The 144,179-nt window shown below is 36.2% G+C and overlaps 1 protein-coding gene and 2 non-coding genes across 6 annotated transcripts; all 3 read left to right on the top strand.

The window, feature by feature from the left end:
* The first annotated feature begins 1,386 nt into the window (after positions 1 to 1,386).
* On the top strand, positions 1,387 to 1,493 carry LOC131181112 (small nucleolar RNA R71). Its single transcript, XR_009149740.1, has one exon. It is a non-coding gene; the product is annotated as a small nucleolar RNA R71 (small nucleolar RNA).
* Positions 1,494 to 13,807: 12,314 nt separating this feature from the next.
* LOC131181020 (U6 spliceosomal RNA) lies at positions 13,808 to 13,915 on the top strand. Its single transcript, XR_009149650.1, has one exon. It is a non-coding gene; the product is annotated as a U6 spliceosomal RNA (small nuclear RNA).
* Positions 13,916 to 48,467: 34,552 nt separating this feature from the next.
* Positions 48,468 to 124,580, top strand: LOC110671169 (uncharacterized). 4 transcript variants are annotated; one of them, XR_009149499.1, is made up of 8 exons: positions 48,468 to 49,001; positions 49,282 to 49,391; positions 49,516 to 49,581; positions 50,314 to 50,556; positions 75,748 to 75,909; positions 76,242 to 76,331; positions 106,992 to 107,145; positions 123,050 to 123,191. XR_009149499.1 is itself a non-coding variant. In XM_021833556.2 (7 exons), the coding sequence occupies exons 1-7, from the start codon at positions 48,715 to 48,717 to the stop codon at positions 124,362 to 124,364; spliced, it is 984 nt and encodes a 327-aa protein (XP_021689248.2). In that variant the 5' UTR covers positions 48,468 to 48,714; the 3' UTR covers positions 124,365 to 124,580. The 4 variants fall into 4 exon arrangements, 3 of the variants coding, with proteins under 3 accessions (XP_021689248.2, XP_058004544.1, XP_021689239.2); XM_021833556.2 differs by lacking the exons at positions 106,992 to 107,145; positions 123,050 to 123,191 and adding an exon at positions 124,339 to 124,580; XM_058148561.1 differs by lacking the exon at positions 106,992 to 107,145 and having other exon boundaries at positions 48,469 to 49,001; positions 123,050 to 123,443.
* Positions 124,581 to 144,179: the final 19,599 nt, after the last annotated feature.

The following is a 144,179-nucleotide window of genomic DNA, read 5'->3' as shown; positions in this document are numbered from 1 at the left end:
TCGATCAGGTAATTGCAATGAGATTGTCGTGGGCCTCAGTTCTCCGATCTCCAGCTTTTTGCATATTGATAGAGGCATTAAACTCCCGCTTACCCCAAGATCGCATAAGGCCTTGTCTATTTTCTTGTTGCCAATGAGGCAGGGTATGGAGAAGCTTCCTAGATCTTTCAACTTTGGAGGCAGTTTATTTTGTAGTATGGCACTGCATTCCTCTGTTAAAGCTACTGTCCCATAGTCTTCTAGCTTTTTTTTCTTTGACAAAATTTCCTTAACAAATTTGGCATAAGATGGCATCTGAGAGAGTGCTTCAGTGAAGGAGATGTTGATATAAAGTTTCTGTAAAACTTCTAAAAACTTCCCAAACTGTTTGTCCAATTTGGCTTTTGAAATCTCTAAGGAAAAGGTATGGGAGGCTGGTATAGTTCTGGTAACTTCTTTTTCTTCCCTACTTCCTCTTCCTGATCTTTCTTGGCTTCTCCCTCCTTTTTCTCTGCTTGGCTTTCAAATTTTTCTAAGGTCTCATCTGTTGGTTCTTTCTCTGATTGTACTAGAGTTCTCCCACTCCTCAATGTAACTACCTTACAATGCTTCCTTGGGTTCATCTCCGGTTGACTAGGCAGTTTACTAGCAGCCTTACTTGAAGAACTTGCTTGCTAAGCAATTTGATTCTCTAGCATCTTGTTATGGGTAACAAGTTGGTCCATTCTAGAAATCAACTGTTTAATCAATTCATTCTGTTGTTGTTAAGCTGCTAGGAACCCTTCCATCATGGATTTCATGGTCATCTTTAGTTCAGGTTACTGAGGTTGAGGAGGCAGTGGTGGCTGTGCAAAGTTTTGGCCTATGTTCTGAAATCCAGGGGTGCTGGCGTTTTGCACCCCTATTGCTTGTTTATTGACTGGTTCTGTTGATTGGACCATGAGAAATTTGGGTGGTTCCTCCATCCAGGATTATAAGTATTTGAATATGGATTGTTGGGCTACCTTTGGTTGAAGTTTCCTCCATTATTCACAAAGTTCATCTGTTCTATGGAGGGTTCATTGAAGCTATTATATTCTGAATTCATGTACCCCTCCTCCATAACTGTCCTTATATTGACTGTTTGTATCAACTGCGTTAGGTTGCATTCTGTCGAGTCTCTTCGTGAGCTGATCAAATTGAGCATTTATCATGCTTAGGGCGTCCATTTCCAGGACCCCTGCTATTCTTCTTGCATTTTCTCTTTCATTTGACTACTCATAATTATGTTATGCAACCCTCTCTAAAAGTTCAAGTGCTTATGTCACTGTTTTCTCCATTAGGTCACCTTCTGCAACTGAATCAACTGTACTCCTTCTAGAGGGTAGCAACCCATTATAGAAATTTTGCACTAGTAGCCAATCCTCTATGCCATGGTGTGGACATTCCCTCTACAGGTCTTTATATCTTTCTCATGCTTCATAGAGTGATTCACCTTCCTTTTGCCTGAAGGTGTTGAGCTCAAGTCTCAGTCTTGTAGTCTTTGCAAGAAGAAAATACCTTGCTAGAAAAGCTTGTGAGAGGTTTTCCCAAGTGGTGAACGTTCCAGCTGGTTAAGAAAGTAACCACTTCCTTGCTCTGTCTCCAAAGGAGAATGGGAATACTCTAAGTCTTATGGCTTGATCAGACACTCTATTCATCTTAAATGTGTCACAAAGGGCAAGAAAGCACTGGAGGTGATAATGTGGATCTTCTGTTGGTGAACCCGCAAACTGAGTTTATTGAATCATTTGAAGCCATGTTGGTTTTAATTCAAAGTTGTTGGCTTCCACTGTGGAAGCTCCGTAGTATCTCAAGAGTCTTAGTCTGTCATTATTATTAGCCATGGTTGAAATTTCAGGATCTTCTTGATCGTACTCTTGATGTTTCCTTTCCCTCTTAATGGCTCTCAGAGTTCTATCTATCTACGGATCACAGTCCAAAATTTCTTCTTCTAGCCTTGTTCTGGTCATATACCAGATCGGGCACCTGAGAGAAAAGAAAAGAAATAAAACAAATCAAATAAAATTAGATAATAAACATTATTGCCTAAATCAGTTAAATTACCTATCGCTCGATATTACTAAAGCCAAAATCCCTGGCAACGGCGCAAAAAAACTTATTTGCTGGTTTTTCAACTACCGCAAGTGCACGGATCACTAACAAGTAATAAAGTGATGAGTAGAGTATCGTTTCCACGAGGAATTTGAATAGTAAGTACCAATCTACACAGTAATTTTGACTATCTAGGCTATCGAATACTTAGATAATGAAGTTTGTTAACCTTAAACACTATAATGGTAAACTTAAAACGAAATAATGTATTTAACACAATTCCGGAATTAAGATTTCACACTTGAATCATACTAGAGATGTTACCTCGTTTATTTGCTGGATTGAGGATCATTTGCCTTGATGGAAATCAGTCCTACGTTATTCTAAGTCCTCTATGAAGGCACCTAGGATGTATTCTAATTAACTTAAATGCGACTTTCGTGGCGATCAAATTAATTAAAATCCTTTAAGGTCTTTGACTAATTTTAAAATTCCACAAAGGTATCAGCCTATGTCTAGGTAAGAATTCCTAGGTTCAAAATCTTGATTTTCTAATATTAATCTTCACCTTTCAGTCCTTCAATTAATATCTACAATCAATACTAAGTAGGTACCAGCACATAGCATGCGTTAAGATCATAAGAAATTAAATCAAGGAACAAATCTCAAATCCAATAAATAAAACTTAGTGTTCATCCATAATAATGATTACAAGAATTACTCTCCCAATTCCAGAATAAGAAAACTACTCACTCATGAGTTTAGCAAACATCATGATAAAAAGGCAAAGACAGTAAAAAGAAATCATATAGAAGAAATAAAACAATAAAAATCTATTTAAGGAGAAGGAATGAAGGAACCGAAGAGAGTTTGCAGCTTTGATCTTGTGGAACTTTAGCTGAAAAACTCCTCTTGATACTGATATTCTTCTCCTCAAGACGGCTGGAGAGTGCAGAGTTGCTAGTCTCTTTAAAACTCCTAAAAAAGGTGCTGTCAAAGGATCCTCCCCCTTCTTTGGATATTTTCTCTTTCTATTTATAATAGTTGTTTTAGCGTTAGGTCATTTTGAGTCCCAAAAGCCTTAGGAGTCTGATTTGAATGTGTAAACAAGAGCGAGAATTCGGGTTTGAAAACTAGCTGTAGCATGGTACACACCCCGTGTGTGTGACACCCCTTACCCGTGTACAGTATACCCGAGTAAGTAATGCCACACGGTGTACTGGCACACTCTAATATACCTTACTTAATTTGTGTCATGCTTTTGAAGTTAATTTATGAAATTTGATTTATTTTAACTATTTATCAAAAGTATTATTCATTTGAGGTTCCGAAGATTTTAAAGAAAATCCGGTGGAGTACCGGCTAAAAATGAAGAAAACAGTTCTTCGGAACCTGTTAAAAACACTTCCAATATACAATTTCATTCATTCTCAACTCCAATATCATCAATAAAACTTAATATCAATATCTCAATAATTTGTCAATTTCAGGTCTCAACAACCTTTTCATTTCTCAAAACATCCCTTTCTCAGGGTTCTCATATATAAACAACCATTAAATACTCAAATTAATACCATACATGACCATAAATCTTTATTATTTACATGAACCTCAAAATACATTACATAAATCCCAAATACATATGAGAAAATAAAAAGTTAATTACAAAATGACAAAATGACATCTAGTGTCCTACCAATGCAATCGCAGTGACGAGGTGACACGGACATCGAGCAGAATCGCGGATGGACTCACCCACCTGTGGTCTATCGGGCTCGCGATCGGGATCTCCGGTATCACGCTGCGTGGCAAAGCAACGCGCTAAGCAATAATGCTTAGTGGTGCAATAATATAATAAAAGAAAATAGCAAGAAAATAAATGTGTATAGAATGTGTATGCTTTCTTTGTTTGGTATTGATATATTCATTGTTTCATTAACGTTGTTCACTTTTATTCATTTGGTTGCCCCAAGTAACCTACACTAGACGCATCGGATGGATAACGGGTAACCGCACCGGGTACCTAGTACCTCGGCCGCCACACCATCGGTCACATATGCATCTCCGGTGCAAATGCATCGCCTAACAAGTCAGAATAATATCAGGCACAAGGCCAAGTCTCAATGCAAAGTCAGAATGGCTAAAAGCCATGAAATCACAGAATGGCATTTTTGCCATGTGCAGTACTGCTAACTGAACCCTATTGGCATGCCAAACTATCCAAACCAATCTTGTTAGGTATACTAGGGCATTTGAAACTTTTAAATTCTTCAATTTGTGAATTTCAACTTTTTTTTTGTGTCACTATTCATCATTGGTCAACAAAAATGTTGACTTTTAGAATAAAAATGTGTACATTGACTTTGGCACTCCCAACATACCACATTTGGTGTTTAAAACTTGTTGGCATTAAGTGTTAATACCATTCCAAAGTATAACTCAACACAAGCAGAATTTTCAGTTTTGGTGAGTCAACTTCACTGTTCCATTGGACACTGTTACTGTTGGAATTTGAAGAAATGTAAAACATAAAAGTTGTTCCTTATTTTATCTATTTGAATTTCCTTTTTTGAATCACTCCAATTGGAGTTTTGTAGCTCCAGATATGGCCCAAAAACCCAAGCTGTCTGGATGTGCATTCTGCAAAAAATTACCATATCTACAGTGCATGAACAGTGACTGGAACCACTTGTTTGGATGGGTTCTGGCCATAATTTGGGGTAGGTTCCTTCATGAAAGTTGTTTTTCTATGTCTTAACTTGTTGCTGTAAAAATTTCAGGCCAATTGACCAAATCTAAAGTGAGTTATGGCCAAATGAACAGTTACTGTTCATTTGGTCAATTCTGCAGAATTCAGTGCAGGGTATCCGGATTGGGGCCAAGTTTTGGTCCTCTTGCTTTGGTCTTTTGGGCATGGTTTCTTCAGCAAAAATGTGCCATTATAAATCTAGTTTCATGTCCAATTGGCCAAACACCAATTGGACTAACACAGCCCAAGTTATGGCAGTGCAAAGGGACTGAATATTCAGTCCCTCTGCTGCTGTCCTAGGGCAGTTTACACCTTGAGTTTACCATACCATTTTTCAGTCCAAATTGTGTTCAACATACCTCAAATGGTCACTTATTGACCATTAGATTGTTCTTTAACAGTTTAATAAGCCAAGTCACATTTTCATGCCTTAAAACCCTAATGTCCAATGCAATTTACCCATAAACCCTCAATTAGCACCCTAGTTCAACATCTATGTAAATATATAACTTAAATACAATCTCCAACTCATACTAAGTCCATTAAAAACATTCAAAACCCCTCCTCTATTAGGGCTGCCGAATTCTTTGGTGGAGATACACATTGAATTTGTTTCATTATTTCACAATTTCTAGTTCATTACAAGCCTAAATCATGGAATTAATGTATTTTAACTACATATATGCACTAACCTTGTTGTATGCCAATCCAAGCTTGAGAAAGCTTCACTTTCTTTCTTCTTCTTGGCTGCCAAAAGACTATGCAAGGTATTAGAACAAATTTTAGTGAAAGGAAACTAGGGTTTTAGAGTGAAATGAAGGAGGGAATTAAGCTTTGATCAAGTTGTCAATGGTGGCTTGGTTACCCAAGGATTTCGGCTGGTTTGGGATAAGGAAGAAGGCAGCTGCATTTTTGTTTCTTTTGGTCTTCATTTGTCTTTTTATTTGTTAGTCAAAGGATAGCTCAATTGTGATTGGTTGGTGAGTAAGTGAGTGACATCATGTGATGTCATTTTTACATTATTTTGCATTTTCTTTTCTTTTCTTTCACTACTCATTTCAAATTTCATTTCTAGTGATGTTTATTCATATTTTATGTTATATTAATTATTTACTCAACTGGACAAGTCGGCCAAAAATCACCTCGGAAGGCGAAATGACCAAAATGCCCTCCGTTTGGCTTAACGGGTCAAAATCGTCTATACCGATTGAAAAATTTTTCTAGGTATTTTCTTGGCATTCTAATGCCATGGGAACCTCAATTACCCTTCTCTGGAGTCCCAAAAATTATTTTATAATTTTTCCCCCGGGTCTAGGGCTCCTCGTTGCGAGAACCGCAACTTCCCTCCGGTTACCCATCGCTTGGGCACCGGCTCGTTTTGCTTGGTTGTATTTTATTTCTAAAATTTTTACTAAGTGTTTCTTATTAATATTTGAGTTAATTATGGTTCCTGACTTTAGTTTAAATATTTTTCCGACGTCTAGTCAGCTGTCCGGACCGACACCGGTCACCGGAACAGTAGGATGTACGGAATGGTTACCGGGAGGGTGTTACAACTCTTCCCCTCTAATTTATATTTCGTCCTCGAAATTTACCTGATGCAAACAGTTGAGGGAACTATTGCCTCATCATTTCTTCACTTTCCCAAGTTGCCTCCTCGGTGTTGTGGTGCCTCCAAAGCACTTTCACCAATGGAATCTGTTTGTTCCTCAACTCTTTCACTTCCCGAGCTAGGATCCGTAGAGGTTCTTCTTCATATGTCAAATCCGGCTGTATTTCAATTTCTTCTCTGGAGATGACATGCGAAGGATCTGAGCGGTATCTTCTGAGCATGGATACATGGAACACATTGTGGATCTTGTCCAGCTCTGGTGGTAAAGCTAGCCTATAGGCCACTGGACCCACACGTTCAATGACTTCATATGGGCCAATGAACCTAGGGCTCAACTTACCTTTTCTTCCAAACCTCAACACCTTCTTCCATGGTGACACCTTGAGGAACACTTTGTCGCCAACCCCATATTCTATTTCTTTTCTCTTGGTCGGCATAGGATTTACATGCATGCTGAGGCAACCTTCAAGTTGGCTTTGATTGATTTCACCTTCTCCTCACTGTTTCACTGTGTCCGCCCTACCGCTTGTCTTCGCCCAATTCACCCAAAGACACCGAGTTCTACATTTTCTCCCATACAGCTTCATACGGGGCCATTTGGATACTAGCTTGGTAGCTATTGTTGTATGCAAATTCCGCTGGGAGGTATTTATCCCAACTTCCTCAAACTCAATGACACAACTCCTCAAAGATATCCTCAAGGACACGACAAGTATTTCACGTTATTGTTATCATTTCAATTCAATATTTGTATCAATTTCATTGGTTTCAATTATTTACTCGATTACTCTTTCGCATTGCCCATCCGTCTCGAGGATGGAAAGTCAGGCTTTGAAATGGAGTTGTGTACCCAAGGATTCATGCAACTTCTTCCAAAATCTCGATGTAAACCTTGGGTCTCGATCAGATATGATGGAAAGTGGAATTCCATGCAGTCTAACTATCTCACTGATATACAATTCTGCTAACCTCTCTAGTGAGTAGTCAGTCCTAACTGGCAGAAAGTGTGCTGACTTTGTCAATCTATCAACTATCACCCATGCTGCATCATGTTTCTTCCGGGTGAGAGGTAGACCACTTACAAAATCCATGGTGACCCGATCCCATTTCCATTCAGGTATGCGTATCGGCTGTAGCAAACCCGATGGAACTTGATGTTCTGCCTTGACTTGCTGACATGTCAAACATTTAGTCACATAGTCAGCTATGTCTTTCTTCATACCAGGCCACCAATACTGAAGCTTCAGATCATGATACATCTTTGTACTTCCTGGGTGCATAGCATATACACTAGTGTGTGCCTCTTTTAGAATATTGGCTTTCAATTCCCCATCATCTGGTACACAGTCTTTCTTTGTAGTATAGACACCCATCGACTTTCACCCCATAGTCGATTGCTTTTCCTCCGAGATCTTGTTCATAATAGCCATTAACTTTTCATCCGCTTTTGCCCATCTAGTATCTCTGTAGGTGTTTGGCCTTACTTGCAACTCAACCAAAATAGCTCCATCTCGAATCAAGGTTAGACGGCATTCAATGATCTCAAAGTCGTGATGGACTTTACGCTCAAAGCATCAAGAACTACATTTGCCTTCCTGTGATGGTAGTCAATTACAGTCATAATCCTTTAGGAACTCAATCCATCGCCTGCCTAAGGTTGAGCTCCTTCCGGGTTGGCAAATATTTCGTGCTTTTGTGGTCTGTGTAAATGTAGCACTTTTCACCATACAAGTAATGCCTCCATATCTTCAGTGCGAAGATAATTGCTGCAAGTTCTAGATCATGGGTAGGGTAGTTCTGTTCATGTGGTCTTAGCTGTCTGGAAGCATAAGCGACCACCTTCCCCTCTTGCATCAGTACACACCCTAACCCATTATGAGAGGCACGAAGTCCTTTCCTGACACTGGCTATGTTAACACGGGTGCCTCTGTCAACATAGCCTTCAACTTCTCAAAACTGGTCTGACACTTGTCATTCCAGTCAAATCTGACATTCTTGTGTAACAACTTGGTCATTGGAGCAGCTATTAGGGAAAATCCCTTCACAAATCTTACAGTAATACCCACTAGCCCCAAGAAGCTTCGACCTCGGTTGTGTTCCCGGGAGGCTTCCATTCCATCATCGCTTCTATTTTCTTGGGATCCACCTAATCCCATCACCGACACTATGTGTCCAAGGAATGCAATCTCATTCACCAAAAGTCACACTTGGACAACTTAGCATACGCCTTCTTTTCATGCAGGTTTGCGAACAATCCTCAAATGTTCATCATGTTCTTCCTCGGTCTTGGAGTACACCGTAATGTCATCAATAAAACCACTACGAATCGATCTAGGTATGGATGGAAGATACGGTTCATAAGGTCCATGAACGCCGCTGGTGCATTTGTTAGGCCAAAGGGCATCACCAGAAACTCATAATGCCCATACCGGGTCCTGAACGCAGTCTTGGGCACATCTACATCTTTCACTCTCAACTGATGATACCCTGATCTGAGATCAATCTTAGAAAATACTCCTGCTCCCTTCAACTCATCAAACAGATCATCAATTCTAGGCAACGGATATTTGTTCTTCACAGTCACTTTATTCAACTGCCGGTAGTCAATACAAAGTCTCAAAGTCCCATCCTTCTTTTTCACGAACAGAACTGGAGCTCCCCATGGTGACACACCTGGGCGTATTAACCCCTTTATCTAACAACTCTTGCAACCGAGTTTTCAACTCTCTCAATTCGATGGGTGCCATCCTATAAGGAGCAATGGAAATGGGTGTGCATCTGCAGTGTCTCAATAGCAAATTCGACTTCCCTTTCTGGTGGCAAACCAGGCAACTCTTCAGGAAATACTTCTGGGAAGTCTCTCACTGTGGGTATGTCACTCAAGTTTGGCTTAGCCTGCCTAGTATCCACCACATGTGCTAGGTAGGCTTCACAGCCTTTTCTCATCATTCTTCTCGCAATGGTCGAGATGACATTGACAGAAATCTGTCCTTTCCCCACAATCGTGATCTCATTACCCTCGTGGGTTTTCAAAGAAATTCTCTTCAATTTGCAATCAACCATTGCCTGATGACGTGACAACCAGTCCATTCCCAAAATCACGTCAAACTCATGGAAGGGTAACTCAATTAGGTCTGCCAAGAATTCATACCCCTGAATCCTTAACGGGCAACCCTTGTATACCTTGTTCACCACTACACTGTGGCCCAATGGATTAGTGACCAGAATGTCTTGGTCACTCTCCCCTACCAATATCCCCCTTTCTACGGGTAGGTTGATGCAAATGTAAGAATGAGTGGATCTGGATCCACCAATGCATGCACAGTGTAGAGTAGAGGAGAACGCACTCGATGACGTCCGGGGCATCTTGCTCCTCCTGAGCTCTCAGGGCATAATTTCTGGCAGGTGGTCTATTATCTGGCCTCTCTGCGAACTCAGATGCAGGCCTCTGAGATGGTCCCACAGCTTCAGATTTACCAGACCTTCTACCCCTTGGTGGTGCAGGAGCAGGTTTGTCTGCTTGTGTTGGAGCAGCAGTAGTAGTTCTGCGTGGACAGTTTCTCAACTGATGCTCTGCTGACCCACACCTCAAGCAGGCACCAGTTACTATCCAACACTCCCCCTTGTGCCACTTCCGGCGGTGGACATGCGTAAGATGCCGGGCTGGTCCTCAACCCCATCCTCGGAGAGCGCCACCGATGGTGTGGACCGATCTCTCCTAGGGGTGAATCGTGGCTGGGCCCCGAGACCACTCGGCCCTGTGGCTGACCCGAACTCTATGTAGGAGGACCCTTAAACTTCTTCCCTGATGCAGGAGCTGAACTTGACTGACCCGTTCCCCTCTTCTGCTGTCTCTCTCTTCTAGTCCACTCACTAATTCTTACTTTTTCAACCTTTATTGCCGCTTCCACTAACTTGGTAAATTATGTGATTCCCAAGGCAGTGAGCTGGATCTTGATGTTATCATTTAGTCCCTCTTCAAATCTCTTGCACCTTTCAGCTTCATTAGGGACTATCTCCCTTCCATAACGGCTTAATCTTACGAATTCCTTCTCATATTCAGCCACTGACAACTGTCTCTGCCTCAAGTTAATGAATTCCCTTCTTCTCTCTTCCAAATATACAGTACCCACATACTTCTTCTTGAATTCAGAGAGAAAGAAATCCCAAGTTGCAGTTTCTGGCTACACTTCACTGGACACAGTGTCCCACCACTCATAAGCATTGTCTTGCAGTAAAGAGATGGCAGCTTCCAGGTTTTGCTCTGGAGTGCAGTGGAGTTGTTTTAGGACTGTAACACCCTCCCGATAACCATTACGTACATCCTGCTGTTCCGGTGACCGGTGTCGGTCCGGACAGCTAGAACGTCCGGAAAAATATTTAAACTAAAGTCTGGAACCATAATTAACTCAAATATTAATAAGAAACACTTAGAAAAAATTTTAGAAATAAAATACAACCAAGTTAAACGAGCCGGTGCCCTAGCGATGGGTAACCAGAGGAAAGTTACGGTTTTCGCAACGAGGAGTCCTAGACCCGGGGGAAAAATTATAAAATAATTTTTGGGACTCCAGAGAAGGGTAATTGAGGTTCCCATGGCATTAGAATGCCAAGAAAATACCTAGAAAAATTTTTCAATCGGTACAGACGATTTTGACCCGTTAAGCCAAACAGAGGGCATTTTGGTCATTTCGCCTTCCGAGGTGATTTTTGGCCAACTTGTCCAGTTGAGTAAATAATTAATATAACGTAAAATATGAAGAAATATTACTAGAAATTAAATTGAAATTGAGTAGTGATGAAAAGAAAAAGAAAATACACTAAAATGCCAAATATGACATCATTATGATGTTATGTGAAAGTCTCCACCAATTATAATTTAACAACCATTTAAATAAACAATAAAAGAGGCTAAATGAAGACTAAATTCACCAAAAATTTGCAGCAGCCACCACTCCCACAAAAACATACCCGTAGCTCTCAAAATTCCATAGCCAAACCTCCATTTTCTTCATTTTCAAGCTCTCAAACCTCACCCCAAAACCCTAAGTTATCTTCACTAAAATTAATCTACACACCCTAAGGAAGTTTTTGGCAGCCAACAAGAGGGAAGAAAGTGAAGTTTAGGGCTTTGGAAATTCTGCCCAATCAAGGTTAGTGCTACACTTTCATTCTCCTTCTTTTAATTCTTAGTTAGAACATCATTTTGAGCTAAGCAATTTTAAGAAATTGAAGTAAATTATATGTGTCATGGTAACTTCAATTTTCAGCAGCCCTATGAAAGTATGAGGTTGATTGTTTTAATAAATTTAGAGTGGCTAGAAATAATGGTTAAGGTATTAATATACATGGACATTAAACTAAGTATGCTAATTAAGGTTATGAGTAAATTGATTTGGATATTAGGGTTTGGAAAGGTGAAAATGTGACTTGGTTTATTAAACTGTTAAAGAACAATCTAATGGTCAATAAGTGACCATTTGAGGTATGTTGAACACAATTTGGACTGAAAAATGGTATGGCAAAGTCAAGGTATAAATCGCCTAGGACAGAAAGATAGGGACAAAATTCAGTCCCTTTGCACTGCCATAACTTGGGCTGTGTTAGTCCAATTGAAGTTTGGCCAATTGGACATGAAACTAGGCTTATAATGGCACATTTTTGCTGAAGAAACCATGCCCAAAAGACCAAAGCAAGAGGACCAAAACTTGGTCCCAATCCGGAACCCTGAAACTGATTCTGCAGAATTGGCCAAATGAACAGTATGAACAGTAACTGTTCATTTGGCCATAACTCACTGTATATTTGGTCAATGGACCTGAAATTTTTACAGCAACAAGTTAATACATAGACAAACAACTTTCATGAAGGAACCTACCCCAAATTATGGCCAGAACCCATCCAACCAAGTGACTCTAGTTACTGTTCATGCACTGTAGATATGGTAAATTTCTGCAGAATGCACATACGGCCAGCTTGGGTCTTTGGACCATATCTAGAGCTACAAAACTCCAAATGGAGTGATTCAAAAAAGGAAATTCAACTAGACAAAATAAGGAACAACTTTTATGTTTTACATTTCTTCAAATTCCCACAGTAACAGTGTCCAATAGAACAGTGAAGTTGACTCACCAAAACTGAAAATTCTGCTTGTGTTGAGTTACACTTTGAAATGGTATTAACACTTAATGCCAACAAGTTTTAAACACCAAATGGGGTATGTTGGGAGTGTCAAAGTCAATGTACATATTTTTATTCTAAAAGTCAACATTTTTGTTGACCAATGATGAATAGTGACACCAAAAATTTGAAATTCACAAATTGAAGAATTTAAAAGTTTCAAATGCCCTAGTATACCTAACAAGATTGGTTTGGATAGTTTGGCATGCCAATAGGGTTCAGTTAGCAGTACTGCACATGGCAAAAATGCCATTCTGTGATTTCATGGCTTTTAGCCATTCTGACTTTGTATTGAGACTTGGCCTTGTGCCTGAGATTATTTACAGCTTGGTAGCTGTTCTGTTGCACACCGGGTGATGCATATGCGACCGATGGTGTGACGGCCCGAGGTATTAGATACCTAGTGCCAGTTTACCCGTTATCCAGTCCAGTCGTCTAGTGTAGGTTACTTGGGGCAACCAAATGAATAAAAATGGACAAAGTAAATAATATACAAATACCAAGCAAATGAAACATATACATTCACTACACATTTAAATTCTTGCTATTTTCTTTTATTATATTATTGCACCACTAAGCATTATTGCTTAGCGCGTTACTTTTGCCACGCGTAGGTACTGGAGATACCGACCGTGAGCCCAGTAGACCACAGACTGGGTGAGCCCATCCGGCAGTTCTGCTCAGTATCCGTGTCACCTCAACTTCTGCTGTGCATTGGTAGGACACTAGGTGTCATTTTGACATTTTGTAACTTAATTTTGTTTTCTCATATGTAATTAAACTTGTGTAATGTATATTGACGTTTATGTAAATTATGAAAATTGTGCTTGTGAATGGAAATGTAAATGTTTACTTGTGATTTATATGTGATCATCACATGTGATGGATGATTGAGTACTGGAATTGAAATGTTGTTGAGATCCTAATATTGAGATTTTGTTGATAAATTGAAGTTGGGATTGTTTGGAAATTATTGGAAGTGTTTTTAACAGGTTCCGAAGAACTGTTTTCTCAATTTTTAGCCGTTACTCCGCCGGATTTTCTATAAATTTTCGGAACCTCAAATAAATAATAATTTTGATAAATGGCTTAAATAAATCATATTTCATAAATTAGCTTCAAAAGCATGATACAAATTAAGTAAGGTATATTAGAGTGTGCCAGTACACTGTGTGGCATTACTTACTCGGGTATACTGTACACGGGTAAGGGGTGTCACATTTAGTGGGGGACATCTGATAAAATTGGAACGATACATAGAAGATTAGCATGGCCCCTGCGCAAGGATGACACGCACAAATCGAGAAATGGTCCAAATTTTTTTTTTATTGTCACACCCCGGCTTAGTGGGCCCCAGCTCAAGCCCCTCTATGGGTGGCCATCTTGCCACAGGCATTCTAGAGGTCGAATACAACTATCATGTATCGCTTTGGTGGAGTTCAATCCCTTCGCCCTGCAGAGCTAGGATTCGAACCCATATCACCTCACGGATTTGCTTCGCCTCATACCAATTGAGCTGAGCTGCAGCTCAATTGGTAAGAGGCGAAGCAAATCCGTGAGGTGATATGGGTTCGAATCCTAGCTCTGCAGGTCGAAGGGATTGAACTCCACCAAAGCGGACAGTACCGATTTGAGTTGCATCGCCGGCATTGGTAAGAGGCGAAGCAAATCCGTGAGGTGATATAGGTTCGAATCCTAGCTCTGCAGGGCGAAGGGATTGAACTCCACCAAAGCGGACAGTACCGATTTGAGTTGCATCGCCGGCCTCTAGAGGGGTACGCCGGCAAGATGGCCACCCATAGAGGGGCTTGAGCTGGGGCCCACTAAGCCGGGGTGTGACAAGGACTCTGCCTGTTCTGTTCAACCAATTCTCGGCTGCAACAGAGTCATCTTCTCTCTTACCATAGAAGTCCACAGCTCCAAACTTTCTTAGCCTCTCCAAGTGTGATTTCTGCTGTGGAGCTGGTGGTGGTGGTGGTGGTACTGGCATTACCCCGGCCATTTGTCTAAAGAAGTCGGCCATTTGTTGGAACATGGCCTGTAGAGGCCGAAAGGTGCTCGCTTGAGTCGGCGGAGCAGATTCTCTCATGCCCCCGGGCCTGCCCATCGCAGTGGAGCATGACTCTCCACTTCCTCCTCAACGGCTCTCTGAGATGAAGGATCCATATCCTATTCAAAATAAGAAAGATAAACAGATCTGCGTTAGTGTCACCTCGACTCTTACAAAATGCAATGCATGGTATGGACTCAATCTAGGCCCAGAAACGCCTAAACCGTGCTCTGATACCACTAAATGTGACACCCTTACCCGTACAAGATACCCAGTAAGTAATGCCACACGGTGTACTGGCACACTCTAATATACCTTACTTAATTTGTATCATGCTTTTGAAGTTAATTTATGAAATTTGATTTATTTTAACCATTTATCAAAAGTATTATTCATTTGAGGTTCCGAAGATTTTAAAGAAAATCCGGCGGAGTACCAGCTAAAAATGGAGAAAACAGTTCTTCGGAACCTGTTAAAAACACTTCCAATATACAATTTCATTCATTCTCAACTCCAATATCATCAATAAAACTCAATATCAATATCTCAATAATTTGTCAATTTCAGGTCTCAACAACCTTTTCATTTCTCAAAACATCCCTTTCTCAGGGTTCTCATATATAAACAACCATTAAATACTCAAATTAATACCATACATGACCATAAATCTTTATTATTTACATGAACCTCAAAATACATTACATAAATCCCAAATACATATGAGAAAATAAAAAGTTAATTACAAAATGACAAAATGACATCTAGTGTCCTACCAATGCACTGCAGGTGATGAGGTGACATGGACACTGAGCAGAACTGCCGGATGGACTCACCCAGTCTGTGGTCTACTGGGCTCGCGATCGGGATCTCCAGTACCTACGCGTGGCAAAAGCAACGCGCTAAGCAATAATGCTTAGTGGTACAACAATATAATAAAAGAAAATAGCAAGAAAATAAATGTGTATAGAATGTGTATGCTTTCTTTGTTTGGTATTGATATATTCATTGTTTCATTAACGTTGTTCACTTTTATTCATTTGGTTGCCCCAAGTAACCTACACTAGACGACTGGACTGGATAACGGGTAAACTGGCACTGGGTACCTAGTACCTTGGGCCGTCACACCATCGGTCACATATGCATCTCCCGGTGTGCAACAGAACAGCTAACAAGCTGTAAATAATATCAGGCACAAGGCCAAGTCTCAATGCAAAGTCAGAATGGCTAAAAGCCATGAAATCACAGAATGGCATTTTTGTCATGTGCAGTACTGCTAACTGAACCCTATTGGCATGCCAAACTATCCAAACCAATCTTGTTAGGTATACTAGGGCATTTGAAACTTTTAAATTCTTCAATTTGTGAATTTCAACTCTTTTTTTTTGTGTCACTATTCATCATTGGTCAACAAAAATGTTGACTTTTAGAATAAAAATGTGTACATTGACTTTGCCACTCCCAACATACCACATTTGGTATTTAAAACTTGTTGGCATTAAGTGTTAATACCATTCCAAAGTATAACTCAACACAAGCAGAATTTTCAGTTTTGGTGAGTCAAATTCACTGCTCCATTAGACACTGTTACTGTTGGAATTTGAAGAAATGTAAAACAAGAAAGTTGTTCCTTATTTTGTCTAGTTGAATTTCCTTTTTTGAATCACTCCAATTGGAGTTTTGTAGCTCCAGATATGGCCCAAAAACCCAAGCTGTCCGGATGTGCATTCTGCAGAAAATTACCATATCTACGGTGCATGAACAGTGACTAGAACCACTTGTTTGGATGGGTTCTGGCCATAATTTGGGGTAGGTTCCTTCATGAAAGTTGTTTGTCTATGTCTTAACTTGTTGCTGTAAAAATTTCAGGCCAATTGACCAAATCTACAGTGAGTTATGGCCAAATGAACAGTTACTGTTTATTTGGTCAATTCTGCAAAATTCAGTGCAGGGTATCCGGATTGGGGCCAAGTTTTGGTCCTCTTGCTTTGGTCTTTTGGGCATGGTTTCTTCAGCAAAAATGTGCCATTATAAGCCTAGTTTCATGTCCAATTGGCCAAACACCAATTGGACTAACACAGCCCAAGTTATGGCAGTGCAAAGGGACTGAATTTTCAGTCCCTCTGCTGCTGTCCTAGGGCAGTTTACACCTTGAGTTTACCATACCATTTTTCAGTCCAAATTGTGTTCAACATACCTCAAATGGTCACTTATTGACCATTAGATTGTTCTTTAACAGTTTAATAAGCCAAGTCACATTTTCATGCCTCAAAACCCTAATGTCCAATGCAATTTACCCATAAACCCTCAATTAGCACCCTAGTTCAACATCTATGTAAATATATAACTTAAATACAATCTCCAACTCATGCTAAGTCTATTAAAAACATTCAAAACGCCTCCTCTATTAGGGCTGCCGAATTCTTTGGTGGAGATACACATTGAATTTGTTTCATTATTTCACAATTTCTAGTTCATTACAAGCCTAAATCATGGAATTAATGTATTTTAACTACATATATGCACTAACCTTGTTGTATGCCAATCCAAGCTTGAGAAAGCTTCACTTTCTTTCTTCTTCTTGGCTGCCAAAAGACTATGCAAGGTATTAGAACAAATTTTAGTGAAAGGAAACTAGGGTTTTAGGGTGAAATGAAGGAGGGAATTAAGCTTTGATCAAGTTGTCAATGGTGGCTTGGTTACCCAAGGGTTTCGGCTGGTTTGGGATAAGGAAGAAGGAAGCTGCATTTTTGTTTCTTTTGGTCTTCATTTGTCTTTTTATTTGTTAGTCAAAGGATAGCTCAATTGTGATTGGTTGGTGAGCAAGTGAGTGACATCATGTGATGTCATTTTTGCATTATTTTGCATTTTCTTTTCTTTTCTTTCACTACTCATTTCAAATTTCATTTCTAGTAATGTTTATTCATATTTTATGTTATATTAATTATTTACTCAACTGGACAAGTCGGCCAAAAATCACCTCGGAAGGTGAAATGACCAAAATACCCTCCGTTTGGCTTAACGGGTCAAAATCGTCTGTACCGATTGAAAAATTTTTCTAGGTATTTTCTTGGCATTCTAATGCCATGGGAACCTCAATTACCCTTCTCTGGAGTCCCAAAAATTATTTTATAATTTTTCCCCCGGGTCTAGGGCTCCTCGTTATAGTATCAAGAACTTCCCTCCGGTTACCCATCGCTTGGGCACCGGCTCGTTTTGCTTGGTTGTATTTTATTTCTAAAATTTTTACTAAGTGTTTCTTATTAATATTTGAGTTAATTATGGTTGCTGACTTTAGTTTAAATATTTTTCCGGACGTTCTAGCTGTCCAGACCGACACCGGTCACCGGAACAGTAGGATGTACGGAATGGTTACCGGGAGGGTGTTACAGTGTGTCACTACACGGCCTAGGGCCGTGTAACTTACTGGAGTGGAATTGTGGAGTCTTGCATTGGCATAGAGACTTACACGGGTCTGCGCTGGCTATATAGTCCTAGTTACACGAGCCGTGTACTTTTGTTCTCAAAAAGTTCTTCAAGCTTATGCCTGGCAGAGACTTACACGTGTCCTTGCAGATTACACGGGTCCAATTACACGACCCGTGTACTTTTGTTTCTCCACTTGCTCTTTGGCTTTCGTCTAGTAGAAGGTTACACTGGTCTGTGGCTTTGCTTACACGGCCCGTGTACTTTGTATCAGCAGAAGTTCTGAGTCTTTTGACCTCTCTAAGCTTTGCTTTTACACTCCTATACTCTGGGGCTTTGCCCAAACACCTAAAATGATGCAGAAAACATGGAATTAAGGGCTTGATAATAGAAATTACAAAAACTAATGAAATTAACTACTATGCATGAGATTACTTACCTAAATGCTATGAGATAGTATACAATTATGCTTAAAAACATCTATACGATTCAAGTGTATCAGTTTATAAATTTTTACAATAGTCAAAATAAAATTCTCAAAATTTAATATACAACTGCTGAAGTTCATTATGTATATACACACAGTTCATATACATTAAAATAAAAATTTACAAAGGGGTGTAATCTATATACCCAACAAAATCCAAAATGCAATCACTTCTAGTCATAAGCAGCCTACTCAGCTATTTTATTTATCTCTCTACCTGTGACAATAATGAAAAGTCATCGCTGAGCTAATGTCTCAGTAGTGCACAACGTTAAGAGAATGATAATTTTAAACCATAAATAAATCACAAGTAAATCACTTGATGTGTGGATACATAAAATCATGCTTAATTTTGAAAGATAGAAAATTTCTTAAAGAAATTAAATTTCATTTCATAATTCACCAAGTAATAATTCTAACAAGTCACACACAACTTAATCATGATACCCATGTCCAATTCGTCCCAATAGTCAACGGCTAATGAGGAATAACATAGCTAGCTAGCAAAATATATGAGTACTCATTCAATTTGTCCTCAACTGGCACACACCTTAACACTTCCGCTAGAGAGGGAACTCAAAACCAATTCATCTCACTAGGCAAGCTAGTGAGAATTTCAATCACATAATCATGATCGTTGTGGTTTCAAACTATTTTACAATTTCCAAGCATCAAAACATTCATCAAATTACATTCAAATAAATTTCTCAACCTTTAGGCCAACATCAAACAATTGGTGTTATTTAAAACTTTCGATAGCAATTAAAGTCATAAATTAATTTTGTCACACCTTACCCCTCTGTAAGGCATAACATAATCCCGTAGAATACCTAATGAACTATCGAACTTCACCTACCAATAACTCATTAAGTACCCTACAAGGGATTTTAAAATAATTTTCTTATTTTTAACAAGTGGTGAGCATTTTCTAATTGGTATTTAAAACATTTAATTAAAATTAAAAACTAGTTAAAACTGTTGGCCCATTTTATTTTTCCGCAAATTTTATAAAAATTTTGACAAAATTCTGTCTGTATTTTGAGAAACCAGTTCTTCAAATACCTGTAAAAAGCACTTCTAAAAATGTTTTCTCAACAACTAATTAAATTTCACAATTTTCAACAACTCCACAATCATTTCAATCAATTTCTCAAGTTCAAAATTCAATAATCCTCAAAATACTAGCAATACATTTCATTTAAATTAAATAAAATAGTTTCACTCATATTTTATTAGAGACAAAATAATTTGTATACATCTTTACAAAATTTACATCAATAGAAATGCAAACTAAACTTTATTACAAACTTCATACAAATTTTGTACAAGCTGCTCAAGACCCATTTACATGTCCATACATTTATATACAATACATATATCAAAAGAAATATTTACAATTAGGGTATAAATTTTACCCGATAACTTCAAGCTGAATGATCTTTAATCCTTAGCGGCTACCATCGCTTCCTCTAGTCTCTCAGATCTGCGACAAAGAATAAAGCTATCGCTGAGTACTAGGACTCAGTGGTGCACAACATACTAAAATAATCTTTATGCAGAAATAAAATCAAATTTATTCAAAATTAGAACAGAGCATGCGAGTTAAACACAAAACATAATTTATGAGATTTTAATCCCAAACAATTTCATTTTGAAGTATCAAATCACATTTCATAAAACCCACAGTTAGATCATGCCATTCGAAACAAATAGAATCTCAATAGCCAGAGGCTAAAGAGAAATCACATCACAAGGCTAGCTAGCTCAAATATATGGATATCCATTCACATCCTCTTCTACTGGCACACCTCAACACTTCTTCAGAGAAGGAATCAAAATTCGAAACTAATTACCCCCACTAGTCGTGCTAGTGAGGTGTTCAAATATATGGTCATGACACTGTGGTTTCAAAACTTATCTTAACAATTTGCTAAACATTATTATTTCAAATATACATAATAACTTTCAACAATTTAGATCAAACATCATAAGAATGCCATAATCCAATATTTCACATTATTCAAAACAGTATGCAAAAGATTATTATAAAAAGTATACGTTGTGCACAAACCTTAAACGAGTCGCCTGTTGGCCTTGACTCAACTCCTCGGGTTCTGTCCCGGTATTCCTTTCCACTGAAACACACAATTTCACAGTGTTTTAGTATCATAACTTGGCATAAATCCAAAAATAAATTTAACTTCACTTTTACGTAGCTCTAACGTGCTAAACTTGACGTTCTTGAAATTTTGTGTTTCGGGGTTACTATTCACTATACTATTCAAGTCAAATTGTTGACTTTCTAAGGCTTAATAGGTATGAGAATTCCAACTTCACCCACATACCACATTTTGGTCACTAAATTTGTTGGTTTTGGTTGTTTATTCAAATTCTAGGTCTTTTAAGCAAAATTGAAAATTTTCAGTTTTGGTGCCTTAGGTTGCACTGTTCCATTGGTCATTTTACTGTTGGAATTTGATAAAACTTTCTCAATATAAAATGTTTCCTATTGTCTTAAGTTTATTCTCCATTTTGAATCACTCCAATTGGAGTTTTGTAGCTCAAGTTATAGCCAAAATACAGTTACTGTTCATGCCGCAGAATTTAGTTCTACATATTTATTGCTCCAAATTTGTTCAGCAATTTGATCAAGTTAAGTCCATAATTTGGTCTAATTTTCTTCATATGAAATGTTCTACTATGTCTTAGGTTTCCATTGGTTCAAGAATCACCTAAATCGGAGTTTTCTAGAGAGAGTTATAGCCATTGAAACTTTACTATTTATATGGAAAATCTGCAGTCCTACAGATTAGTGATCTAACTTTGCTCAGTAATTTGATTGGGTTAATGGCATAATTTGTAACACCCCAAAGTTCGGTAGTGCGTTCTGCTGCTCCGATGACCAGTGTTGTCCGGACAGCTAGGATGCCTAGAACCGTACTTCGATATGAGTGAGGAGACATAAAATAATGAAATACAAGAAAAGAAAACACAAGAAAAACAAAGGAAAAATCATAGCAAAGAAATGTGACCAAGTTAAGCGAGCCGGAAACCCTAGCGATGGGTGACCGCACCGGGAAGTCACGGCGTGGACCGTTGATTAGCCCTGGACTGCGGGGAACCCTGGAAAACATTTTTAGGACTTAAATAGAACCTTATTGAAGAATAAATATCATTAGAAAGATCAAAGAAAAATTAAATAATTAGTACAAAGAAAAGTGAGAAATCGAAAAACAGACAAAATACGGTGTTACCAAAAAATCGGGAATGCCACCCGAACAGGGGCATTATGGTCATTTGACATCCCGAATTGTCTTTTGACATAAATTTCCATTAAAAATAAATAGTATTACACTTAGAAAATGAAATGAAAAATTAATTTGGTGGTACCTAAAGTAAATAGCTAAAATCAAGGGTTTAATGTGGGATTAAGTGAAAGTTTAGCTTAAAAAAATGATTTAATTTTTTAGTGGACCACTAAGAACATTAAAAGGATTAAATATACTTATTAGTGGGCAGATTCTTCCCACTCAAAAGGGTCATCTTCTTCATTCCATAACCCATGCCGAATTGAAGAGGAAAAGAAATCCTCCATAGCCATTTTTCATGCAAGCTTTCTTATCTCCCCATTTTCAACTCCAATCCCTTAAGTAGCTTTATGAAAAATGGTCAACACATCACAAGGAAGAGATTGATACCAATTTTGAGAAGTTTGGTGAAGGTTTAGCAAGTTACAATTAAAGGTAAGTTTGTATTTTTGAGAATTTCCTTGTTAAACTTTATGTTTATGTTATGGGTGTTAGTTTTGTGAAGGAAATTTTAGAGTTTAACTAGTTATTGAAATAGCCATTTTGGACAGCCATGGGGTCATGCATTTGATGAATTATTATGCATATAATTGATGAGGAATAATGTTGATCATGGTGGTTTAATATCCTAATGAATTATTTCAAATATATATGGTGATTTATGCACTTGGATGGGAATTGGTAAATTGTAGGGCACTTTGATGTTGAAGGACAAATTTCGGCAGCCTTGGGGACACTTGAATAAATGTGTATATTCATGGGAGTGTTGGCAGAATTGTGGCATTAAGGAATGAAGGATATGTGTATGAAATTATTGTGTAAAGTGTATGTGAGAATTAGTGGTGTTTAGGTGTGTATGTAATGGTATTGAGATATTGTAAATGTGAATTATATTTGGTGTGTTGAGGGTAATGGTAATCTGCCCAAAATAATGTTAATGTAAAGTAGATTATACTGTGGTTAATGTACCAAAACAGATTGGTAGGGAAGTGAACCAAATTGCAAGGTATATGTGTGTTTGAAGTGGGGTGTGAAATGCATATTGAGGGCAGTGTACATTTTAGCCCATAACCTGAAATGTGTAACCTCAATTGGTATGAGACCAATTTGAGGTGAAACTAGGCACAAAATTTGCCAACTTTCATTGAGAAACCATACCAAAATTCTGCTTGCAAGGTGATGTGAAAAATGACCAATTCGGATTAGGTACACTTGAGACCTAAAAACTGACCATTTGGGCAGCAGTGAGTATTTAGGCCATAACTCACTCAAAACAGGTCCAATTGACCTGAAATTTTAACCATGAATAGTTAAGACCCATACCTACAAGTCTTATGAAGACACCAAAACCCAGAAATGACCAGAAGCAAGTCAAAAAGCTTGCATAAGTTCGGGTCCAAAAACTGGCCGAACCAAAGTTGACCAAATTGACCAAAAAAATGACCTAATTGATGCCATTTGACCAGCAATAGTATAATGACCATAACTTGGTCTACTTAACTCGGATTGACCTGAAATTTTGCCCTGTGTGCAATAAGACCTAGATCTACAAGTTTGTAGTTTCGACCGAGACCCGAAAACCGAGGGAACTAGATCGTCCAGTTAGGTCAAACCAGTGTCCCGGAATCCAGCAATTTGCATTAAAATGCACTAAACAAGGAAATGACTTTGGTAAAACATACCAAACCTAAAACCCTATCGAATATGACATATTAATGACACTAAGACCTAATTTACCTAAAACGCAATGAGGGTCGGTATATTAGGTGATTAAGTGAATAATTGAGTTCAGTGCATTATTTACCAAACACCATCGATAGAGACAGTTTAATTTAGCACTGAAACACTTCAAATTGTGTTTCTCAGTTAACAAGGACTCAGCAAAAGGGAAAGAAATACTGAGTCAAGTCCAGGAGACAAATATCAGAGGTTTGTGCACAACTAGTTTTAACTGATTTTGTTCTGAATATTTTATATGATTAAATGACATATTTTCTTATGAACTATGTTTAACAGGCATTGGATTTAATTCAATGATTATTGAAATTGCTATAGTATTTATGAATTTATCTTTGTGAAATGGTATTTCCACAAGTATTAAGCATTGTTATGGATTGAATAAATTATGTTTCGGAAAATTGTGATATAACATGTTTTGAATTGTGATGGTAATTTTCATGGAAAAATGTAAATTTATGATTTGAATTGTGATGAGCATAAAAAATTATTGGATATTGGAATTGACTTTGAATCAAATTATATTGTGATTTATGCTCACTAAAAGGATTGTGATATTGTTTTATATCTCACTATAGATGCTTGACTAGGTTATTACCCGTCTCTCTCATTTGTTGAGAAGACAATGGAGTGAGTTGTGTTTTGATTACCATGGTACGTGCACAGGCTTAGATTTTCCTCTGATTTGAGGTTAGATCTAAGTTTATTTTATCGTTATGGCCCTTGCGGAAGATTCATTATTGTGATGGTACTGTGCACGATGATTCGACCTCCCCGACCATAGGGAGTTAGAATCTGATTCGACCTCCTCGACCATAGGGAGTTAGAATCACATCGAATATGGCCCTTTCGGATTAGTCTTGCATATTAGTGAGATAAAGATTGATTTTTGAGATACAGTATGATTTTTGAGATACAGTATGATTTTTGAGATCTGATATGATTTTGAGATCTGATATGATTTTGAGATCTGAGAATGGCTTTTGAATGGTAAGAAATTGTGATTTCAATTATGGTTTATGTATAATTGATTTTGTTGGAATTACTTAAAGGGATAGTTATGATTTGATAAATTGAATTTTGTGATCAAAGTCATTTATACAATTGATTTACATTATTGGCAATGAATATTTTGAGTTGTGAAATTTGATCAGTATTCAGATTCTCAAATTATTTACTGTAAAATTTGTCAATGTATATTGTACTATGTTTTAAATTATAGTTGTGCACCACTGAGTTCACCACTCAGCGATAGCTTTGCATGCTGTCGCAGGTAAGAAGAGCATAGAGCAGTGATTAAGTTGCTTTGAGGACACTTTCAGATAAGCTCCAGGTATATCATAGGTATACCCATGTACATAGGTTTTGATGTATGCATGTAATAATATGTATGTAAATTATTTGAGCAGTTGTATAAAAACTCTTGTAAAACATTTTGGTATGTAATTAAATGTAAATTATTGTAAATGTAAATTTGAGATTTCATTTACTTGAATAGTTTTGTATTATATTTCCTTTATCTCAGTCTTTGAAAAATCACTATGGATTTGAGTTGAGAAATATGTTGTGTTGAAAAATATGTTGGAGTTGAGATTTGCAAATACATATTGAAGTGCTTTTTACAGGTTTTTTGAAGAACTGTTTTGTCCAAAATATAGATGGCACTCTGCCAAAATTTTACAGAAATTCCAAATAAACCAAATGAGTTAGTTGTTTCACTTCAGTTCACCAAAGTTTTTAACACCTGTAAATAGTGCTCACCACTGTAAAAGAAGTATGAAAAGTTTTGAAAATCCCTTGTAGTGTATCTAATGGGTTATCGGTAGGCGAAGTACGGTAATTCATTAGGTGTACTACGGGATCATGTTGCATCTTACAGGGGAGTAGGGTGTGACATAATTTGGATTGGTGTTCTTCATGAAAGTTTTAGGTCTATATCCCATCTAACCACTGGTAAAATTTCAGGTCATGTTGACCTGCCTAGCTCGAGTTATGACCAAATGAACAAACACTATTCATTTGGCTAGTTTGTACAGAGGCAGACTGTGATTTTTTAACTTTAGTCAATTTGTTCACTAGGTTTAGTCACTTTTTGGGCATACTTCCTAAATGAAAATTGTGTCATTTAGTGTCTATTTTTATTCCCAATTGGCCCCATACCAATTGGAATTGTAAAATTTCATTTTTGGTCCCTCAAAAGTAACTTTTGGTCATGGTGCATACCCAATCCAAATTTGGCTTTGATTCAAACACTTCTAACACACTTAATTAGGTCACAAATGATCATTTCTCACTTCACATTAGGTCAAAGACACCATTTACAAGTTTCTCACATTTTTGGTCTCTAAACTCTAATGTCCAAAACCCTAAGTTTATCCAATCTTCATAATTCATGTAATCTAATTATACAATTCACATATCTAACATTTATTCACCAAGATTTCATGTTTAACCTAACTAAATACCATCAAAACCTTAGGGTTCCATGGCTGCCACATTCTCTCTTCCTTTATTTAAGCATGATTTCCTTTATTTCTAATGCAATTTCACCACACAAAAACTTAAATTCATGAATTCAATAAGAATTTAAACTTGAAATTGCACTTACCTCAACTTGAATTTGAATTCTCTAATTTCCCTCTTATTTTCTTCTTTCTTTGATGACCAAGCTTCTTCTTAAGTGACTAAATCAAGTTTTTGTGAAGCAAGTATGGAAGGATTTGAGGTTTAATGGTGGTTTCAAAGCTTGAAGCAAGCTTTAATGGAGGTTTGCAATGGTGAGAGAGAGAGAAGGATGGGAGGCGGCAACTTTACTTAGGAAGAAGACTTTTTACTTTTTTTTTTCTTTCCCTTTGTTTTGTTTTTATCCTTATGGAAGACCCAAAAATCCCAATTAAATAAATATGTTAAGTATTGTTTTTATGGTATCATGCATGAAGTCATGCATGATGTCATCACCTTTTAACTTTTCCATTTTCCTTTTTTTTCTATTTATTTTTCTAGTAGTTCTTTTATTTAATTTTCAATTCCGAAATTTTCTTTTCTCCGATTTTATTTGACAGTTAGGTCAGGAGTCAACTCTCGGGGTCAATTGACCAAATTATCCCTCGCCGGTTCAACCCAGTTTGCAAATAATTCAGTATTTCTTCCAGCTCTCTGACCTAATTATTTGACTGGCTTAACAGTTCTTTTTCGTGATTTTCTCTTTTCCACTGTGTTTATAAGGGTCCTAAGGACCGCGGCGTCACATTTTACGGTTCGAAATTTGAGTTTAAAATAACTTCGATGTCGTTCCCTAGAAGGTCACCCATCGCTGTGACTCTGGGCTCGTTTAACTTCTTATGTTCTGTTTTTCTTGTTTATACTTAACTAATTGGACATTACTAATTATTTGTGTTTATTGTTCATCTTGTTATCTTAAGTATGGTTCTAATCCCCTTAATTGTCCGGACCGACACCGATCACCGGAACAGTGAAATATACCAGGCTATGCAAACGGGGGTGTTACAATTCTCCCCCCCTTAAATAAATTTCGTCTCGAAATTTTACCTGGTATCAATCTCTAAACAGCTGTGGGTGCTGTCTCCTCATATCCTCCTCTCGTTCCCATGTAGCCTCCTGGCCCGAATGATGGTTCCACAGCACTTTTACCAACGGTATCTGCTTATTCCGTAGCTGCTTCACCTTATAAGCCAGAATCACTATGGGTTCTTCCTCATATGTGAGGTCTGGATTCACTTCAATTTCTTCCACTGGTAGTACATGAGATGGGTCTGATCGATACCTCCTCAACATAGACACATGGAAGACATTATGTATCTTCTCTAACTCTGGAGGTAGTGCCAATCGATATGCCAAAGGACCCACTCTTTCCAGAACCTCATATGGTCCAATGAAACGAGAACTCAGTTTCCCCTTTCTACCGACTCTCATAATCCTCTTCCAAGGAGAAACTTTGAAGAAAACTTTCTCACCCACTACATACTCAATATCCCTTCTCTTCAAATTAATGTAGGACTTCTGACAGTCTGATGCAGTCTTAAGTCGATCTCGGATCACCCTGATTTTCTCTTCAGTTTGCTGAACAATTTCGGGTCCAATCATCTTTCTTTCACCCATGTCATCCCAACACAACGGGGTTCTACATTTTCTGTCATGCAAAGCTTCATATGGAGGCATCCCAATACTGGATTGGTAGCTGCTATTGTAAGCAAACTCAATCAAAGGCAAGTGTGTATCCCAACTGCCCTCAAACTCAATCACACAAGTCCGTAGCATGTCCTCCAAGATCTGAATTACCCTCTCATACTGGACATCTGTCTGTGGGTGGAATGCAGTACTGAAGTTCAATCTAGTTCCTAAGGCTCTCTGAAGACTACCCAAGAATCTAGAAGTAAACCTAGGATCTCTGTCTGATACGATGGATACTGGCACTCCATGTAATCTCATAATCTCATCAATGTACAACTTGGCCAATCTTTCTAAACTGTAGTCCATCCGGACTGGCAGAAAATGAGCAAACTTAGTTAGTCTGTCGATAATGACCCATATTGCATCATGACTCTTCTGTGTCCTCGGAAGTCCCATCATAAAATCCATCGTTATTCTTTCCCATTTCCATTGTGGTACTGGTAGTGGATGTAACAACCCAGTCGGTACTTAATGTTCTGCCTTCACTTGCTGACAAGTTAGGCATTTGGATACAAACTCTGCCACATTCCTTTTCATACCCATCCACCAGTAATGCTCCTTTAGCCCTCTATACATTTTTGTGCCACCAGGATGCATGGCAAAAGGAGACTCATGTGCTTCCTTCAAAATGATTTGCCTCAAATCGACATCATTAGGAAAACATATTCTGCCCTGGTGTAGCAGTAGACCGTCGTCTTTGATTGATAATTCTGGTTTCTTGCCCTGCCTGACTTTTTCCAATAGCTTTTGATATTTCTGATCATTCTGAGTAGCCATTCTAATCTGATCAATCAACACTGGCTATACATGCCATGCAACTGCTGTCTGCCCATCATCATTAATCTCTAAGCTAGCATGCAATGATCTTAACTCATGTACCAAACACAAATGAGTAACGCGTAGACTCACCATAGTCTTGCGACTTAAGGCATCAGCCACAACATTAGCTTTTCCTGGCTGATAGTCTATCAGACAATCATAGTAATTTATCAACACTAACCACCTCCTCTGTCTTAAATTCAGCTCTTTCTGGATGCCCAAATACTTCAAACTCTTATGATCTGTGTAAATGTAACACTTCTCTCCATACAAATAATGTCTCCAGATTTTAAGAGCAAATACAATAGCTGCAAGCTCCAAATCATGTGTTGGATAATTCCTCTCATGCGGTTTTAGCTGGCGTGATGCATAGGCAATGACATTTCGATCTTGCATCAATACACAGCCTAACCCATTATGAGAAGCATCACTATATACTGTATATTCTGTACCCGGAGTAGGTAAAGTCAGGACTGGAGCTTCAGTCAAACATCTCTTCAATTCATCAAAACTCTGCTGGCATTTGTCCATCCACTGAAATTTCACATCTTTTCTAAGCAGCTTGATCAATGGAGATGCCAACATGGAGAATCCCTTCACAAATCTACGGTAGTATCCAGCTAAACTTAGAAAACTGCGAATTTCTGTGATATTTCTGGGTGGCCTCCAATTAAGGACAGCTTCAGTCTTACTTAGATCTACCTTAATGCCCTCTTTTGTTACTACATGCCCCAAGAAAGATATTTTCTTCAGCCAAAATTCACACTTCGACAATTTGGCATATAGTTGTTTCTCTCTCAAAGTCTACAGTACAATCCGCAGATGTCTATCATGCTCTTCTGCATTCCTCGAATAGACTAATATATCATCTATGAATACCACAACAAACTGGTCGAGGTATGGTCTGAAGATAGTGTTCATCAGATCCATAAAAGCAGCCGGAGCATTAGTTAACCCGAATGGCATAACCAGAAACTCATAATGGCCATAGCAGGTTCTGAAGGCAGTTTTAGGAATACTTTGCTCTTGTACCTTCAGCTGATAATAACCTGATCTCAGGTCAATTTTGGAGAACACAGCTGCACCCCTCAACTGATCAAACAAGTCATCAATGCGGGGCAATGGATATCTATTCTTTATTGTCACCTTATTCAACTGCCGATAATCAATACACAAGCGGAGAGTGCCATCTTTCTTCTTTACAAACAACACTGGCGCTCCCCAAGGTGACACACTAGGGCGGATAAAGCCCTTGTCAAGCAATTCTTGCAACTGCACTTTCAACTCTTTCAATTCTGCAGGTGCCATTCTATATGGCATTATAGAGATTGGGTCCACACCAGGTATAACATTAATCTCAAATTGCACCTATCTTTTTGGAGGTAATCCTGGTAATTCATCAGGAAATACATCCGGAAAATCACATACAGTAGGGATGTCTCTTAGTGCTGGACTCCCCACTTGAGTGTCTATCACATGTGCTAAGTATGCTTCACACCCCTTTCTGATCATCCTTCTGGCTAATGCAGCCGAAATGATGTTTGATGGCAGTAAATGCCTCTCCCCATGTATTACCACATCACTTTACAAAGGAAGACCAAAAGTGACTATCTTCAGTCTACAATCAATCATGGCGTAATGCCTGGCTAACCAATCCATGCCCAAGATGATATCATACTCTCTGAAGGGCATTTTAATCAAATCTGACAGAAAAACATGTCCTTGGATCACCAAAGGACAGTCCCTATAAATTCTGTTGACCCAGACCTCTTGTCCTAACGGACTAGTTACTAGTACTTCAAAACTCATTTGCACACATGGAACAGCAAGTGAACTGACTATGTTAGCACTAACATATGAATGGGTTGAACCCAGATCAAACAACACAAATACTTCTTGATCAGAGATAGAGAATGTACCAGCTACCACATTAGAAGTCTCAGCCTCTTCTCGCTGTCTCATTGTGTAGATTCTGGTTGAAGCACTTCCTTGTCCCGACTGACCAATCGTGCTCTCGATCGCTCAAGCAGTGCCTCTACCTCTGCCTCTTCCTCTGCCAACTGACTGTGAACCTCTGGGAGCAGGACTCTGAATAGATCCCTCGGCAATAGTAGGAGCTGGACCAAATCTCGAAGACGAAGCACTAGTGCAGTCTCTTGCTAAATGACCCTTGCCTCTGCAGTTAAAGTAGGCTCCAGTGGCCTAATAATAATCCCCCCTATGAATCTTGCCACAAGTCTCACAGGGGCGGGCAGAATGTGAACCCTCGCCGATCACGACTGCACCTAGGGGTCTCTCGCCCGAAAAATCTGCCTCTACCAAATCTTCCACCTCGACCCCTGCTGGGTCCACTAAATTTCTTTCTCTTTCAAGAGGTAGCACCAGAACTCTGTTCAATTGATTTTTCCCCCTTATCTTTTTCTGATTTCTCAGCTTTTTCTGATTTTTCTTTCTCTGGGGTTGCTTCTGATTCAATTCTCTCCAGTTCAAGTGCTTGAGACATAAGCTCTGAGAAGTTGCTGTGTCGAAATCCCACAACTTGCATACTTATGCTGGGCTTCAAATCCGTCTCAAATCTCTTGCACCTTGCCTTGCTAGTGGAAAGGAGACTCCCAGCATAATGACTTAAGCGGGAGAACTCCCTCTCATACTCTGCCACTGATCTATTCCCTTGTTTCAAACTCAAAAATTCTTGCAGTTTCTGATCAACATATGCATCTGGGATGTATTTACATCAATTCTTTGATGAAGTCATCCTGTGTCAAGATCGGGGTTCACCAAGCCGTGGGGATGGTCTTCCACCAATCATACGCATCCCCTACAAGAACGCATACGTAATATTCAAACTTTAGTTCATCTTAGCGGTCTGACTTCTTAAATACTGGCCCATTCTTTCAAGCCATTGCTCTGCCTCTAAAGGGTCCACGGTACCCTTAAATTCTGCAGCCCCATACTTCAATAATTTATCATACTGTCTGGCTGGAGGCAGTGGTTGTGCCATAGGTGTCTGGGGTGGAGCTTGAGTAGGCATACCCCCAGCCATTTGTTGAAACATTGTCGACATCTGCTGTGCAAACTGTGCAGGAAACTGCTGCATTTGTGGGGCTGGTGCTCTCGACCCATCGACATTCGTAAAGCGGGCTTCCTTATGCCTCGGCTTCAGCATCGCTCAACTGAGCGATCTCCTTCTTCCATTTAAATCTGAAGTTAGGGTATCTCCTGAATAAGTAACACAGAAGATTTCCCTCCATTAGTTCATATTTATGATATAATGCACTGTATGTAATAAATATGGACATTGAGTAGTTGTACTTAACAAGGAAAGACACAAATTCTCAAGTCAAAACATACTTCAAAAAAAACTTGGCTCTGATACCACTAAAACATGTCACACCTTACCCATCTGTAAGGCATAACATGATCCTGTAGAATACCTAATGAATTATCGAACTTCACCTATAAATAACTCATTAAGTACCCTACAAGGAATTTTAAAACAATTTTCTTATTTTTAACAAGTGGTGAGCATTTTCTAATTGGTATTTAAAACATTTAATTAAAATTAAAAACTAGTTAAAACTGTTGGCCCATTTTATTTTTCCACAAATTTTATAAAAATTTTGATAGAATTCTGTCTGTATTTTGAGAAACCAGTTCTTCAAATACCTGTAAAAAGCACTTCTAAAAATGTTTTCTCAACAACTAATTAAATTTCACAATCAAACTCAATCCATTTCAACAACTCCACAATCATTTCAATCAATTTCTCAAGTTCAAAATTCAATAATCCTCAAAATACTAGCAATACATTTCATTCAAATTAAATAAAATAGTTTCACTCATATTTCATTAGAGACAAAATAATTTGTATACATCCTTACAAAATTTACATCAATAGAAATGCAAACTAAACTTTATTACAAACTTCATACAAATTTTGTACAAGCTACTCAAGACCCATTTACATGTCCATACATTTATATGCAATACATACATCAAAAGAAATATTTACAATTAGGGTATAAATTATACCCGATAACTTCAAGCTGAATGATCTTTAATCCTTAGCAACTCACCATCGCTCCTCTAGTCTCTCAGATTCATGACAAAGAATAAAGCTATCGCTGAGTACTAGGACTCAGTGATGCACAACATACTAAAATAATCTTTATGCAGAAATAAAATCACATTTATTCAAAATTAGAACAGAGCATTCGAGTTAAACACAAAACATAATTTATGAGATTTTAATCCCAAACAATTTCATTTTGAAGTATCAAATCACATTTCATAAAACCCACAGTTAGATCATGCCATTCGAAACAAATAGAATCTCAATAGCCAGAGGCTAAAGAGAAATCACATCACAAGGCTAACTAGCTCAAATATATGGATATCCATTCACATCCTCTTCTACTGGCACACCTCAACACTTTTCCAGAGAAGGAATCAAAATTCGAAACTAATTACCTCCACTAGTCGTGCTAGTGAGGTGTTCAAATATATGGTCATGACACTATCGTTTCAAAATTTATCTTAACAATTTGCTAAACATTGTCATTTCAAATATACATAATAACTTTCAACAATTTAGATCAAACATCATAAGAATGCCATAATCCAATATTTCACATTATTCAAAACAGTATGCAAAAGATGATTATAAAAAGTATACGTTATGCACAAGCCTCAAACGAGTCACCTGTTGGCCTTGACTCGACTCCTCGAGTTCTTTCCCGGTATTCCTTTCCACTGAAACACACAATTTCACAGTGTTTTAGTATCATAACTTGGCATAAATTCAAAAATAAATTTAACTTCACTTTTACCTAGCTCTAACGTGCTAAACTCGGCGTTCTTGAAATTTTGTGTTTCGGGGTTACTATTCACTACACTATTCAAGTCAAATTGTTGACTTTCTAAGGCTTAATAGGTATGGGAATTCCAACTTCACCCACATACCACATTTTGGTTACTAAATTTGTTGGTTTTGGTTGTTTATTCAAATTCTAGGTCTTTTAAGCAAAATTGAAAATTTTCAGTTTTGGTGCCTTAGGTTGCACTGTTCTATTAATCATTTTACTGTTAGAATTTGACAAAACTTTCTTAATATAAAATGTTTCCTATTGTCTTAAGTTTATTCTTCTTTTTGAATCACTCCAATTGGAGTTTTGTAGCTCAAGTTAGAGCCAAAATACAGTTACTGTTCATGCTGCAGAATTTAGTTCTGCAGATTTATTGCTTCAACTTTGTTTAGCAATTTGATCAAGTTAAGCCCATAATTTGGTCTAATTTTCTTCATATGAAATGTTCTACTATGTCTTAGGTTTCCATCGGTTCAAGAATCACCTAAATCGGAGTTTTCTAGAGAGAGTTATAGCCATTGAAACTTTACTATTTATATGGTAAATCTGCAGTCCTACAGATTCAGTGATCCAACTTTGCTCAGTAATTTGATTGGGTTAATGGCATAATTTGGATTGGTGTTCTTCATGAAAGTTTTAGGTCTATATCCCATCTAACCACTGATAAAAGTTTAGGTCATGTTGACCTGCCTAGCTCGAGTTATGACAAAATGAACAAACACTGTTCATTTGGTCAGTTTGTACAGAGGCAGACTGTGATTTTTTAACTTTGGTCAATTTGTTCACTAGGTTTTGGTCACTTTTTGGGCATACTTCCTAAATGAAAATTGTGTTATTTAGTGTCTATTGTCATTCCCAATTGGTCCCATACCAATTGGACTTGTAAAATTTCATTTTTGGTCCCTCAAAGGTAACTTTTGGTCACGGTGCATACCCAATCCGAACTTGGCTTTGATTCAAACACTTCTAACACACTTAATTAGGTCACAAATGATCATTTCTCACTTCACATTACGTCAAAGACACCATTTATAAGTTTCTCACATTTTTTGTCTCTAAACCCTAATGTCCAAAACCCTAAGTTTATCCAATCTTCACAATTCATGTAATCTAATTATACAATTCACATATCAAACATCTATTCACCATGATTTCATGTTAACCTAACTAAATACCATCAAAACCTTAGGGTTCCATGGCTGCCACATTCTCTCTTCCTTTATTTAAGCATGATTTCCTTTATTTCTAATGCAATTTCACCACACAAAAACTTAAATTCATGAATTCAATAAGAATTTAAACTTGAAATTGCACTTACCTCAACTTGAATTTGAATTCTCTAATTTCCCTCTTATTTTCTTCTTTCTTTGATGACCAAGCTTCTTCTTAAGTGACTAAATCAAGTTTTTGTGAAGCAAGTATGGAAGGATTTGAGGTTTAATGGTGGTTTCAAAGCTTGAAACAAGCTTTAATAGAGGTTTACAATGGTGAGAGAGAGAGAAGGATGGGAGGCTGCAACTTTACTTAGGAAGAAGACTTTTTACTTTTTTTTTTCTTTCCTTTTGTTTTGTTTTTATCCTTATGAAAGACCCAAAAATCCCAATTAAATAAATATGTTAAGTATTGTTTTTATGGCATCATGCATGAATTCATGCATGATGTCATCACCTTTTAACTTTTCCATTTTCCTTTTTTTTTCTATTTATTTTTCTATTAGATCTTTTATTTAATTCTCGATTCCGAAATTTTCTTTTCTCCGATTTTATTTGACAGTTAGATCAGGAGTCAACTCTCGGGGTCAATTGACCAAATTACCCCTCACCGGTTCAACCCAGTTTGCAAATAATTCAGTATTTCGTCCGGCTCCCTGACCTAATTATTTGACTAGCTTAACAGTTCTTTGTCGTGATTTTCTCTTTTCCACTGTGTTTATAAGGGTCCTAAGGACCGCGGCGTCACATTTTACGGTTCGAAATTTGAGTTTAAAATGACTTCGCAGTCGTTCCCGAGAAGGTCACCCATCGCTGTGACTCTCGGCTCGTTTAACTTCTTATGTTCTGTTTTTCTTGTTTATACTTAACTAATTGGACATTACTAATTATTTGTGTTTATAGTTCATCTAGTTGTCTTAAGTATGGTTCTAATCCCCTTAATTGTCTGGACCGACACCGATCACCGGAACAGTGAAATATACCAGGCTATGCAAACGGGGGTGTTACAAATTTTACCATTAAATAAATTCAAAAAGTCAATGGAAAATCAACAAGAACTAGTCGTTGTGCACAAACTTTTTATGAGTCACCTCTTGGCCTTGACTCACTTTCTTTTTGTCCTTCACGGTGTCTTTCTCTACTGAAACACATAATTTAAAGTGTTTCAGTACTCATTTAAATCATTTCTAATAACAAATTTCAATAATTAAATTTTTGCAGACTTATTCTACCCACTACGGCTTATAAATTCGGGTCCTTTACATTTTTGTTTATGGAAGTACTATTCATTATACTATTCAAGTCAAAATGTTGACTTTTTCATCTTTAATAGGTATGTTAGTCCTAAATGCACTCACATACCATATTTTGAGTATCAAATTTATTGGCATTGATTGCCACTTTAAATTAAAAGTTTCCTAGGAGAATTTGTAAATTTTCAATTTTGGGTCACTCATTTCTACTATTCCATTAGACTTCTTATAGTGAGACTTTGGCTAAATGTCCTTCATCAAAGTTGTTCATTATTGTGTCTAGTTTAATTTTCTTTTTGAATCACTCCATTTGGAGTTTTGTAGCTCAAGTTATGACCATTTAACTATAACTGGTCGGATTGGTTACAACCGAGAAATTCTGGGCAATTTAGGGTTCTGGCAAATTTAAAGACCTAACTTTAGTTGGCAATTTGACTAGGTTATGGTTAGAATTTGAGTTTAGTTTCTGCATAAAAGTTGTTCTACTATGTCATAGCTTTTCAATTCCATAAAAATTAGGTCATTTGGACCTTTCTACACCAAGTTATGACCATTTAAACAAGTACTATTCATATGGTCAATTCTGTATAGGGGCAGGGTGCCTAATCCGGATTCAACTCAATTTTACACTAGCTTATGGTCATTTTCAGGGCAAGGTTTCTATATGAAAATTGTAGCTTTAGGTCTTAGTTTTCATCTCCAATTAGCCTCACACCAATTAGAGTAACAGAATTTCAATTATGGTCCTTTAAATGGACTATGGTCAGGCTGTCCAGATTGGACATTACACATTCACCATTTAATTTCAACTTCATGCATTCACTCACACTCCAAATGACCCTAATTGACCAATTTAACCCTCAATTAGGTCAATTGGTAAAAATTCTCAAAATCCCTAATTTTTCCACCAAATTCCTAATTGCCATAAACCCTAATTTCACTAATTAACAAAATACATGAAATTAAAGTATAGCACTAACACCTACCCACTTAGATTGGCTTGCTTGTATGATTTATTGAAGTAAAACACATCATTTTCTCCCAACACTCATGGCTACTGAAATTTCATTATTTCTCCTAACATCTCATTTTTGTTTTATTTTACACAATTTCTAATTTAATTGAAGTGCCTAAGCTTGAATTTAAAGAGAGATTTAAAGAACTATTACTAACCTCTTTGTTGGACTTTCCTAATTCTTTAATTCTCTAATTATCTTCTTCCTTTTCTCCCTAAATTGTCTAGCAAGGCCCAAAAGCAAGATTTAATGAAAGAATTTAGGGGATTTATGGCTCAATTTAGGGTTTAGAAAAGCTTCACATGAGTTTTAATGGAGGAAAAATGAAAGAGAGGGAGAGGAGAGAGAGAAAGTAATTCGGCCAAAAAGAAGAAGGGTCTCTTTTTTTTTTTCATTTATTCACCTTTTATAATTATCTCTACTTATTTTAATTAAATGAAAATATTTATGATGTCATGTTGGCCTCACTAGGGTGATGTCATAAAGTTTTATTTCAAATTTCTTTTCTTTTCTTTTCATACACCCTTCTCCTTTCAATCTACATTTCAAAATATTAATTTCCTATATTTTATTAGACATGTAGGCCATAAGTCACCTCTAAGGGTGAATTGACCAATTTGCCCCTTACCGGGCTGATCCGATTTTCCAATAACACTGTATTACTTCCTGAACCCTGATCGAATTATTTGACCTAGTTCTCAATTCCTTTCTGTGGTTCTCTCTTTTCCCCTAACTTTGCAATTATCCCTAGGCCTGCAGTGTCGCAATGTCCCATACAAATTTAGGGATGTTGTAAATATGTAAATGGTTTGGTGGCCAATAATGGATGTGCCTAAGGACATTAAAATTATTTGCATATTTACTGGCTCAATGGGATCAACTTAACTAATGGAAGATAAGTCAATAATGGATGTGCCTGAGATTTTGAGCATTAGAGGCTAGGTAAATGATTGAACCTCACATGAGATGTGATGAGCAAGGAGTTGCTCACTTACAGTTTATTGTAATTCCAATAATGGATGTGCTTGAGGATGATCAATAAAACTATAAGAATTTAATCACCCGCTAGAAATCCATCCAACTAGGATTTCTGTTTCCTACTTTGGAAGTGTAGGATTCGCTAAGTTAGTGGGATGACCAATTTGATTAAAAGACCATAATCATTTTGGTTAAATACATGATACATTTACTAATTAATCTGGTTATTTTCTATAGTTAATTTTCTGATAATAATGAACACACCACAACCCCCACCATCCAATATCCTTATGAGATACTTGATCACAATAGGTTGACAGGACCTAATCTTTCTGATTGGCTAAGAAATTTGAAACTTGTCCTGAACCTTGAACATATAGGATATGTTCTAGACTTGTTCCTGGTCCCTTACTTCCAGAGGCCACTCAAGAGGAACATGATACTTTGGACAAGTGGAAGGAGCATGATATGAGAGCCAAGTGTTACATGCTTGCTTCTATGAGTAATGAGTTACAGAAGCAGCATGAAAATATGCAATATGCAAGTGAGATCCTCCTTCACCTACAAGAGTTACATGGTGAGCACAGCAGGAATGCTAGGTATGAGATATCTAGATAGCTATTCTACATGAGGATGTTTGAGGGACAGAATATTGGGGATCATGTCCACAAGATGATTCGGCTGATTGAGCAGCTGGAACATCTTGACTTTAACATGGATTTCCAACTGCAGACAGATTTGATCCTTCAGTCCCTACCTGAGTCATTTGGGAATTTTGTGACAAATTTCCATATGACTAAGCAGGAATATACCTTGGCTGGTTTACTTAACATGCTGGTTATTATCCAAAAGAATATGTCGGGCAATAAAGGAAAAGAGGTAGCTTTGATTGCATCTTCTTTTGCTGGAAAGTCCAACAAGAAGAAGGGCAATAAGAAAAGAAACCTCAAATTCCTGGTCCTTCCAAGAAGATAGCTAAACAGAAAGGGAAGACCAAAGCTAATAGAGGCAAAGGAAAGTGTTTCCACTGCCAGTAGGATGGGCACTGGAAAAGGAACTGCCTAAGATATCTTGCTTCTCTGAAGGACAAGAAGGATATACCTTCGGAAGGTATGTCCATATCTTGTTATTTAGATTCTGATGATACTCATAGTTCATCTACAGCTTGGGTTTTAGATACTGGTGCCGGTTCTCACATTTCTTATGATATGCAGGAACTAACAAATAGTAGCAGCTTACGTTCTCGAGATGTTAGACTCCGAATTGGCGATGGCTCAACTGCTAAAGCTTTAGCCATAGGATCTAAATCTTTTTACATGTTTGGATATGTTTTGTGTTTGAATAATATTTTATATGTACCTGATGCTTTTAAGAACATCATTTCTATATCTAGTTTGACTATAAATAGCTATGAATTTTTAGTTCACAGATGATGTTTGCAATATTTATTCTAGAAATAAATATGTTGGCTCAGGTTATATGCATGATGGTCTTTATTATTTGGATAATAATGATAAACACAAATTGAATGCAAGTGATCTAAATAAATGCAATGCCATGATGAAAATCAACTCAAGTTCAAAATATATTTGACACTTAAGGTTAGGTCATGTTGCAGAAGATAGGATTGCAAAACTGGAAAAAATAGAGATTTTATCCTCATTGGGTTCTAAGCTTACTCCAACTTGTGAATCTTGTCTTTAGGGTAAAATGACTAGATCACCTTTTGTAGGACAAGAACTAAGAGCTGAAAATATTTTGGAGCTAATACATAATAATGTATGTGGTCCATTTAAAGAAATGGCTAGAGGCGGTTTTCATTACTTTATTACCTTTACTGATGATAAATCAAGGTTTGGGTATTTATATTTGATGAAATACAAACATGAATCCTTTGAAAAGTTCAAAGAATTTAAATCTGAAGTAGAAAATCAAATAGGAAAAAGTATTAAAGCTCTTCGATTAGATCGTGGAGGTGAATACTTGAGTACTGAATTTGATGAATACTTGAAAAGAGCATGGCATTGTTTCCCAGCTGACTCTTCCAGGAACACCACAGCTGAATGGTGTATTTGAAGGGAGAAATCGTACCCTATTAGATATGGTACGTAGTATGATGAGCTACACTGATATGCCAATCTCCTTTTGGGCATTTACATTAGAATCAGCTTTGTATATTCTGAATAGGATTCCATCAAAATCAGTATCTTCCTCACCTTATGAGATATGGCATGGAAGAAAATCAAGTCTTAAGCATGTTAAGATTTGGGGTTGTCCAGCTTATATCAAAAAGTGCTACATCTACAAGATCGAAATGTTATTGCTTATGCATCACGCCAGCTAAAATCGCATGAGAGGAACTATCCGATACATGACTTGGAGCTTGCTGCTATAGTATTTGCTTTTAAGATCTGGAGACACTATTTGTATGGGGAGAAGTGCTACATCTACACAGATTATAAGAGTTTGAAGTATTTGGGCACTCAGAAGGAGTTGAATTTGAGACAGAGGAGATGGTTAGAGTTGATAAAAGACTATAATTGTCTGATAGACTATCAGCCAGAGAAAGCTAATATTGTGGCTGACGCCTTAAGTCACAGGACTATGGAAAAGTCTACAGGTTACTCATTTTTCTATGGTACATGAGTTGAGATCATTACATGCCAGCTTAGAGATTAATGATGAGGGACAGACAGCAGTTGCATGGCATGTACAGCCAGTGTTGATTGATCAGATCAGAATGGCTGCTCAGAATGATTAGAAGTATCAGAGGCTATTGGAAGAAGTCCAACAGGGCAAGAAACCAGAATTCTCAATAAGAGATGATGGTCTATTGCTACACCAGGGCAGAATGTGTGTTCCTAATGATGTTGATTTGAGGCAGATCATTTTGAAGGAAGCACATGAGTCTCCTTTTGCCATGCACCCTAGTGGTACAAAAATGTATAGAGGGCTAAAGGAGCATTACTGGTGGATGGGTATGAAAAGAGATGTGGCCGAATTTGTTTCCAAATGCCTAACTTGTCAGCAAGTGAAGACAGAGCACCAAGTACCAACTGGGTTATTACATCCACTACCAGTGCCAGAATGGAAATGGGAGAGAATAACTATGGATTTTGTGATGGGACTTCCAAGGACACAGAGAAGTCATGATGCAGTTTGGGTCATTGTTGACAGACTGACCAAGTCTGCTCATTTTCTGCCAGTCCAGATGGACTACAGTTTAGAAAGATTGGCCAAGTTGTATATTGATGAGATTGTGAGACTGCATGGAGTGCCAGTATCCATCGTATCTGACAGAGATCCTAGGTTCACTTTTAGATTCTGGGGTAGTCTTCAGAGAGTCCTAGGAACTAGATTGAACTTCAGTACTGCATTCTACCCACAGACAAATGGCCAATCTGAGAGGGTAATTCAGATCTTGGAGGACATGCTACGGGCTTGTGTGATTGAATTTGAGGGCAGTTGGGATACACACTTGCCTTTGATTTAGTTTGCTTACAACAATAGCTACCAATCAAGCATTGAGATGCCTCCATATGAAGCTTTGTATGGCAGAAAATGTAGAATCCCGTTGTGTTGGGATGACGTCGGTGAAAGAAAGATGATTGGACCAGAAATTATTTAGCAGACTGAGGAGAAGATCAGGATGATTAGAGATCGACTCAAGGCTGCATCAGACCTTCAGAAGTCCTATGTTGATCTGAAGAGAAGGGATATTGAATATGCAGTGGGTGACAAAGTATTCCTCAAGGTTTCCCCATAGAAGAGGATTATGAGATTCGGCAGAAAGGGAAAAATGAGTTCTCGCTTCATTGGGCCATATGAGGTTCTAGAAAGAGTGGGTCCTTTGGCATATCGGTTGGCACTACCTCCAGAGTTAGAAAAGATACATAATGTCTTCCATGTGTCTATGTTGAGGAGGTATCGATCAGACCCATCTCATGTACTACCAGTAAAAGAAATTGAAGTGAATCCATACCTCACATATGAAGAAGAACCCATAAAGATTCTGGCTTATGAGGTGAAGCAGTTACGGAACAAGCAGATTCCATTAGTGAAAGTGTTGTGGAACCATCATTCGGGCCAAGAAGCTACTTGGGAACGAGAGGAAGATATGAGGAGACAACACCCACAGCTGTTCAAAGATTGATACCAGGTAAAATTTCAAAACGAAATTTATTTTAAAGGGGGGGAGAATTGTAATACCCCTATTTGTATAGCCTGGTATATTTCACTGTTTCGGTGACCGGTATCGGTCCGAATAATTAAGAGGATTAGAACCACACTTAAGAGAACTAGATAAGCCCTAAACACAAATAATTAGTAATTGCTAATTAGTTAAGTATAAATAAGAAAAAACAAAACATAAGAAGTTAAATAAGCCGAGAGTCACAGCGATGGGTGACCTTCTCGGGAAGGATTGTGAAGTCAATTTAAACTCAAATTTCGAATAGTAAAATGTGACGCTGCGGTCCTTAGGACTATTGCGAACACAGTGGAAAAAAAGAAAATCACAAAAAAGAATTGTTAAGCCAGTCAAATAATTAGGTCAGAGAGCCGGAAGAAATATTGAATTATTTGCAAACCGGGTCGAACCGGCGAGGGGCAATTTGGTCAATTGACCAGGAGAGCTGACTTCTGACCTAACTGTCAAATAAAATCGGAGAAATAAAAATTTCTGAATCGAGGATTAGATTAAAGAACTAATGAAAAATGAAAGAAAATTGAAAAAGAAAAGAAAAAAGGTTTATTGCATCATATGGATGACATCATTGTGACGTCAAAAATCAAGTTTAATTTCCCAACTTTTTTTGACTAAGTCAAATAAATAAAATTACACTTAAAATTCCTAACAAATTAAAAGGAAAAATCATTTCTTCTTCCTTACAAATTTCAGCCAGCTCCCATTCTTTTCTCTCTCTTTTTCTTTTCAATTTCCTCTATTAATGGTTTTTAAGCTTCTTAAACCCTATTATTTCTTCATAAATTTCATACTCACCAAAGTAAGGTCTTGCTCTTTGGCTTTGATAGAGAGATTAGAAATAAGAAAGATAAAAAAGAAGTGAAGATTTAGAATTACAAATTCTGCTCAACAAGTAAGTCCCTCTTTCTAACTTAATTTGAGTAAAATGCATAGAAATGAGCTTGAATAAGTAGGAAATTACATAGAAACTCAAGAAATCACTCATGTATGAACCTTTATGAAATTCAGTCAGCATGAAATTAATTAGGGTTTGATAGAAATTATTGGAATTAAAGAGGTACTCATGCTTGATTGAGTAAGTAAGTGAGACTTGTACACTTAGAATTCATGAATTGAGGAAATTGAGAAATTAGGGTTCTTGACCCTTAGGGTTTTGGGAGGAAATTTAAGAAATTGGTAAATTCATGTACTTTGACCTAAATGAGACTCAAAATGGTCAGTTGAGACAAATTAGGATGTGTTTGAATGGTTAGAAGAAAAATCAAATTCGGATAGGTGGGGGTCCAATTCTAAACAGCCTGACCTAGTTCCCTTTCAGAGATCAAAACTATAATTCTGCCACTTCAATTGGTGTGAGGCCAATTGAGAATGAAAATAGACACAAAATGAAACATTTTTCATTTAGGAATCATGCCCAAAAAGTGACCATAGCATAGTGAACAAATTGGCCAAATCTGGGTGTGAGTATTCTGACTTGTATAAAAATGACCAAATGAACAGTGTTTGTTCATTTAGCCATAACTTGGGCTAGGCAGGTCTAAATAATCTAAAATTTTACCAGTGGAAAGTTGAAATATAGACCTAAAACTTTCATGAAGAACACAAACCCAAATTATGTCCTTAACCAAGTTATTTGGCTACCCAAATTTGGTGACCTAAAACTGCCAGAACTAGTTTGGTATCCAAAAATCTGGGTTAAGTCCAATCCGGCAGCCATGATTCAAATAGCTATAACTTGAGTTACAAAACTCCAAATGGAGTGATTCAAAAAGGAGAATAAAGTTAAGACAATAAGGAACAATTTCTATGAAGAAAACTTAGCCCAATTCTAACAGCAAAATGACCAATCGAACAGTGCAACCTAAGACACCAAAACTGAAAATTTGCAATTTTGCCTAAAAGACCTAAGTTTTGAGAAAACAACCAAAACCAACAAAATTGGTGACCAAAATATGGTATGTAGGTAAAGTTGGAATTTCCATACCTATTAAGCCTTAGAAAGTTAACAAATTAACTTGAATAGCACCATAAATAGTAACCTCAACATGAAATTTGCAAGAATGTATGTTTAAACATTAGAATTAGTTATTAGAATTGTTATGAAATAAAGATACTGAGACACTATAAATTTTGTGTTTCAGCTGAAAAATACTTGGAAGGTCTGAGAGACTGAGTCAAGGTCTAGAGATGGCTCACATCAGGTTTGTTCACAATAAACCCTATTTCAGCATTTTATCCTTGAAAAATTGATTTAGTACGCATTATGAGTTTAAGAACTTTTGTGTTGCCACTTTGTGATGAAATTGTAACTTTAGAAATTGATTTGATTTTTGTATGCAATATTTGAATAAAATGTTTGAAATAGATTTTTGATTCACACTTAGCATGACAGTGCCTTATTATTCCTCCTCCATTTATAGGGTTGAGATTAATTATTTTCCTCTCTCTCTAGTTTACCAGTTGAGGTTGTAGATCGGATGAGTACTTATTAGCTAGCTAGCCACCTCTCTCATTAATTTCGATTAGTGGGGTTGTAGATTACTTTATCGGGGTGTACAACACGGCATTGATTGGAAATTTTGTGTCATGGCTTAAGTTGTGTATGAATTGGCAATACTGTGTTTATTAAATTATTTGACCAAAATTGTGCTATAATGAGTTTTGATAAATTGTTAATTGTGGTTATGAAATATTCAAATTGTGAATTTATCAAGGAATGTTTTATGTACTGCATTTCAATTTTTATAGTGCACCACTGAGTATAAAAATACTCAGTGATAGCTTATTTTGCTGTCGCAGATAAGGGTAAGGAGAAAACAGCAGAGTGAGCTGCTACTGAGATAGTGGACTTCACTGATCCTTTTTGTACGATCTTGTAATTATTTGATGTCAATATTATAATGTTTTATGTATCAATGTAAAGTTGAGCAGTTGTATAATAAATTGTAATAATATTATTTTTGTATTTTATATCTGTAAATTAAACTTGTAAATATAAATTAGCCTTATTGAATGAAATGATAAAATATTTTGAGATGACAAACTTGGATTAAATTGTGGAATTATTTTAAAGTGGTTTGATTTGAGAATTTTGAGTTGAATTGAGATTATTTGAAGGTTGGGAGTTGCGAAAAATTTATTGAAAGTGTTTTTTTCAGGTATTTGAAGAACCATTTTTTCAAAATACAAATGGCACTCTGCCGAAATTTTTATAAAATTTGGGAAAAAAATTAAAATGGGCAAAAGTTTTAACTAGTTTTGAAACTTCAATTAAATTATTTTAATTCCTACCCAAATGCTCACCACTTCCAGAAAGTAAGAAAATGGTTTTAAAATCCCTTGTAGAGTACTTAATGAATTATCGATAGGTGAAGTTCAGTAGTTCATTTGGTATTCTATGAGATCATGTTATGCCTTACAGAGATATAAGGTGTGACAAAGAAGGAGGCAAAGGAAGGCAAATAGAGTTAGAATTGGAGAATTCTGACCAACCAATAGATCAGATGGATATCGATCCATCTAGTCAACCTACACCTGTTGATGAAACATCTACTGTAATTCCTCGCAGATCAACCAGGATATCTCACCCACCAGTGAGATATGGTTTTCTTCATAAAGAAGAACAAGAGTTGTTTACTCAGGAAGAAGTAGATCATGGAGATGATCCACTAACCTATGAAGAAGCTATATCAGCTATAGACTCTTCAAAATGGATTAATGCTATGAAATCTGAAATTAATTCCATGTATAAGAATCAAGTTTGGGATCTTGTTGACCCACCTGAAGGTATTATACCTATAGAGAACAAATGGGTTTTCAAGAAGAAAATTGGTTCTGATAGAAAGGTAGAAACCTATAAAGCAAGGCTAGTAGTGAAATGGTTTCGCCAAAGGCAAGGAATCAACTATTAGGAGACTTTCTTGCCTGTTGCCATGCTTAAATCAATTAGGATTCTATTAGTAATAGCTGCATACTATGATTATACTATGATTATGAGATTTGACAGATGGATGTCAAAACAGCTTTTCTCAATGGATACATTAAAGAAAACATTTTCATGGAACAGCCTAAGGGTTTTCAATCCTAAGATGGTTCCAAAGTATGCAAGCTAAAGCGATCCATTTATGAGTTGAAACAAGCTTCGAAGAGTTGGAACATCCATTTTGATGAAGCCATTAAGTCATTTGGCTTTATAAAAAATGAGGATGAGTTGTATATAAGAAGGTTAGTGATAGTGCTGTCACTTTCCTTGTCTTATATGTGGATGACATTTTGTTGATGGGTAATGACACAGGTATGTTGACAACTGTAAAGGTATGGTTGTCAAATACATTCTCCATGAAAAGACTTAGGGGAGGTAACCTATATTCTTGGGATTTGCATCTATAGAGATAGAGCGAAAAGAATAATTAGTTTATCCCAAAGTCTATAATTAGAAAGGGTGTTAAAGAGGTTTAACATGCTTGATTCCAAAAGAGGATTGTTACCAGTGAAACATGGTATCCACCATTCTAAAGAGATGTCTCCAAAGACACCTGAAGAAAGAGATAAAATGGCCAGGATGCCAAATGCTTCGGTTATTAGAAGTTTAATGAATGCAATGTTGTGTACTAGGCCGGATATCGCATATGCTGTTAGTTTGACTAGCAGGTTTCAATCCAATCCAGGTTTGGAACACTGGATAGCTGTCAAGATTATTCTCAAGTACTTGAAAAGAACTAAGGATTTATTCTTAATATATAGAGGTAGTGACTTGCAATTGGATGGTTATACTGATTATGATTTCCAATCAGATATCGATGATAGAAAGTTTACCTCTGGGTTTGTGTTTATTTATAATGGAGGTGCAGTCAGTTGGAAGAGTTCCAAACAGAGTATGACTGCTGATTCCACTGCAGAGGCTGAGTATATTGCTGCATCAGATGCTGCAAAAGAGGCCGTTTGGATATAAGGAACCCCGATCTCACTAGAAATCTAAACACAGAGAAAGGCGCTACCACATTATCAGAGAGATAGTTAGGCGAGGCGATATAGCCAAGTAGAAAATAGCATCAGCTTAAAATCCAGCTGATCCATTCACTAAGTTTATGTCACAAGCTTAGTTAAACCGACATCTTGAGAAGATGGGTCTAAGGTATTGTAATGAATGGCTCTAGTGCTAGTGGGAGATTATTAGTAGTATGCCCTAGAGCATATCAATTAGTATATATCTTGTACATGTTTTATTAATAAAAAGGTAATTTTACTTTTCCGTTTGCATAATATATTTATGTGTAATAGAAAAGGTCCATTGATATTTTGTTAGAAATTCTATTCTTAAGTTGTTAAGAATATGAGTGATAGTGTTTTAAGCACAAAGTATCATAAATTGGTTCATAATCGAAGATACTTCACAATAAGGACATGACTTTATCCAGAAAGATTGTAATTATATTTGTCCCAAGTTATTTATATTAGATATAAATAAGATGGAATAGTGAGTCTCGTGCTATATAAAAAACATGATAGGCACTTATACATGATAAGTAGGCCGACCTAGTGACACTTATGACAATCACGTGGAGTTTACTCTTATCAATGCATTGTCATAAATCATATCAGTGCATATAATCTTTAGATCTGAGATAGCACAGTTATTTTGTATATAGGTGGTTTGATACTACTTATTTATTTGTTTAATTCTTAGAACTTTGTAATGACACTAGCTTTTAAATAAATTGTATTAATTAATCAAAATTAATGGTTTTAAGTGGAATATGCATTTTGAGTACTAAGATTAAGCTAAGTTTTCTTAATTATGAATTGCTTATGGTTATTGAGTTGTGTCAGCCCTAATTAATTTATAATATTTTATTTGTTAAGCCTTGAAATTGGGTTTGATCTAAGTTTAAGAATCATTACAAGTTTTAAGAGTTTTATGCAAACTTAAGTCCCGATATGAGTTCAACCCACGTGTTTGGATCATGATAATAGGTTCCTTTAGAAAAAAATTTTTCTTTAAATAAGTATACACTTGCATATATACAATTAGAATAGAATATAATAAATTGTCTTTTGGTGTTTTTATAGTTTTATTTTAAAATCTTATTTTAGTTTTATTAATTTTATTATATTATTATGCTCATCTCGTAGAAAAATTTTATTAGTTTTAAGATTTATCAATTAATTAATATAAATATTTTTTCAGAGATTTAGAATAAATATTTTTAAATTATGTATGAAAAAAATTAAATTATAAATACATATAACAACGTGTAATGTACGTATAAAAATGTTAATTTTATAAAAATTTAAATTATAATGAACTGATATTATACATTAAACTTTGGAGGAAATGGCAAAGTTGAAGCACTATAAATGAAATTTAACCTAAAAATACCCGGGCAAATGAACGGAAATTTTGGAGTCTCGTTGAGACTGGGAGTGATCTGAAATCAAGTCGCATCTATAGGTTTTTGCTTGTTCTGTTCTCCTGTCGGAAGAATCCCAAAAGTGGTTTTGTGCTTGGAATTCAATTGCTGCCTGTCGCTCTTACATACTCCATTTGAAGTCGCAAATTTAACTGAATTTGCCTAAATGGAACAAGGCGAAGCTATTGAACAACAACCCAGTCTAAACTGGAGCGAGTCAGTTGAAGATCTTGTGACAGCCGGGGACACAGACGGCGCAATCTCTCTCCTTGAAACGGTGGTTTCAAAACTTGAAACCCTGAGCCGATCTGAAACGCTTGATCTCCAATTGGCTTCTGCCTTTACTGAATTGTCCAAGCTCTATTCCACCAAGCACTTCTCTCTCAAATCGGACGAGCTTCTCTCTCGCGCTTCGGTCCTCAAACAACTCGCCCTTCAGTCTCGCCCTTCTAGGTACTTTCTCTTGTTACTATTTTTCTGTTCTGTTGCCTGGTAAACGAGAGAAAAGGTAAAAATTCTGTATTTTTGAGTTCTGTTTGGTTGCTGCTTACTGGGAGAAGTATATGTGGGAAAAGTAGGGGAATTTCTTTCTCAAACTTTCTCTTGGTAAAAGTAGGATAGATCTTTTTTTTCCTTTCTGCTAGAAACCAAACTAAATACTGTTCTTTTAACCCTTATACATTTTCTTGTTAATTTATTACATGGGTTTTACTGGTTTATGATCTCGCTTTAGCAGTGCGGAAGATGTGACGAAGCACTTGATCGAAGATGTGGTGTCAAATTCAAAGTCCAATGCCGCTTTATCTTCTAGTGATTCAGTTATTGATGGGCCTTGTATAAAAGGTGCGTTACTTTTTTCCATAGTTTCTATCTCTTTAGACCAACATTTATATTATTGGGATGCATTATAATGAGCCTAAAAAGTGTGATTGTACTCTGAAAAGTAATTGGGTATGCTTTTGTGAAGGGCATCTTGAGGAATCGTTTAGACTGCCTGATGATGCTTCTCCTTGCAAAGGATCTTCAGATGATGGTATGTTTTTATTAGCTGACTCTTGCATTTGTTTAAAGGACCTCGTTTTATCTGTTTTGTTTTGTTGATTTGTTTGTCTAAGCATACTTTTAACATACTAAAATGTTCTTTTTATAGTTGTTTTTGCTCTTATAAGCTACCCAGGCAGAAGATTAGTCTAAGGTTCATGAATTTTAAAAGCATGTTCTTGAAAGCGCTAATTTTTCCAGCTAGTGTCTTATATTTTAAGCAGAGTATATGATAAAGATATCAGAATAACTTAAAGATTGCAAAATGCCAAAAAATGGTTTGAATTTATTGCTTTTCAACGTGCTTGAATGATAGGATAAAGCCTGAGGACTTATTGCGTAGTGGTTACTGAGAGATGCTAAAGTCCTTTGCTAAAAGGCATGTGTTGGCTGTGCTTATTAGTGAGCACAGTCCACTAACTGCTTTTGTAATGTAACCTCGTGGGGTGATAGACTGTTGGTAGTCATAGCTAGTTGCAAATGGATACATTATATTTAGTGCCCAAATTGTCATATACATCCATTTTAAGCGCATATTTTTCCTGTGGTTTTGTTAATATTTATTTTCGTAGAGGGGTTAATTTTCTAAATTTCACTAAAATGCTAACCTTGTTTTTTTCTCTTATGTTACATGATTTGAATGTATTACTGTCCTGCTAAAGCTATTTTTGAACTCAAAATAATTACTAATTATGTTTTAAATCATGTTGTGTTGAACCATTAGATTGGGAAGCTATCGCAGATCGTGCTCCCAATGAATTACTCTCCCCACAAGGCTTACCTAGTGTATCAAACCTTTCATTGAAGGAAAATAAAGTTAAAGGCCCCAAGCGACGTGGAAGGGGAACATTCTCATACAAAGAAGACAAACTTTATAGTGATCGGCAGTCTTATACGTCTTTTTCTAGTGACAAAGAGGAGGATGATTCATGCAAAAGTAAACAACAGAATCTAGAATCAATACATTGTAAGCCTTGAATCTTCCATCTATTTGAAATCAGCTTTCATTTATAAGGTTAGCATATGTTTGATTTGCTTGGTCATATACACATTTTCAAATAGAAATGTTTAGATTTTGACACTATATAGATGTGGGTAGGTAGTTTGTTAGGCAATCAAGGAATTAGATGCATCTTCATATGCAATCAAATAGAAACAAAATGGAATTTATGCTTTTTCATATGCAATCAAGGCGCATTGTAACAACATATGGCCCTACTACTAATCAATGATGCATGGTGGTATGAACCTGCCTAACTCCACCTCAAAAGCTAGCTCACAAGGAGAGATTTGCAAACTCATATATATAACATCCAAGACCTCCCTATAGAACTGATGTGGGACGCATCATTCCTGATCTTTTTAGATTGAATGTCCTCATGAAGTAACTGGGGTCATGGCTTGTTCACCCCGACCTCTCCGAAGAACGTCAAGGAACCTTTGTACATGGCCCATGCAGAGTAAGGCTCTAATACCAAATGATATGAACCTATTTAACTCCACCTTAAAAGCTAGCTTGCAAGGGGAGGTTTGCAAACCCATATATATAACACTCAAGACCTCTCTGCAGAACCAATGTGGGACGCATCACATGAAAATGCCCATCACTGGCTTTTCTGAGTGTCGAAAACGTTTTCGTCCTTAAAATGGTGAGACATGGTCTTGACACGTTTCGGGGCCATGTCCGGAAAATCCAGAAGATGGAAACGCGTTTCCCACGTTGAAAACGCGTTTCTTAAAAAAAAGGAAATTGTAGCAAGAGAAGAATAGGACCCAAAATCTCTTTTACTTTCTTCTAGTTTCATTTCTCATCAGCAAGCAACCAGGCCAACAAGATTACCAAATCTACAAGCCAAATCTCTTTTTTTTAATTACACAATAATATAAAAAGAAATCAAAAAGATCAAGACAAAGCAAAAGGATAGGAATTGAAGGATGAATTAGAAGAGAGAAAACCCTAGATTGACTCAGCAAGAGTTGAAACAAAGTCTCACCTGAAAGAGAAGAGATTAGATTGAAAAGACAAATTAGAAATGGAGGTTGTGAGATCTGAAAAAGCTAAAAGGCAATTAAGGAGAAATATAGAGGGTGATTAGCATTTGGATAGGAAGGAACCAAACAAGATGATAAAAGCTGACTATTGGTGGAGAAGAAGAGTATTAGAGAGAGAGAGAGAGAGAGAGAGCGAGAGAGAGGAACAGGAGGCTGGCTTTTAAAGTTGCGTCGTAGGGGCCAGAAAACGAATGCTAGCTTTTAAAGAGAGAGAGAGAGAGAGAGAGAGAGAGAGAGAGAGAGAGAGAGAGAGATGAGAGGTTGGCTTTTAAAGTGAAAATTTTTTATTGTAATTTTTATCTTATTATTTTTACTCTTTACTTTTATTTCTTGAATTGATTTTAATTGTAATGTAAACTCTAATTGTGATATCATTAAATTAAAGTTGATTAATACTTTTTATTTTTTAATAGTTATAGAGGAGTGAGAGTTTAAATTAAATAATTATTTTTATAATGTTTCATAAATTATTGATTTTATATATATATATATATATATATATATATATATATATATATATATATATATATCCCTATATTTTTATATTTATGCATTTCTCCACGTTTCTATTTTCTATATTTTTGAAAATACCATTTCCCCGTGTCTATTTCCGCGTTCCCATGTCTGCGTTTTCATTTCCATGCTACATAGCTACTAGTACATTGTATCCCATGTTGTCTGATAGAGTAAGGAGTCAAAATAAAAGAAAAGGAGATCAAATGCAGCAAAGATGGAAAATAGTAGCAGGGAGAATGTTTTTATTCAATAACTCGATTTACAGGTGGAATTACAAGAAATTCTAGAAATACAATCTAAAGAATTCTCTCACTCACACCCCAGCAACCATACTAGTTGGCCCTAAGCTTAATAAAGCTGGAAAATACAAATAACTCAATTCATGCCCCCAACTCTGCCTTTTCTCTTCCTATATATAACTCTTCTAGCAGCTGCCTCACATGCATCCGGGAATCACTCTAACAAAATGGAGCTGAGCTGTCCACATCTTCCAGAGCTTTCTTGAATCTCCAGAGTACACCATCCATATCCCTATCATTGTCCCACTTTGAAATCTCAATCATATTGGTCCATATTGGCTAGTTGTTAAGTTCTCAGTATATGGATCGCGTAATAGGACGATACACAAAGAAATCTTCTCCTTCTGCTGTCACCTTTCCCTTGTTTCGATTTTTTTCTTGTCGTGATGAGCCTATTTTGACTTTGAATAAGAGCTTGTCAAAGGGAGCCCTTGATCCGCAAGACTCTTTCAAAGAGAAAGCCTTTAATCTCGTGAATTTTAGATAATTGCTACTCGTTTTATTAGTTGACTTTGGGAGTGTTTGGTTCAATTGTTGGGTGCACCTGATAGCTAATAAACAACCAAACGAGTGAACTAGAGTGTTTGGTAAATTTAAAAAAAGTAAAGCTGATAGATGATGGGTAATTGATATTATGCCCATCAGCTGCAGTTTGTATCAGCTCTAAAAATAGAGCTGTTTCTCATCAGCTGATAACTTATTTGATTTTATTTTTTATTTAGATCATATTATCCTTTTTCATTTAACTCAAAAATTAATATTATTAATACTTTTATCTTTTTCATTTATAATTTTAACATTTTAATTAGCGCATTATAACTTTGTTAAAATATTTTTTTATTAATAATATAAAATATAAAATATTTATTTATTATAAAAAAATACGTTTTTTATATTTAAGAACTTAAAATTAATTATAAGTTTTTTCTTTATCAACAATAATAATTACTTTGTTATTTTATAATCATATTTTTAAAGTTATTTAATTATTTTTTAAAGCATTTAATTATTTTTTATTTCAATAATAAAATAAATGATATAATATAATAAATCAATAATTATATATTTATTTTAATAATATAATAAATAATATTAAATATTAAATTAATAATTATATATTTAATTTAATAATAAAATAAATAATATAATATAATAAATTTGTAATATTATATTTATTTTAATAATAAAAGAAATTATATGATATATATCCTTATTAGTCATTTTATATATCAATAGTAACAACTAAATATAGTTTTATCGAACACTTAACAATATAAATCAGATATTATCAATGACATTCGACTATTTATTACTATGATAACAACTACCAAGAATTGTTGCCCATTATGATTATCAATTTGTATTTAATAGTTAAACCAAATAGACATTTTATATAGGATAGGTTTACAATAATTATTGGAAGTTTTGTAATAATAGGAATCCTAAGCCAAACTGAATAAAAGTTTTAAAGAGAAAAGGAATAATAATAAAATAGGAAAATAAAGGTTGTCAGCCAGTGTTATTAAGGCGAAAAGCGACTAAGTACCTTATGATCTTAGGCGAGAGGCAAGGCGAGGGCCTTTTTGAAGTAAGGCACCATAGCCATATACACACACACACACACACACACACACACACACACACACTCACTTACACACACACACACACTTTTAAAATAAAAATTCATACTTTTAAAATAAAAATTCATACTTTTAACTAGTTTAATGAGTAAAAAAAAGCATATCAAAAAGAAAAAAAAACATTATTTGCACTATGTGATGCGAACCTCAAGAACGATGCCTTGAAACCCACGAACAGGTTTGGTTTATAATCCTAAGAAGGCCAAAATCAAGTTTAAACAATAAGGAATACCTTGACCTATCAATTATAGAAAATTGAAAACCAAGATAATTCAAAGGTAGAAATTAAGGATTTTTGACCCAAAGTTTATAATCAAACAAGAACAAAGAATATCAATATTGTTAAATACTATAAGGTTAATCACTCTTGAAGAATTTAATTTAGTTCAAGAAAGAACTTAGGAAAAATCCCTCTTTTGTATTAATTTAATCAAAAGTAATGTTCCCCTCAAAAAGTATTAAGTTAGCCTTATATAAATGATTCTCTAAGTTAAAAAAATAAGATAAAACTCTAAAAACTAATAAAAAAGCTGGAGTGGGCTGCACTCCTACCTAAGGCTCCAAAACACATAAATAAGGTCCAAAATAAATATTTGACTAAAAATAATTACATAAAATCATTCAGACTTGTCCTAAATTAAAAAACACACACTAAATTTGCATGAAAATCCATCAATTTTGTCGAAATATTTATTGATCATCTCCCACGCAAATTTGGATCAAATTAAGCCACTTTTTATCTTTTTGGAACCCCAATTTATTGGTTGTATCTCCATATTTAGCTTTTTGTGCAACCTCTTCTTCAATCAATTCTTGCATCTTTTTAACTCTAGCCCTTGTGATTGGAGCTTCTTGTGCAATTGCATCTTGAATCCTCTCATGAACATTGCTCGGATCTTGTTGTTCTTGTTGATTTCCATCATCCCCTCCCTCTTCAAAAGGATTCATCATCGAATCTTCACCTACATCAACAGGGGAAAGATCAACAACATTAAAAGTAGCACTCACATTGTATTCACCGGGGAGATCCAACTTATAAGCATTGTCATTAATCTTGGCCACCACTTGAAATGGACTATCTCCTCTAGGATGAAGATTAGACTTCCTTTGAATTGGAAATCTTTCCGTCCTCGTATGCACCCAAACCCAGTCTCCTGGTTGGAAAGTAACTCGCTTTCTTCCTTTATTAGCTTGAATTGCATATCTCTTATTCTTCTTCTCAATGTGCTGTTTAGCTTGTTCATGGATCCTTTAAACCAATCCAGCTTTCTTCTTTTCGTCTAAACTTGAAATCTCATGCACTGGCAAAGGAATCAAATCTAATGGAGTTAAAGGATTAAACTCATAAACAATCTCAAAAGGTGAATAACTAGTAGAAGAATGCACACTTTGGTTATATGCAAATTCAACAAATGGTATACATCCTTCTCATGATTTCAAATTCTTTTTAACAACAGCACGCAAAAGAGTTGTTGAAGTTCTATTAACTAATTCGGTTTGTCCATCAGTCTGTGGGTGACATGTAGTAGAAAATAACGGTTTAGTACCCAACTTACCCCACAATACTTTCCAAAAGTAACTTAGGAACTTAACATCTTTATCATTATCAATGCTCTTAGGGATGCTATGCAACCTCACAACTTCCCTAAAGAATAAATCAGCAATATTTGTGGCATCATTAGTTCTATGGCAAGGAATATAATGTGCCATCTTGGAAAATCTGTCCACTACTACAAATATAGAATCTTTACCTTCCCTAGACCTAGGCAACCCTAAAATAAAGTCCATAGACAAATCAATCCATGGTTCACAAGGTACAGGCAAAGGTGTATATAAGCCTTGAGGTAAGATCTTGGACTTCGCTTTCTTACATGTGATGCACTTAAAACAGACTCTCTCTATATTTCTCTTCATATGAGGCCAAAAGAAGTGTTCCCTTAATGTATCCAAAGTCTTACTAACCCCAAAATGTCCTATGAGAGCACCACCATGTGACTTGCGCACAAGTAACTCTGTCATAGAGCAATTAGGCACACATAATTTATTCTTACGAAATAAAAATCCATCATGCCTATAGAACTTTTGAAAGGCAATTTTCTTACATGCATCATAAACAATATCAAAATCAGAATCCTTAGCATACAACTCCTTCACATACTCAAAACCTAGCAATTTGGCATTAAGAGTAGAGACGAGCATACTTGCGTGACAATGCATTAGCAACTACATTTTTCTTACCTTGCTTATACTGGATAACATAAGGAAAAGTCTCAATAAATTCTATCCACTTGGCATGCCTACGGTTGAGTTTGTTTTGCCCCTTCAAGTGTTTCAATGACTCATGGTCAGAATGCAGGAAAATAAGTAAGAGAAGAAAAAATGGCGTGACTGAATGCGCCGGTGAGAGGGGAGAAGAAGTATTGCAGAAGAGTAGAGGAGAGAGAGGAAAGAAGGTGAAGAGGAGAGAAAGGAAAAAATACGTTGTATGCTCCAAGTCTGCTGGTGGCGTGAGTTGAAGCTTTAGTTTAGGGTTTTTTTTTTAATTTTTTTTTTTACTTTTTAATTTTATTTCTATGCTGTTTAAAAAAAAAAAAATTAAAGAAAGGGAAAATTGACATTATTTCACTCAAGCGTCATCTTGGTCGCCCCATGCCTCTCGCCTATGCACTCTTAGGCGCTCGCCTCTTTCAAGTTGACTCACCTCAGCCGGACGAGGCGCCAAGGGCTTGCCTTGCCTCACCTGGCGCCTCGCCTAGCACCTTTTGTCACCTTTAACAACACTGCTGTCAGCTAACAGTCTAATAGAGAAGGGACCAGAAATAATAATAAAGGTAATAGAGAAGAAAATATTGAGTAAAATAATTGTATTGATTCAGCAATAAAAGTTCAATTACAATAATCTTTAATTCTTTCACAAAAGCAATAGCAAATAAAGAAAAGATAAATTGATGTCTGTTTCCACCCCTAGGAAATGCTTCCTGTGTAGAGAATAGGAGAGCTTTGCCCAAATACTAGAAATTTTACTATTTCAAAAGATGCTAAACTCTGGCCCGCTTGTCTCTCAAATAGCTGCAGGTTCATTCTTGCATATAACCAACTCTGGCTACTGTTAGGATCTAAACCCTAACTGTCAGTTGCAGATAGAAATAAATTGGAAATAGGGAAGAGAGTTAAGGAATAGACTTGAAAATGGAAGAAAGAAGATAGATTGAGAGAGAAAAGAAACTGAGAGATTGAGAAGTAGAAACTTAATCTTTTTATTACTCTTATGATGATCTTTATCTCTTATGCAACAGTGTTTGTACTACTCTGCTACTTTCTAATAAACATTCCCGCCTACAATTTGATATTTCCCTCCAAAATCAACTAACTCAGCTCCAACACTTCCCTATACCTGCATTACATTTAATAATTCCTCTACTCAATTTTTCCTAAACCTCTTTCTCTAGTATGTAACAATACCCCCTCCCTGAGCACCTAGTTGTCCTAAGGAGGTGTAAAAGGCTGGAAATTGAGATGTGAGAAAGGAATCATCCTCCCAAGTAGAGCATCCTCTTGTGGTAGCCCATTCCAATTGTGGCACCTGCATATTCTGCCTGACAATTACTCTATTCTGTAACACCTGAATTGGCTTAACTTCCACCTGATCTTCTACCAATTGAGGAAGCTCCAAAATAGGTGTCTTGTTATCCCCAATCTTCTTCTTAAGTAACAAAACATGGAAAACTGGATAGAAGGTGGAAGATTCTGGCAACTTCAACTTATAAGCAACTGCTCCCTCTTTTTCCACAACCTGAAAAGGACCATAATACTTGGCAGATAACTTGAGATGCTTCCTCATAGCAATAGTGGTCTGCCTATATCGTTGCAATTTCAAATACACCCAATCCCCAACTTGAAAGTCCCCTTTAATCCTCTTTTTATCCGCTTGCTGCGTCATTCTACTCATAGTCAGCTGTAAATTCTCTGAGTAAGGAAGTCATAGTTGTCCTGTCCTTGAGGAATTCTTCCACTGCAGCAACTGTTGTCATTTCAGTAGGCAAAGTTGGTAGCATTGGAGGATAGTAACCATAAAGAGCTTCAAATGGAGTCATCCTAATAGCACTATGATCGGTAGAACTATACCATCATTCTGCTAAGGAAATCCACCTACCCCAAGTGGTAGGTTTCAAATGAGCCATGCTCCGACCCTTCTAAACACTGATTTGCCCTCTCAGTTTGGCCATCAGATTGAGGGTGATAAGAGGTGCTAAAACAAAGATAAGTACCCAGCTTCTTGGACAATTCTCACCAAAAAAGGCTTGTAAAAACCTTATCCCTATCTGAAATGATAGTTTGAGGGGCACCATGCTACTTATAAATGTGGTCCAAAAATAGTTGAGCAACTGAAGAAGCAGAATAGGGATGAGAGAGAGGCAAAAAGTGGGCATACTTGGTGAATCTACAAACAACAACCAAGATGATATCTTTGCCGGCTGACTTGGGCAATTGTTCCACAAAATCCATAGAGATATGCTGCCAAGCCTGGTTAGGAAGTGGTAGAGGTTGCGGCAAACTAGGAGTAGCACAAGTTTCCCCCTTGCTCCTTGCATAGTCATCACACTTCTTTACCCAAACTATCACATCCTCTTTCAATCCAGGCCAATGCAAATGTTTGTTCAACCTATGACAAGTTCTCAATACCCTTGAATGCCCTCCCAAGGGTGAATTGTGATACAAAGTAATGAGGTGACTTCTCAAAGAATTATTACAGCCAACATATAATTTGCCCTTATAACACAACAATTCAGATTTGAGAGTAAATTCTGGAACACTACCTGCTGCCACTGAAAGCTGTTGAATCAATTCCTCAGCCCTCACATCTCTTTCATAAGTAGCTGCAGCATTAGACATCTAGGCAGGAACTACAGCGGATTGCAAAGCAAAACAATTAACCTCAGGCTGCTCCTCAAAGCTTCTTCTAGACAAGGCATCAGCCACCTTATTTTCAATACCCTTTCTATTCAAAATCTTATAATCCAGCCCCAACAACTTAGAAATTCCCCTTTGCTACAAGTTAGTGTGAAGTCGTTGTTCTAACAATTATTTAATGCTTTCATGGTCTGTCCTAATGAAAAACTGCCCTTGCTCAAAATAATGTCTCCGTTTAGAAACAGCAAAAGTAGTTGCCATCAATTCCTTCTCATAAACTGAAAGCCCCATACTTACTTACTCCAAATGCCTTGGAAATAAAGGCAATAGGGTGCCCTTGTTGCTGCAATATAGCTCCCATACCTTGACTACTAGTATCAGCTTCAACAATGAATGGTTGAGTAAAATCTGGCATAGCCAACACAGGGGTAGAAGACATATCATTCCTCAACCTCTCAAAGGCATGTTGTGCTATTGAATGCTACTGGAATGCATCTTTTTGTAGTAAATCAGTCAAGGGTTTACTAATAAGGGCATAATTCCTAATGAATTTTCTGTAATATCCAGTCAGTCCCAAAAAGCTCCTCAATTCTTTGACTGACTTAGGCGCAAGCCACTCAACCATAGCCCTTATCTTTTCAGGATCTGTAGCTACCCCTTTTTCAGATATTATATGCCCCAAATACTCCACTTGACTTTGAGCAAAAGAACACTTTGAAAGCTTAGCATAAAGCTGCTGTTATACTAAAACCTTAAAAACATCTTACAAATGAGAAATATGAGACTCCAAATAAGGACTGTAAATGAGAATATCATCAAAGAAAACCAGCACATTTTTCCTAAGGAATGGCTGGAATATATCATTCATAAGGGCTTGAAATGTTGCTGGTGCATTTGTAAGGCAAAAAGGCATGACTGTAAACTCAAAGTGCCCATTATGTGTTCTAAATGCAGCCTTTGGAACATCTGGAGTGTCTATTTGAATCTGATGGTATCCTGCTCTAAGGTATATCTTAGAAAAAATTGTTGCACCATGCAATTCATCCAATAAATCCTCAATAACAGGAATCGGAAATTTATTCTTAACAGTAGCATCATTTAACTTCCTATAATCCACACAAAACCTTCAAGAACCATCCTTCTTCTTAACTAATAAAACAAGGGAGGCATAAGGGCTAGTGCTATGCTGAATTACTCCACCATCAAGCATCTCAGACACTAACTTCTCAATTTCAGTTTTCTGGAAATGAGAATATCTATTGGGCTTGATATTTATAGGTTGTACAGCAGGTAATAGAGGGATGGAATGATTATGAGACCGAAATAGTGGGAGTGACTTTGGCTCCGCAAATAAGGAATAATTATCCAATAGAGATTGAATTCCAGGTGCGTAAGTAGATGAAGAAAAACATCTAGAAGATCCAGAATTGACCTCTTGCTATTCAGAAAACTGAATACTGAATAAAGGAGTTTGGAAGTTTGACCCCTGCTTTTGCAATTGCTTGTGGTAACTACTACAAGGTAACAACTTCATAGGAGTTGTTGCATCACTAACCCCTTGCAATTCTACAGTTTTCCCATCCTTCTGAAATCTCACCAATCTAGCTTCACAGTCAAACACAAGAGGGTTGAAACTTCTCATCCTATCAACCTCAAGTGTCATGTCAAAACTACCCAATTCAAGAGTTCTAACAGTAAAAGAAAACTTGTAATTGTGCATCTTCCAAGTGAAATTATTACAAATAGAAGCACTCATAATTTTTATCCCATCCGCTACTGTAATTGCAGTTGTTGTAATTGGCACACATGGCAGCTTGAGTTCCCTTGCTACTGCATCAATAAAACTACTAGTACTTCCACTATCAGTAAGAATGACTAATTGTCTATTCCCACAATACCCCAATACGTTAATTGTATCCACCCCCTGAGAATCCTCTGTTGCATTCATAGACAGTGCAAATTCCTCTCGAATTCCATGATCCAACCCATCATAACCTTCACAAGCCTCATGCCAGACTTCCTCCCCTTGATCTCTCTCCCTCATTATGCAAAGCCAGCAAAGTCTCCTGCTTAGATTGATGACTTGGAAAATATTTTTCTCTGCATCTGAAATTGGCTATTAGGTTTTGTGGTGGTTTGGTTAACAGAAGAAGCACTAACAGACTGAGTAGGTTTAACTCCCACAGAATTAGATTTGTGGCTGCTACTGGAATCAATTATTGGTGGCTTAGGAGCACATGGATAACTTGAATTGTATTGAGATGGTTTGGTGGTAGCAGTAGCAGAAGAATAAGAACTGAACTGAGAAGGTCTTTGGGTACTGTTATAGGTTCTGAATGATGATTTAGTGTTTCTTTGAGCTTCTAACAATTGTTCTTGCAACTTAGCTGCTTCAAAAGCATTAGCTAATGTCGCTAGTTTAAGCATCCTCACCATCAACCTTATATCATCGCTTAATCCCCCAATAAATCCAGAAAGAAAATAAGATTCCCCCAAATCAGGCATTACCCGCTCCATTCTCATCCTTGAGTCTTCAAATTTACCTTGGTACTCATCCACACTTCCTTCTTGCCTTATTTTCATAAATTCCTTCACTATATCCTCCAATCCTTGCTCTCCAAACCTCTTAAAACAAATTCTGCTCAAACTCCTCCCAAGAACTCTTTTTCCCATCCTTCCTCCAGTTGTGAAACCAAGCGTCAGCTCTTTCTATCAAAAACAAACTTGCCATCTCTACCATCTGCTCTCTAGGAACCCTATACACCTCAAAAAATTTCACACATTTTCTTATCCAAGATCTAGGATCTTGGCCATCAAAAGTAACTAACTCCACCTTAGGTAATAGTTTGGATCTGGCTTCCCAGTCCATTACAACTGTGGTAGAAGAACTTCCTGCTTCTTTTGATTGAGTGTTCAAGTTCTCCTTAGGGTTTGACAAAGTGCCCTTCCCTTCAAGATTGATTGTAGGTGGTTGATCATTTCCAACCCCCCTTCCTTCACCACAAATTCCCTATCATTGACAAGAGTAGCCACAAAAATCTTCAGGTCACCCAAAATTGACTTAGCAGGTTGCTTGATCTCTCCCCTGAGATCTTCGATAGCCTTCTTGGATTCCAACTGGTAATTGTTAAGCTTTTCCTCCAACTCTGAAAGCCTCACAGCTTCGGCACTAATTACCACAGATCTAGTCATAATTGCAACCCCAAAGAAAGGAAAACCCAACAGATTCCAAGAATCTTTGAGCTCTGATACCAATTTGTTAGGATCTAAAGCCTAACTATCAGTTACAGAAAGAAATAAATTGGAAATAGGGAAGAGAGTTAAGGAATAGACTCGAAAATAGAAGAAAGAAGATAAATTGAGAGAAAGATAAGAAACTGAGAGATTAAGAAATAGAAACTGAATCTGTTTATTACTCTTATGATGATCTTTATCTCTTATGCAACAGTATTTATACTAATCTGCTACTTTCTAATAACTGTTCTCGCCCTTGCCTGCAATTTGATATTTCCCTCCAAAATCAACTTACTCAGCTGTTAGAATCCCTTAATTAGTGCATTAGCTGTAAATTAGAATGTAAATTAGTGATATTAGGGATATTTGTATTTATTAGCTTTTATTTTTTTTCCTATGAAGGCTCTAGCCTTTGTGTATAAATTTGAATCATTGTAACACATTGAAATACATCAAGAAATTCTTCAATTCTCTCTAATCTCAACATGGTGTCAGAGCTTTAGCCATTTTATCTGGCAATTTTTTTTTTTTTTTTTTTGCAGAGAAAACAGTGAGAAATAGTTAGGGTTTGTGTGAGTAAGCCTTGAAAGCGGGTCTGTCGAGGGAGGTAGTTGTCACCGCCCCTCTAAGAAGGAAGAAAACCTTGTCGCTGGTTCTTGCCTCGAGTCTCGCCGCCATTCGGTGAGGCGCGTGATTCCACGCGCTGACAGAAGGTTTTCGCCTCCTGTATACGCACCGGCTCGTGAGCCTGTTCCTGGTCAGTTTTTCCGATCGCACTTTTTTCCGACGACATCCCTAGTATACCGCGCCTCTGCCTATCCCATTCCTATCTCTTGGTTTGCAATTTTGTTTTTGCGTTTTTTTTTTCCTACTGTTTCTTTTAATCAGTTCTCTGAATCATTTCTGATGCAAAAAATTCAGTAGTTGAAGGGAAAATGACTACTATGACTGAAAATTCCTCATTAATTATTAGCCCTGTAAAGCTTGATGGGACAAATTACCTTGCATGGTCTAGATCGTGTTTCATTTTTATTCAAGCTAGAGTGTTGCTGGAGATAAGTAAAAACCAGAAAAGTGTGCTTCTACCTACAGTCAGTGGGAATCAGAAAATTCTTTTATCATGTCATGGCTTATCAATTCCATGCAACCACACATAGCTCGAGGATATTTAATGTTGAATAGTGCAGCTGCCATTTGGAGTGCAGTTTCTTAGACCTATTTTCAAGTTGGGAACGATGCACAAGTGTATGAGCTTCGAAATAAGGTTCATGGTATGAAATAGGGTGAGCAAACTATTGCTCAATATTATGCAGAATTGAGTGGTCTATGGTAGGAGCTGGATTTTTACCAAGACTTTCAGGCCTCATGTCCTGATGATGCAGTTAAATTTCATAAGTTGGTTGAGAAAGAGTGGATCTATGATTTCCTTGTTGGGTTGAATGTGGAATATGATCAAATTAGGATCCAAGTGCTTGGGAAGGATACTTTACCTACCGTAAGACAGATATACTCTTATGTTCAGCAGGAGGAGTGCAATGATTCATTCTATGTCTGTTGATAAGGCAGGGCTAGTTGCTAATTTCTCACGTGAACAGTCACATGGTTCATCAGATAAGGATCAACTACATTGTGGCTATTGTGGAAAAAATCGGCATACTAAGGAATATTGTTGGAAACTGCATGGATGGCCCACTAAAGGGCATGGAAGAAAAAGGATGGGCTCTACTAGGCCACAAACTAATGTATCCGAGGCTGTGAATCTGTCTGAAGATACTACAATCACTGGGAGGTTTTCCAATGAAGAGGTACGGACACAACTTGAATCGCAATCCACCATAGTTGCCTTTTCTAACTTCGTCAACTTAGGTAATGCTTTTCTTGCCGATCTTAATAATTCTTTTCGGGTTATAGATTCTGGAGCAAACAAGCATATGACAGGCTCTTCGAATAAATTCATATCCTACTCTCTATGTTCAAGAAAAGAAAAAGTCCGCACTGCAGATGGATTCTTATCTAGTATTTTTGGAACAGGTTTTGTTAAATGCACTCCTAATATAAATTTTAGTTCTGATTTACATGTGTCTAGCTTTCCTATTAACCTCTTGTCTAGCAGTTCAATCACAAAAGCTTTAAACTGCAAAATTGAATTTTTTCCAACTCACTGTGTATTTCAGGAATTGACGAGAGGGAGAACGATTGGCAGTGGTAGACTGCAAGATGGGCTATATCTCTTGAATGAATATGTTGGCCATGCCATGTTGAGGCAATCTATGGGTGCTGAGGAACAAATTATCATGTGGCATAGGAGACTAGGACATCCTTCATTTACCGTGTTAGAAAAACTTTATCCTTTTCTGTTTAAACAATGCAAAACTGAATTGTTCATATGTGATGCTTGTGAGTTTGCTAAACATACTAGACAATCTTATTCTGCAATAAATAATATGGCTTTAGTTCCTTTTATGACTGTCCATTCTGATGTATGGGGGCCTACTCAAATTGTGTCTTTATCGGGTTACAGATGGTTTGTGGCCTTTATTGATTGTTGCGGTAGGTTAACTTGGGTATATTTGATGAAAGGGAAAAATGAAGTTCTCTTGTTTTCAGCAGTTCCATAAAATGATTGATACACAGTTTTGATACTCATGTTAAAATATTGAGAACTGATAATGGTACAGAATATATGAATGGAGTCTTTCAAGAGTATTTGAAGACATGAGATTTTACATCAGACTTGTTGTGTTAATACTAGTTCACAAAATGGGGTATCTGAGAGAAAAAATAGACACTTACTTGAGGTTGCTAGGTCTTTTATGTTTACCATGAATGTTCCTAAACCTTACTGGGAGGATGCTATTCTTTCTGCTGCATATCTTATTAACAGGATGCCTCTTCGAACATTGGAGTTTAAGAGTCCTTTAGAGGTTTTGCAGGTTAAAAATTCATATACCGTTCCTCGAAATGTATTTGGTTGTGTTTGCTTTGTCCATAAGCATAATAGTGGGAAATTAGAACCTCGAGCCCTGAAATGTGTTTTTTTTTTGTTATTCTAGTACTCAAAAGGGATATAGGTGTTATCATCCTCCTTCACAGAAATGTTTTGTGAGTATGGACGTTACCTTCAGGGAATCTAAATCTTATTTCCATCTACCTCTTCAGGGAGAGCATAGGAGGGAAGATGTGTATTTTCCTTCATTCTCATCCTCTCTCAACCTTCAATTTTAGAGGGAGAATCTGGGTTTAAAGCCTATACCTAACAATGATACTCAACGAGAGTCGCTTAAATCTTGAAAAAGACTAAAAAGGCCAGATTTGAAAATATATACTCAGCGAAACAAGACAGAAATAGCCATTGAGCAGGAGACTACTGATTAACCGGAATCCTTGGATTCAATTCCTGGATATTTTGAGGTATGTGATGAGTCTCCTTTGGCTCCTGATGAGTCTAATTTTGATTCTCAGTTTGTTCTTCCTTCTGATAATGATCTTGATATTTCTATTGCTCTCTGAAGAGGTGTTAGGACCTGTACTAAACATCCCATTTTTAATTTCATATCCTATAATTTTGTCTCTATCATGCAGAGCCTTTTTACTGTCTGTTTCCTCTGTCTCTATCCCACAGGATTGAAACAAAGCTTGCCTTGATCCAAAATGGAGGGCAGTTATGGTGGAGGAGATGAAAGCTTTGGCAAAGAATGAGACATGGGAATTGGTTACTCTCCCACTGGAAAAGAAGCCAGTTGGATGGAAGTGGGTGTTCACTGTGAAGCATAGAGCAGATGGTTCAATTGAGAGGTATAAAGCCAGACTGGTAGCAAAAGGGTTCACATAGATGTACGGAGTAGATTACCAAGAGACCTTTGCTTCTGTTGCTAAAATGAATACCATCAAAATTCTGTTGTCATGTGCAGCGAATCTTGAGTGGGACTTGCAACAGTTTGATGTTAAAAATGTCTTTCAACATGGTGACTTGGAAGAAGAAGAGTATATGGAAATTTCTCTAGGGTTTGAAGATGAGAAGACCAGAGGGAAAGTTTGCAGATTGAAAAAGGCTTTGTATGGTCTAAAACAATCACCTAGAGCATGGTTTGGTAGGTTCAGTAAAACGATGATCTCCTTTGGATACTGTCAAAGCAATGTTGATCATACCTTGTTTATGAGGCATCGTAGAGGCAAAATCACACTATTTATTGTCTATGTGGATGATATTGTGATAATTGGTGACGATAAGGAAGAAATGACCTTTTCAAAGGAGCGCCTAGCACAGAAGTTTGAAATTAAAGATTTGGGAAGGCTTAAGTGCTTTCTTGGAATAGAGGTTGCCAGATCAGATAAGGAAATCTTTATTTCTCAAAGAAAGTATTTCTTGGATCTATTGGAAGAAACAAGAATGCTGGGCTGTAAATCGGTAGAGTCTCCTATTGAGGCCAATCATAAATTGCAAGCTGGAGTTGGAAAATCAGTGGATTTAGGGATATATCAAAGGTTGGTTGGCACACTAATTTATCTTTCGCACGCTAGACCAGACATAGCGTATGCAGTTGGTCTAGTGAGTCAGTATATGCATGATCCTCGTGAATCTCATTTGGAGGTTGTTTTCCGCATCTTACGATACCTAAAATCTACACCTAGGAAAGGACTTATTTTCTTAAAGCATGGACATCTTGAGATTAAAGCCTTTATAGATGCAGATTGGGCTGGGTCTGTGAGAAAATAGAACAGAAGAAGAATATTGAGAATGATTGAAGAGCTTGATTATTTCCTCAAGCCAATGGTGTCAATTTATAATCTGTACAGGACAACTAAATAGGAAATACAATTCTAATTAAAAACGTAATTATAGCCACGATTCTAGCACCTAAATATATTCACACAATCACTACAGATACACTTATTTTAGTTATTTATGATACATATCTTAACACTCCTCAAGGTGGAGCGTACAAATCATATGCTCCAAGTTTGTTACAAATATATTCAATCCAAGAGCCTCTGAGAGATTTTGTTAGGATATCTGTTAATCGGTCATTTGAGCTAACAAAGCTAGTGGCAATACACTCAGATTTAATCTTTTGTTTGATGAAATGACAATTCACCTTTATATGTTTCATTCTCTCATGAAATACTGGATTAGAGGCAATGTGAAGTGCAGTTTGATTGTCACAGATTAGCCGCATTTGTTTAAGTTCCCCATACTTCAACTCTTGGAGAAGTTGTTTCAATCATATAAGTTCATAAGTTGCCAAAGCCATAGCTCGATATTCTGCTTCTGCACTTGACCTAGCAACCACATTTTGCTCCTTACTTTTCCAAGAAATCAAATTACCTCCAATCATAATGCAATATCTTGAAGTAGACCATCTGTCTGAAGGAGAACTTGCCCAATCTACATCTGAGTAACTAATAATCTGTGAATGACCCGTCTTTATATAATAGGCCTTGTCCTAGAGCTCCTTTAATATATCTGAGTATCCGAATAATTGCATCCCAATGACTACTACATGGTGCTTGAAGGAACTGATTGACCACACTTACAGCAAATCAGATGTCTGGGCGAGTGATTGTAAGATAATTGAGTTTTCCTTTAGGATCCTCCAATGGCTTCCTCTGTTCAGCAACAAGTTTGACATTTGGTTCCATAGGAGTATCTGAATGTCTACTGTCTAACATGCCTGTCTCTGTCAGTATATCTAAAGCATATTTCCTTTGAGAAATGGCGATACCTATCTTGGATTGTGCCACTTCAATTCCCAAGAAATACTTTAGCTTCCCAAGATCCTTAGTTTGAAAATGACTGGACAATTGTTGTTTGAGTTTTGAGATCCTAACATGATCATTTCTTGTAATTACAATTTCATCAACATAAACCACGAGATAAATGCACTTATCATAGCCATTATGATGGAAAAATACTGAATGGTCAGCTTCACCTCGAGACATTCCAAATTGTTGGACTACAGTACTGAACCGTCCAAACCAAGCTCTCGGAGATTGTTTCAAGCCATATAAAGAACGCCGTAAGCGACACACCAAACCAGACTCCCCCTGAACAATAAACCCTGGTAGTTGCTCCATATAAACTTCTTCAGCTAGCTTGCCATGCAAAAATGCATTTTTGATATCCAGTTGATGAAGTGGCCTGTGATGGATGGCAGTTAAGGAAATAAGAAGGTGAATCGAGACAATCTTAGCCATAGGAGAGAAGGTATCACTGTAATCGAGGCCAAAGATCTGAGTATAGCCCTTTGCAACAAGGTGAGCTTTAAGTCTATTAATCTAGCCATCAGGCCTCACCTTGACTGTATAAACCCATCGACAGCCAACAGTAGATTTGCCTTTCGATAGTGGCACCAAATCCCAAGTGCCATTGTTATGGAGAGCAGTCATCTCTTGAACCATTGCATTACACCATCGTGGATGTTCCAAAGCTTCTCTAACAGTCTTAGGTACAGATACATTAGACAAAGTGGTGACAAAAGCATAGTAGGAAGGAGACAAACGATGATAACTCATGTAGAAAGAGATGATTCTCCTTAATTTCAATTAATCTGTACATGGGTGTATATATACAATTGATCCTATAATTGTGTTTTACTAATTAGGAAGAAATCCTAAATAAGAAATCCTAAATAGGAATACAGAATATAAAGAGAAATAATATAGTGATTGACTTTCCATAACACTTCCCCTCAAGTTGGAGCATATATGTTAATCATGCCCAACTTGTTACAAATGTAGTCAATTCTAGCTCCATTCAGAGCTTCTGTGAAAATTTCTCCTAATTGCTCTCCAGTTTTGATGTGTCCTGTTGAGATGATCTGTTGTTGAATCTTTTCACGAACAAAGTGACAATCAATCTCAATATGTTTGGTTCGCTCATGAAACACCGGATTAGAAGCAATATGGAGAGCAGTTTGATTATCACACCACAATTTCGCAAGCAGGGAGGTCTTAAAACCTGTCTCATCTAGTAATTAAAGAATTCACATGACCTCACATACTGATTATGCCATAGTTCTGTATTCAGATTCAGTACTAGATCGAGAAACTACACTCTGCTTCTTGCTTCTCCAAGACACCAAATTTCCTTCAACAAAAAACGCAATATCCAGTAGTTGATCTCCTGTCAACCTTAGATCCAGCTCAGTCGGCATCTGAAAAACATTCGACATTCAAATGCCTATGATTATCATATAACAAACCTCTTCCTGAAGCGTCCTTCAGATAACACAAGATTTATCCCAAGGCTTCCCAATGAGCAACAGTTGGGAAAGACATAAACTGACTTACCACACTAACGACATAAGCAATGTCGGTACAAGTGACTGTAAGGTAGTTTCAATTTTCTTATCAATCTCCTGTATTTCTTTGGATCTTCAAACAACTCACTATCTCTGCTAACAGTTGTAAATTTGGAGTCATTGGTGCACTACAAGGATTACACCTAATTTTCCTGTTTCTGTCAATAGATCGAGGACATATTTTCTTTGAGACAAGAAAATACCCTTCTTACTTCTCATAACTGCAATGCCCAAGAAATACTTTAACAATCTCAAGAGATATAATTAAATTAGGAACATATAAAATTTCAAAGAACCTGGCCAAAATATCAAACCTAAATAGTAATGTCAAATAAGTGAAATTATTCAATAGAAATCCACACAAGAAATACTATAGAAGCCAAAGCTCTACCAATAAACATTAGGGATTTTCTTGGGCCAGCTCAAGCGCACCGAGACTAAGTCTCTTATTGAGCAATTTTAAGGGCACACTCCATCAAAATCATAGATAATTAATTAATTAATTAAAACACAAACATTGATTTAATTAAATTCTAATAAAGTTAGGTTAATAGGATTAGGACTAACTTGTGTTTGGGTTTTTAATAAATTTGATTGTACTTTACCCTAATAATAAAATCTAAGTATTCGAAATAGGATAATGCTACATGGTGCTCCTAGATAGAGTTACAAGAGAGATCTATATTGCCAAAACATAATAATTGAATCAAATAACCATTAAAGTTACTTTTTGTGAACTACATCACTTAGCTTCATATATGTGTGACATTTCCTTTTTTTTGTTCCTTTCTGCTTGTTGTGGATGCTACATCAATCCAGTCTTGGAGGGTCTTCTTATTGTCCTTTAAATAAGATCCTTCTTGCCTGTGAAGGTAGAAGTAAAGGTCTTGGTGCTGTTTTTATATGTTAGATGGGTAGGCTTTCCATATTGTGGAATTATTCCCAATCTTCCCCATGTAATAAGGAGGCTATTATTCACCATGTAATAAGGAGGCTATTTTTTTTAGCTTGAATTTTTACCTATAGGCAACAGAGCAATCTTATTATTAAACCAAGGCTCACCCTCTTTAGTATCTGTTATGGAAAGTCGATCACTATATTATTTCTCTGTATATTCTGTGTTATGTATTCCTATTTAGGATTTCTTATTTAGGATTTCTTCCTAATTAGTAGAACACAATTATAGGAATCAATTGTATATATATATACCCATGTACAGATTAATTGAAATTAAGGAGAATCATCTCTTTCTACATGGTATCAGAGCAGGTCATCTATCTAGGGTGACTATTTGTTCTAACCACCCAGCTCAGGAGAGACCTTGACCACCGACTGGCCGTTTTGACTCTGATCAACATCGCCGGCGTCCCCTCAACCCCCTCGTTCTACCACTGTGTGCTGTTGCCAGATCTAGTACACCATTAAAGGACTTCTAAGGTTTGGCTCTCAGATCCTATTTCAGTATTTGCTTGATTTGTGATTTTGGGTTATTTTGCTGATGTAAGCACTTTGGATTAGCGTTTCTGTTAGTTTTCTTTGTCTCAACAAATGGCAGACAATAAGAATGTTATTTCTGATGTGATTCCGGTGATGACTAAGATCACGGAACACAAACTTAATGGTTCGAATTACCTGGAGTGGAGTAAGAATGTTAGGGTCTATTTGCATAGCATTGATAAGGATGATCACCTTACTAAAGATTCACCTATTGATGATACACGGAAAACTTGGTTAAGGGAGGATGCTCGGTTGTTTTTGTAGCTTCGGAACTCGATTCACAGTGAGGTAATTAGTTTAATTAATCACTGTGAATTTGTTAAGGAATTGATGGATTACTTAGATTTTCTGTATTCTGGTAAAGGGAATATCTCCCGTATTTATGATATTTGTAAGGCATTCTACTGTGCTGAGAAAGAGGATAAGTCTCTCACGGCTTATTTTGTGGAATTTAAACGGGTGTATGAGAAACTTAATGTATTGTTGCCTTTTAGTCCTGATGTGAAAGTTCAGCAGGCCCAACGGGAGCAATTGGCTGTTATGAGTTTTCTTGCAGGCCTTCCTTCAGAGTATGAGACTGCTAAATCTCAGATTCTCTTCAGTTCTGAGATTTCCTCTTTGCATGAAACGTTCACACGGGTCCTTCGTACAGAGAGTGCCCAATCTTCTCAGCCTGCCAGTAGTGCTCTTATTAGCCGTAATCCAAATGGACAACAGGGTAATAGAAGAGGAAGTAGAGGAGGAATTACGAACAGCAATGTCAGCGTAATGGAGAGGCTAGTTATAATCAGGACTCAAGAGGAGTCATTTGTTATTATTGCCATGAGCCTGGCCATACAAAATATAATTATCCGCAACTTCAGAAGAAAAATCAGTGATCACAGATGGCAAATATGGCAGCAGAGGATTCTACAGTATCTTCATTTGAGAAAACTGTTTTGGTATCTGCAGAAGATTTTGCACAGTTTTCCCAGTATCAGGCATCTCTAAAGCCTACCAGTTCTCCTGTCACTGCGATCGCTGAGTCAGGTAAATGCACTACATGCTTTGTGTCTTCCTCATCCAACTGGGTTATTGATTTTGGTGCGACAGATAACATGACAATTAATTCTAGTCTTTTATCTGCTTTTCAGTCTAATATTACTTCCTCTACTGTTAGTTTAACTGATGGTTATACTTCTTGTGTCATGGGTTTTGGAACTGCGAACCCGACTTTGTCAATTTCTTTGTCATTTTTTTTTTGTGTCTACCAAAATTCTCTTTTAATTTACTTTTTGTTAATAAATTTACTCGTACCTTAAATTGTTATGTTTTCTTTTTTCCTGATCAGTGTTTGTTTCAGGATCTTACGACGAAGTAGATTATTGGTAGAGGACGGTCACTTGTTTGTTCCAGTACCTTAACACCTCTTGAAGCTCATTGTAGATTGGGCCATCCTTCTTTGTCTGCCATGAAGAAGCTGTGTCCTCAGTTTCAGTCTTTATCAGTACTAGAATGTGAGTCGCGTCAATTTGAAAAACATCATCGTTAGCCTTCTGTGTATAAAGTCAATAAACGGTCTTCATCCCCTTTTGAGTTAGTTCATTTTGATGTTTGGGGTCCTTGTTCTGTTACTTCTAAAATTGGATTTCGTTATTTTGTTGCTTTTGTTGATGATTACTCTCGTGTTACCTGGTTATATTTAATGAAGAATCGTTCTGAGTTGTTTTCTATCTTTTGTGCCTTTTGTAATAAAATCAAAACTCAATTTAATATTTCTGTGCGCATATTAAGAAGTGATAATGCCAAAGAATACTTTTCAGCACAATTTCAGTCTTGTATGACACAAAATGGCATTCTTTATAAGTCTTCCTGTGTGGATACCCCATCCCAAAATGGCGTGATCGAAAGAAAAAATCGGCATCTTCTTGAGGTAACTCGTGCTCTTCTTTTTCAGATGAAAGTTCCTAAACACTTTTGGGCGGCTGCAGTTTCTACGGTATGTTTTTTTATCAATCGTATGCCGTCTTCTGTCCTTAATGGGGATATTCCTTATACTGCTTTATTTCCTACAAAATATTTGTTTCCTGTTGAATCCCGTATTTTTGGTTGTACCTGTTTTGTGCGTGATGTTCGTCCACAGATTACTAAATTGGAACCAAAGTCTCTCAAATGTGTCTTCCTTGGATACTCTCGGCTGCAAAAGGGTTACCGCTGTTTCTCTCCTACTCTTAATCGTTATCTTGTTTTTGCAGATGTCACATTTTTTGAGTCTACTTCATTTTTTTCTCAATCATCTGTGTATGAGAGTCAGGGGGAGGAGGATGATCTCTTAATATATACTGTCCAACCAATGGCTAGTCCTCTCCCATAGCCTGTTCCTTCTGTTTCTAGACCTACTTAACCTTCCGTTGTTCATGTTTATTCCAGGAGATTGGAGATTCCCGACTCAGATCCTCCACCAGCTAGTTCGTTGGGAGATCCTGTACCTCATACTGATCATGATTCTGATCTAGACTTACCCATTGCTCTTCGTAAAGGTAAACGTTCATGTACATACCCTATCTCTTCTTTTGCTTTTTATAATCAATTGTCGTCTTGTTCTCAGTGTTTTGTTACTTCTTTAGACTCTGTTCCTATCCCTAATACTGTTGGTGAGGCACTGTCTCATCTTGTCTGGTGTGCTGCTATGAAAGAGGAAATGGAGGCTTTAGATGCTAATGGTACATGGGAACTGTTGCTTTTGCCTACTGGTAAGAAAGCTATTGGTTGCAAATGGGTATTTACAGTAAAGGTAAATCTTGATGGTTCTGTGGCTAGGTTAAAAGTACGCCTTGTAGCAAAAGGATATGCTCAGACATATGGGGTTGATTACTCTGACACTTTTTCTCCTGTAGCTAAACTTACTTCTGTTCCCTTGTTTATCTCTTTAGCAGCCACATATTATTGGCCCCTGCACCAATTGGATATCAAAAATGCTTTCCTTCATGGTGATCTTCTGGAGGAGGTGTATATGGAGTAATCACATGGGTTTGTTGCTAAGGGGGAGTTGGGTAAAGTTTGTAGGCTTCGGAAGTCTCTTTATGGCTTGAAACAAAGTCCTAGGGCCTGGTTTGGGAGATTCAGAGAAACAGTACAGGAATTTGGTATGCAAAAGAGTAAGTGTGATCACTCAGTATTTTATAGGCAATCTGAGGCTGGTCTAATTCTCTTTGTAGTCTATGTGGATGACATTGTCATAACTGGGAGTGACTCTGCAGGTATTTCATCTCTTAAAACCTTTCTCCAAACTCAGTTTCAGATCAAAAACTTGGGATTGTAAAAGTATTTTTTGGGTATTGAAGTTATGAGAAGTAAGAAGGGTATTTTCTTGTCTCAAAGAAAATATGTCCTCGATCTATTGACAGAGATAGAAAAATTAAGTGCTAAGCCTTGTAGTGCACCAATGACTCTAAATTTACAACTGTTAGCAGGGCATAGTGAGTTGTTTGAAGATCCAAAGAGATACAGGAGATTGATAGGAAAATTGAATTACCTTATAGTCACTCGTCCTGAGATTGCTTATGCTGTTAGTGTGGTAAGTCAGTTTATATCTTCCCCAACTGTTGCTCATTGGGAAGCCTTGAGACAAATCTTGTATTATCTGAAGGGCGCTCCAGGAAGAGGTTTGTTATATGGTAATCATAGGCATTTGAATGTTGAATGTTTTTCAGATGCCGATTGGGCTGGATCTAAGGTTGACAGGAGGTCAACTACTGGATATTGCGTTTTTGTTGGAGGAAATTTGGTGTCTTGGAGAAGCAAGAAGCATAGTGTAGTTTCTTGATCTAGTGCTGAATCCGAATACAGAGCCATGGCACAATCAGTATGTGAGGTAATGTGGATACTTCAATTACTAGATGAGACAGGTTTTAAGTCCTATCTGCCTGCGAAATTGTGGTGTGATAATCAAGCTGCTCTCCATATTGTTTCTAATCCGGTGTTTCATGAGCGGACCAAACATATTGAGATTGATTGTCACTTTGTTCGTGAAAAGATTCAACAACAGATCATCTCAACAGGACACATCAAAACTGAAGAGCGGTTAGGAGATATTTTCACAAAAGCTCTGAATGGAGTTAGGATTGACTACATTTGTAACAAGTTGGGCATGATTAACATTTATGCTCCAACTTGAGGGGGAGTGTTATGGAAAGTCAATCACTATATTATTTCTCTGTATATTCTGTATTCTGTATTTCTATTTAGGATTTCTTATTTAGGATTTCTTCCTAAGTAGTAGAACACAATTATAGGAATCAATTGTATATACATACCTATGTACAGATTAATTGAAATTAAGGAGAATCAAATCTTTCTATAGTATCACGTTATTTTTATAGTGTTTCCTTACCTTGTTGTATTAAGATGGCTTAGTGCAGAGTCTGTAGACACCTTAGTTTGATGCGAGCATTAGGTTATTTTTTTTTTTTTTGTTTTTTTTTTCCTTCCCCTTAGCTCTATGCCTAAACCTATACTTCATGGTCTCAACAGAGTGTGAAGCCTTATGGGACTGATGACTCAATAAAAAACTTGAAAATCTTGTTTGCACTTTTCTTATTTGATTTAACTATTGAGCTTCCTTACCTTAATCTTTGTAAATTGTGTTCAAATAGATTTTGATGTTCTGTGCAAATAACATTTTATGTCTAATACCATGAAGGATTTGTGATTTGTTGTCTGAATTCAGGTAAATATGGCACACGCCATGTTCTTGTTCTATCTGACTTTCCACCAAGTACGAGGACAATAGAGCTTGAGAAGCTTTTCCAGGACTTTGCAAGTCGTGGATTTGTCATTCGCTGGGTAAATGATACAGTGGCCCTTGCAGTATTCCAAACACCATCCATTGGTACTGGAACTCAACTTATTTCTCTAGTTATATGATTAAATGCAGTGCCCATTTTTATTTCTTATTTTAAAACTAAATTTGCCACCAATTAGCATGTTTTAATACTAATACTGTTGATGAAGCTGTATTTTAATGCCAAGCAATTGTAGTTTGAAATCCATTATTAAGAAACTATTATGTTGTGTGGTTGTGCCTTGCAAGTGGATCCATTTTACTGACAAGGCTTTCAGGAATCAAGATTTGAAAATTTTATAGCATGTTCATCATTTAAAGTTGGACATTTTCCATAATTAGTTATTCTAATATATTTGGTGCCATTTCTTCTAATGCAGCTCTTGAGGCCCAGAACCATGTTCAATGTCCATTTGCAGTGCGTATTCTTGATGAGGATGATATCCTTCTGGGTTCAATTCCTGCAAGAGGTATGCTATTTTGCTAATTCTCGTTTCTTCCGAATTCCAAGGATGATGCAAAAGAAAAGAACTTATGGAATACTGGATTAATTTTGAAGGAGAGCTATTTGGAAGCTTAACCTAGAATGAATTTAATAAACTATTTATTTTTTCCTATTTAAATTCTAAAGCTTCTTACCAAGGTACTAATCACTCACAACCCCACTTCATATTTAAAACTGTACCTTCAAGGTCCTGCGCTCCTACTCATAATGAGTGTGCCAATAAACTATTAAAATATATAAATTTACAACCATTAGGATAGTAGCCCGGTGGTTAATCGTATGTCTTGTAGCGCATAGGAGTGTAAATGAGCTGAGTCAAGCTTTGAATAATTCAGGCTTGATTTGTTATATTTTTTTCAGGCTCGAGGTCGATTTCGGGCTTTAATATTACAACTCGAGCTCGACTTGTTTTATATATACTAGGCTTGAGTTCAACTCGAGCTTGTGTAGAAAACAGAGAATTTGAAAAATTCTTTTATATTTCTTCATACTAAAATGATTTACAAGCATTCTAATTTATATAAAAAGGCTAAGACTAACTAGAAAACTAATAATAGCCAATAAATACAATGATTCCTAATTATATTCTAATTTACAGCTAATTTACACTAATTAAGGGATTTACACTAATTGAGGGATTCTAACACTCCCCCTCAAGTTGGTTCATGTATGTTGGACATGCTCAACTTGCAAACTAGGGTATGAAACCTCTTACAACTTATTCCCTTAGTGAACACATCAGCTAACTGGTCTTTCGACCTTACGTAAGAGATACTTAAGGAACCATTGACAATTTTTTTTTTATGAAGCGTCTGTCAATCTCTATATGCTTGTTCCGATCATGCTGTACTAGATTGTGAATTATACTGATAGCAGCTTTGTTATCACAGAGCAGGGACAAATCACTAGTTTTCAGCAATTTTAAATACCTTGATTCATTGCTTTAAACTAAGCCATTGCACTGGATCTAGCTGTCACATTTTGCTTCTTGCTTCTCCAAGTGACTAGATTACCACCAACAAAAGTACAGTAACCAGATGTCGATCTCCTATCATCAAGAGATCCACCCCAATCTGCATCTGTAAATGCCTTAATCTGAAGATGGCCATGCTTTGAGAAAAGAAATCCTTTCCCAGGTGCAGATTTTAAGTACCACAAGATGCGGAAAATAGCCTCCAAATGAGGTGTACGAGGATCATGCATATACTGACTCACTAGACCCATTGCATATGCTATATCTGGTCTGGTATGCGAAAAGTAAATCAGTCTGCCAACTAACCTTTGATATCTCTCAATATCCACGAATTCCCCAACTCCAGCTTGCAATTTGTGATTTGCCTTAATGGGAGACTCTGCTGGTTTACAACCTAGCATTCTTGTTTCCTTCAATAGATCTAGTATGTACTTCCTTTGATAAATAAAGATTCCTTTATCTGATCTGGCAATTTCTATTCTTAGAAAGTACTTTAGGCTTCCCAAATCTTTGATTTCAAACTCCTATGCTGGTTGTTCCTTCAAATGAATCATTTCTTCCCTATCATCACTAGTTACCACAATATCATCCACATAGACAATAAGTAGAGTGATCTTACGCCTATAATGTTTTGTAAACAAGGCGTGATCAGCATTGCTTTGACAGTATCCAAAAGAAACCATAGCCTTACTAAACCTGTCAAACCATGCCCTAGGTGATTGTTTTAGACCATACAGTGCTTTCTTCAATATGCAAACTTTTACTTTGGTCTTCCCATTCTCAAACCATGGAGAGATTTCCATATATACCATACAGTGCTTTCCCTATCATCACTTCTTCCAAATCACCACGTAGAAAGGCATTTTTGACATCAAATTACTGCAAATCTCACTCAAGATTTACTGCAAATGATAGTAAAATTCTGATGGTATTCATTTTAGTAATAGGAGCAAACGTTTCCTGGTAATCTACCTCATACGTCTGTGTGAAGCCTTTTGCTACCAGTCTAGCCTTATACCTTTCAGTTGAACCATCTGCTTTATGTTTCACAGTGAACACCCACTTGCATCCAACTGGTTTTTTCTCCAGTGTAAGAGTAACAAATTCCCATGTCTCATTCTTTGCTAGAGCTTTCATCTCCTCCACCATGACTGCCTTTCATTTTGGATCAAGACATGCTTTCTTCCAATCCTGTGAAATAGAAACAGAGGAAACAGACAATAGAAAGGCTCTATAGGATGGAGACAAAGAATCATCGGAAATGAAGTTAGAGATGGGATGTTTAGTACAGGTTCTAACACCTTTTCTGAGAGCAATAGGAATATCAAGATCATTATTAGAAGAGGGAAGAGTAGACTGAGAATTAAAATTAGACTCTTCAGGAGCCAAAAGAGACTCGTCACATACCTCAGGATGTTCAGGAATTGATCCAGAGATTCCGGTTGATCAGCAGTCTCCTGCTCGATGGCTATATCTGTCTTGTTCCGCCGAGTATAGATTCTCAAATTTGATCCATTTAGTCTCCCTCAAGATTTAGGTGACTCCCTCTGAATATCATTATTAGGTATGCGCTGTAGACTCAGATTGTCCCTTTGAAGTTGAAAGTTGGGAGAGCACAAAGAAGAAGGGAAAGGGAAAGACACCTCTTCTTCTTTTCTATGTGTTATGGAAAGTCAATCACTATATTATTTCTCTGTATATTCTGTATTCTGTATTCCTATTTAGGATTTCTTATTTAGGATTTCTTCCTAATTAGTAGAACACAATTATAAGAATCAATTGTATATATATACCCATGTACAGATTAATTGAAATCAATGAGAATCATCTCTTTCTACATGGTATCAGAGCTGGTCATCAATCTAGGGTGACTATTTGTTCTCACTACCCAGCTCAGGAGAGACCTTGGCCGCCGATCGGCTGTTTCAACCCCGATCAACATCGTCGGCATCGTCTCAACACCCTCATTCCACCACTGTGTGCTGTTGCCTGATCCAGTACACCATTAAAGGACTTCTGAGGTTTGGCTCTCAGATCCTATTTCGGTATTTGCTTGATTTGTGAATTTGGATTATTTTGCTGCTATAAGCACTTTGGATTAGCGTTTCGGTTAGTTTTTTTTGTCTCAACAAATGGCAGACAATAAGAATGTTATTTCTGATGTGATTCCGGTGATGACTAAGATCACGGAACACAAACTTAATGGTTCGAATTACCTGGAGTGGAGTAAGACTGTTAGGGTCTATTTGTGTAGCATTGATAAGGATGATCACCTTACTAAAGATCCACCCACTGATGATACACGACAAACTTGGCTAAGGGAGGATGCTTGGTTGTTTTTGCAGCTTCGGAACTCGATTCATAGTGAGGTAATTAGTTTAATTAATCACTGTGAATTTGTTAAGGAATTGATGGATTACTTAGATTTTCTGTATTCTGGTAAAGGGAATATCTCCCGTATTTATGATGTTTGTAAGGCATTCTATCGTGCTGAGAAAGAGGATAAGTCTCTCACGGCTTATTTTATGGATTTTAAACGGTATATGAGGAGCTTAATGTATTGTTGCCTTTTAGTCCTGATGTGAAAGTTCAGCAGGCCCAACGGGAGCAACTGGCTGTTATGAGTTTTCTTGCAGGCCTTCCTTCAGAGTATGAGACTGCTAAATCTCAGATTCTCTCCAGTTCTGAGATTTCCTCTTTGCATGAAACGTTCACACGGGTCCTACGTACAGAGAGTACTCAATCTTCACAGCCTGCCAGTAGTGTTCTTATTAGCCGTAATCCAAATGAACAACAGGGTAATAGAAGATGAAGTAGAGGAGGAATTACAGGCAACAGAAGTAATCAGCGTAATGGAGAGGCTAGTTCTAATCAGGACTCAAGAAAAGTAATTTGTTATTATTGCCATGAGCCTGGCCATACAAAATATAATTGTCCGCAACTTCAGAAGAAAAATCAGCGATCACAGATGGCAAATATGGCAGCAGAGAATTCTACAATATCTTCCTCTGAGAAAACTATTTTGGTATCTGCAGATGATTTTGCACAATTTTCCCAGTATCAGGCATCTCTAAAGCCTACCAGTTCCCCTGTCATTGCGATCGCTGAGTCAGGTAAATCCACTACATGCCTTGTGTCTTACTCATCCAAATGGGTTATTGATTCTGGTGCGACAGATCACATGACAGGTAATTCTAGTCTTCTATCTGCTTTTCAGTCTAATCTCACTTCCAACACTGTTACTTTAGCTGATGGTTCTACTTCTTGTGTCATGGGTTCTGGAATTGCGAACCCGACTTCGTCAATGTCTTTGTCTTCTGTTTTGTGTCTACCAAAATTCTCTTTTAATTTACTTTCTGTTAGTAAACTTACTCGTACCTTAAATTGTTCTGTTTCCTTTTTTCCTGACCAGTGTTTGTTTCAGGATCTTACGACGGGCATTATTGGTAGAGGACGCGAGTCAGTGGTCTCTACATTCGAAAATCATGTACCGCATGTCGCTTGTTTGCTCCAGTACCTTAACACCTCTTGAAGCTCATTGTAGATTGGGTCATCCTTCTTTGTCTACCATGAAGAAGTTGTGTCCTCAATTTGATCTTTATCGAGACTAGAATGTGAGTCGTGTCGGTTGCAAAACATCATCGTTTGCCTTCTGTGTCTAGAGTCAATAAACGGGCTTCATCCCCTTTTGAGTTAGTTCATTCTGATGTTTGGGGTCCTTGTTCTGTTACTTTTAAAACTGGATTTCGTTATTTTGTTACTTTTGTTGATGATTACTCTCGTGTTACCTGGTTATATTTAATGAAGAATCGTTCCGAGTTGTTTTCTATCTTTTGTGCCTTTTGTAATGAAATCAAAACTCAATTTAATATTTCTGTGCGCGTATTAAGAAGTGACAATGCCAAAGAATACTTTTCAGCACAATTTCAGTCTTATATGACACAAAATGGCATTCTTCATCAGTCTTCCTGTGTGGATACCCCATCCCAAAATGGTGTGACCGAAAGAAAAAATCGGCATCTTCTTGAGGTAACTCGTGCTCTTTTTTTTCATATGAAAGTACCTAAACACTTTTGGGCGGATGCAGTTTCTACGGCATGTTTTTTGATCAATCGTATGCCGTCTTCTGTCCTTAATGGGGATATTCCTTATACTGCTTTGTTCCCTACAAAATCTTTGTTCCCTATTGAACCCCGTATTTTTGGTTGTACATGTTTTGTGCGTGATGTTCGTCCACAGGTTACTAAATTGGAACCAAAATCTCTCAAATGTGTCTTCCTTGGGTACTCCCGGCTCCAAAAGGGGTACCGTTGTTTCTCTCCTACTCTTAATCGTTATCTTGTTTCTGCAGATGTCACATTTTTTGAGTCCACTCCATTTTTTCCTCCATCATCTGTGTATGAGAGTCAGGGGGAGGAGGATGATCTCTTAATATATATTGTCCAACCAATGTCTAGTCCTCTCCCACACTGTTCCTTACGTCTCTAGACCTACTCGACCTCCCGTTGTTCATGTTTATTCCGGAGATTGGAGATTCTGACTCGGATCCTCCACCACTACTTCGTTGGGAGATCCTGCACCTCATCGATCATGATTCTGATCTAGACTTACCCATTGCTCTTCGTAAAGGTAAACGTTCATGTACTTACCCTATCTCTTCTTTTGTTTCTTATAATCAATTGTCTTCTTGTTCTCGGTGTTTTGTTACTTCTTTAGACTCTGTTCCTATCCCTAATACTGTTGGTGAGGCACTGTCTCATCCTGGCTGGTGTGATGCTATGAAAGAGGAAATGGAGGCTTTAGATGCTAATGGTACATGGGAACTATTGCTTTTGCCCACTGGTAAGAAAGCTATTGGTTGCAAATGGGTATTCTGATGAAAGGTAAATCCCGATGGTTACGTGGCTAGGTTAAAAGCACGCCTTGTAGCAAAAGGATATGCTCAGACATATGGGTTTGATTACTCTGATACTTTTTCTCCTGTAGCTAAACTTACTTCTATTCGCTTATTTATCTCTTTAGCAGCTACATATGATTGGCCCCTGCATCAATTGGATATCAAGAATGCTTTCCTTCATGGTGATCTTCAGGAGGAGGTGTATATGGAGCAACCACCTGGGTTTGTTGCTCAGGGGGAGTTGGGTAAAGTTTGTAGGCTTCGGAAGTCTCTTTATGGCTTGAAACAAAGTCCTAGGGCATGGTTTGGGAGATTCAGTGAAGCAGTACAAGAACTTGGTATGCAAAAGAGTAAGTGTGATCACTCAAGATTTTTATAGGCAATCTGGCTGGTCTAATTCTCTTGGTAGTCTATGTGGATGACATTGTCATCACCGGGAGTGACTCACAGTATTTCATCTCTTAAAACCTTCCTCCAAACTCGGTTGGACCAAAGACTTGGGATTGTTAAAGTATTTCTTGGGTATCGGGTTATGAGAAGTAAGAAGGGTATTTTCTTGTCTCAAAGAAAATATGTCCTCGATCTATTGACAGAGACAGAAAATTAGGTGCTAAGCCTTGTAGCGCACCAATGACTCCAACTTTACAAATCAAGTAGCGTGGGATAGTGAGTTGTTTGAAGATCCAGAGAGATACAGAGATTGGTAGGAAAATTGAACTACCTTACAGTCACTCGTCCCGACATTGCTTATGCCGTTAGTGTGGTAAGTCGCTTTATGTCTTCCCAACCGTTGCTCATTGGGAAGCCTTGAAACAAATCTTATGTTATCTCAAGGGCGCCCAGAAGAGGTTTGCTATATGGTAATCATGGGCATTTGAATATTGAATATTTTTCGGATGCCGACTGGCTGGATCTAAGGTTGTGAGAAGGTCAACCATCGGATATTGCGTTTTATTGGAGGAAATTTAGTGTCTTGGAGAAGCAAGAAGCAGAGTGTAGTTTCTCGATCTAGTGCTGAATCTGAATACAGAGCCATGGCACAATCAGTATGTGAGGTAATGTGGATACTTCAATTACTAGTTGAGACAGGTTTTAAGACCTCTCTGCCTGCGAAATTGTGGTGTGATAATCAAGCTGCTCTTCATATTGCTTCTAATCCGGTGTTTCATGAGCGGACCAAACATATTGAGATTGATTGTCATTTTATTCGTGAAAAGATTCAACAGCAGATCATCTCAACAGGACACATCAAAACTGGAGAGCAGTTAGGAGATATTTTCACAAAAGCTCTAAATGGAGCTAGGATTGACTACATTTGTAACAAGTTGGGCATGATTAATATCTATGCTCTAACTTGAGGTGGAGTGTTATGGAAAGTCAATCATTATATTATTTCTCTGTATATTCTGTATTCTGTATTCCTATTTAGGATTTCTTATTTAGGATTTCTTCCTAATTAGTAGAACACAATTATAAGAATCAATTGTATATATATACCCATGTACAGATTAATTGAAATCAATGAGAATCATCTCTTTCTACACTATGCTCCCCCTGAAGAGGTGGATGGAAAGAAGATTCAGATTCTCTAAAGATAACATCCATGCTCATAAAATGTTTCCGTGTAGGAGGGTGGCAATAATTATACCCCTTCTGAGTACTGGAATAACCAACAAAGACACACTTGAGGGCTCGAGGTTCTAACTTCCCCCTATTAGGCTGATGAACAAAGCAAAAACAATCAAAGACCTTTGGAGGAATAGTATATGAATTTTTACTTTGCAAAACCTCTAAAGGATTCTTAAACTCCAAAGTCTGGAGTGGCATCCTGTTAATAAAACATGCAGCAGAAAGAATTGCATCCCCCCAGTAAGGTTTGAGAATATTCATTGTAAACATAAGAGACTCTGTAACCTCAAGTAAATGTCTATTTTTTCCCTCAGACACTCCATTTTGAGCACTAGTGTTAACACAAGTCTGATGCAAAATTCCGTGGCACTTCAATATTCCTAAAAAGCTCTATTCATATACTCTGTGCCATTATCAGTTCTCAGTATTTTAATATGAGTATCAAATTGGGTACTAATCATTTTGTGAAACTGTTGAAAACATGAAAATACTTCATTTTTCCCTTTCATCAGATATGCTCAAGTTAACCTACTGCAACAATCAATAAAGGTCACAAACCATTTATAACCTGATAAAGACACAGTTTGAGTAGGTCCCCACATATCAGAATGGATAGTCATAAAAGGAACTGAAGCCTTATTATTTATTGCAGGATAAGATTGTCTAGTATGTTTGGCAAACTCACAAGCATCACATACTAACAATTCAGTTTTGCATTGCTTAAACAAAAGAAGATAAAGTTTGTCTAAAACAGTAAATGAATGATGTCGAAGTCTCCTATGCCACTGAATAATTTCTTCCTTAGCACCCATAGACTGTCCCAATATGGCCTGATCAACCCAATCATTCAATAGATATAACTCATCTTGCAGTCTACCACTGTCAATCGTTCTCCCTGTTATCAACTCCTGAAACACAAAGTGAGTGGGAAAAAAATTCAATTTTGCAGTTGAGAGCTTTTGTGATAGAACTGACAGACAAAAGGTTAATAGGAAAGCTAGGCACATGTAAGACATAACTAAGACTTATAGTAGGAGTGCATTTAACAGAACCTGTTCCAGAAACATTAGATAAGGATCCATCCGCAATGCGGACTTTTCCTTTGCCTGAACATGGAGAATAGGATATGAATTTATTCGAAGAGCCTGTCATATGCTTGTTTGCTCTAGAATCTATAACCCAAAATGAATTATTATCATTGGCAAGAAAAGCATTACCTGAGTTGACGAAGTTAGAAGAGGCAACTGTAGTCGATTGTGATTCAAGCTGTGATAGGAATTGTCTCAGAGTCTGTACCTCTTCATTGGAAAACATCCCAGTAATAGCAGTATCTTCAGAAAACACTCACAGCCTCAGATACAGTTGCTTGTGATTTAGCAGAGCTCATCCTTTTTCCTCCACGCCCTTTAGTTGGGCGGTCGTGCAGCTTCCAACATTGTTCTTTGGTGTGCCGAGATTTCCCACAGTAGTCACAATGCAATTGATCATTATCTGATGGACCATATGACTGTTCTCGTAAGGAGTTAGCAGCCAGCCCGGTCTTATCAACAGCAGTAGAATTGATCATGTAGAAAACAGAGAATTTGGAAAATTTTCTTTTATATTTCTTCATACAAAATTGATTTAAAAGCATTCTATTTTATATACAAAGGCTAGGATTAACTAAGAAACTAATAATAGTCAATAGATACAATAATTCCTAATTATATTCTAATTTACAGCTAATTTACACTGATTAAGAGATTTACACTGATTGAGGGATTCTAACACTCCCCCTCAAGTTGGTTCATGTATGTTGCACATGCCCAGGTTGCAAACTAGGGTATGAAAGCCCTTACAACTTAATCCCTTGGTGAACACATTAGCTAATTGGTTTTTCGACTCTACATAAGAGATACTAAAGGAAGCATTGACAACCTTTTCTTTTATGAAGTGTCTCTCCATCTCTAAATGCTTGGTTCGATCATGCTGAACTGGATTGTGAACTATACTGATGGCAGCTTATCATAGAACAGGGACAAACTACTAGTTTCCAGCAATTTTAATTCCTCCAACTTTCGTAACCACAATAGTTCACAAATACTTTGAGCCATTACTCTAAACTTAGCCTCTGCATTGGATCTAGTTGTTACATTTTGCTTCTTGCTTCTCCAAGTGACTAGATTACCACCAACAAAAGTACAGTAACCAGATGTCGATCTCCTATCATCAAGAGATCCACCCCAATCTGCATCTGTAAATGCCTTAATCTGAAGATGGCCATGCTTTGAGAAAAGAAATCCTTTCCCAGGTGCAGATTTTAAGTATCGCAAGATGCGAAAAATAGACTCCAAATGAGATTCACGAGGATCATGCATATACTGACTCACTAGTCCCATTGTATATGCTATACCTGGTCTGGTATGCGAAAGGTAAATTAGTCTGCCAACTAACCTCTGATTTCTCTCAATATCCACGAATTCCCCAACTCCAGCTTGCAATTTGTGATTTGCCTTAATGGGAGACTCTGCTGGTTTACAACCTAGCATTCTTGTTTCTTCCAATAGATCTAGTATGTACTTCCTTTGATAAATAAAGATTCCTTTATCTGATCTGGCAATTTCTATTCCAAGAAAGTATTTTAGGCTTCCCAAATCTTTGATTTCAAACTCCTATGCTTGTTGTTCTTTCAAATGAATCATTTCTTCCCTATCATCACTAGTTACCACAATATCATCCACATAGACAATAAGTAGAGTGATCTTACGCCTATAATGTTTTGTAAACAAGGCGTGATCAGCATTGCTTTGACAGTATCCAAAAGAAACCATAGCCTTACTAAACCTGTCAAACCATGCCCTAGGTGATTGTTTTAAACCATACAGTGCTTTTTTTAATCTGCAAACTTTTCCTTTGGTTTCCATTCTCAAACCCTGGAGGGATTTCCATATATACTTCTTCTTCCAAATCACCATGTAGAAAGGCATTTTTTATATCAAACTGCTGCAAATCCCACTCAAGATTTACTGCACATAGTAGTAAAATTCTGATGGTATTCATTTTAGCAATAGGAGCAAATGTTTCCTGATAATCTACCTCATACGTCTGTGTGAAGCCTTTTGCTACCAGCTTAGCCTTATACCTTTCAATTGAACCATCTGGTCTATGCTTCACAGTGAACACCCATTTGCATCCAACTGGTTTTTTCCCCATTGGAAGAGTAATAAGTTCCCATGTCTCATTTTTTGCCAGAGCTTTCATCTCCTCCACCATGGCTGCCTTCCATTTTGGATCAAGACATGCTTTCTTCAAATCTTGTGGGATAGAAACAGAGGAAACAGACAATAAAATGGCTCTATAGGATGGAGACAAAGAATCATAGGAGATGAAGTTAGAGATGGGATGTTTAGTATAGGTTCTAACACATTTTCTGAGAGCAATAGGAATATCAAGATCATTATTTGAAAGAAGAGTAGACTGAGAATTAAAATTAGACTCTTCAGGAATCAAAGGAGACTCATCACATACCTTAGGAGACTCATCACATACCTCAGGATGTTCAGGAATTGAATCCAGAGATTCCGGTTGATTAGCAGTCTCCTGCTCGATAGCTATATCTATCTTGTTCTGTCGAGTATAGATTCTCAAATTTGGTTCATTAAGTATCATTATTAAGTATAGGCTTTAGACCCAGATTTTCCCTTTGAAGTTGAAAGTTGGGAGAGCACAAAGAAGAAGGGAAGGACACCTCTTCTTCCTTCCTATGCTCCCCCTGAAGAGGTGGATGAAAATAAGATTCAGATTCCCTAAAGGTAAAATCCATACTCACAAAATATCTCTGTGTAGGAGGTTGGTAATACCTATATCCCTTCTGAGTACTAGAATAACCAACAAAGGCACACTTGAGGGCTCGAGATTCTAACTTTTCTCTATTAGGCTGATGAACAAAGCAAACACAACCAAAGACCTTTGGAGGAACAGTATATGAATTTTTACCTTGCAAAACCTCTAAAGAGTTAAACTCTAAAGTCCGGATTGGCAATGTGTTAATAAGATATGCAGCAGAAAGAATTGCATCCCCCCAGTAAGGTTTGGGAATATTCATTGTAAACATAAAAGACCTAGCAACCTCAAGTAAATATCTATTTTTTTCTCTCAGACATTCCATTTTGAGCACTAGTGTTAACACAACTAGTATGATGCAAATTTCTGTGTGACTTCAAATATTCCTGAAAAACTCTATTCATATACTCTATGCTATTATTAACTGGTCCTGTCACCTGTTTCTCACTTTTTTGTCACCACCTCTTCATACAGTAGGCTTTTCTGACGTAATTTTGAGCAACATTTCAGTGTGCTTCTTTTGCCAGCATATCTGAGATTGAGGAGTCCTCCAATATAGCCTCCAACACAGGTTTTGAGATTCTCACACCCATATCCAACACAGGTTATGAGATTCTCAAACCCATATTTTCTTCTATTGGTAATTCACCAGCTATTACTACTGTTAAATTAGTAAGAAGTCAAAATTATATGTCTTGGGCTGCATCAGTGGAATTATGGTTTATGGGGCAGGGGTATGATGACCACTTGGTTAAAAATGCCATAAATATAGCTTTAACAAATAGAGCTAATTTGACTAAGATTGATGCTCAATTATATAGTCTCTTGTGACATTCTCTAGACCCAAAATTACTTATTATTTTTCAGTCTTGTAAAACCTGTTGCAAAGTCTGGACTAAGGCGAAAACCTTATATATAAATGATGTGCAGCGTATTTAGAAGGTAGTATCAGATATGGTTCATCTGCAGCAAAATCAATAAGATATGTCTAGTTATTTAGGACAGGTAGAATCAGTGAAAGATGAATTTAATTCTATCATGCCATGTACTCATAATATTTCTGAGCAACAACAGGACAGGTACTTGATGGTTTTGGTATTGATTAGGCTAAGACCTGATCTTGATTCTATTAGAGACTAGATATTAACTAGTTCGGTTATTCCCACTCTAAAGGATGTGTCTGCCAGGCTTCTACGCATCTCACTCAATAAGAATAATTTCTCCATAATTGAATCTTCAGTTTTAGCTGCACAAAGTGGAAACCAACGGAGACAGGGTACTTATCAGAGAGGCGAGGGTAAAAGGCTCCATTGCACTTATTGTGATAAGTGTAATACACTCGAGACACTTGTTGGGCCCTTCATGGTCGACCACTACGCCCCATTCAGTCAAATAATGTAGGCCGATCAACTACTCATATTGCTCAATCCGGTGCAAATGGTATTCTTCCATTACTTGATGGAAAGAATCAGGTGTCAGATTCTATCCTATTTGTAGAAAGAGATGATTCTCATTGATTTCAATTAATCTGTACATGGGTATATATATACAATTGATTCCTATAATTGTGTTCTACTAATTAGGAAGAAATCCTAAATAAGAAATCCTAAATAGGAATACAGAATACAAAATATACAGAGAAATAATATAGTGATTGACTTTCCATAACATAGTGATTGACTTTCCATAACACTCCCCCTCAAGTTGGAGCATAGATGTTAATCATGCCCAACTTGTTACAAATGTAGTCAATTCTAGCTCCATTCAGAGCTTTTGTGAAAATATCTCCTAACTGCTTTCCAGTTTTTATGTGTCCTGTTGAGATGATCTGTTGTTGAATCTTTTCACGAACAAAGTGACAATGAATCTCAATATGTTTGGTCCGCTCATGAAACACCGGATTAGAAGCAATATGAAGAGCAGCTTGATTATCACACCACAATTTCGTAGGCAGGGAGATATTAAAACCTGTCTCATCTAGTAATTGAAGTATCCACATTACCTCACATACTGATTGTGCCATGGCTCTGTATTCGGATTCAGCACTAGATCGAGAAACTACACTCTGCTTCTTGCTTCTCCAAGACAATATCCAGTAGTTGACCTCCTGTCAACCTTAGATCCAGCCCAGTCGGCATGTGAAAAACATTTAACATTCAAATGCCCATGATTACCATATAGCAAACCTCTTCCTGGAGCGCCCTTCAGATAGCACAAGATTTGTTCCAAGGCTTCCCAATGAGCAACAGTTGGGGAAGACATAAACTAATTTACCACACTAACGGCATAAGCAATGTCAGGACGAGTGACTATAAAGTAGTTCAATTTTCCTACCAATCTCCTGTATCTCTCTGGATCTTCAAACAACTCACTATCCCCTGCTAACAATTGTAAAGTTGGAGTCATTGGTGCGCTACAAGGCTTAGCACCTAATTTTCCTGTCTCTGTCAATAGATCGAGGACATATTTTCTTTGAGACAAGAAAATACCCTTCTTACTTTTCATAACTTCGATACCCAAGAAATACTTTAACAATCCCAAGTCTTTGGTCTGAAACTGAGTTTGGAGGAAGGTTTTAAGAGATGAAATACCTGCAGAGTCACTCCCAGTGATGACAATGTCATCCACATAGACTACTAAGAGAATTAGACCAGCCTCAGATTGCCTATAAAATACTGAGTGATCACATTTACTCTTTTGCATACCAAATTCCTGTACTGCTTCACTGAATCTTCCAAACCATGCCCTAGGATTTTGTTTCAAGCCATAAAGAGACTTCCGAAGCCTACAAACTTTACCCAACTCCCCTTGAGCAACAAATCCAGGTGGTTGCTCCATATACACCTCCTCTTGAAGATCACCATGAAGGAAAACATTCTTAATATCCAATTGATGCAGGGGCCAATCATATATAGCTGCTAAAGAGATAAACAAGCGAATAGAAGTAAGTTTAGCTACAGGAGAAAAAGTATCAGAGTAATCGACCCCATATGTCTGAGCATATCCTTTTGCTACAAGGCGTGCTTTTAACCTAGCCACAGAACCATCAGGATTTACCTTTAATGTATATAACCATTTGCAACCAATAGCTTTCTTACCAGTGGGCAAAGGCAATAGTTCCAATGTACCATTAGCATCTAAAGCCTCCATTTCCTCTTTCATAGCATCACACCAGCCAGGATGAGACAGTGCCTCATCAACAGTATTAGGGATAGGAACAGAGTCTAAAGAAGTAACAAAACACCTAGAACAAGAAGACAATTGATTATAAGAAACAAAAGAAGAGATAGGGTAAGTACATGAACGTTTACCTTTACGAAGAGCAATGGGTAAGTCTAGATCAGAATCATGATCAGTATGAGGTACAGGATCTCCCAACGAAGCAGCTGGTGGAGGATCCGAGTCAGGAATCTCCAATCTCCTGAAATAAACATGAACAACGGGAGGTCGAGTAGGTCTAGAGACAGAAGGAACAGGTTGTGGGAGAGGACTAGACATTGGTTGGACAATATATATTAAGAGATCATCCTCCTCCCCCTGACTCTCATACACAGATGATGGAGGAAAAAATGGAGTGGACTCAAAAAATGTGACATCTGCAGAAACAAGATAACGATTAAGAGTAGGAGAGAAACAACGGTACCCTTTTTGGAGTCGGGAGTACCCAAGGAAGACACATTTGAGAGATTTTGGATCCAATTTAGTAACTTGTGGACGAACATCACGCACAAAACAGGTACAACCAAAAATACGGGGTTCAATAGGGAACAAAGATTTTGTAGGAAACAAAGTAGTATAAAGAATATCTCAATTAAGGACAGAAGACGGCATACGATTGATAAAAAAACATGCAGTAGAAACTGCATCCGCCCAAAAGTGTTTAGGTACTTTCATTTGAAAAAGAAGAGCATGAGTTACCCCAAGAAGATGATTTTTTCTTTCGACCACGCCATTTTGGGATGGGGTATCCACACAGGAAGACTGATGAAGAATGCCATTTTGTGTCATATAAGGCTGAAATTGTGCTGAAAAGTATTCTTTGGCATTGTCACTTCTTAATATGCGCACAGAAATATTAAATTGAGTTTTGATTTCATTACAAAAAGTACAAAAGATAGAAAACAACTCAGAACGATTCTTCATTAAATATAACCAGGTAACACGAGAGTAACCATCAATAAAAGTAACAAAATAATGAAATCCAGTTTTAGATGTAACAGAGCAAGGACCCCAAACATCAGAATGAACTAACTCAAAAGGAGATGAAGCCCGTTTATTGACTCTAGATACAGAAGGCAAACGATGATGTTTTGCAAACTGACACGACTCACATTCTAGTACTGATAAAGACTGAAATTGAGGACACTGCTTCTTCATGGTAGACAAAGAAGGATGACCCAATCTACAATGAGCTTCAAGAGGTGTTAAGGTACTGGAGCAAACAAGCGACTGCGGTACATGATTTTTTAGAATGTAGAGACCACCTGACTCGCGTCCTCTACCAATAATCTGCTTCGTCGTAAGATCCTGAAACAAACACTGGTCAGGAAAAAAGGAAACAGAACAATTTAAGGTACGAGTAAGTTTACTAACAGAAAGTAGATTAAAAGAGAATTTTGGTATACACAAAACAGAAGACAAAGAAATTGACGAAGTTGGGTTCGCAGTTCCAGAACCCATGACACAAGAAGTAGAACCATCAGCTAAAGTAACAGTAGAGGAAGTGAGATTAGACTGAAAAGCAGATAGAAGACTAGAATTACCTGTCATGTGATCTGTCGCACCAGAATCAATAACCCATTTGGATGAAGAAGACACAAGGCATGTAGTGGATTTACCTGACTCAGCGATCGCAGTGACAGGGGAACTAGTAGGCTTTAGAGATGCCTGATACTGGGAAAATTGTGCAAAATCCTCTGCAGATACCAAAATAGTTTTCTCAGAGGAAGATACTGTAGAATTCTCTGCTGCCATATTTGCCATCTGTGATCGCTGATTTTTTCTCTGAAGTTGCGGACAATTATATTTTGTATGGCCAGGCTCATGGCAATAATAACAAATGACTCCTCTTGAGTCCTGATTAGAACTAGCCTCTCCATTACGCTGATTACTTCTGTTGCTTGTAATTCCTCCTCTACTTCCTCTTCTATTACCCTGTTGTCCATTTGGATTACGGCTAATAAGAGCACTACTGGCAAGCTGTGAAGATTGAGTACTCTCTGTGCGAAGGACCCGTGTGAACGTTTCATGCAAAGAGGAAATCTCGAATCGAGAGAGGATGCGAGATTTAGCGATCTCATACTCGAAGGAAGGCCTGCAAGAAAACTCATAATGACGATTGCTCGTTGGGCCTGCTGAACTTTCACATCAAGATCAAAAGGCAACAATACATTAAGTTCCTCATATACCCGTTTAAAATCCATAAAATAACCCGTGAGAGACTTATCCTTTTGTTCAGCACGGTAGAATGCCTTACAAACATCATAAATACGGGAGATATTCCTTTTACCAGAATACAGAAAATCTAAGTAATCCATCAATTCCTTAACAAATTCACAGTGATTAATTAAACTAATTGCCTCACTATGAATCGAGTTCCGAAGCTGCAAAAACAACCGAGCATCCTCCCTTAGCCAAGTTTGTCGTGTATCATCAGTGGGTGGATCTTTAGTAAGGTGATTATACTTATCAATGCTACGCAAATAGACCCTAACAGTCTTACTCCACTCCAGGTAATTCAAACCATTAAGCTTGTGTTCCGTGATCTTAGTTATCATCGGAATCACATCAGAAATAACATTCTTATTGTCTGCCATTTGTTGAGACAAAGAAAACTCAGAAGTCCTTTAATGGTATATTGGATCAGGCAACAGTACACAGTGGTGGAATGAGGGGGTTGAGGCGACGCCGGCGATGTTGATCGGGATCGAAACGGCCGGTCGGCAGCCAAGGTCTCTCCTGAGCTGGGTAGTGAGAACAAATAGTCACCCTAGATTGATGACCTGCTCTGATATCATGTAGAAAGAGATAATTCTTATGATTTCAATTAATCTGTACATGGGTATATATATACAATTGATTCCTATAATTGTTTTCTACTAAGAATAAATCCTAAATAAGAAATCCTAAATAGGAATACAGAATATACAGAGAAATTATATAGTGATTGACTTTCCATAACAAAAAGCAAGTAAGATGTGGTTGCTAGGTCAAGTGCAGAAGTAGAATATTGAGCTATGGCTTTGGCAACTTGTGAACTTATATGGTTGAAACAACTTCTCCAAGAGTTGAAGTATGGGGAACTTAAACAAATGCAGCTAATCTGTGACAATCAAGCTGTATTTTACATTGCCTCTAATCTAGTTTTTTATGAGAGAACAAAACCTATAGAGGTAGATTGTCATTTCATCAGATAAAAGATTGAATCTGGGTGTATTGCCACTAGTTTTGTTAGCTCAAATGACCAATTAGCAGATATCTTGAGAAAATCTCTCAAGAGGCTCTCGGATTGAATATATTTATAATAAGCTTGGAGCATATGATTTGTATGTACCATAAATAGCTAGGATATGTATATCTATAGTGATTGTGTGAATATATTTAGGTGCTAAAATCGTGTCTATAATTACGTATTTAATTAGAATTGTATTTCCTATTTAGTTATCCTGTACAGATTATAAATTGACACCATTGACTCGAGGGAATAATTAAGCTCTTCAATCATTCTCAATATTCTTCTTCTGTTCTATTTTCTCACACAACTCACCTTGTTTCATTCCATGAACCTTGTTCCTAAGCTCATAAACTTGTGCATCATTCACAACTTGAGAATAAGTCTGAGAAACAGCACTCTAAATGGTAGCGGCACTGTCCAATAGTAAATACCCATGAGCTATATGAGGTTGCATAGAATTGATGAGCCATGACATAATAAGAGTTTTATCCGACTCCCACTGGCTGTAGGTAGAACTAGTACTTTCTGGCTTTTTTCTATCTCTAGTGATATATCCCTGCAGTCCTCTAGTCTGAATGAACAGTAGACAAGATCTAGACCATGCCAATAATTAGTTCCATCTAACTTTACGGGACTAATTTGTAAAGAGGGATTATCACCAACAAATCCAGCCTTTATTTCAGAGGCTTTCTTCTTTTCATCAGTCATTTTTCAATTAAAGAAATATGTACTAAGATAGAAAGTAAAAACTGGGCAACGGAAGGTACAAAAAAAAAAAAAAAAGTGCAAAGCAGGTGTAAAAACACATTGGTTAGAAGTGCGTTGGACAGGGAAGGTCGTTGGCAAGAGGCGCGGTCTGAGAAATCATTGAAAAAAAGGGTGCACATGCCGGCGCGTGAAGAATGACGCGAGACTTCTGGAGGCGCGTGAGCTCACGCGCTTCACCGGACGGCGACGGGACTCTGGGCGTAGGCCGATTGGCTGGTGTCCTTCCTCCTCAAGTGGGTGGTGATAGTCAGCTCCCTTCCTAGAACGATGTAGAAGCTTGACTCAAAAAAAAAAAAAAATTATCCAGAACTACACTGTTCACGCCAATAAATTTTGGCATTGCTTTGATACCATGTAAAAAAGAGAATTTGGAAATTCTCTTTTATATTTCTTCGTACTAAAATGATTTACAAGCATTCTAATTCATATACAAAGGCTAAGACTAACTAGGAAACTAATAATAGCCAATAAATACAATGATTTCTAATTATATTCTAATTTACAGCTAATTTACACTGATTAAGGGATTTACACTAATTGAGAGATTCTAACAGCTTGGCTCGTTGTAAACTTCTTTATATTATAAATACCAAGCTCGATACAAGCCCGACTCGTTTGTACTATAAAAGAACAATGCTCGAGCTCGATTCGAAGTTGTTAATATTGTTATATCATATTAATTTAAAATAAATTTTATATTAAATAAAATTTTAATTTAAATTTGAAAATTTAAATAAATATTAATTTAATAATTAATCATTTAGATTAAAAATATAATAACTAGTGGAGCCTGTCTAGGACCCGCATGGTTGGATTATGCCAAATGCTACTCTTGACTTTTCTTTTATAGGGAAACCAGGTGGCCTCCTTTGTCTTCCCAACCGATGTGGGACTCTCACATGGTGTATTCTTCTTTTTTAAATTAGGTTAGGTAGTTAATTAATTGATTAGTTATTCTTTGTTATTAGCTAGTATTTGGTAACAAATTGGCCTTTTCTTTTCCAATCTGTAGTTACTTCTAGAGCTAGTTCTAGTAATTATTATTATTATGTTGTGATTGCTACGGCCTGGCAGTATATGATTAGTTAATGTTTACATAAACTTGACTTTAGTATGCCATCCAAAGCCTTGAGTATGTACTTGCGAATATAAAAACAAATTTCGTATTTTTTCATTAATAATTTCTAAAACAATATTTAATTAAAAAGATTATATGATACAAATACGTGATATTATATGGTATAAATATATTAATATAATTATAGTCAACTTAATTATACAAACATTCAATCTAATTTCATGGCTATTTACTCAATAGTATTATGATTCATATTTAATATATTAACAGTTTAGTTTTTATGCAATAAGTGGATAATATTAAGTAGGAAAATAATTATGAAAGCACATATGTTTGAAGGTATATATAAAGAGAGGAAGTAGTTTTGTGGTAAACTTTAACCTTTTAAAAATTCAATGTTCAATGAGAGAGAGAGAGATTTAAAGATTTATGTTATGATCTCTCACCCAGGATTTAGTCACGGGCCTATTAATAGTGAAATCTGATTCAAAAGTTGAAGCTTTTGCTTCATCTTGATTCTTTCCTCGACTTATTGTTGATGAAAACATGAGCTCGTTAAAAGGGAGCTCTAACCTTAGACTTGTTGGAGAAAAGATAGTCCAGATCTCAAATTAGTTGAAAATACTTACGCTTAATGTTGTTAATTCAAGGGACTCCTTTTACAAGAGAGGTTTACACAAGATTTATTGGAATTCTGCTAGAATTATAAGTCCTAAGATAATAGCAATCCCTATATAAGAGGGATTACAATTCTGAAAAGGAAATAACTCTTAATTAAAACAAGAATTAATATTTAATAATAATAGGAAGTAAGTCTCGAAAATTCAACCAGCCTTGCCGAGGGGTCCCACAATGCGTCCATTGAAGGAACGGAAGCGTGAAAAACACAAGTTTATACCATTGAATTCAAAAATTTTCACCTAGGGTCACATGCATCATGCAAGATTTATTTTTATCTATTTGATTTCAATGATAAACAACATATTAAAACTCTTTTAATATGTTTTTGGATCTGTATTTGCCATTTAAGATTTTAAAATTAATCAGATTAATTTTAGAACCCTAGATTAAATCAAGAACGATTACACTAACCTCTTGATGCACTGCAGCGTGTCTGCGCCTTTGAGATTCGTCTTCAGGACACCAGATGTTGTCCCTCTAGCTTGTCCACACCAAGAACACCTATGGCAGCCCTTGAATAGCTTCTAAAGCTTTTTCTATTAATTAGAAAATCAAGTTCTGCCTTTTAAGAGATTAAAGATGTAAACAGGATACTAGAAACAATTTTTAGTGTTCTTAATTCAAGAGATTGATGGCTAATCCCTTTGAATTGATAAGAGATGAAGAATAAGAGATAAAAACCCTCAAAGTGGCGTGACAAAGGAGTGTGGCTGCTGGTTGTATTTTATTTTCTCATAACAACACTTAAATAGCTAGGTTAACACATTAAACCCTTGTCACATGTCACCCTTTGATTAGCTCTAGGTTTAAGTGACCCAATCACATTGTGCCAAGTGTCAAACCTATATTTAATCTTGATTTTAATCATCTTACATGATTAAAAAAACATTTGGCAAGGTTATGTGTTATGCCATGTGTCACCATCTCATGGTGCCACGTGTCACACTGCAAAATGACCAAAATGCCCCTGTGTCTTAATTTTGAGTTCTTAACCCAAAATAATTATTTTCTTCTTCTAATTAATTTATATCAAATATAAATTAATTAATTAATCTCTATTAATTAATTTCTCATTAATTAAATTCATATTTAAACACTTTAAATATAAATTTAACTTATATTATACATCCAATAATCTAGATTTGGTTTCAAGTCATGCTAGGGACTTTGCAATCTAATTGCAAACCAAATCTATTTAATTAATCAATTAAACTCTTTAATTAATTAATTAAATCATATTTAATTATGTGATAACTTGTGTATGTGTGTGACTTACTAGGCTCATCACTAATTGGCAATGAGACATGATATCAACTCTTAATATCATCAGAACTCTTTCTTACCATAAATGATTTCTCTAAATCATTTTATGAACCTCATAGACCATGGTTAACACCTAGCATAGCATGTCATGGCCACCCAATTAGGAATAAGATTTACCTTAAATGAACCTATAATCATATGTTACCATGCACTAGAATCTCTCTGTTATAAAATCCAAACTCAAGCTGGAGTCATGGTTTATGTCAAACTCCATTTGCTATGAATATTATGTTCTCTTTTAATTCCAGTTCTTGACTAAAAAGATTTTCTCATCAGAAACTCTTTTCTGAATAAATCTATCTGTCCTGGCCAGGAACTTGAAACATCAAGAACAATTAAATGAACATAGGATTTTATCTCTATTTACTTAGAGGAACATATTCCATCTTGATCAACACCTACCTCCATATATAACTAGTAGGAGCCAACACATGCCCATATACCCATACACAGTACAAGTATGAAAGCAGTATCAAACTCAAACTACCTATATACAAGATAACTGTGCTATCTCAGGTCTAAAGATTATATGCACTGATATGATTTATGACAAAACATTGACAAGAGTAAACTCCATGTGCTTGTCATAAGTGTCACTGGTTCGACCTACTTATCATTTATAAGTGCCTATCATGTTTGTTATATGGCATGAGACTCACCATTCCATCTTATTTATATCTCATATAAATAACTTGGGATAAACATGAATACAATCTTTCTGGATAAGTCATGTCCTTATTATGAAGTATCCTCGATTGTGAACCTATTTATGATACTTTGTGCTAGAAATATTGTCACTCATATTCTTAACAACTTAAGAATAATATTTCTAACAAAATATCAATGGACCTTTTCTATTACACATAAATATATTATATAAACAGAAAAGTGAAAATGCCATTGATATTTTGTTATATATTATAATGTGGTAGTGCCTTTCTATGTGTTTGGATTTTGGGTGAGACCTTAGTTCTTTAGCCTGTATGACTACTCCATTGTTGTCACAGTGTAATGGAACTGCTGACTCAATGGAAGGAACTACTGTAAGTTCTGTCATGAACTTTTTTTATCCAAATAGCTTCCTTTGCAAAGATCTCGATGCAAAGAATATACTCGACCTGTAGTGGAATCTGCAGTCGTGCTTTGTTTGGAACTCTTCCAACTGACTGCACCTCCATTACAAATGAACACATATCCAGAGGTAGACTTTCTATCATCGATATCTGATTGGAAATCAGAATCAGTATAACCATCCAATTACAAGTCTCCACCTCCATAAATCAAGAATAAATCCTTAGTTCTTCTTAAGTACTTAAGAATATTCTTGACAGCTATCCAGTGTTCCAAACCTGGATTGGATTGATACCTGCTAGTTAAACTAATAGCATATGCGATATCCGGCCTAGTACACAACATTGCATACATTAAACTTCCAATAGCCGAAGCACATGGAATCCTGGCCATCTTATCTCTTTCTTCAGGTGTCTTTGGAGACATCTCTTTAGAAAGATGGATACCATGTCTCACTGGTAACAATCTTCTCTTGGAATCAAGCATGTTAAACCTCTTTAACACCTTTTCCAAGTATAGACTTTGGGATAAACCAATTATTCGTTTCGCTCTATCTCTATAGATGCGAATCCCAAGAATATAGGTTGCCTCCCCTAAGTCTTTCATGGAGAATGTATTTGACAACCATACCTTTATAGTCGTCAACATACCTGTGTCATTACCCATCAACAGTATGTCATCCACATATAAGACAAGGAAAGTGATAGCACTGTCACTAACCTTCTTATATACACATGGCTCATACTCATTTTTGATAAAACCAAAGGATTTAATGGCTTCATCAAAACGGATGTTCCAATTCCTCGAAGCTTGTTTCAACCCATAAATGGATTGCTTTAGCTTGCATACCTTGGAACCATCTTGGGATTCAAAACCCTTAGGTTGTTCCATGAAAATGTTTTCTTCAATGTATCCATTGAGAAAAGCTGTTTTGACATCCATCTGCCAAATCTCATAATCATAGTACGCAGCTATTACTAATAAAATCCTAATTGATTTAAGCATGGCAACAGGCGAGAAAGTCTCCTCATAGTCGATTCCTTGCCTTTGGCGAAACCCTTTCGCTACTAGCCTTGCTTTATAGGTCTCTACCTATCCATCAGAACCAATTTTCTTCTTGAAAACCCATTTGTTCCCTATAGGTACAATACCTTCAGGTGGGTCAACAAGATCCCAAACTTGATTCTTATACATGGAATCAATCTCGGATTTCATAGCATCAATCCATTTTGAAGAGTCTATATCTGATATAGCTTCTTCATAGGTAAGTGGATCATCTCCATGATCTACTTCTTCATGAGTAGACAACTCTTGTTCTTCTTCATGAAGAAAACCATATCTCATCAGTGGGTGAGATACCTGGTTGTTCTACGAGGAACAAATTGTAGATGTTTCATCAACGGGTATAGGTTGACTAGATGGATCTATATCCATCCGATGTTGGTTGGTCAGAATTCTCCAATTCTAACTCTATTTGCCTTCCTTTGCCTCCTTCTTGGACAAATTGTTGTTCAAGAAATGTGGCATCTCTACTTATCACAACTTTTGTGAAGTAGGCAAATAAAATAATATCCAAAACTATCTTTTGGATATTCAACAAATCGACCTTTTTCTGATCTGGTCTCCAATTTATCAGTGTTCAGCTTTTTGATATAAGCTGGACAACCCCAAATCTTAACATGCTTAAGACTTGGTTTTCTTCCATGCCATATCTCATAAGGTATGGAAGAAACTGATTTTGATGGAATCCTATTCAGAATATACAAAGCTGATTCTAATGCAAATCCTCAAAAGGAGATTGGCATATCAGTATAGCTCATCATACTACGTACCATATCCAATAGGGTACGATTTCTCCTTTCAGATACACCATTCAGCTGTGGCGTTCCTGGAGGAGTCAGTTGAGAAACAATGCCATGCTCTCTCAAGTATTCATCAAATTCAGTACTCAAATATTCACCTCCACGATCTGATCGAAGAGCTTTAATATTCTTTCCTGTTTGATTTTCTACTTCAGATTTAAATTCTTTGAACTTTTCAAAAGATTCATGTTTGTATTTCATCAAATACAAATACCAAAACCTTGATTTATCATCAGTAAAGGTAATAAAATAATGAAAACCCCCTCTAGTCATTTCTTTAAATGGACCACATACATCACTATGTATTAGCTCCAAAATATTTTCAGCTCTTAGCCCCTGTCCAACAAAGGGTGATCTAGTCATTTTGTCCTGAAGGCAAGATTCACAAGTTGGAGTAGGCTCAGAGCTCAATGAGGATAGAATCCCCATTTTCTCCAGTTTTGCAATCCTATCTTTTGCAACATGACATAACCTTAAGTGCCAAATATATTTTGAACTTGAGTTGGTTTTCACCATGGCATTGTATTCTTTTAGATCACTTGCATTCAATTTGTGTTTGTCATTATTATCCAAATAATAAAGACCATCATTCATATAACCCGAACGAATATATTTATTTCCAAAATAAATATTGCAAACATCATCAGTGAACTGAAATTCATAGCCATTTCTAGTCAAACTAGATATAGAAATGATGTTCTTAAAAACATCAGGTACATATAAAATATTATCCAAACACAAAACATGTCAAAACATGTAAAAAGATTTAGATCCTATGGCTAAAGCTTCAACAGTTGAGCCATTGCCAATCTGGACTCTAACATCTTGAGAACGCAAGCTGCTACTATTTGCTAGTTCCTGCATATCATTAGAAATGTGAGAACTGGCACCAGTATCTAAAACCCAAGCTGTAGATGAACTATGAGTATCATCAGAATCTAAATAACAAGATATGGACATACCTTCCGAAGGTGTATCCTTCTTGTCCTTCAGAGAAGCAAGATACTCTGGGCAGTTCCTTTTCCAGTGCCCATCCTTTTGGCAGTGGAAACACTTTCCTTTGCCACCATCAGCTTTAGTCTTCCTTTTCTGTTTAGCTATTTTCTTGGAAGGACCAGGAATCTGAGGTTTCTTTTTCTTATTGCCCTTCTTCTTGTTGGACTTTCCAGTAGAAGAAGATGCAACCAAAGCTACCTCTTTTCCTTTATTGCCTGGCATATTCTTTTGGGCAATAACCAGCATGTTGAGTAAACCAGCTAAGGTGCATTCTTGTTTAGTCATATGGAAATTTGTCACAAAATTCCCAAAAGACTCAGGAAGGGACTGAAGGATCAAATCCGTCTGTAGTTGGAAATCCATGTTAAAGTCAAGATGTTCCAACTGCTCAATCATCCGAATCATCTTGTGGACATGATCCCCAACATTCTGTCCCTCAGACATCCTCATACGGAATAGCTGTCTAGATATCTCATACCTAGCATTCCTGCTGTGCTCACCATACAACTCTTGTAGGTGAAGGAGGATCTCACTCGCACTCTGCATGTTCTCATGTTGCTTCTGTAACTCATTACTCATGGAAGCAAGCATGTAACACTTAGCTCTCATATCATGCTCCTTCCACTTGTCCACAGTTTCATGTTTCTCTTGTGTGGCCTCTGGAGGTAAGGGACCAGGAACATTTGAATCTAGAACATATCCTATATGTTCAAGGTTCAGGACAAGTTTCAAATTTCTTAGCCAATCGCATGATTAGGTCCTGTCAACCTATTGTGATCAAGTATGCTTGCAAGGATATTGGATGGTGGTGGTTGTTTTGTGCTCATTTTTATCAGAAAATTAACTGCAAAAAATAACCAGATTAATTAGTAATGTATCATGTAATTAACCAAAATGATTATGGTCTTTTAATCAAATTGCTCCTCCCACTAACTTAGTGAATCCTACACTTCCAAAGTAGAAAACGGAAATCCTAGTTGGATGGATTTCTAGTGGGTGATTGAATTCTTATAATTCTATTTATCATCCTCAGGTACATCCATTATTGGAATTACAATAAACTATAAGTGAGCAACTCCTTGCCCATCACATCTCATGTGAGGTTCAATCCTTTACCTAGCCCCTAATGCTCAAAATCTCAGGTACATCCATTATTGACTTATCTTGCATTAGTTAAGTTGATCCCATTGAGCCAGTAATTATGCAAATAATTTTAATGTCCTCAGGTACATCCAATATTGGCCACTAAACCATTTACATATTTACAACATCTCATGCTTAACAATTATTCTTAAGAAAATCTCTTAAATAAATTGCATCTTATGCAACTATTTAAAATTTCTTAAAATAATTGCCCCAATGGAGGGCCTATGTTATAATTACTTTAATTATAGCATTTCCAACTTAATCATTTGTTTGGAAGATTTTATGGTCATTCTATTTACTATTAAGGTCTCGCTTTGCACATTATCCATTTAGCATGCATATATCATATAATTGCATACATTCCCATACATCTCATGCATTCATGGATAAGCAGTAAATATGGTATGATGATGGACTTTCTAAGGGATTCAATTCTGAGCCACCAAGAATTGAATCAGGGCATTCTTAGGTGCATTTCATTCATTCATTTTACAAGAGTTGCTGAAGGAGTACATAATCAACACTTGATCTTGAATTCCTCCCACTGGTCCCACCAATGCTCTTGACCTTCTTGAACTTCTTGCAATCCAATATTACATAGTAATCCTTGGCATACCAAGGCGAATTTACAAGAACTTAAATAAATGAAATTACAACCCAAAAATTATTACAAACTTAATAATACATGCCCAAAATAAATTAAAATAAATTAATTAATTTACAATCCCAAAGAAACATAAAAGAAATAAATCCAATCACATTGGTCTTTTATAGTCCATGATCATCCATCATGCATATCACTATTTAACAATTAAATAAAACATACATACTTAAATTAAATTGAATATCTCATATTCAACTTAAAAATCCAGATTTAAATATGATTCAAATAAATTTAAAAATTCAGATTTGAATCTCATTCAAACAAATTTAAAAATTCAGATTTGAATCACATTCAAACAACTTCAAAAATTCAGATTTGAATCACATTCAAACATTTTTTAAAAAATCAGATTTGAATTTTATTCAATCAATTTTAAAAAATCAGATTTAAATATGATTCAAACAACTTTAAAAATTCAGATTTGAATCACATTCAAACAACTTTTAAAATTCAGATTTGAATCACATTCAAACAATTTTTAAAATTCTGATTTGATTCATAATTTTATTGTGTGATAAAAACAACTAATTAAACACTTTAATTAGTCAAAGAATAGGCCTTAGATCATACAACAATTGCAGAATTAAAAGTCAAACCTTAAACCACCCATGGAAGCCAAACCATGCGCACCATTGATGGTATTTTTTTTAAGTATGCCGCCAACTTGCTTTGCAACTAGCAATGAACTTTTGATCTCATGATCAAACACACAATTAAATCATATAATCAACAATCTAAATGGCAAATATAGTGGCTCTGATACCAATTGAAGGAACGGAAGCGTGAAAAACACAAGTTTATACCATTGAATTCAAAAATTTTCACCTAGGGTCACATGCATCATGCAAGATTTATTTTTATCTATTTGATTTCAATGATAAACAACATATTAAAACTCTTTTAATATGTTTTTGGATCTGTATTTGCCATTTAAGATTTTAAAATTAATCAGATTAATTTTAGAACCCTAGATTAAATCAAGAACGATTACACTAACCTCTTGATGCACTGCAGCGTGTCTGCGCCTTTGAGATTCGTCTTCAGGACACCAGATGTTGTCCCTCTAGCTTGTCCACACCAAGAACACCTATGGCAGCCCTTGAATAGCTTCTAAAGCTTTTTCTATTAATTAGAAAATCAAGTTCTGCCTTTTAAGAGATTAAAGATGTAAACAGGACACTAGAAACAATTTTTAGTGTTCTTAATTCAAGAGATTGATGGCTAATCCCTTTGAATTGATAAGAGATGAAGAAGAAGAGATAAAAACCCTCAAAGTGGCGTGACAAAGGAGTGTGGCTGCTGGTTGTATTTTATTTTCTCATAACAACACTTAAATAGCTAGGTTAACACATTAAACCCTTGTCACATGTCACCCTTTGATTAGCTCTAGGTTTAAGTGACCCAATCACATTGTGCCAAGTGTCAAACCTATATTTAATCTTGATTTTAATCATCTTACATGATTAAAAAAACATTTGGCAATGTTATGTGTTATGCCATGTGTCACCATCTCATGGTGCCACGTGTCACACTGTTAAATGACCAAAATGCCCCTGTGTCTTAATTTTGAGTTCTTAACCCAAAATAATTATTTTCTTCTTCTAATTAATTTATATCAAATATAAATTAATTAATTAATCTCTATTAATTAATTTCTCATTAATTAAATTCATATTTAAACACTTTAAATATAAATTTAACTTATATTATACATCCAATAATCTAGATTTGGTTTCAAGTCATGCTAGGGACTTTGCAATCTAATTGCAAACCAAATCTATTTAATTAATCAATTAAACTCTTTAATTAATTAATTAAATCATATTTAATTATGTGATAACTTGTGTATGTGTGTGACTTACTAGGCTCATCACTAATTGGCAATGAGACATGATATCAACTCTTAATATCATCAGAACTCTTTCTTACCATAAATGATTTCTCTAAATCATTTTATGAACCTCATAGACCAGGGTTAACACCTAGCATAGCATGCCATGGCCACCCAATTAGGAATAAGATTTACCTTAAATGAACCTATAATCATATGTTACCATGCACTAGAATCTCTCTGTTACAAAATCCCAACTCAAGCTGGAGTCATGGTTTATGTCAAACTCCATTTGCTATGAATATTATGTTCTCTTTTAATTCCAGTTCTTGATTAAAAAGATTTTTATCATCAGAAACTCTTTTCTGAATAAATCTATCTGTCCTGGCCAGGAACTTGAAACATCAAGAACAATTAAATGAACATAGGATTTCATCTCTATTTACTTAGAGGAACAGATTCCATCTTGATCAACACCTACCTCCATATATAACTAGTAGGAGCCAACACATGCCCATATACCCATACACAGTACAAGTATGAAAGCAGTATCAAACTCAAACTACCTATATACAAGATAACTGTGCTATCTCAGGTCTAAAGATTATATGCACTGATATGATTTATGACAAAACATTGACAAGAGTAAACTCCATGTGCTTGTCATAAGTGTCACTAGTTCGGCCTACTTATTATTTATAAGTGCCTATCATGTTTGTTATATGGCATGAGACTCACCATTCCATCTTATTTATATCTCATATAAATAACTTGGGAACAAACATAAATACAATCTTTCTGGATAAGTCATGTCCTTATTATGAAGTATCCTCGATTGTGAACCTATTTATGATACTTTGTGCTAGAAATATTGTCACTCATATTCTTAACAACTTAAGAATAATATTTCTAACAAAATATCAATTGACCTTTTCTATTACACATAAATATATTATATAAACAGAAAAGTGGAAATGCCATTTATTAATAAAATATGTATAAGATACATACTAAATGATATGCTCTAGGGCATACTACTAACATCCATAACATCACTTCCCATTAGAGAAAGAAGTTGCCTTCAAGCTCAATAGTAGGATAGAACTATGAATCACCCATAGTCCCTTTGCCTCGTTGCTTCCTCTAAATCATCCATCTCCAACCAAAACAATTTCTTACAATGATGCTCGGAGGAATATGATTTGTTACAATTATAGTAAAACCTTTTTGCTCTTTGCTCAGCCATCTCTGGACTGCTTAATCTTTTAATAAAGGGAGACAAAACACTTCCTAAACTGGAATTCTGCAATGTGCTAATGACCTGATTTGAAGTAGTCTTGGTTATGGGTAGAATTGATGAAGTAGATATTGTTCTTGTATTGAATCATGAATTTGTCTAATTTTCTTCTAGCTGTTGTTTTCTTTTAAAGGCTCTTGCCAGGTTCATAGTTGCCACCAAGTTTGGGGGATGTTGCATTTCTACATCAATCCAAATTGAATCTATCAGACCTAAGGAAGCAAATCAACTAGTTGATCTACCTGAACTATTGTTGGATGAGCTAGAAGGCTTTGGAACTTACGTTGGTATTCTTCAACCATCCCTATTTGCTTTAGATTAGCCAATTTGCCCAAAGGATTATGACTAAGTGGAGGCCCGAATCTCAAATTGCCATATTCTTTGAATGGGTTCCACGATAGCCGGGGTTTTTTTTGTTCTAATCTGTAGAACCAGAGTTGGGTAGAATATTTGGGTAGTAAAATGTAGTTTTTAGTGACTAAAGGGGATATTTTCATTTATTTTCATTTATGTAATTTTAAGGGTGTGATGACTTAAGTATAGTAATGTTTAGGTAATTTCATTGGTGTGATGCTTCAAGCATAGTGATGTCTCCTTCTGCCACACTCCATTGTGTTGTTAATGCTCTTTAGGGGGTATTCAATAGTTAACTACTATGGAGCGACAGGTGTAACTAGCCACTGGTATGGTGAGTCTTTGTCTCGTACTCCTTGTAGTTTTCCTCCTGTCTACAAGTGATGTAAGGACTATCAATCCTGTTGTATCGATTATAATATATGAATGAAAGAAGTAGCATGTTCATAACATATTTGTCTCATTATTTATTATGTTTGAGATGCTTGTTCATATACAATGCTTATGATGTTTTCCTAATTGGCTTGCCAAGCCTATGCTAATATATGCATCTTGTCGGACAGATTATCGTAAGATTCTCTTGGCTGACTTGTCTTGAAAGAGTTCAAGTCAAGTGCCACAGAGTCCCAAGGATGTTCTTACATTGGGCCCGTGACAGTTTGCCTCTCCTGTCATATGGAATGCTGCGAGGTTCACCCTTTCTGTTTTAGGCATTCGTTGGTTTGGAAAAAAAAATGCTCATATCGGTGTAACCAAATCAATGGATCTTCGGATTCATCAAACGATAGAAAATCCAACTACGTATACCTTGGTACTACCGCTGCCCGGGGTCTCGCTTTTGTTTTTCCATCAATTCTACTGTTGTTACCTTCATAGTTGTTATTGCTACCTAAGCCGCCCTCTGTTTCCTTGCCTTAGCTCTTATAAGTTCCTTGAATGAACTCTTGTAATTGAAGAGACAAGTTTTGCAATTGGGATTCAAGTTTCAACTTTGATTGCTTGATTTGATCTTGTATCCTTTATTCAACCTGTGCCACTCTTGCTTCAGTCAATGCTTGTGCTTCTTGGAATAGCGCTCTTAGTTCTTCTTTCGGATTTATATTGTCCATGACAGCAGGCTTTGATACCAATTTGTTTTGATCTCTTGCTCATGATCTAGTCACGGGCCTATTAATGGTGAAATCTAATTCAAAAGTTGAAACTTTTGCTTTATCTCGATTCTTTTCTCAACATATTGTTGATGAAAACGTAAGCTTGTTGAAAGGGAGTTCTAACCTTAGACTCGTTGAAGAAGAGAGAGTCCAGATCTCAAATTAATTGAAAATAATTATGCTTAATTTTATTAATTCAAGTGAACACTTTTATAAGAGAAATTTGCACAATATTTATTGGAATTCTACTAGAATTAGAAGTCCTAAAATAATAGTAATCCCTATATAAGAGGGATTATAATTCTGAAAAGGAAATAACTCTTAATTAAAATAAGAATTAATATCTAATAATAATAGGAAGTAAATCTTGAAAATTCAACGAGCATTGCCAAGTGGTCCCACAATGCGTCCATAACAATTTAATAGAGAGAGAGAGAGAGAGAGAGAGAAGGGGTGGGGGGAAGAGCCTATATAGAGAGTAATAAAAATGGTTAAATAGATTAGGGATAAATTTTAACAACCGTCCCTGAACTTATCTAGTTATAACATTGCAGTCCCTCAACTTGAAAATGTAACATATAACCCCATAAACTTTTACATTTTGTACAGTAAAATCTCTCTAACCTCTAATTACTGATTTTTCAGTTAGACGCTAATCTGGACAATTTCAGCATGGAGTTTAATTAATATTTTTTGTTTCTCTCTCAAGCCATGTGTAAATTGAATCATTATCCTCTGTATAGACAAAATAATTTTTCACGTGTAGAGAGAATAATTTTACACTTTGCATAAGAGAGGAGAGAGAAATTGTTGCCAAAACACCATGTGGGACCTGTTTACATTAGTTTCTAGCTGGAAAATTAATAATTGAAAATCAAAGGGATATTACTGTGCAAAATTTGAAAGTTTAGGGGGTTTTATGTTACATTTTAAAGTTGAAGGACTGTAGTGTTACAACCATATAAGTTCAGGGACAGTTGTTAAAATTTATCCGATAGATTAGTATTAAACTTGAAACTTAATTTTTTAGAAGTTTAAAATTTAGAGAGTAAGAGGAAGGTAGGGAGAGAAAGATGGGTTAATGTTTTGAGTCATACCAACACCAAAACTACATAGTTAAGTTTTGATTTAGTTAATAATTTAATGTGGATAAAATAGTTAAGTCTAATTTTTATATATCTATCATCTAGTGTTCTAATTTATTTCTCATATAAAAATTAACTTGATTTTTCATAAAAAATTAAATATAAATTACAAATAATTATATTTTATAAATGCAATTTTTATTTTGATTATATTATAATTTTGAATTACATAATATTTAATAACATGTTATTTTATATTAATAGCATTTATTTATTATCTGATAAACTAATTTAATTTCTTATATAAAAATTAACATTGTTTTTATTAAAAATTTAAATTTAAAGTACTAATAACTATATTTATATATTGATTATATCATATTTTTAAATAATATATTATTTTTAGATCAATGACAAATAAAATAAATATATTTACAATATTATGAAATACAATAATTTCTATAAATATTTTTGTAAATGAGCCAACTCACAAGCTTATAAATTAGCCTAAAAATGAGCTTGTTTAACAGGCCATCTCACAAGTCTATTTAACGAGCTAACTCACGAGCCGATTCAGCAAACTAGCTTGTGAACCTATTTAACGAGCCGAACTTGCAAGCTTATAAACGAGTGTAGTTCAACCTCGGGTCGAATAATGTTGAGCTTGAACTCTGCTCATTTGTTTGAAGTGTTAGTACCATCACTACCCTGCAATGTTCCCTTTTGTTTTCCACATCAATTTCTTGCATCACATCTTCATCTTCCTTATCTTCACTAATTCCCCTTATTTCAATATCTTGAAATTCAGGCGGTCTTTCCATATTCATAACTAATTTCTGCTCTTTTTTCGTTTGCTAATATATTCTCACATTTGATTCCTCACATCTTTTGGACATTTTGGATGTCGAATCATATTTTTATGACCTCTAGTAAGGTCTTGCTTGATTCTATTAATTCCCTCTTTATAAAATTTCATACAGTAGATGCATTGAAAATTATTGGTATTATTTTCACTAATTTGAATTAAATGCGCCCATCTTGGGTTTGTTCTTATACTTTCTACTGCCAGTAGAAGAACTAGTTGTATTACACTTATCACCCATCTATGACCTAACCAAAAAAAAAAAAATAAAGATAAATTAAAAAGCATCAAAACAATACTATCAAGGCTGTCTCAATCTATTACTAGCAACAAAACAACAGTCCACAGCTGGCACATGCAAGCCTTTTTTGTTGGAAACCCTAACAGAGATTGATAAGAAGAATAGAACAAAGACGAGAAGAAAGAGAGAATTAGGAAAAGAGAATTCAAGAGAGAAGGAGAGGAGATTGTATTATTGATTCAGATTCTTGAATGAATAGTGCCAGAATTATCTCATCTCTTATGTATTGTAGTTCCGGCCAAAAGGTAACTGCTTCTAGAAATAAACCTCTAACAAGCTCTAATTGAGTTACTCTCCATTCACTAACTATTTGATTTTTCTCACTACTGTTTACACATTATCCCCTACCTTCTTCGTAATACCTCCCCTTCGAGAGCATTCTTGTCCCCAAGAATATTACAAGTCAGGAAATTGGCGTTGAATAAAAGCTCTGTCTTCCCAAGTAGCATCCTCTAGTGGCAAATTGGTCCATTTATTGAGGTCCTGAACCATAGACTGGTTGTTTTTGGTAATAGTCCTAGATTGAAGGATTTTTTTAGGAGCCACTATAACTTCCTCGTCTTGAAAAGTTGGCAGTTGCAACTGAGGAACCACTTGATCTCCTAACTTCTTCATTAACAAGAGGCATGGAAAACAGGGTGAATTGCTGCTGTAGGAGGCAACTTCAGTTTGTAGGTATTATGGAAAGTCAATCACTATATTATTTCTCTGTATATTCTGTATTCTGTATTCCTATTTAGAATTTCTTATTTAGGATTTTTTCCTAATTAGTAGAACACAATTATAGGAATCAATTGTATATATATACCCATGTACAGATTAATTAAAATTAAGGAGAATCATCTCTTTCTACATGAGTCAGGTGGTCTCTACATTCTGGAAAATCATGTACCGCGGTCGCTTGTTTGCTCCAGTACCTTAACACCTCTTGAAGCTCATTGTAGATTGGGCAATCCTTCTTTGTCTACCATGAAGAAGCTGCGTCCTCAGTTTCAGTCTTTATCAATACTAGAATGTGAGTCGTGTCAGTTTGCAAAACATCATCGTTTGCCTTCTGTGTCTAGAGTTAATAAACGGGCTTCAACCCCTTTTGAGTTGGTTCATTCTGATGTTTGGGGTCCTTGTTCTGCTACTTCTAAAACTGGATTTCGTTATTTTTTTGTTTTTGTTGATGATTACTCTCGTGTTACCTGGTTATATTTAATGAAGAATCATTCTGAGTTGTTTCTATCTTTCGTGCCTTTTGTAATGAAATCAAAACTCAATTTAATATTTCTGTGCGTATATTAAGATGTGACAATGCCAAAGAATATTTTTCAGCATAATTTCAGTCTTATATGACACAAAATGGCATTCTTCATCAGTCTTTCTGTGTGGATATCTCATCCTAAAATGGCATGGCTGAAAGAAAAAATTAGCATCTTCTTGAGGTAACTCGTGCTCTTTTTTTTCAGATGAAAGTTCCTAAACACTTTTGGGCGGATGCAGTTTCTACGGCATGTTTTTTGATCAATCGTATGCCGTCTTCTGTCCTTAATGGGGATATTCCTTATGCTACTTTGTTTCCAACAAAATCTTTGCTCCCTATTGAACCTCGTATTTTTTATTGTACCTGTTTTGTGCGTGATGTTCGTCCACAGGTTACTAAATTAGATTCAAAGTCTCTCAAATGTGTCTTCCTTGGGTACTCCTGGCTCCAAAAAGGGTACCGCTGTTTCTCTCCTGCTCTTAATCGTTATCGTGTTTCTGCAGATGTCACATTTTTTGAGTCCACTCTATTTTTTCCTTAATCATCTGTGTATGAGAGTCAGGGGGAGGAGGATGATCTCTTAATATATACTGTCCAACCAATGTCTAGTCTTCTCCCATAGCCTGTTCCTTCTGTCTCTAAACCTACTCGACCTCCTGTTGTTCATGTTTATTCCAGGAGATTGGAGATTCCTAACTCAGATCCTACACCAGCTACTTCGTTGGGAGATCTTGTACCTCATACTGATAATGATTCTGACCTAGACTTACCTGTTATGGAAAGTCAATCATTATATTATTTCTGTGTATATTCTGTATTCTGTATTCCTATTTAGGATTTCTTATTTAGGATTTCTTCCTAATTAGTATAACACAATTATAGGAATCAATTGTATATAAATACCCATGTACAGATTAATTGAAATATATGAGAATCATCTCTTTCTACATGGTATCAGAGCAGGTCATCTATCTAGGGTGATTATTTGTTCTCACCACCCAGCTCTGGAGAGACCTTGGCCGCCGACCGGCCATTTCGACTCCGATCAACATTGTCAGCGTCGCCTCAATCCCCTCATTCCACCACCGTGTCTTTGTTGCACGATCCAAGACACCATTAAAGGACTTCGAGGTTTGGCTCTCGGATCCTATTTCGGTATTTGCTTGATTTGTGATTTTGGATTATTTTGTTGTCACAAGACTTTGGATTAAGCGTTTGGTTAGTTTTCTTTGTCTCAACAAATGGCAGACAATAAGAATGTTATTTCTGATGTGATTCCGATGATGACTAAGATCACGGAACACAAACTTAATGGTTCGAATTATCTGGAGTGGAGTAAGACTGTTAGGGTCTATTTGCGTAGCATTGATAAGGATGATCACCTTACTAAAGATCCACCTACTGATGATACACAACAAACTTGGCTAAGGGAGGATGCTCGGTTGTTTTTGCAAATGAACTCGATTCACAAAGTGAGGTAATTAGTTTAATTAATCACCGTGAATTTGTTAAGGAATTGATGGATTACTTAGATTTTCTCAGATTCGTAAAGGGAATATCTCCGTATTTATGATGTTTGTAAGGCATTCTACCGCTTTGAGAAAGAGAATAAGTCTCTCACGGCTTATTTTATGGATTTTAAACGGTATATGAGGAACTTAATGTATTGTTGCCTTTTAGTTACGATGTGAAAGTTCAAGAGCCCAACGGAGCAATCGGTCTGTTATGAGTTTTCTTGCTGGCCTTCCGTCAGAGTATGAGACTGCTAAATCTCAGATTCTTTCCAGTTCTGAGATTTCCTCTTTGCATGATACATTCTCACGTGTCCTTCGGACAAAGAGTACGCAATCTTCACAAATGCAAGAGTGCTCTTATTAGCCGTAATCCAAATGGACAACAGTGGTAATAAAAGAGGAAGTAGAGGAGGAATTACAGCAAATGTAAGTAATCAGCGTAATGGAGAGGCTAGTTCTAATCAGACTCAAGAGGAGTCATTTGTTATTATTGTCATGAGCCCGCCATACAAAATATAATTGTCCGCAACTTCAGAGGAAAATCAGCGATCACAGATGGCAAATATGGCAGCAGAGGATTTTACTGAGATCTTCCTCCGAGAAAACTGTTTTGGTATTCGCAGAGGATTTTGCACGCTTTTCCCAAAGATCGTGCATCTCTAAAGCCTACGGTTCCCTATCATCGCGATCACGAGTCGTAAATCCACTACATGCCTTGTGTCTTCCTCATCCAAATGGGTTATTGATTACGGTGCAACAGATCACATGACAGTAATTCTAGTCTTCTATCTACTTTTCGTCTAATCCCACTTCCTCTCATTACTTTAGTGAAGGTTCTACTTCTTGTGTCATGGGTTCGAATCAAAATCCGACTTCGTCAATTTCTTTGTCATCTGCTTTGTGTCTACCAAATTTCTCTTTTAATCTACTTTCGTTAGTAAACTTACTCGTACCTTAAATTGTTCTATTTCCTTTTTTCGATCGGTGTTTGTTTGAGGATCTTACGACGGGCATTATTGGTAGAGGACGTGAGTCGTGGTCTCTACATTCGGAAAATCATATACCGCGATCGCTTGTTTGCTCGATACCTTAACACCTCTTGAAGCTCATTGTAGATTGGGTCATCCTTCTTTGTCTACCATGAAGAAGTTGTGTCCTCGATTTGATCTTTATCGACTAGAATGTGAGTCGTGTCGGTTTGCAAAACATCATCGCTTGCCTTCGTGTCTAGAGTCAATAAACGGCTTTATCCCCTTTTGAGTTAGTTCATTCGATGTTTGGGGTCCTTGTTACATTTCTAAACTGGATTTCGTTATTTTGTTACTTTTGTTGATGATTACTCGTGTTACCCGTTATATTTAATGAAGAATCGTTCGAGTTGTTTTCTATCTTTTGTGCCTTTTGTAATGAAATCAAAACTCAATTTAATATTTCGGCGCATATTAAGAAGTGACAATGCTAAAGAATATTTTTCAAAGACAATTTCAGTCTTATATAACACAAAATGGCATTCTTCATCAGTCTTCCTGTGTGGATATCCCATCCCAAAATGGCGTGGCCGAAAGAAAAAATCGGCATCTTCTTGAGGTAATTCGTGCTCTTCTTTTTCAGATGAAAGTTCCTAAACACTTTTGGGCGGATGCAGTTTCTACGGCATGTTTTTTGATCAATCGTATGCCTTCTTCTGTCCTTAATGGGGATATTCCTTATACTGCTTTGTTCCCTACAAAATCTTTGTTTCCCGTTGAACCCCGTATTTTTGGTTGTACTTGTTTTGTACGTGATGTTCGTCCATGAGTTACTAAATTGGATCCAAAGTCTCTCAAATGTGTCTTCCTTGGGTACTCCCGGATCCAAAAAGGGTACCGTTGTTTCTCTCCTACTCTTAATCGTTATCTTGTTTCTGCAGATGTCACATTTTTTGAGTCCACTCTATTTTTTTCTCAATCATCTGTGTATGAGAGTCAGGGGGAGGAAGATGATATCTTAATATATACTGTCCAACCAATGTCTAGTCCTCTCTCACAGCCTATTTCTTCCGTCTCTAGACCTACTCGGCCTCCCGTTGTTCATGTTTATTCCAGGAGATTGGAGATTCCTGACTCAGATCCTCCACCAGCTACTTCGTTGGGAGATCCTGTACCTCATACTGATCATGATTCTGATCTAGACTTACCCATTGCTCTTCGTAAAGGTAAACGTTCATGTACTTACCCTATCTCTTCTTTTGTTTCTTATAATCAATTGTCTTCTTGTTCTCGGTGTTTTGTTATTTCTTTAGACTCTATTCCCATCCCTAATACTGTTGGTGAGGCACTGTCTCATCCTGGCTAGTGTGCTGCTATGAAAGAGGAAATTGAGGCTTTAGATGCTAATGGTACATGGGAACTGTTGCCTTTGCCCACTGGTAAGAAAGCTATTGGTTGCAAATGGGTATTCTGAAAGGTAAATCCTGATGGTTCTGTGGCTAGATTAAAAGCACGCCTTGTAGCAAAAGGATATGCTCAGACATATGGGGTTTATTACTCTGACACTTTTTCTCCTGTAGCTAAACTTACTTCTGTTCGCTTGTTTATCTCTTTAGCAGCTACATATGATTGGCCCCTGCACCAATTGGATATCAAGAATGCCTTCCTTCATGGTGATCTTCAGGAGGAGGTGTATATGGAGCAACCACCTGGGTTTGTTGCTCAGGGGGAGTTGGGTAAAGTTTGTAGGCTTCGTAAGTCTCTTTATGGCTTGAAACAAAGTCCTAGGGCCTGGTTTGGGAGATTCAGTGAAGCAGTACAGGAATTTGGTATGCAAAAGAGTAAGTGTGATCACTCAGTATTTTATAAGCAATCTGAGGCTGGTCTAATTCTCCTGGTAGTCTATGTGGATGACATTATCATCACTGGGAGTGACTCTGCAGATATTTCATCTCTTAAAATCTTCCTCCAAACCCAGTTTCAGACCAAAGACTTGGGATTATTAAAGTATTTTTTGGGTATTGAAGTTATGAGAAGTAAGAAGGGTATTTTCTTATCTCAAAGAAAATATGTCCTTGATCTATTGACAGAGACAGGAAAATTAGGTGCTAAGCCTTGTAGTGCACCAATGACTCCAAATTTACAAATCATAGCGGGGATAGTGAGTTGTTTGAAGATCCGAGAGATACAGGAGATTGGTAGGAAAATTGAACTACCTTCTTGTCACTCGTCCCGACATTGCTTATGCCGTTAGTGTGGTAAGTCGCTTTATGTCTTCCCCAACCGTTGCTCATTGGGAAGCCTTGGGACAAATCTTGTGCTATCTCAAGGAGCTCGGGGAAGAGGTTTGTTATATGGTAATCATGGGCATTTAAATGTTGAATGTTTTTCGATGCCGAAATTTGGATCTAAGGTTGATAGGAGGTCAACTCTTTGGATATTGCGTTTTTGTTGGAGGAAATTTGGTGTCTTGGAAAAGCAAGAAGCAGAGTGTAGTTTCTCGATCTAGTGCTGAATCCGAATACAGAGCCATGGCACAATCAGTATGTGAGGTAATGTGGATATTTCAATTACTAGATGAGACAGGTTTTAAGACCCCCCTGCCTGCGAAATTGTGGTGTGATAATCAAGCTGCTCTCTATATTGCTTCTAATCCGGTATTTCATGAGCGGACCAAACATATTGAGATTGATTGTCACTTTGTTCGTGAAAAGATTCAACAACAGATCATCTCAACAGGACATATCAAAACTGGAGAGCAGTTAGGAGATATTTTCACAAAAGCTCTGAATGGAGCTAAGATTGACTACATTTGTAACAAGTTGGGCATGATTAACATCTATGCTCCAACTTGAGGGGGAGTGTTATGGAAAGTCAATCATTATATTATTTCTGTGTATATTCTGTATTCTGTATTCCTATTTAGGATTTCTTATTTAGGATTTCTTCCTAATTAGTATAACACAATTATAGGAATCAATTGTATATAAATACCCATGTACAGATTAATTGAAATATATGAGAATCATCTCTTTCTACATTACCCATTGCTTTTCGTAAAGGTAAATGTTCATGTACTTACCCTATCTCTTCTTTTGTTTCTTATAATCAATTGTCTTCTAGTTCTCGGTGTTTTGTTACTTCTTTACACTCTGTTCCTATCCTAATACTGTTGGTGAGGCACTGTCTCATCCTGGCTCGTGTGCTGCTATGAAAGAGGAAATGGAGGCTTTAGATGCTAATAGTATATGGGAACTGTTGCCTTTGCCTACTATTGGTTGCAAATGGGTATTTACAGTAAAGGTAAATCCTGATGGTTCTGTGGCTAGGTTAAAAGCACGCCTTATAGTAAAAGGATATGCTTGGACATATGGGGTTGACATTTTTTCTTCTGTAGCTAAACTTACTTCTGTTCGCTTGTTTATCTCTTTAGCAGCTACATATGATTGGCCCCCTGCACCAATTGGATATCAAGAATGCTTTTCTTCATGGTGATCTTCAGGAGGAGGTGTATATGGAGCAACCAACTGGGTTTGTTGCTCAGGGGGAGTTGAGTAAAGTTTGTAGGCTTCGGAAGTCTCTTTATGGCTTGAAACAAAGTCCTAGGGCCTAGTTTAGGAGATTCAATGAAGCAGTACAGGAATTTAGTATACAAAAGAGTAAGTGTGATCACTCAGTATTTTATAGGCAATCTGAGGCTGGTCTAATTCTCCTGGGAGTCTATGTGGATGACATTGTCATCACTGGGAGTGACTCTGCAGATATTTCATCTCTTAAAACCTTCATCCAAACCCAGTTTCAGACCAAAGACTTGGAATTGTTAAAGTATTTCTTGGGTATTGAAGTTATGAGAAGTAACAAGGGTATTTTCTTGTCTCAAAGAAAATATGTCCTCGATCTATTGACAGAGACAGAAAAATTAGGTGCTAAGCCTTGTAGTACACCAATGACTCCAAATTTACAACTGTTAGCAGGGGATAGTGAGTTGTTTGAAGATCCAGAGAGATACAGGAGATTAATAGGAAAATTGAACTACCTTACAGTCACTCGTCCTGACATTGCTTATGCCGTTAGTGTGGTAAGTCAGTTTATGTCTTCCCCAACTATTGCTTATTGGGAAGCTTTGGGACAAATCTTGTGTTATCTGAAGGGCGCTCCAGGAAGAGGTTTTTTATATGGTAATCATGGGTATTTGAATGTTGAATGTTTTTTAGATGCCGACTATGCTGGATCTAAGGTTGACAGGAGGTCAATTATTGGATATTGCGTTTTTGTTAGAGGAAATTTAGTGTCTTGGAGAAGCAATGTAGTTTCTCGATCTAGTGCTGAATCCGAATACAGAGCCATGGCACAATCAGTATGTGAGGTAATGTGGATACTTCAATTACTAGATGAGACATGTTTTAAGACCTCCCTGCCTGCGAAATTGTGGTGTGATAATCAAGCTGCTCTCCATATTGCTTCTAATCCGGTGTTTCATGAGCAGACTAAACATATTGAGATTGATTGTCACTTTGTTCGTGAAAAGATTCAACAACAGATTATCTCAACAAGATACATCAAAACTGGAGAGCAGTTAGGAGATATTTTCACAAAAGTTCTGGATGGAGCTAGGATTGACTACATTTGTAACAAGTTGGGCATGATTAACATCTATGCTCCAACTTGAGGAGGAGTGTTATGGAAAGTCAATCACTATATTATTTCTCTGTATATTCTGTATTCCTATTTAGGATTTTTTTCCTAATTAGTAGAATATAATTATGGGAATCAATTGTATATATATATACCCATATACAGATTAATTGAAATTAAGGAGAATCATCTCTTTCCACACTTCTCAATTTCTGTCTTTTGATACTGGGGATACCTATAGTGTCTAACATTGATAGGTTTGGTGTTTGGAAGCAAAGGTATTATGGTTATAATTTTGAAAGGGTGGAAGTGTTTTAGGTTCCTAGCACCATAGAATATTTGCTTAAAAGTTTTTGAATCTCAGGAGCAACATTACCTCTTGAAATACTTGCCAACTGATGACTGGAACCTTCTGAATTCACACCATGTTGCTGCCCTTGCATGGTACTGAAATCAATGCAAAAGAGCTGAGAATGAAAATCAGTCCCTTTCTTCTGCATGAACTGCTGCAATTCCTAACAAATCATCATCTTATTAGTCACACTCCCTTCATTGATGCCTTGTAGAGTGATTGGGTTCCCATCCTTCAACAAAGTAACTTGCAGGTTAAAAAAGAGGATTGGATTGAAACTTTTCATCCAATCCACTCCTAATATCACATCAAAACCTCCCAGATCTAACACCTTCATTGGGAAAGAAAATTTGTGCTTCCCTATTTTCCATTGGAATTCTAAACATAGAGTAGAGCATGGTATCTTCCGGCCATCTGCAACTGTAATTACTGACACTGGAATATGAACCAATGGTAATTTCAAGCCTTTAGCCACTTTCTCATCCACAAAACTATCAGTACTCCTATTGTCTACCAAAATCATCAACTGCATACCCTTATTACCGCTAATGATTCTTATGGTATCAATCCCCTGCCTTCCTTCCATGGCATGAACTGATCGTGTAATTTCCTGTTGCACATCTCCTATTTCTTCCCCTTCCTCAGGAACATACAAGTCCTGCTCCAGCTCTTCATATTCTGCCTTATCAGCATGCATACTCATCACAAATTTCTGCTTGCACTGATGGCCTAGAAAATATCTTTCACCACATTTGAAACAAGGCTTTGGAGTTCTGTTAAGTTGGTTTGCTACATAGGCTTAGACTGAGATGGGTTTTGATTAACAGATGAGTTTTGGCTACTGGTGGTGGTTGTAGGAGTTTTACTGGCTATAGTGACTGGTTTAGTACTTTGGGTTGAGTTATTTGGGGGTTTGGTTACACAAGTGAAATCTTGATGGAATGGTGCTGTTTTATAGGTTATGGAAGGGCTATAGGTTGAAGTGACAGATTTGAATTGACTTGAATGATTTTTGAGGTGGTAATTGGACTTCCCAGTATTCAAGATGAGTAGTTCTTGAAGTTTGGCTGCTTTAAATGCATGAATAAGGTTGGTGGGCCTCAACATTCTTACCATAGGTCTAATCTCATCCCTCAATCCACCAATAAATCATGGTAGGAAATAGGATTCCCCCAAATCAGGTAAAGATCCTCAAATTTATCTTGGTATTCATCTACACTCCCCTCTTGCCTTAGTTTCATGAATTCCTCTACGTTATCTCCAATATTTGATCCCCAAATCTCCTACACAGTGCCTCCTCAAAAACCTCCCAAGAACTATCCTTCTTACTCCTAACCTAGTTATTAAACCAAGAATCTGCCTTCCCAGACATATAAAGACTTGCAATTCCCACCATTTTTTTCCCTAGGCACCCAATACACTTCAAAATATTTGAGACATTTCCTAATCCATACCCTTAGATCAACACCATCAAAAGTACTAAGTTCAATTTTAGGTAAAATCTTGTCAAGATTACCTGAATGCCCAAAAGATTCTGAGCTGGCTTGGTCCTTTCCCAAATTAGGCAGATTTGTCTTTTGAGGATTTGGGAAAATCCCCTTACTAACTACCACAGTGTTTTCTTGAGAACCAGAACAACTTTCCTTTCCAAGATCCTTCCTCAAGCCCCAAATTAGAGTTTTCAAATCTTCCACATAATTAACTGAAGCTTTCACCACCTCCATCTTAGATCTGAGCCCAATTTTTCAATACTTCTATCTCTTTCCTTGTATCCCGAGAATCCAGCTGAACAGATCTCAACTGCTCCTCTAATTCCACTAGCCTCACACTTTCTTGACTCACAACAGCAGATCTTGTTATCCTTGCGATCCCAAAGAAACACTCCCAAATCAAGGTTCTGATACCAAATTTTAGGATAGCAACCCTAACAAAGATTGATAAGAAGAATAGAAAAAAGAAGAGAAGAAAGAGAGAATTAGGAAGAGAGAATTTAGGAGAGGAGATTGTATATTATTGATTCAGATTCTTGAATGAATAATACAGGAGCTATCTCATCTCTTGTATACTGCAGTTCCTGCCAATAGGTAACTGCGTCTAGAAACAAACCTCTAACAAACTCTAACTGAGTTTCCCTCCATTCACTAACTATTTGATTTGACTTTTCGCACTACTGTTTACACATTATCCCCTGCCTTCTTCTTATACTTTCTCCTATAATGCGTAACAACTTTCAACTTCCAACAAGTAGATGGACATAAAATTTAACAAACATAAGCTCCTCGAAAACATGCTTGGTATATTTAGAAAGCATTTACAATACTAGCAACAAAAGCAACATATAGAAGAATTCATGTCACATTTGAGTTCAATGAGACATATAAACAACTATCAAGGCTGTCTCAATTCAAGACATATACAAGAATTTATGAGCGATAAAAGCTATGAAATATCGATAAAAGCTATCAAATATCAATATCAATGCTGCCCCAATTCAAGCACATAAGAAATTAAAGTATTAAACAATCGATTTTTTCAATAATTTACGCAATTACACATCATAGCAAGAACATCAATACCCATTTAATAAAGCATATCACAACAATACCCATTTGAAAAAAAAAACATATTACCCTACCCATTTAACAAAAAAAAAAAAAAAAAAAGAAACAAAAAAACATATGAAGCGCTGGGAAGTCTGGTCCTGCTGGCGTGAAGAATGGACTGTAGAAGAAGAGAATAAGAGGAGGAGGAAGAGAGAAAGAAGAAGAAGAAAAAACTTAGGTTGTGTAGTGCAGGTGAGAGGAGAAGAAAATAGAAGAAGAGTATAGGAGAGAGAGAGGGGGAAGAATGTGAAGATGAAAGAAAGAAAGGAAGAAAATACTTAGTTGCTTTGTTTCCTTGGTCTGCTTTGTTTTTCTTTGTGTTCTGCTCTCTGTTGGTTGCGTAAAGTGGAGCTACTTTAGGGTTTTCTTTTGTTTTATGCTGTTAAAAGAAAAAGAAAAAAAGGGAGAAAGTGTCCATTACTTTGAAGAGGCATTGCCTCAACTCCCCATCGCCTCTCGCCTCGAAGGACTTAGGCGCTTGCCTTTTCTCAGTTTAGTAACGGACACTTTCTCCCTTTTTTTCTTTTTTTTTTAACAGCATAAAACAAAAGAATGAAAAAAAGGGAGAAAGTGTCCATTACTTTGAAGAGGCGTCGCCTCAAAAAATAAAAAGAAAAGGGTGAAAGTGTCCGTTACTTTGAAGAGGCATCGCCTCAACTCCCCATCGCCTTTCGCCTCGAAGGACTTAGGCGCTTGCCTTTTCTCAGTTGCCTCGCCTCAGTTAGGCAAGGCGTTGGGGCCTCAACTTGCCTTGCCTGGCGCACTTTACTGCCTTTTACAACACTACTTGGAAATTTTGGGAGTATGGCTTCTTGGTTTCTTGAATAAGAATCATCATATTACCACTTCCATTGAAGTCTTTTGGCTCCCTAATGGCTCCCTAATATTATAATATAGGCTGGTGTATTCTCCGTCTTTGAGAGGACTGGTGGGGTGTGGTGGGGGGGGTGGGGGGTTGTGGATGGAATATGAGATGAGATTGTGAAAACCTAAGTTATGTTTGTATTTTGGGTTATTTTGATGGGGCAATGGGTAGAAACTAAAACAGTTTTCTTTGCCTAAGTTATTTTTTGCAATAAATTGGTACTCAACCACAATTACATCATCCGTTTTTCAGATCTGGAACCTCCTCGCCAAAGGCCACAGACATCAACAAGAACTGCACAAAGGTTGATTGCACAAGGAATGGGACAGAAGCTGCCTTCTACAAATTTTGGATCTAGAGAGTTGAGGAATCAGGAAGAAGCCAGAAAGAATCGCATAGTTACAAGGCAAAAAATGATCAAGGATGCTTGGGGTGATGATGATGAAAAATGAGATGGTTTCTCATTTCAGATTTTATGCATGAAAAATGATTTTACCCTCGTACTTTTTACCCTCAATACTTTCTATGCTTAACTGCTCCATTGCTTACTTTCTCCATTGCTTGCTTAATGCTATAAAAGTTGCACATATTTGTGTATGATATGGAACACATTTTCTTCCTGGGAAAATCCATTAACTTGTGTTCACATCACATCTTTCTGCACGTCATACAATGATCAGCCACATTTTGTGATCCCTGGTTAACTCAAACCCTCATCTGCAGCCCTGTTTCCGGGAAATTCTGCATGATGGATTAGAACATAAAGAAGTCATGTTAGTGTTGTTTTTGAAAAGAATTTCCATACACAGGAGAACCTTCTGCTGGTCTCCTGAGCTTGAGTAGAGACCCATGTGCTAATCCCAGTGCATAAGACAACTAGTTTCCTTAATTACTTGCCTCCATTAGAAGTTCTCTACAGACGGATACTATTTTTGATATGCAGGTGGTTCTGTTTGGATATTGTTTTTGGTTTCTGTGATTCTGAGCATCCTTACCTGTTTTTGAGAAGTAGAGGAGGGAGAAGACTATCAATTTTAGGGAATGGTATGCCAGGTTTTGGTATTTTGATCTAAAATTCTGAATGATGATATTAATCCTCAGTTGGAGGTATATTAATGATTTTATTTCTTCCATGTTTTAATAGCAAGGATTAAATTTTATTAATCCAAATTTGACATGAACATATTTGTTAAAGGAAAACATATCTCGTGATAGATGTAGATATTAAACATTAGAGGAAATTACAAAAAATTATTATGTAGTTTAGGGTCTTCTTTAACTATAAGAGCGGGAGTTACATGCTGTTAACAAAGTGGTGCTTTTTCTCTTAACACCGCTAACATTGCATTAATATTCAATTAAAAATGTTTTTAATTATAATAATAGGTTCCACTTTAAAAAAAAAATTACATAATATTCTACCTTCCCTCTCCCGTGGTCTGTTTTCTTTCCCATTGTTTCTACTATAGGCCTCTTCCCATTATTTTCTATTCTCAAGTTTCTGATGGCTCTTTTCTCCTTTTTTTTCTTCTCTGGTGGAGACCGAAAGAAGTGGAGCTTAGGGTGACGGCGGATTTGGAAAGAGCAGTGATGAGATTTTTCCATTCTATTCATTAAAGCTAGTCGATTGGTTTTATTTTTGCAGTCTCACGAGTCTTTGGATAATGTATTTTTCGAGTTGTAAGGAGGCAAACTCTCTTTGCTTGTCCATGCATCAAGCGCATGAATGGGATATATACTCTTATGTTTGCAACTATAATATTTATCTAGAGATTTAGATGTGCGTCGCAGGGTAATTTTTTTTTTTTTTTTTAATAATTTTCCGTAAAAATTACTTAATAAAATAGAAAATTTTAAAGTTAAGCATGGCCTTTCCAATTCGGTTACAATGGACAAAATATTTGATAGGTAATCGAAAAAATTAAATTGATTAATATTATTGCATATTAATTATCATTAATGCATTCAAATTTAATAAGAGCCTATTTGTACCTGATATATGAATTTGGCCAATTTTTTCGGAAAGCATGCCATAAATTTAAGAAAATCCCGTACGGCAGTATTAGAGCTTAGCTTATTCTTTCTTTATATTCCTCCTAAATTTATACTTCATTTCGCTGTAAAAATATAACAATAAAGAGAAAACGAATTAAGTTATATATATATATAAAGAAAACAGGCGAGTTTTTCCTTGGTCCTGTAATATAGGATTTCAAATGAATCAAATGTATGTGAGTGTCAATTTAAAAAAAATAATTTATTTAATACATAATTATACTTTTCTGATTATTACTGGCTAGAACACGCTCCCTACTTTTAATGTACCCAAATGGGAGCCAGCCTGCTTTCTCCTTACATTCTCTTTTTGTGTAGCCATTAGTTGTCACCTGTTAAAAATACATAGCAAAATTCAATAATTCTTGCAATGAATTTTTATATAGCTTTTATAGATAATACCTCATAAAAGGAAATTTATATATGATTCTTATTTAATTTTAATTTAATTACTTAATTAAAATCCAAAATTTACTCCTTAATTAACTTTGACATTTCAACTCCAAAAAAATTATTTCTGTATTTCCTAAATAGTTGTAATACAATAGTTATTCAATTCAATTTTTTAATTACAATCAAAATTTTGCTTCTTAATTAGTTTAATCTTTCATATTCAAATAATAAAAAATATTATTATTAACCTAAAATTATCATCCAATTTCTCTATTCATTAACTTAATTTGAATAATTTTTAAATATTTTAGTTTAATTTGACTTAATTATAGCAAACTAATTAATTTATACCTCAATTTGTAAAATAATTCTCAACATATCATAATAATCATAAAGATAATGTGAATCATAAACATAAGATTCAACTATCACCCTAATAATGCATATTGAACAAATAAATTCTAACAGATCTAAAAAGTATACATGATGTAGAGTTTAATTGATCCATAATAATAATTGAGAGAGACTCTTTGATTCAATAAATTGATTTCTCTCTTTTGACCTTTCTTGATTCACATATAAAATTTTAGTAATGAAAGACTTTTTTGAGATGACCTTAATATCTATGACTTTACGAAAGAGAATGTGTATGACTTTATGGGTAGAGAAAGAATCAGCCTATATATATACATTTAAGATTTAATTTAGTACGTTTATCAAGTAACCCATATACTATTAGAATTTTTTTTACTAAAGTAAATATCAATTAATATCGGCTCATATTAAAGGAATTGATTTCCATATGATAATATTAATTACTAGGCAAAATCTTACATTCTCCCACTTGACACGATAATCAAGTGATATAAACTTTAATAATATAAACATCAAGCGCGCATAAAATAAATAAATCATTTTCATAATATACTTCATAATTACTTTCCTATAGTAAATTACTAATTATGAGTTATGCGGTTATACATTATTTAATCACATACTCCCTTCCATATACCACAACACTAGCAATTTATCACGGTAGGTTCATAATAGATATATGTATATCACATCATGGTCCACAATAATGTCTTGAAAAGACTTTTCTTGTTATCATTCACTCAAAATATTATGTATACACAATCATGAGAAATAAAAAATACTTTAATGTATGTTAAAAACTCACCAATGAGCTTAGAGTCAAAGCCAATACATTATATGTTAATACAATCAAGACACATTATAAGAAAATGTTCTTTAAATGTCTTAGGTTGTGAACCCTTAATTAATAGATATGCTATCATAAGATCAATACTATTATGCTTAATAAATACTCCTCTTTTCTGAACTTCCTCCTTAATGACACAATACTTTGATTCCATATGTTTGGTACCTTTGGAATATTTGTCATTATGGAGAAAATGCTAATGTGGAATTATCACAATGAATTCTCAATGACTTGTTAATGGTGTTGATTATCCCAAGTCCTGAAATAAAATTCTGCATCCATAATGCATGAAATATAGCTTAAAAGCATGCCATAAATTTTTCTTTCTTAATGGATGAAGCAATGACAAACTATTTTTGGCATTTTTCTATGATACTGTTTCTTCAGCTAATAGGAACAGGTAGCTAAACTAGACTTTTATTGTTAACACATTCAACTAAATCTGAATATGAGTATCCAATCACTTTCAAATGATTAGATCTCCTTTACATGAGCATGTAATATTTAGTTCCTTGCAGATACCATAAAAGCTTTCTTTGCAACTTTCCATCAATTCAAAGATAAGAAATTGTGCAAGTATAAGCATACATCAAATTGCACACAACCAAAGCATAAGGAATTGATTTAATTTCTTTATGTTTCATATCATTCTTTGGATATTGATTAAGACTAAATTTGTTCCCTTTCTGTGTGGGAATAATTCTTGCTGAATATTTATGCATATTAGATCTCTCTAAAATTCTATCAGTATAAGCTTTTTGAGACAATCCTAACAGTTTTTGTGATTTATCATAAAAAATTTCTATTGCAATCACAAAGGATGCCTTTCTTATATCTTTTACTTCAAAATTCTTTGAGAGAAAATATTTAGTCTCACGTAATATGCCCATATCATTTGCAGCAAGTAAGATATCATCAACATATAGAATTAAGAAAATAAACATACTCTCACTGATCTTAAGATATATACATCGATCAATGACATTTTTTTTTAAATCAAAAGACTTTATGTTATTATTGAACTTAATATACCACCAGTGGGAAGCTTACTTAAGTTTGTATATTGATTCCTTAAGTTTACAAACCATATGGCCTTTTCCTTCAACTGAGAAACCTTCAGGTTGGTCAACATAAACTTCTTCTTCAAGTTTTCCATTTCGAAAGGCTATTTTTACATTCATTTGGTGTAACTTTAAATCATAATGAGTCACCAGTGTCATAATAATTCTTAATGAGTCTTTTTTTTTTAAAACTGGTGAGAAAGTCACTTTATAGTCAATACCATACTTCTGAGTACAACCCTTGGTAACAAGTCTTGTAACATCCTGAGAATTCTGAGCTCTGAATAATACTATTTCTTGTCTGTGAATAGTATTATTCAAAGCCAACTCGAGGACTAAAAATGAGATGGAAATTAATTAATATAAGCAGAATAAAAACCGAAGTGACCATCGGGTTATAGACTTAATCGGTATTCTTGAAAAAGATGGACTATAACCCAATGAAGGGCATTTTGATCAATTCACTTGAAGAGTTGACTTTTGACCGAAATGTCAATTAAAAAGAGTGAGATTAATGTGTTAGAATGAGATTTAATTGATTGAAAGAAGTATGAAAATTAAATGGGACATAGATGGAATATTTAAATTGTGATAATAATAATTAAAATTATAATTATGAATATTTGGGATATTTTATAAGAAGACAAAAGTGATTATTTAAGACAAATTCTCATTTAATTACATCATTTCACCATCACCACCATCATCTTCTTCTTCCTCTCATTTGTGCTGTCCACCATTCCCTCACCAAACCTCCATTGTTGAACCTTCCAAGCTTCATAACCCTCAATTTCTCCCACAATTTCCATAGCAAATCAAGAGAAAAACTTGAATTAAGCCCTAAATTGAAGAAAGCAAACAAGAAATTAAAGGAAATTAGAAGAATTATGAAGAAGGGAAGATAGCCAATTTGAGGTAAGTTGTGATTCAAGCTTAACTAGTTGTGAATTCATTGAATTTAAGTTTGATTGTGGAGAAATACTATAGAAATTGATTGAAATTGTGTATGATATCATGGAAGGAATTTCAGTAAAGGGTTATGGAGTTAGGGGTTTTTGTGTTTTGATGCAAGTAACTTGGTTTATAGGCTCGAATGAAGTTGTAAACATGATTTATGAACTTAAAATTGATTGGAATTGGAAGATGGGAATCAGAGTTTTTATGGTATGAAGCTTGTTTAATGCTATTATGGTTATATTATGATTAATTGGTGTGTAATTGTTAAGAAATAATAATGATTTGGTGAAGAAGTTAAAGGAATTGATGTTGTGCCTTAAGTGTTGAATCTGGACAGCTTGAATCCAGTGAGGTTAAATGCTCATAACTTGAGCTACATAACTCCAATTGATGTGAATCCAACGGGAAATGAAAAATAAGACAATATGCTAAAACTTTCATGCAGAGAACACTTTCCTTAAAAATGTAACATCCTCACTGTATGCAGTTCCGTACATTCCACTGTTTCGGTGACTAAGGTCTGTTCGGATAGCTAGAATATATGGAACCCACTTAAACTAGAGTGAGGAGTCATAATTAAATTAAATAAAGATCAATTAAGGTTGAAAAAAAATAAAAAAAGTGGAATACAAATCGGTTAAATGAGCACAAGCCCTGGTGATGGGTGACCTCACTGGGAAAGGACAGTGAGTTCAGTGTTACTTTAAATTCATGTAGAACCCTGTAAGACCCTCAATGAAGACTTAATTGATGTATTGTTATAAATTAGAAAAGTTAAAGAAATGAAAGGAAATAAGCACAAAGCTAAGGAGGATAAGGACTTATCGAGTATTATAGAAAAGACAGACATAAATCCGATAAGAGCAAAATTTGATCAATTAAATTTGAAGGCTCAATATTGACAAAAAATGAGAGTTATTAAATTAATGAAGTAAGATTAATTTAATTAACTAAGATTATGAAAATTAAATATAATTATATATTTAGTCAAAATGTAATGATGATTAATGTCCAAGTATTTACAAGATTGCCATTCCACTTAATTACAAAATTGCCATTATGTATTTAAATAATATAAATATATCACACCTTACCTCTTCGTAAAGCATAACATGTTCCCGTAGCATACCTAATGAATTACCGAACTTTGCCCACCGATAATCCATTAATATATACTACTAGAGATTTTAACCCAATTTCCATTCCTTTTTAAAGTGGTGGGAAATGTTGAACAGGTATTAAAAACCTTTACTTGAAGTTAAGTTATAATCAAAATTTTAATTAATTTAAAATCTTCACAATTTTTACAAAAAATTTAGTAGAGTGCCGCTTATAATTTGGGAAAACAATTCTTCAAAAACTTGTAAAAACACTTCCAATATACAATTTAAATCCCAACTCCAATATTCTCATCTCAATTCATTCTCAATTCAATATCATTTCAAGCAATGCATAAAATTATTTTTTGAAATAAACTGAGCATTTCATTAAATAAAACAAGAGGTTTATATTACAACATTTACATGGATAAAAAATAAATTATAAAATTTATTACATAACTGCTCAAGTCTATGCACTTACATATAGTGACATATACATCAAAATGAAAATATACAAGGGTATAATCTATATACCCAGTAAATATCCAAAATGCTGATCACTTCAAGTCACAAACAGCCTACTCTGCTGCTTTATCTATCTCTCTACCTGCGACAGCAATAAAAGGCTATCGCTGAGCCAAAGACTCAGTGGTGCACAACTTTAAGAAAATAATAAATTAAATAGCAAATAAATCACAATTGCTCAAATTAAATCAATTGAGATGTTATCACATATGAAATTATGCTTTATTTTTAAAGCCAGAAAATTTCTTAAAATAAATCAAATCACAAAACAATTTCTTTTGAAATGTCACATAGCTTAATCATGACCCAATTATCCAATTCATCCCAGTAGCCAAAGGCTAATGAGGAACACCAAGGCTAGCTAGCACAAATGTATGAGTACTCATCCAATTCATCCTCAACTGGTACACACCTCAACACTTTAGCCAGAGAGGGAATTCAAACCAATTCATCCCACTAAGCAAGCTAGTGACGAATTCAAACAAATAATCACGATTGTTGTGGTTTCAAACCATTTTAACCAATTTTCAAACATCAAAATAGCAATTGATCCACGTTCAAAATAATTTCCCAACATTTGGGCCAACAACACATAAATTGTATTATTTCAAATATTCGATATAAATGAGGTCGTAAATTAAATAATTTAATTTCACAATTCATTCAAATCAAAATCCAAATTGAAATTTAAAAATGAACTAGTTGTTGTGTAGTCGCCTCTTGGCCTTGACTCACTTTTTCTTTATCTTTCCCAGTTTCTTTCTCCATTGAAATACATAATTTAAGGCATTTCAATATTCATTCAACTCATTTCCACAATTAATCCAACACTTAAATGCATGCATACTAAATTTCTCTCACAATTTCCCCTCAAAGTTGAATTCTTTGTGTAACACCCCGAACCTCCGAGTTATAAATAGTACTATTTTTGGTCTGTGACTAGTACTATTTAAAGACACATTGAGGACCAAATATAAATAGAAAATTAATTGAGATAGACACAATAAAAATTCAAGTGACCAAAAAATATAAGAATTCACCGGGTGTATTGAAAAAGAGGGATTATGAATCGATGAGGGGCATTTTAGTCAATTCACCTCAAGAGTTGACTTTTGACCAAAATGTTAATTAATTTAAGTGAAATTAATGAATTGAATTATGGAATAATTTTTTTAGGAAAAGAATTCAAGTATAAAGTGAAAGGAAAATAAAACAAACAAAAATCTAGAATTTTAGGTCCATTTTGACCCACTTAAAATTTTAGGACCAATGGGCTTTGAAAAACTCAATAAAAATTAAATAAATAAATAAGTAAATAATTGAGATAAGCATAAAAGAAAGCCATCTTCCTCCCTCCCTCATTTAGTTGCCCTCCCACACACCTCCTCTCCCTCTCTTTTCTTTCTTCTCTCTTCATTCTTCTACTTACAACCTCTCTCAACCATTGATTTTCCCCACTTTTTCTCCATAGGTTTTCTATCTAATTGGTAGAAAACATTAAATTTATCTTTCATTGAGAGATTAGAAGCTAAGAGAACAAAAGAGTTAGAAGAAATTGAAGATTAGAAGTGGTCACTTGAGGTAAGTTTCTTTTCTTGTTAGATTAGTTGTATAAGCCTTGAATGAAGTTAACTTATAATGAAATTTCATGAGAAAGTGAAAGGAAACATGCATGGAACCTAAACTAAGGTTTTGGCCAACTTAGGGAAAATTAGGGTTTTGATGTATTTTAGTTAAATTGATGATAAATCTAAGTTAAATTGAGGTAGTATGCATGATTGGGAGTAGTAAGATTTCATGGGATTGCATAAATTAAATTATGAAAGATTAGGGTTCATAGGAAAATTGGGTTTTGGTGCTAGAGAGTGAAATTGGTGTGTGTAGTGTTAAAACATGGTCATTTGAGGTTTATTTAGTTTGAATTGATATTGGGTTGATGAATGGAGGTAATGAAAAGGTAGGATTAGGGAAAATTACAAACTTTGGTGTGGGAAAATTACAAACTTTGGTGTTTGAAAATTGTGGGGTTTATGCTAAGAAGTTCCATTGATGTGTCAATGTTAAATTATAGTCATTTTGGGTAAATTAAATGTGAATTGAGGTTGGTTAGTGGAAGTAATTGAACAAATGAAAAATTGAACTTAGGGTAGAATTTTGCACACTGAATTCAGTGTGTTTGGAAGCCCATAACTTAAGCTACACAACTCCAATTGGTGTGAAACCAATTGAAAATGAAACTTAAGATATAGGGCTAGAATTTTCATGAAGATACCTTGCCCTGAAAATGACCTTAAGCTATCCGAAATGAGCCTTGAACTTGGAGACAGAAATCTGGAACCTGCAGAATTTGACCATATAAATAGTAAAATTTGCATAGCCATAACTCTCTCTAGAAAACTCCGATTTAGGCGATTTTTAAACCAATAGAAACCTAAGATATAGTAGAACATTTCATATGAAGAACTTGAGGCCAAATTATGGACTTAACCCAATCAAATTGCTGAGCAAAGTTGAATCACTGAATCTGCAGAATTACAGATTTATCATATGAATAGTAAACTTTGCATGGCCATAACTTTCTCTAGAAAACTCTAATTTAGGTGATTCTTGAACCGATGGAAACCTAAGACATAGAACATTTCGTATGAAGAACATTAGATCAAATTATGGACTTAACTTGATCAAATTGCTAAACAAAGTTGGATTGATAAATCTGCCAAAACTAAATCTGTAGCATAAACAGTGTAATCGTGTTTTGGGCATAACTTGAGCTACACAGCTCCGAATTAGGTGATTCAAAAAGGAGAATAAAGCTAAGACCTAGATGAACAATTTTCACGGAGAACACCTCACCAAATTATGATCGAAACTAGGTAAAAATTAAATTCAAAAATTGGGGAACCAAGTTGTCCAAAACTAAAAATTTCAAAAATTTGCAAAGCTAATATAGGATGCATTAGACATTCATGTACAACACGTCACTGATCATGAAATTTTGTTTCATGGCCTAAACTATGTGTTGATGTTGGCAACACTAATGCTTTGTGAATTGTGATTTATGAAGTGTGATTTCTCATTTGAAATGTTATTCCAATAAATGGCCTTTATGGACTTAGAACTATTATGAAGTTTTCATGCTTAAGAAAAATGTGATTTATTATGATTTGACAAATTGCATTTTACCTTAAGTTTTAAAGTTATTAGTTGTGCACCACTGAGTGATATACTCTGCGATAGCTTCTTTATGCTGTCGCAGGTAAGGGAAAGGAGAAGGCTGCCGAGTAAGAGACTTGAAAGCAGCATTTTGGTATTGTTTGTGGGTATTTACGTTAGGTATATCCTTGTGTTTCCTTTGGATGTATTTTGTACCTATATGTATGGATGTACGGACATTGAGCAGTTTGTATTTAAAAGCATTGCATTGCTATCACATTTTGAGTTTGTAACTATTTTGTATTTTACTTTGAGACTTATGAAAATGTAACTTTTGCAATATTTAGTCTATCATTATTTCCAATGAATGTTTACATGGAATTTTAACTATTCTCATGCAATTTTCCACAAAAGAATTGATTAGATAAAAAGCTATGGTTTGTTTTAAAATCCTTTGTAGCATAACTAATGGGTTATCGGTAGGCGGAGTTCGGTAATTCATTAGGTATGCTACGAGAACATGTCGTGCCTTACAAGGGATGAGGTGTGACATGTTTTAGTGGTATTAGAGCTTTGGTTTTTATACAAGTTTTGAAAAAGCATGTTTGAAAAATTTTGATAAGTACAACTGCTCAACTGTTATTAATTGATAGATATAGTGCATTACATCACAAATATGGACTAATGGAGAGAAATCTCCTTGTCTTGGTTGTCCAGGGAGTGGAATTCTTTGTGATTCAATATGGAAGAGGGGGATCACACAGTAGAGCAATCAGTAGCAGCTGAGGTACAGGGGGAAACCCCAGTTCCTCAGAATGCCAGTGGATCGGCTGCACCCATCCCACCCATGTAGTTTCCTGCTCAGTTCGCTTAGCAGATGGCTGCACTATTTCAGCAAATGGTTGGCAATATACCAGTCCAAGCTCCTGTGCAAGCACCTCCAGTGCAACCACCATCCCCAGCCAGACAATATGACAAGTTAATGAAGTATGGGGCAACAGAGTTCAAGGGTACAGTGGACCCATTGGAAGCTGAGCAATGGTTAGAATGGATGGAAAGGGTCTTCAAGAAATTGCACTGCACAGATGAGTTGAAGTTTGAATATTCAATTTCCCTACTGTATGGAGATGCATATGAGTGGTGGAAGACTATTCCCCACAGTTTGGCTGAGCCGCCACTGCTGACATGGGATGACTTTCTAAGGGAGTTTAGACAGAAGTATGTTCCTGATACCTATGTGGATATGAAGCTACAGGAGTTTCTCAGTTTGAAGCAAGGGAACAAGACTGTAGCCGAGTATGAGAGAGACTTTTCTCGCCTCAGCCAATATGCTGGAAGCCTACTCACTACTAGTAAAGACAGATGCAAACGGTTTGAGGCAGGTTTGAGGCCTAGTTTGACATTGCAAGTGGTTAGGTTTCGACATGACAACTTCTCTGGGTTGATATCACAGGCCCTTGAATTGGAAAGGAAAGAACTGGAAGGGGCATATGAGAAGGTAACCATTAAAAAAGAGGAGAGCAGTAAGCCTACAGGTCAGAGTCCAAGTAACAATTCGGGTAAGAGGAAGAGCTTTGGGGGACCAAGTAATAGAGGATCTAGTAGGGGAAGATTCTTAGGGCAGAGACCACCTAGATCTGGACAGCAGACATCTAGGGGTTCCCTTCCTACCCGTGCTTGTGAGACTTATGGTAGGACTCATGGAGGAGTATGTTATAAGGCTATAGGAGCCTATTACAATTATGGTGGAAGTGGGCATTTTACTAGAGATTGCACTAGTGCTTGCAGATCTGGGCCGCCTACTACCATTGAGGGATCTGTTTAAGGTTTTGCTTCTAGAGGACAACAGACAATTAGTAGTGGCAGAGGCAGGCGTAGAGGTAACACTTCTGGTAGCCAGGGCATAGTGAGCCAACCAGAGCAGAGTGGTGCACCAATCAGGGTGTACACCATGCGCCAGAGGGATGAAGCTGAGACATCAGATTTTGTGGCTGGTACTTTCTCCATTTTTGATAGAGATGTATATGTGCTGTTTGACCCTGGTTTTACACATTCTTATGCTAGTGCCAGTATTGCATGCTCTATTGCTATTCCTTGTGTGAAATTGGATTATGATGTGCTAGTGACTAGTCCTTTAGTACAAGAGGTTAGGGAGAACAAATTGTATAAGGATTGTCCTTTGGTGATCCAAGGACATGTTAGTAGTATGCCCTTGAACATATCATTTAGTATGTACCTTGTACATATTTTTATTAATAAAAGGCATTTCCACTTTTCCGTTTACATAATATATTTATGTGTAATAGAAAAGGTCCATTGATATTTTGTTAGAAATATTATTCTTAAGTTGTTAAGAATATGAGTGACAATATTTCTAGCACGAAGTATCATAAATAGGTTCACAATCGAGGATACTTCATAATAAGGACATGACTTATCCAGAAAGATTGTATTCATGTTTGTTCCCAAGTTATTTATATGAGATATAAATAAGATGGAATGGTGAGTCTTATGCCATATAACAAACATGATAGGCACTTATAAATGATAAGTAGGCCGAACCAGTGACACTTATGACAAGCACATGGAGTTTACTCTTGTCAATGTTTTGTCATAAATCATATCAGTGCATATAATCTTTATACCTGAGATAGCACAGTTATCTTGTATATAGGTAGTTTGAGTTTGATACTACTTTCATACTTGTATTGTGTATGGGTATATGGGCATGTGTTGGCTCTTACTAGTTATATATGGAGGTAGGTGTTGATCAAGATGGAATCTGTTCCTCTAAGTAAATAGAGATAAAATCCTATGTTCATTTAATTGTTCTTGATGTTTCAAGTTCCTAGCCAGGAAAGATAGATTTATTCAGAAAAGAGTTTCTGATGAGAAAATCTTTTTAATCAAGAACTGGAATTAAAAGAGAACATAATATTCATAGCAAATGGAGTTTGACATAAACCATGACTCCAGCTTGAGTTGGGATTTTGTAACAGAGAGATTCTAGTGCATGGTAACATATGATTATAGGTTCATTTAAGGTAAACCTTATTACTAATTGGGTGGCCATGGCATGCTATGTTAGGTGTTAACCATGGTATATGAGGTGCATAAAATGATTTAGAGAAATCATTTATGGTAAGAAAGAGTTCTGATGATATTAAGAGTTGATATCATGTCTCATTGCCAATTAGTGATGAGCCTAATAAGTCACACACATACACAAGTTATCACCTAATTAAATATAATTTAATTAATTAATTAAAGAGTTTAATTGATTAATTAAATAGGTTTGGTTTGCAATTAGTTTGCAAAGTCGCTAGCATGACTTGAAACCAAATCTAGATTATTGGATGTATAATATAAGTTAAATTTATATTTAAAGTGTTTAAATATGAATTTAATTAATGAGAAATTAATTAATAGAGATTAATTAATTAATTTATATTTGATATAAATTAATTAGAAGAAGAAAAATAATTATTTTGGGTTGAGAACTCAAAATTAAGACACAGGGACATTTTGGTCATTTTGCAGTGTGACACGTGGCACCATGAGTTGGTGACACATGGCATAGCACATAAGCTTGCCAAATGTTTTTTAATCATGTAAGATGATTAAAATCAAGATTAAATATAGGTTTGACACTTGGCACAATGTGATTGGATCACTTAAACCTAGAGCTAATCAAAGGGTGACATGTGGCAAGGGTTTAATGTGTTAACCTAGCTATTTAAGTGTTGTTATGAGAAAATAAAATACAACCAGCAGCCACACTCCTTGGTCACGCCATTTTGCAGCCCTCCCTCTATTCTTCTTCATCTCTCATCAATTCAAAGAGATTAGCCATCAATCTCTTGAATTAAGAACACTAGAAATTGTTTCTAGTGTCCTGTTTACATCTCTAATCTCTTAAAAGGCAGAATTTGAATTTCTAATTAATAGAAAAGGCTTTAGAAGCTGTTCAAGAGCTGCCATAGGTGTTCTTGGTGTGGACAAGCTAGAGGGACAACATCTGGTATCCTGAAGACGAATCTCAAAGGCGCAGACACGCTGTAGTGCATCAAGAGGTTAGTGTAATCGTTCTTGATTTAATCTAGGGTTCTAAAATTAATCTGATTAATTTTAAAATCTTAAATGGAAAATACAAATTCAAAAACATATTAAAAGAGTTTTAATATGTTGTTTATCATTGAAATCAAATAGATAAAAATAAATCTTGCATGATGCATGTGACCCTAGGTGAAAATTTTTGAATTCAATGGTATAAACTTGTGTTTTTCACGCTTCCGTTCCTTCAATTGGTATCAGAGCCACTATATTTGCCATTTAGATTGTTGATTATATGATTTAATTGTGTGTTTGTGAAGGAACGGAAACGTGAAAAACACAAGTTTATACCATTGAATTCAAAAATTTTCACCTAGAGTCACATGCATCATGCAAGATTTATTTTTATCTATTTGATTTCAATGATAAACAACATATTAAAAGTCTTTTAATATGTTTTTTTGGATCTGTATTTGCCATTTAAGATTTTAAAATTAATCAGATTAATTTTAGAACCCTAGATTAAATCAAGAACGATTACACTAACCTCTTGATGCAACGCAAATGTCTGCGCCTTTGAGATTCATCTTCAGGACACCAGATGTTGTCCCTCTAGCTTGTCCACACCAAGAACACCTATGGCAGCCCTTGAATAGCTTCTAAAGCTTTTTCTATTAATTAGAAAATCAAGTTCTGCCTTTTAAGAGATTAAAGATGTAAACAGGACACTAGAAACAATTTCTAGTGTTCTTAATTCAAGAGATTGATGGCTAATCTCTTTGAATTGATAAGAGATGAAGAAGAAGAGATAAAAACCCTCAAAGTGGCATGACAAAGGAGTGTGGCTGCTGGTTGTGCTTTATTTTCTCATAACAACACTTAAATAGATAGGTTAACACATTAAACCCTTGCCACATGTCACCCTTTGATTAGCTCTAGGTTTAAGTGACCTAATCACATTGTGCCAAGTGTCAAACCTATATTTAATCTTGATTTTAATCATCTTACATGGTTAAAAAAAACATTTGGCAAGCTTATGTGTAATCCCATGTGTCACCATCTCATGGTGCCACGTGTCACACTGCAAAATGACCAAAATGCCCCTGTGTCTTAATTTTGAGTTCTCAACCCAAAATAATTATTTTTCTTCTTCTAATTAATTTATATCAAATATAAATTAATTAATTAATCTATATTAATTAATTTCTCATTAATTAAATTCATATTTAAACACTTTAAATATAAATTTAATTTATACTACACATCCAATAATCTAGATTTGGTTTCAAGTCATGCTAGAGACTTTGCAATTTAATTGCAAACCAAACCTATTTAATTAATCAATTAAACTCTTTAATTAATTAATTAAATCATATTTAAATAGGTGATAACTTGTGTATGTGTGTGACTTACTAGGCTCATCACTAATTGGCAATAAGACATGATATTAACTCTTAATATCATCAGAACTCTTTCTTACCATAAATGATTTCTCTAAATCATTTTATGAACCTCATAGACCATGGTTAACACCTAGCATAACATGCCATGGCCACCCAATTAGTAATAAGGTTTACCTTAAATGAACCTATAATCATATGTTACCATGCACTAGAATCTCTCATACAAAATCCCAACTCAAGCCGAGTCATGGTTTATGTCAAACTCCATTTGCTATGAATATTATGTTCTCTTTTAATTCTAGTTCTTGATTAAAAGATTTTCTCATCGTAAACTCTTTCTCAATAAATCTATCTGTCTGGCCAGAACTTGAAACATCAAGAACAATTAAATGAACATAGGATTTTATCTCTATTTACTTAGAGGAACAGATTCCATCTTGATCAACACCTACCTCCATATATAACTAGTAGGAGCCAACACATGCCCATATACCCATACACAGTACAAGTATGAAAGCAGTATCAAACTCAAACTACCTATATACAAGATAACTGTGCTATCTCAGGTCTAAAGATTATATGCACTGATATGATTTATGACAAAATATTGACAAGAGTAAACTCCATGTGCTTGTCATAAGTGTCACTGGTTCGGCCTACTTATCATTTATAAGTGCCTATCATGTTTGTCACATGGCATGAGACTCACCATCCCATCTTATTTATATCTCATGTAAATAACTTGGGAACAAACATGAATACAATCTTTCTGGATAAGTCATGTCCTTATTATGAAGTATCATCGATTGTGAACCTATTTATGATACCTTGTGCTAGAAATATTGTCACTCATATTCTTAACAACTTAAGAATAATATTTCTAACAAAATATCAATGGACCTTTTCTATTACACATAAATATATTATGTAAACGGAAAAGTGGAAATGCCTTTTATTAATAAAAATATATACAAGATACATACTAAATGATATGCTCTAGGGCATACTACTAACAATCTCCCACTAGCACTAGAGCCATTCATTACAATATCTTAGACCTATCTTCTCAAGATGTCGGTCTAATTGAGTCTGTGACATAGGCTTAGTGAATGGATCAGCTAGATTTTCAGCTGATGCTATTTTCTGCATGGCTAAATCGCCTTGCCCAACTATATCTCTGATTATGTGGTAGTGCCTTTCTATGTGTTTGGATTTTTGGTGAAACCTTAGTTCCTTAGCCTGTATGACTACTCCATTGTTGTCACAGTGTAATGGAATTGCTGACTCAATGGAAGGAACTACTGTAAGTTCTGTCACGAACTTTTTAATCCAAACAGCTTCCTTTGCAAAGATCTCGATGCAAAGAATATACTCACCTCTGTAGTGGAATCTGCGATGCGTGCTCGCTTGGAACTCTTCCAACCGATCGCACCTCCATTACAAATGAACACATATCTAGAGGTAGACTTTCTATCATCAATATCGATTGGAAATCGTAATCGATAACCATCCAATTGCAAGTCTCCACCTCCATAAATCAAGAATAAATCCTTAGTTCTTCTCAAGTACTTAAGGATATTCTTGTGACTATCGATGTTCCAAACTGGATTGGATTGATACCGCTAGTCAAACTAATAAAGATATGTGATATCCGGCCTAGTACACAACATTGCATACATTAAACTTCCAATAGCCGAAGCACATGGAATCCTGGCCATCTTATCTCTTTCTTCAGGTGTCTTTGGAGACATCTCTTTAGAAAGATGGATACCATGTCTCACTGGTAATAATCCTCTCTTGGAATCAAGCATGTTAAACCTCTTTAACACCTTTTCCAAGTATAGACTTTGGGATAAACCAATTATTCGTTTCGCTCTATCTCTATAGATGCGAATCCCAAGAATATAGGTTGCCTCTCCTAAGTCTTTCATGGAGAATGTATTTGACAACCATACCTTTATAGTCGTCAAACATACCTGTGTCATTACCCATCAACAGTATGTCATCCACATATAAGACAAGGAAAGTGATAGCACTGTCACTAACCTTCTTATATACACATGGCTCATCCTCATTTTTGATAAAACCAAAGGATTTAATGGCTTCATCAAAACGGATGTTCCAACTCCTTGAAGCTTGTTTCAACCCATAAATGGATCGCTTTAGCTTGCATACCTTGGAACCATCTTGGGATTCAAATCCCCTAGGTTGTTCCATGAAAATGTTTTCTTCAATGTATCCATTGAGAAAAGCTGTTTTGACATCCATCTGCCAAATCTCATAATCATAGTACGCAGCTATTGCTAATAAAATCCTAATTGATTTAAGCATGGCAACAGGTGAGAAAGTCTCCTCATAGTCGATTCCTTGCCTTTGGCGAAATCCTTTCGCTACTAGCCTTGCCTTATAGGTCTCTACCTTTCCATCAGAACCAATTTTCTTCTTGAAAACCCATTTGTTCCCTATAGGTACAATACCTTCAGGTGGGTCAACAAGATCCCAAACTTGATTCTTATACATGGAATCAATCTCGGATTTCATAGCATTAATCCATTTTGAAGAGTCTATATCTGATATAGCTTCTTCATAGGTAAGTGGATCATCTCCATGATCTACTTCTTCATGAGTAGACAACTCTTGTTCTTCTTCATGAAGAAAACCATATCTCACTGGCGGGTGAGATACCCTGGTTGTTCTACGAGGAACAGCTATAGATGTTTCAACAACGGGTATTGGTTGACTAGATGGATCTATATCCATCTGATCTGTTGGTTGGTCAGAATTCTCCAATTCTAACTCTATTTGCCTTCCTTTGCCTCCTTCTTGAACAAACTGTTGTTCAAGAAATGTGGCATCTCTACTTATCACAACCTTTTGTGAAGTAGGCAAATAAAAATAATATCCAAAACTATCTTTTGGATATCCAACAATGTAACACCCCTAAGTTCGGTAGTGCGTTCTGCTGTTCCAGTGACCAGTGCTGTCCGGACAGCTAGGATGCCTAGAACCACACTTTAATGAGAGTGAGGAGACATAAAATAATGAAATAAAAGAAAAGAAAGTACAAGAAAAACAAAGGAAAAATGATAGTAAAGAAATGTGATCAAGTTAAACGAGCCGGGAAACCTAGCGATGGGTGACCGCACCGGGAAGTCACGGCGTGGACCGTTGACTAGCCCTGGACTGCGGGGAACCCTGGAAAACATTTTTAGGACTTAAATAGAACATTGTTGAAGAATAAATCTCATTAGAAAGATCAAAGAAAAATTACATAATTAGTACACAGAAAAGTGAGAAATCAAAAAACAGACAAAACCCGGTATTACCGAAAAATCGGGAATGTAACCCAAACAGGGGCATTATGGTCATTTGACACCCCGAATTGTCTTTTGACCTAAATGTCCATTAAAAATATATAATATTACACTTAGAAAATAAAATGAAAAATTAGTTTAATGGTACTTAAAGTAAATAGTTAAAATCATGGGTTAATGTGGGATTAAGTGAACAATTAGATTATAAAATGATTAAATTTGTGAGTGGACCACTAATGCATAAATTAAATACATATTAGGGCAGCTATAACTCCACTAAACCAGCAGAAATATTCATCTTCTCCAAAGCATTCAAACTTGCCGAATTGAAGGAAAGGAGAAGAACTCCATGGGCGTTTGCATGCAAGCTTGATCCATCCTCCATTTTCAACTCCAATCTCTTAGGTTCCTTCATGAAACTTTGTCTACACATCACAAGGAAGATATTGACACCAAATTTGAGAAGTTTGGTGAAGGTTTAGCAAGTTACAATTAAAGGTAAGTTTACATTTTTGAGAATTCCTTTGTTAAACTTTATGTTCATGTTATGGGTGTTAGTTTTGTGAAGGAAATTTTAAAGTTTAAATAGTTATTGAGATAGCCATTTTTGGACAGCCATGGGGTCACGCATTTAATGATTTATTATGCATATAATTGATGAGAAATAATGTTGATCATGGTGATTTATATCCTAGTGAATTATTTCACATATATATGGTGATTTATGCACTTGGATGGGAATTGGTAAATTGTAGGGCACCTTGATGTTGAAGGACAATTTTCGATAGCTTGGGAACACTTGAGTAAATGTATGTATTCATGGAAGTGTAGGCAGAATATTGACCTAGAAGGATTGATGGATATGTATGGAGATTGATATTGTAAAGTGTATGTAAGATTTGTAATGGTTAGGTGTGAATGTAATGGTACTTAGAACTTGTAAATGTGAATTATATTTGGTGTGTTGAGAGTAATTGTAATCTACCCAAAGTAATGTTAGTGTAAAGTAGAATATGCTTTTAGTAATGTACCAAAACAGATTGGTAGAGAAGTAAACAAATTGCAAGGTAAATGTGTGTAATTGATGTGTGTTAAGCAAAGTAACCAAGGGCAGTGTACATTTTAGCCAATAAGTTTAAATGTGTAACCTCAATTGGTATGAGACCAATTGGAGGTGGAACTAGGCACAAAATGTGCCAACTTTCATTGAGAGAACATACCAAAATTCTGCTTGCAAGGTGATGTGAAAAATGACCAATTCGGATTAGGTACACTTGAGACCTAAAAACTGACCATTTGGGCAGCAGTGAGTGTTTAGGCCATAACTCACTCAAAACAGGTCCAATTGACCTGAAATTTTGACCAAGAATAGTTAAGACCCATACCTACAAGTCTTATGAAGACACCAAAACCCAGAAATGACCAGAAGCAAGTCAAAAAGCTTGCACAAGTTCGGGTCCAAAAACTGGCCGAACCAAAGTTGACCAAATTGACCAAAAATTGACCTAATTTGATACCAATTGACCAGCAATAGTATAATGACCATAACTTGGTCTACTTAACTCGGATTGACCTGAAATTTTGCCCCGCGTGCAATAAGACATAGATCTACAAGTTTGTAGTTTTGACCGAAACCCGAAAACCGAGGGAACTAGGTCGTCCGGCTAGGTCAAACTAGTATCCCGAAATCCAGCAATTTGCAATAAAATGCAAGAAAACGCAATATACATAGAATTGAGTTTGGTAACACGTACCAAACCTAAAACCCTATCGAATGTGACATATTAATGACACCAAAACCTAATTTACCTAAAACGCATCGAGGGTTGGTATATTAGGTGATTAAGCAAATAAAGGTATTCAGTGAATTGTTTATCGAACATTATCGTTAGAGGCAAATTAATTTAGCACTGAAACACTTCAAATTGTGTTTCTCAGTTAACAAGGACTCAGCAAAAGGGAAAGAAATACTGAGTCAAGACCAGGAGACAAATATCAGAGGTTTGTGCACAACAACTGTTTCTTTTGAATTATTTTCAATTGAAATAAATATTGACTATTTGTATATTATTGTTTTAAATTGTGGAAATGTGTTTGATGGACACTTATTGATTGAAAAACATTGTGAATGGTTTGAAACTGTGAA

Source organism: Hevea brasiliensis, chromosome 6, assembly GCF_030052815.1.
Source record: "Hevea brasiliensis isolate MT/VB/25A 57/8 chromosome 6, ASM3005281v1, whole genome shotgun sequence".
Classification (NCBI taxonomy): domain Eukaryota; kingdom Viridiplantae; phylum Streptophyta; class Magnoliopsida; order Malpighiales; family Euphorbiaceae; genus Hevea; species Hevea brasiliensis.
This window is presented reverse-complemented; position numbering and strand designations above follow the sequence as displayed.

What these genes read in the sequence shown, in the direction of transcription:
- LOC110671169 (XM_058148561.1), top strand. Translation starts at nt 48,715, where the DNA reads ATGGAACAAGGCGAAGCTATTGAACAACAACCCAGTCTAAACTGGAGC. An exon ending in CTTCAGTCTCGCCCTTCTAG is followed by an intron (nt 49,002 to 49,281) that starts GTACTTTCTCTT and finishes ATCTCGCTTTAG; the next exon opens with CAGTGCGGAAGATGTGACGA. An exon ending in ATTCCAAACACCATCCATTG is followed by an intron (nt 75,910 to 76,241) that starts GTACTGGAACTC and finishes CTTCTAATGCAG; the next exon opens with CTCTTGAGGCCCAGAACCAT.